General features: G+C 35.3%; 1 protein-coding gene across 2 annotated transcripts; it reads right to left on the bottom strand.

Moving 5' to 3' along the window:
• Positions 1 to 26,339: 26,339 nt before the first annotated feature.
• Positions 26,340 to 125,350, bottom strand: FSIP2 (fibrous sheath interacting protein 2). 2 transcript variants are annotated; one of them, XM_084999135.1, is made up of 23 exons: positions 125,093 to 125,350; positions 124,662 to 124,787; positions 120,708 to 120,869; positions 119,631 to 119,720; positions 118,273 to 118,406; positions 117,036 to 117,177; positions 116,434 to 116,544; positions 107,841 to 107,967; positions 105,486 to 105,572; positions 85,872 to 85,984; positions 85,441 to 85,486; positions 84,156 to 84,262; positions 82,023 to 82,083; positions 75,678 to 75,735; positions 72,059 to 72,095; positions 61,023 to 69,969; positions 49,784 to 59,274; positions 46,777 to 47,277; positions 44,598 to 44,713; positions 37,082 to 37,128; positions 31,770 to 31,813; positions 29,838 to 29,907; positions 26,340 to 26,543 (listed from the first exon to the last, which is right to left on the bottom strand). In XM_084999135.1, exons 1-23 carry the CDS (start codon positions 125,189 to 125,191, stop codon positions 26,407 to 26,409), a joined length of 20,853 nt encoding a protein of 6,950 aa, XP_084855261.1. In that variant the 5' UTR covers positions 125,192 to 125,350; the 3' UTR covers positions 26,340 to 26,406. The 2 variants fall into 2 exon arrangements, with proteins under 2 accessions (XP_084855261.1, XP_084855262.1); XM_084999136.1 differs by having other exon boundaries at positions 44,598 to 44,698.
• Between the last annotated feature and the right edge of the window lie 18,829 nt (positions 125,351 to 144,179).

Here is a 144,179-nt window from a genome sequence, read left to right as displayed (position 1 = left end):
CGCCTGTAGCACATGGAAGTTTCCAGGGCAGTGGTCAAATTGGAGCTGCAGCTGTGGCTTATTGCCACAGCCATGAAAACACCAAATCCAAGCCATATCTGTGACCTATGCCACAGATGGTGGTAATGCCTTACCCTTAACCCACTGAACCAGGGGATGGAACCCACATCTTCACAGAGCCAATACTGGGTTCTTAACCTGCTGAGCCACAATAGGAGCTCCTATTTCTTTTATTTTAAAGTTATTGCTGGATTTATGTATTTTACTGAAAATTATTAGTTGATTAAAAACATATTGGCCAAGATTTTTTTCGATATTAGTATATAATTAATAATTTGCATTTGCATGGAGTAAGCAATTTGAAAGCGAAGCTATTTTCTTCTGTATATCACTAATTTTTAGCAAGCAACTATATGTGACAAACTAGCTTCCATCAAAACTTAACAGGGAGTTCTCAGAAACTGACAAGCTTATTCTAAAATTGATAACAAAGTTTGAAGGACTCAGAAAAGCCAAAGGAGGGAAAACGTTTAAGGACTTAAGCTGCCTGATTTCAAGATTTACCATAAAGCTACGGTAATTAAGATACTGTACCATTACTTAAGTATTATATATATGTATATATTTGTGTGTGTGTGTGTGTATATATATATATATATATATATATGGCATAAATATAGAGTTCAGAAATACAACTGCACATATTGATCAATTCAGTTTTGTTAAAGGTGCCAAAAAATTCAGTGGGAGAATTATCATCTTTAAAAAAGTGGCGATGGGAAAGTTGAATATCCACATGGGAAAAAATTGAAACAATTGAAACTAAAAACTTTAAACATTAACAATACTTAATTCAGAGTTGATCATTGACCTAAATGTAAAAAGTAATACTGTAAAACTTCTATAGAGAACAAAGCAATAACATCTTGTGACTGTGGGCTAGGCAAATATTTTTTTAGACTGGACAAAAAAATCATGAATTATAAAATCCAAAAATGATAAATGGGATTTCATCAAAATTAAAATTATGATGCTCTTCAATAGTCGTTATAAGACAATAAAAAGGCAAGCTATATAATGGAAGGAAATATTTTCAAAATAGATATCTGATAAAGGACTTGTAATTCAATAATAACATAATCTAATAAAAAATGAGAAAAGGATTATGTTCTTGTTATTGTTTTGAAAACCGGGAGTTCCCATTGTGGTTCAGTAGAATGAATCCCACTAGTATCCATGAGGATGTGGGTTTGATCCCTGGCCTCTCTCAGTGCTTTAAGGATCTGGTGTTGCTGTGAGCTGGGATGTAGACAGCAGATGTGGCTTGGATCCCGTGTTAATGTAGCTGTGCGTAGGCCGGCAGCTGTATTCCAATTCGACCCCTAGCCTGAGAACTTCCATATGCTGTGGGTGCAGCCCTGAAAAAAAAAAGAAAAGAGAAAGAAAAAATATTTTCTTCCATTGTATGGCTTGCCTTATGACTTATGTACTACTGTGCACTGAATTACCCAAGACTTAGCAACCAAAGCAAGAAAACTTTATCACCTCACAGTCTATAGTCTTAGAATATGGGAAGAATTAGCTAGGTTTTTCTACCTCAGTCTCTCTCATAAGACTCCAATCAAAGTGTGGGTGAAGGCTGCAGTCATTTTAAAACTCAAGGAAGATGGAAATTATTAATTAGTAATGTGGAAAAACATCTTTCCCAATAGGTTTTAATCAATTAATAATTTTCTCCATTAAAATACTTAAATCCAGCAATAACTCTTAAAAAAAAATCATCAAGTTCTAGCTCTTTTTAAAGTCTTTCTTTCAATTTGTCTCTTTTCTCTTACATTTGACTGTTAGCATTGTGAAGAAACCAAGCCACACCTTCAACACTTTGTTACACAACCCTTTAGGCCGATCAGCCAGCTCATTAGGCACATTTTCTACTTTCTGCACAATCCAGTTTAGTGTTGTTAATCTTTCTTCCACTAAAACAAGGGTTCTACTTCCAGTTTTCAAAACAATTTCCCTCACTTTCTTGTAAACCCTCACCCACAGCATAAAGTCAAAATTCCACAAACAATGCTGAAGACACTTTAAGTTTTCACTAATACCCTCCTCAAAGCTCAATTCCGAAGCCATTGCCACATTTTAGGTTTTGTAGTAGCAGTCCTCACATTCAGGCACCAAAATTCGTATTACTAATCTACTTCTGCCTAATAAGTGACTCCAAAACTCGAAGTGGTTGAAAACAGCAACAGATTTATTATTTCATGGCTTCTGTCAGTCAGGAAACCAGGCACATATTTGCTGGGTATTTCTGCTTAATGGTCTCTCAAGAGACTGCAATCAGGGTGTCAGGTGGGACTGCCATTTTCTCATATTTCAATTAGGATAGGATTCACTTGGAAGTTTGCTTTCACGATTCTTGACAGGCCTCAGAAGATCTGCTTGTAGACGTAGTCATATGGACTTCTCCGTGGGGCTGCCAGCTGGTTTTCCTGTGAGTACACAACTCAAGATGCAGGAAGAGAGACAGCTTATTCATGTCTGCTCTATTATATTCACTAGAAATGTGCTAATAGGTCCATCCCACATTCAGGGTAGAGTATTACACAGGCGCTTGCATACTAGCAGGCAGGGGACAGAGAGGGGATGAGTGGGGAGCATCTTAAGGCTGCATACTGCAGTAGTTTTGTATACATACATACAAATAGTGATTTGGAGTTGTCCATAAAACTGAGTTAAATATTGCCCCCAATTGCAAGGCTTTTACAAAAAAAAAAAGTATTATATATGTCGTCTTGAAGGGGTAACCATAAATCTTGAATGAATGGACAATTTCATCATTTAAGTTATTCATATCTTTTAAGTTATAATTTAGCAGATTAAATTAGATGAAGTTACCTTTTTTTCATACTCCCTGGATCTTATTTTGTATACGTATGCACCATGAGAAAAAGATCACTACTTAAAACATTATGAATTTATTAAACATGTTTTTTATTGATTTTACAATGTAGGAATTTCACTAAAACCTGCTTGTTCTCTTATGCTGTCACATATTTTCATGTTGTGTCTCCACAATGTTTATGTTCATACACTGAAGTTTCTTGATGTATAAGCATTTACATTCCATTACACATTCCACCTTGGTTCAGAGAAAACATCCCTTATCCAGTCAGGGTCCCAAAAAAACAAAATAATGTCACAGAGATTTAGGTGGAGTCCAACAGAGGATAAAAAAAAATGCTAAGGGAACCCAGAGAATCAAAACTACATAATGCTCTCATCACCCTTTGAGAGGGAAACCAAAGGGATGTGGTGATATTACCTGAGTCTAATAATCCTGCCGCTGGTGCTTAGACCGGAGATGTAAGTCTGATTAATGCTGTTTGGAGAGCAGAGGAGAGGTGGATGCAAGTTGGTGCTTCTGAAACTCCTCAGTTCATACTTTCTGGGCTGTTGTTCATACTCCAGAGGGGTGACACGTGACTGCTGGGTATGTCAAAAGAAGCTGTCTTAACTGTACTAACCAGAGAGGTCAACCAGACCATGAGCTGGAATTTCTTCTCCTCATTCCAATTTTCTAATGTTCCACCAGTGACTACCACTAGGAAAGTGTAACTCTCAGCTGGTGAGGGAATTGGCTAAATACAGTTTGCACATTTTCAACCCCAGCATCACTGAGCAGTGTAGAGAGGTAGGCATGGCATTAAGAGACTAAAGGTGAGTAAATGCTCCCTAACATAAACTAAGTGGTTTGAGGTTAATAGTGACCTGGAATTCCTGTTGTGACTTAGCAGAAACCAACACAACTAGTATCTATGAGGATATGAGGATGCATGTTGCATCCCTGGCCTTGCTCAGTAGGTTAAGGATCTGGCATTGCCATGAGCTGTGGTGTAGGTTGCAGAGGATGGCTTGGATCCCTCATTGCTGTGGCTGTGGTGTAGGCTGATGGCTGTAGCTCCAATTCGACCCTTAGCCTGGGAACCACCATATGCCTTAGGTGTGGGCCTAAAAAGCAAAATAAATAAATGAATAAATAAATAAATAAAATAGTTCTGAGATCAACTGAGAATTTGAATTTTTAAAAAGATCCCAGTTGCTGCCACCGCAGCAGCTTAATGCAGAAATATTTTTGAACTGTAATGCAGACTCAAGAAAACCCTTGGTCAATCTTCAGAGGCTCTCAGGAGAGTGTTGCCCGTTACCCTGCTGGGCCAAAAGGACCAGGCCCTTGTCTCCTCATCTCTCTCAGTCACTAGGATGCAGGTCCCTGGGAAGGGCATAAGGTCGAGTAAGGCCAGCTCTTTGCAGCTGAGGCAGGCTCTGGAGAAGTCACAAGCTGGACACTGTTTGCCAACCTTGTTCTCCACCGTTAGTAAGCCTTCCTGTTGAGGGAGCTGGTGATGCATTTGGACAACTACCAAAAAGACTGAAATAGATTTCTTTTCTGTGGAGTACTGTAAGTTTTTGTTTTGTTTGTTTTTTGCTTTTTAGGGCCTCACCTGCTGCATATAGAAGTTACCTTCCCAGGCTAGGGGTTGCATTGGAGCTGCATCTGCCAGCTTATACTACAGCTATAGCAATGAGGGATCCAAGCCACCCTCTGCAACCTACACCACAGCTCATGGCAACACCAGATCCTTAACCCACTTAGCAAGTCCAGGGATTGAACCCACGTCCCCATATATACTAGTCAGGTTCGTAACTTACTGAGCCATAACAGGAACTTCTACTATAAGTTTTTTTTTTTTTTTAATTTCAGTTAAATTAATGTAGTGTTCAGTATTCAAATAAAATACAAATTATAGGAATATAGTTCCTCCCACAACCATAAAACACAATGGAAAGAAAAATATGCTTATAAAATGAATGTGATATTTCTGTGTCTCATATTGTTCTGAAATAATTGTGCAATAAATCTATAAAACAAAGCTATTTTACAAAATAATACAGAATGCATTTAAGGATGTTAGAGCTCTTTGGAAAGATATAGATGTATAGTCCAGGTGTAATGGGTAAAATTTATGATTCAATTATGCAAAATATTCACTTTCTTCATTGCAAATATAAACTATGTTCAAACCATGGTTGGTCTAATTATGAATTCATACTGAAACCAAAAATAGACTTGTTGATAAATTATAACATATTTTAACATTAATATTGAAGTATATTTAAATATGCTGTATCCTCAGATTAGTTTTGGAATATATATATTTAAAAGTGTTAAAACTTGCTGTTTATATGCATCCAGAACCACAAAATATTTTTTATTCACCAGGTAACTTGCAGGAGGTGATTATTTTGAGAAATGAATCAATCATTTACTACATAAAGTTATCTCTTTTATTTTAAAATCTAATCTTAAGAGAATGAATTAGACTTTTTGCTTCACTTCGCAAATCCTGTTATTGGTGAGTGTACCACTCAGGTGCTATTTTGTACTGGCCATTTTCAGCTAGTCATTTCTAACACTATGACTTAGTAATAATTTTTTTCAAAAGTTGTAGCAAAAACTCTTATGACCAAATGAAAAGATGCAAAGTCACTGTTGGCCCAGATAGCCTTCGCGACAAAAGTCCATGCCAGAGTATCAAAGAGCCTGATTTCCGTTTCTTGAAAATCACCCACTAGGAGTCCTTGTCCCTCTCAGTCTTCCTTTGATCCTGAGTGGTGAGGAAAGCTCTCTACTGCTCTGTCAGATTGTCCTTCTGGCACCTGCTTTTTGGGACCCTGCTATTTCAGGGTTCCTGACCTCAAACTTGTCTCTGAACCAATCAGGTCCACATCACTTGGGAAGCATGCGAGTCTCTGTTATATAAACAAGACAAAGATGGCTTCTCTCTATTGGCCCTATGTTGGTTATTTCCTCATAGCAGAGTGAGGCCAAGTAGCTCAAAATCCCACAGGCATCAAACTCAGATTTTTTTAGATCAGGACATTTAGAGACTGTCCCCTTTGTATGTCCTGCAAAACTGCACTCAATATCTGCTGGTCATCTATATGATAAACTTTAGTATGTATAAGACCTCAGGCTGCCAGCTGTCCTTCAGAATGTCTGACCCAGAGGCTCCCCGGTGTGCTGCTGAGAAAAGTCACCCACACTGACACAATTCTACTAAAGTTAGAATTTAAAATAGTCTCATAGACCCACATTGATGTTTGGTCAATCAAATCTTTTTTTTTTCTTTCTTTTTTCCTTGAATAGTAATAACAATACCTAATATTGATTGAAGGCTTGTTATATTGCAGGCATTTTCCTAAGTATTTACATATATTAACTTAATTCTCACCCCCCCCCAACTTTGCTATAGGTACTTATAGTATTATTCCAATTGAAAGATGAAGAAATTGAATCACAGAGAGATTATCTAATTTTCCTAAGGTCAAAAACCAGGAATCAAACTTAAGCATACTAATCTTAGATCCTTACAACCTTGCTTTCATTGAATTTCACTTTACTTGGCGCTGAACTTCTATTAAAATTAGCAAGACATAGAAAACAAAAACCAAAGCAAAAATGACACCCTCCATTTACTTTTGTTTTAAAACTTCTCTTCAAAAAAGTGTTCTCATTATATCACCTCGGATGAACAAAGTACATATGACAGCTGATCTTCTTTTGTACATATAAAGCATGTGTATTATATATGTTATGCACGTAATATACTGTAGCTAGGTGATTTATATGGGGGGCTGGGGGAGACACTGACAAAAATAATGATCCTTCTTTTTCTATCTTGCCCTCATACTACTGAAAGCAGCCACTATAATACTTTGAAAATAAAATTAAGTTATGCTCCACTCAAAATATGTCATAGTTTCCATTTCGACAATAAGGCCTTGTTGTTCTTGGAGATGCTAAGAATGCACTGACACTCCATAAAGTTCCTTCTAACACTCTTCTACCTTTCATTGTGGCTTACCCCTTCTCAATTTTCTGGTCTCTGCTGAAAGGTTACTTTGTAGAATAGTTCTTCCTGGACTAATCCATATATATAGAACACTCCTCCCTGCATTATCTTTGTCTCTTACTTTGCCCTAATCTTCTTTATAGCATTCATGTTGCTCCAGAATGCAATTATAAAACCAGAGACTCTGTCTATTTGGTTTACTCTTGTATCCCCGGTGTTTAAAACAGTGACTAGAAAGTATTAAGCACGCAATATTACTTCTTATGTGAATATATTTATAGCTGACTTTGAAGATACATTAACCAAAGTGCTAGCTGTTATGTTTAAGTTGTTTAGATATAATGATACATAATCATGACAAGAATTTCATGTTATAGAAACAACCAACTTATAAGTGAAAGGGATGGCATTCGATCTTAGATAGTCTGACTTTAGAGACCTCACTATTGTTTTTTTCTTTTGACAGCTGTACCTGTGGCATATGGAAGTTTCCAGGCTAGGAGCCCAATCGGAGCTGCCGCTGCCAGCCTACACCACAGCCACATCAATGCCAGATCCAAGCCATATCTGTGACCTACACCACTGCTCATGGCAACACTGGATCCTTAACCCACTGAGCAAGGTCAGAGATCAGACCCACATCCTCAAGTATACTATGTAGGGTTCTAAACCCACTAAGCCACAACGGGAACTCCTAGAGACTACACTATTAATCACAGCAAACTACCAGACTATGAGCAATTTCTTTTAGTGTTTAAAACATTACTTTCTCATCATTAAATTTTTGATGTTCTTCATTCTTGGAAGTAAAGAGAGCTCATGCAATGAACATTTATGTTTATTCTGGGTGAGAGACAGTTTAAAATTTTGTTCTCCAATCATTATTTTTATCAATGCCTTAGAATATATGCCTTCTCTAGCATGCTATTCCAATTTTTTTTCCTAGAAAAAATGTGGTAAAATAAAAAATTATAATTTGCCTTTAGAATCTCTAATCTGCTGATCTTACGTTATGCCTTATTTGTGACTTGCATTATATTCACTGGGAAACTCCAGGCTTTGATTTTTCCTCATCAATATAGTATATTCATGCTTAATGCACTTAATTTTGTGCTTTGTGAACACTTTTCCTACTTTACAATGTAATTTTAATTCTAATTATATATGTCACCTAAGTATTACTTTAAATTCCACATATAAACTCAAGTTTCCAGAAAAAAAATTCCAAAGAATATATATTACTTCGGCTTTATTCAAAGATTGACAGTATAATTTGGTCATAAACTTCTGTGCTAATGTTTTACTGCTTTCTCACTGAGAGACTGAATATATAAATGGATCCTAGCCCAACTGTTGCCAACCTGGCTCCTTAGACTCTTTAATCAAATAGAAATTGATAACAGGCCAGATGAGAAACTCTGGCAAGGCTTTATTTGGACCGGTGCTGCAGCAAGAGGGAGTGAAAACAAGAAACAGGTGCCTTTGCTCACTCCCCGAGAGTGGGGCAAGCTGGTCCCTTAAATGGGGTGAGGGTACAGGTAGATTGATGAGTTAGGCTGGAGGAGTGACTTAGGTGGTCTCTTTACATCCTGGGTGGTGCTAAGTGCAGATGTCATGTGTAGTACCCTGCTTTTCTGTTCCCAGAACCTCAGAAGTGGTAGTTGGTTTTTGGTCTTTTTGTATCTTACTTTTCATAATTTGCCCCTACTGTGCCTGCATGTTATTTTTAATCACTTAAAATTTCCTTGTGTTCTGTTGCTCAAGGAGGAGATGATTATCCAGGTGTAAGCACTCCAGCAAAGGGTTCCAGGTCCTAGCCTCTCTCAAAACCACATATAAAAGTAGAATTCTGAGTCTCAACCTGCAGCAACTAGTCTAAGAAGCTAAACAACAGCGCATTAGCCATTGACCCAAAACAACCAGGACTGGATCAGTAATGGAGAGATTCTCTAAATTTTGCCCTTGCTTCCACCTTAGGATCAACCAAAGAAAGCCAGATGTGCTCCCCTCGCTAATCACATAGGATGCCTTGCTCCCAGTTAGCCTGCTTACAGCTTTTTCATGGCAATAGCCTCCAATCAGAGGATACTTGAAGCCTTCCCTTTTTTTCCCCCAGAAGCCTGTCTGCTTCTGAGTCTGCCAACAAAATGGTTGATGACTGAATTCTTTGTTATAGCAAGCTCTGCATAAATAGCATTTGTTCATTCTTATTTGGTTAGTCTTCATTTTTTCTACAGTTCTGTGACGATTTTAAATTGTCTCTAGAGTATGTGTTCGTAATATTTAAAATTTAGACTTTCACTTATTTATACATTGTATTCATGAACACTCATTTGTAAGACTTTTAATTATGGAGAGAGTGGCAATCAAGGGCATAACCCCCGACTCCTGGACCAGCCACACTCATATGCATCTCAGCATTCTTAATTTAGGTGCTGACATTCAGAGACATTTTAGGTACCTCAGCTGAAACCTTCTACTAAGAAACCTTTCTCCCCTCTGACTCAGCCTTTTCGCTCCTAGCACATCTCCTTCCTCCTCCTCCTGGCTACCTGGGTCTATAAAAGGCAGGAGGGTTTTTGTTGTTGTCGTTTGTTTCTTCTTTAGGATTCTCAGGCTTGAGAGGATTTCTCTCACTGTGCTGCCTATAATCTGACCGACCTTCTCCTAGCACCGTTCCACAGGGGAAAATGGAACATTGCTTAGCCTGTGCTTTTTTTTTGTCTCCGCACTACAGCAGTGTTACAGGCTAAATTGTGTCCCAGAACAATTCTTGTGTTGAAGTCCTAAGCTCCAGTACCTCAGAATGCGACTGTATCTGAAGAGGCAGTATTTGAAGAGGCAGTAAGGTTGAAAGAGCTCATTGCAGTGGGCCCTAATCCAACATGACTAGCATCCTTATAAGAAGAGAATATTAGGACAAAGACACACAGAGGGAAGATCACGTGATGACATAGGGAGAAGATGGCCATCTACAAGCCTAGGAGAGAGGCCTCAGAAGAAATAACCCTGCTGACATCTTGAGCTCAGACTTCCAGCCTCCAGAACTGTAAGTTTAAACCACTCAATCTGTGGTTTGTTAATGCAGTATACAGTTTGTTGTGGTTACTCTGTTATGGCCGCCCTAACAAACTAATACATAGAGTAAATGAACAAGGGCTTGATTGTTACTTTTGGTTTGGCTCATTGACCTAGTTTACTACCTTGACACTGTGGTTCAACAGTTTTTCTCTTAATTGTACAAATGATGTCTTTGGGAGAACACATTTTTTAAATGATGTCCCAATTTATACTTTTTTCTTTTATGTTCCATGTTTTGTTTAGCTTATCTAAGGAAGTTTTGCAAGGTTAACATACACTGATTTCTTTAAGAAATGTTATAGTTTCTGGTTGAACATTTAGGTAAGCTTTTCATTTTGAGTTCATTTTTGGGCATGTTGTGAGAAAAGGGAGAATGCTCAGTCTTTATGCATACAGATTAAATTAATTGCTTTGGCATTTTTGTCAGAAACAAACTGACCCTATATATATGGGCCTATTTCTGTGCTCCATTTTGTTACACTGATGTATATATATATCTATCTTTTCACTAGTACCAGGTTTAATTTTGTAGCTTTATTCTCAAAATTAGGTAGAATAAATCAGATTTTTCTTTTTATTCAAAATCATTTTTTAATCAGCTTGTCAACTTGTGTAATTGGAATTGTATTTAATGTATAGTTGAAATGAGGGAAGTTACTATCTTAAGAATATTCTTTTAATCCATGAATATTGCATGTTTCTCCAGTTGTCTTTTTTATTTTCTGTCATCAAAAATTTGTAATTTACATTATTGAGATATAGTGCACCTTTTGTTAGATGTTTTTCACATTTTGTGTATAGTGAATGGAAATTTAAATGATTTATTTTTTATTTGTTGCCACTAGTTTGTAAAATTACAACTGAGTTTGGTATTTTAATCTTACTCTTGAACTTTGCTATATTCATTCATAAATTTTAGTAAATTTTTGTGGACTTGGAACAAACACATACACTTCTGATACACCTCGGACACTATCGACCACAATATACATAGCAATGCCTCTCAGAGTTTTGTTTATTTGTTTGTTTTTCATTTATTGTGGTGAGAACACGTAATATGAGATCTACCCTTTTTTAATTTTTAAGAGCACAATACTCTATTGTTAACTATAGGTACTACGTTGTACAGCATATATTCTAGAATTTATTCATCCAGAATAATTGAGATTTATACTGTTGAATAATAGTTCTCCATTTCCCCCAGCCCCTGGCAAACACTACTGTATTTTTTATGAATTTGACTATTTTAGAAATTTCATATAAATAGAATCATGTAATATTGTTCTTCTGTGACTTGTTTATTTTACTTACCATAATATTCTCCAGGTTCAAGCTCTGTTGTGACATCCCTTGTTCAATTTCTGATATTAGTAGTATGGGTCTTCTCCTTTGGTTCATTTGATTTTTTTCCCCCTGTTTTTCTCTTTTCAATATTGTTGACTTTTGACAGTGTATTTATTATTTCCATCTTTCAATTTGTTTTGTGTTCATTTTGTCTTTTTATATTTTTGGGGGTGCAATATTCTGAAATCTTCCAAGAAACAGATCACAACATACATATAATAATGCATATATATATATATATGAGAGGTTATTTATATATTTATTTATGGTATGAGATCTGAGATCTATAGTCAGTAAACTGGAGATACAAGCGAGCCAGTGGTGCAAGTTTCAGACTGAGCTTGAAGACAGAAGACAGATATCCCAAGATGAAGATAACCAAGCAGAGGGCAATATTTTTTCTCATTCAAGCTTTTAGTTTATTCATGACTTCAGTGGGTGGAATAAGACATATTCACTTTGGAGAGAACAACCTGCTTTACTAGATTCATCAATTCAAATATTAATCTCATCTAGAAATACCCCCACAGACACACCCATGAATATGTTTAACCAAATAACTGGACAACCTGTGGTCTTGGCAAGTTGGCACAGATTATTGATTTGAGATGGGTGCTTCTTTATACGTATACGGGAATCACAGTGTTGATATTCTAATAAACTGCTTTACATAGTGAAGAAGGTGTTTCAATTCGTGATTTTATTTTCAATGCTATTGAGACCTATCTATCCTCATAAATGAATAAGTAGAAGAGAACTGGTTAATGTTAGAGCAGTATTCTTTATTATTGGCATGGTTTGCTTAAACTCATTCCCAGTGCAAAGCCAACTAGGATTAGTCAGTTTAACTAGATTGCTAAAGTTTCAGTGTATGAGCTCTAGTAATAATTTTCAGCTGGCACAACTGTAGTTGTATATACAATTAGTTTCAATAAATTAGTATGTCTATTTAACTACTGAACCACAAGCAGGTAGTTAGGATAATAAAGACAAATTAATTTAGGGAGTGGTCACATATTTAGTTCTACTATTCTATGATCCATGATTAAAAGTCATTTAACATGTAATTTAGGAGTTCCCATCATGGCTCAGCAGTTACAAACCCTACTGGTATCCATAAGGACACGGGTTCAATCCATGGCCTCGCTTAGTGGTTAAAGGAACTGGTGTTGCCGTGAGTTGTGGTGTAGGTCGCAGATGCTGCTTGGATCCTGTGTTGCTGTGGCTGTGATGTAGGCCATCAGCTACAGCTCTGATTTGACCCCTAGCCTGGAAACTTCCATATGCTGTGAGTATGGCCCTAAAAAGACAAAAAAACAAAACAAAAAAAAAAAAACAAAACCGAAAAAAACCATGTAATTTTATTCCAATAAGAAAACAGTTAAATGTGGACCAAAAATTGGTGTTGAAACAAAGTAAACCAAGAGAATCGTAGGCTAACTTTAGACCAAGACAGGTGGAACTAACATAACACAGATCAAGCTAGTTTATGTAGATTCCCTTGGGAGAATAACAAAACAGACAAAATATTCAATTAAATTTCATAATGAAATGAATCTCCCTAAGTTCATGCAAAATGACCAACCATCATAATATTGTGTCAGAGCTCAGGACCCGCAGTAGACTGACAGAACCCCTTAGTCTATGTCACGTCTTCCCAGCTTCTATATAGATTAAGGTTTTTGTCGTCACATCTTTTTATATCTATATCTGTATCCAAGTGTGTGTGTATACATCAATAAAACTAAACAAATAATATTCATATATGCCTTCTCATACCAAGAGACTGGAAATGTCCTAATGTCTAGGCATGAGATACCCTTTTAATCACAATTTTACTCACAATTTCTGACACAGAGAATGTGTTAAATGTTTTTTAAGTGAAAATGAAACTTTATATATTCATATTCTAGAAATTGTAAAAGGTGATTATGGGATTATTCATGTACTGTAAAATATGCTAATCTACACTCCATCGTATACTTTCAAATTACTTCAGCTTTACCTTATTCTCATTTTACGTGTTGTTTCTACTTTCTAATTATTTTAAGTATTTTGTGTTATAAGGGGGGAGAATTACATTAATTGGGAAAAAAAAATCTCCAAATACACATACTTTAGAATGGTTCTCAAAATTTATAGTCAGGAACCTTTATATTTATTTTTTTGAACACCAAAGAAGAGGCTCCTATTATTGGAATCATTTAACATAATCCAATTTGACATTGCCAGAAGACTCTTTACATATTTTCTATTTTAAAATAAATTACTTCTAAAAAATAAATAATACTGGTGATATAAGTTTTATAGACACTCACCAATATAAAATTGTCATGACTATGAAATTTCTTTACTTGTGATGATAAGCTATCAAATAAAATTTTGACTGATATCATTAGTATGAATTATTTCATTTACCCATGCTTAATGATAATTTATTAATATTTGAAAAATATTCAGTAGAAAATATTTATTCTAAAACTTTAAATTAGTTTAATGAAACAAAAATAATTCATTAAATTATATTTAGTGTAAGCAGAACTCTGAGCATCTGAAAAGATGAATATATTTGTTATGTACATTGTAGAATACATTTTAAAATGTACTTTAGGGGAGTGGTTCTCAAAATTTGCACTCAGTAACTTAAAAAATTCTTAAAAGATAGTGGAGAACCATAATGTAGGTAAATTCTATCTGTATTTAATGTATTAGAAATTTAAATGGAGAATTTTTAGACTCATTTCACTTAAGACATATATTTATAAAATACTGTATATATTTACAGAACTATAAAATAACTTTAAAACAGAAAAAGTAGCAAGAAGAGTGACATTTTATCATTTTGAAAATCTCATTCTTGTTTGGTTTAATAGAGGAGAGCTTGTTCAGTCAGTTGTAATATGCATTATGTGGTCTGGAATACTCAGAGTAACAAGAAAAAAGCACTTTTTCTCTTTTACTCCCCCTTCCCTTCTTTCTTTTCCTTCTCTTCCGCTGCTTCTTCTGCAAATTATTATTATGATTGTTATTAAGGAAATTTTTTTTACCTCACTGTCCATTTTATGAAATGTAGAATATTAAGAAGCAGCCTTTTAAATTACCTGTTACTTCTCTATATCATTTATTACACTATTCGACATCTATGAAAAAATTCTCCAATTTGTTCTCAGTCTCAGACCTTTGCAGTATAAAATTTCTTATCAGTTTGTACCTGTTGAGAATTTAGCAGCTCAAGCAATTCGACAAGAATGTGAGCACACTCAGAATTCAGAATTTCTCCACAAATTATACACAATTTGACTTTTATGTGCAGAAATGCATTTCAGGTCATTCAGTAAAAATATGTAAGATAAAATATATATATATTTAAATTTTTATTGTAGTTGATTTACAGTGTTTTTTCAATTTCTGCTACACGGTGAATCGACCAATTTACACACACACACACACACACACATGCATTCTTTTGTCTCACATTCTCCTCCATCATGTTCCATCACAAGTGACTAGATATAGTTCCCTGTGCTATATAACAGGATCCATTGCTTATCCACTCCAAATGCAATAGTTTGCATCTGCTAATCCCAAACTCTGTCCATCCTGCTCCCTCCCCCTTCCCCTTTGCAGCCACAAGTCTGCTCTCCATGTCCATGAGTTTGTTTCTTTTCTGTGGAAAGGTTAATTTGTGCCATATATTACATTCTAGATATAAGTGATATCATATGGTATTTGTCTTTCTGATTTACTTCACTCATTATGAGAGTTTCATCCATGTTGCTGCAAATGGCATTATTTTGTTCTTTTTTATGGCTGAGTAGTATTCGATTGCATATATGTACCACATCTTCTTAATTCATTTTTCAGTGGACATTTAGGTTGTTTCCATGTCTTGGCTATTGTGAATAGTGCTGCAATGAACATAGGGGTGCGTGTATCTTTTCAAATGAAGTTTTAGTCTGGATATATGCCCAGGAGTGGGATTGCTAGATCATATGATAGTTCCACATTTAGTTTTTTTGAGGTTCCCCCATACTATTTTCCATAGTGGTTGTACCAATCTACATTCCCCACCAACAGCATATGAGGGTTCCCTTTTCTCCACACCCTCTCCAGTGTTTGTTATTTGTAAACTTAATGATAGCCATTCTGACTGGTGTGAGGTGGTACTTCTTTGTAGTTTTGATTTGTGTTTCTCTAAATAATTAATGATGTTGAATATTTTTTTCATGTGTATGTTGGCCATCTGTATATCTTCTTTGGAGAAATGTCTGTTTAGGTCATCTTCTGCACATTTTTCAAATTTTTTTTTTTGCTGTTGAGTTGTATGAGTTGTTTGTATATTTTGGAGATTAAGTCCTTGGCAGTCACATTTTTGAGAACTATTTTCTCCCATTCTATATTTTTTTTTTTTTTTATGGTTTCCTTTGCTGTGCAAAAGCTTTAAGTTTGACTAGGTCCCACTGGTTTTTTATGCTTTTGTTTCTGTTGCTTTAGGAGACTGACCTAAGAAAACATTTGTGGGGCTGATGTCAGAGAATGTTTTGCCTGTGTTCTCTTCTAGGAATTTTATGATGTCTTATGCTTAAGCTGTAAAGCATTTTGAGTTTATTTTTGTACATGGTGTAAGGGGGTGTTCTAGTTTCATCGACTTAACATTCAGCTGTCTAGTTTTCCCAGCACCGCTTGCTCAAGAGACTTTCCCATTTTATATTCTTGCCTCCTTTGTTGAAGATTAATTGACCATAGGTATCTGGGTTTATTTCTGGGTTCTCTATTCTGTTCTTGGTCTGTAGGATAAAATATTGATTAAAAACGCAAGTTCATCAGAAATTCCTTTGTAATCATTTCCTTTTTCCATTAATTCTCTGTTATAACCTTTTTTATATTATCATTAACTTATTTCCCAAACTTGGCATATTAATGACAATGACTTTATGTTTTATTATAGTTGACTTCCAGTGTTGTGCCAATTTCTAATGACTTTATTTTGACATTTATTCTGGAATTTTTCCTTTATTCGGAGTAGCAAACAGATTGCAAATGATCAGACATGTTGCATTAGGCTATTATTTATCCTTCTGAAATTTATGGTCTCATATAAAATGGGACAATGATCCCTTTTGTTACTGAGTCCACGTTCATACTGCTCACTACACAACAGGCCAATAAATCAAGAAGAAAGATGTTGGGGCAAGGAATAGCGATTTTGTGCAGAAAGCCACCACACCAAAATGAAAAGATGGTGGACTATTGTCTGAAAGAACCGTCTTACTTGAGTTAGAATTTAGTATGGAGAAGAATAAATTAGAAGGTTGGGATTAACATATGCACACTACTATATATAAAATAGATAACCAACAAGGACCAAGTGTATAGCACAAGGAAATATACTCAATATTTTGTAATAGCCTGTAAGGGGAAAGAATCTAAAAAAGAGTGTGTGTGCGTGCATGTGCATGTACGTGTGCATAACGAAATCACTGTGCTGTATATCTGAAACTAACATATTGTAAATGAACTATACTTCAATTTTAAAAAAAGAATTCAGGCTTCTTTTATACAAAAGGTAGGGGGGTATTGCTGGTTGTTGCAAACTTCTTGGTGCAGAAATCCTTTGTTCTTGCAGGATATATCCACATGGGACTGGTTACAATGTTCCTGTAAACCTCCAACAAGACAGATGTTATTCTCTACTCTGTGACATTTCTAAATGCATGAAAAAAGTGTTATATCTCTAAAGGTCATAACTTTGAGAATAGGCTATCAAATATATATCTGGCCATAAGCAACATTCTTTTCCAGAGGTACAGAGCCAGCATGCCTAAGCACAGGCAACAGAGCACAAGCGCTAGAGCTTAAGAAATAGATCCAATATGGGGTTAGGTTTTCTCTTCTCTGTAACACTCTCCTATCTTACATTGTTATTAAATATATTTATATATATATAAATATAATGTAAACTTTAAGGTGATATCCAAATATATAAATATTTCAATGAATTATGAACACAATGCTAGTTCTTAGTCATTGACATACATAAATTCAAGACACATACCTGATCCATGCATAGATGATGACTTGATCTCTAAATCCAAATATTAGTGTAAGAATATGATTCTAAGTTGATGGTTAAAAAATGTTGGGTTGTGTATGGTTTCCCTAGTGAATAAGGACATTAGAAAACTCAGTTTATCCATAAATTCTTATAGATTAGTGGTTGCTAGAAAATACAATTTGTTGTAAAGACACTTCAGGAAATTTTAATTTTGTCATAGTAGTCCAGTTTATGATAGTTGACAGCTGGGAAAGTGTATATGCAAAATGATGAATTAGCCATCATTTTGGAACATACTCTATTTCCACAGCCCATAGTTATTCTAGAACATAACCTCTGGAAATGCCGTTTAAAATACTTTGCATCAATCTTATGAATTTAGTATATTTCTTATTTATCATTAAAGAACACTATGGCCTCTCTGCCTACAATGGGAATTGGAAGTTAATTGCTTTGTGGTAGCAGCAATGGACTGAATTCTGTCCCTCAATTGTTATCAGTGACCTAAGTGGAATGAGATAGTTTCTTCGTGGTGAATTCAAAAGGAAATCTCTTAAATGTTTTCCACAGGATTCTTTACTATGCCCTTATGAGAATAATATAGCTGATATAGTGGCAGACTAATTTCCCAGTGAGTATTCACTTTAGCCATACCAGCTGCTAGGTTGTACCACTAGCTTACAGCTTTGATATTAAAGAGAGTCATTTTTGTAAAGAAGTAAATAACTTTATTTATTACTGATGTTGCTTGCTTCATATATTGAAATACTTTTTCACAGCTGGAGAATGCAGCTGCTTTCTTTTTTATATTACAATAAAAATAAATTGTAGGAGAAATACATTAGCGAGTAAAATAGTTTATTCAGTGTTTAAAATAGGCTGTCAGCAAGTTAGAAATATGTAATTTTCAGAAAATTAGTACATAATTTAAAGCAAACATACTGATAATGATCCATTATCTGATTTTGTTATTGTATTATTCTGAAACTCTTCTTTCTTAGTTAAGACAAACAATACCCATATTTCAAACTTTTAAAGAAATTGAATTTTGGAATCTTTTGTGTAATCATCTATAAAAGATTTAAAATTGTTATAACTCCATTGTTTCAGAGCCTGGCCCATATTAGCAATGGCAATCTTAAACACAAAGTAGAATTGTTCCTGAATGATATGATGAATCCGTTTAGAACATCAAAAAGTGATTTATCTAAACCAGACTTCTCAAGTTAATAGAAAACGAAATTCATACTCTCTCAATTGTTTTCTAAGGTCAAGGATATTTAGACTTGGAGTTTCAGGCTCAGAGGAAATTCACTTGCTCCACAGGAATGTATATAAAACTCTCTTGATGAACTGAACTGATTAAACTCTAATACATAAAATACATCAGTATACCAACTGACTAGAACTTAGTAGAAAATTTGCAACTAAAAATTACCTATCAGTTTGCCAATAAAATAATATAAAAATAAGAGCAAAAATAAAATAGCATTTCTTTCCATCTATGACAGAGTAGGGAACTGGACTTACCCTCTCTCCTTATTCAAAAACAAAATCTAAAAGCAAACAAAAATATGAAAAATTGTTTTTAGACATTGGATTAAATGCAGTATAAGCTTCTGTGATCCTGCGAGAAAAGAAAAGCAAACAACATGAATCTTGTGAATTTTTCCACATTATTACCTGGAAATATTTTTCTTACTGCAGTGTGATTCGAGTTTCTTGGGGCGGAGTGGGTTCCATTGCCCATCCATTCCAAATATAGCAGTTTGCCTCCAGAATCCCCACACTGCCTGTCTATCCCACTCCCTCTCACCCCCAGCCCCTGGGAACCACAAGTCTGCTCTCCTTGGCCACTGCTATTCACTGCTCTCCAGTTCACTACTATTAATTGGAAAAAAAAAAAATCACCACAGGTTTTTACCTTTTGATCCCAGTCAAGTGTGCCTTTCTGGAAACAAGACTTCTGGTCCTGGTGGTCAACCCATACCTTGTGAAAATTGTCATATCTGATTAAGTTGGGAAGGGAGAAGGGAGGGAGCAGCCCCTTATGCAAAAAAACCAGACTCTGTTCTTACTGAAATTCTGGAAAGATATTATGAGTAGTCTGTTAAGGTATAGTGGTAGTACACTCCCTCAGCTTTTGTTTATCTGAGGATGTCTTAATTTCTCCCTCCTTTTTAAAGACGGTTTTGTTTGATGTAGAAATCTTAATTGATTTTTCTTCCTTCAGTACTTTATATATTTTATCATCCAATTGTCTTCTGCCCCACACAGTTTCTGATGAGAAATTGCATGTTAATCTTATTGAAGTTCCTTGTAAATTAATGTGAAATGTCACATCTTTCACTGCTTTCGTCATACTTCATCTTTTGACAAGTTGATTTATAATGTGTCTTGGTGTGAGTCTCTGAGCTTATCCAATTTTGAAGCTTAGATTTGTAGATTAATGAATTTCCATGCATTTAGGACATTTTTGACCATTTATCCAAATATTATTTCTGTCCTTTTACTCAGTTCCTTCTGAGAGTCACATAATGCATATTTTTGTCTGCTTAATGATATCACATAGATATAGGTCCTTATACAGGTTACTTAGGCTCTGTTTATTTTTCTTCATTTTTTCCTGCTCCTCAAGTGAAATAATTTCAATATTTCTATCTTTTAAATTCATTTCTCCTTTGTGTTTAAGTCTTCTTTTGAATCACTCTAGTGCATTTTTCATTTCAGTTATTGTCCTTTCATTTCCAAAATTTGTGTGGTTCCACTTTTGTCTACAAGCTATTTATTATTTATTATCATTATGATCAAATACATAAAAATTTACCATTTTATGTGTTTAATTCAGTGGCATTATGTACATTTATAGTGTTTTACAAACTTTACCTCTATCAGTTTCCAGAGCTTTTTCGCCACCTCAAAGAGAAACTCTGTAATCATTGAGCAATAACTTCCCAAGCCATACTTTCCCCAGCATCTTTTTACATCTGTTCTACTTTATACATTTTTGTATTTGGTTTATTTCACTTAGCATAATGTTTTCAAGTTTCATCCATGTTGTAGTATATGTCAGAATTTTATTTTTAAGGTAGAATAATATTTAATTGTACATTTTTATCTTATTTACCCATTCACTTATTGATGAGCATTTGGGTTGTTTTTCCTTTTGGCTATTGTGAATAGTGCTGCTATGAACAGTGGTGTACAAGTAACTGAGTCCCTGCTTTAAATTCTTTTGGGTGTATACCTAGAAGTGGAATTAATGGATCATGGGGCAATACTACATTTAACTTCTTGAGGAAATGTCACAATTTTTCAGAGTGGCTGTGTTGGTTCCCTTTTATAAGCTCTGCTTCTTTATTGGTACTCTCATTTAGTTCATATATTTTTTCTGATTTCCTTCAATCTTTGCCAATATTTTCCTTTACGTTTTTGAGCATTTTTAATACAATTTTTCTGTGATCTTTGCATAATTACTCCAAGATATGGGCTTCCTCAGGGTTGGATTCTTAATGTTTTATTCCTCTACAGAGGCAATACTTTTCTTTTTATTCCTTGTTGAAGATTTCGGGGGTTGTTTTTGTTATTGTTGTTGAAAACTGGACATTTGAGTATTATAATGTGATAATCCTGGAAATCAGGTCGCCCTCTTTTCTATGTTTTACCAGGACCTTTGGTATCTGTGTTATGTATGCATTATACTTTTTTTTCCCTAGGCATCTAAGAGTTGTTATTTTGGCTTGCAGTTTTTTTGTGGGTTTTTTTGTTTTGTTTTGTTTTGTTTTTGAGTGTTGAAGGCTGTAGTAGCCCATCTTTCAGTGACTTTCCCAAATTATTTTTTTCTAAGGATGTGCTCTTTGTCTTGTGTGGTCAAGTCTCTTTACTTGCGTTAAACTAGCATTTTGACAGAGATTCCCTAGAACACAAGGAGCTTAAAAACATTAACAAAATTAAAAAACAAAAACAAAATAATATATCCCCTAGTCTGTGCAGACTGGATCTATGAAGGGTACTACTTCAATACTTAGCTAGGCTTATACCAAACCTAAGATTGGCTGGGGGTGAAAACTCAGGGCCTTTTATATCTTTTCTGAGCATGAGTTTTGCTCTAGGAATGTGCATAGCTTCTAAATTCCTCATAGGTACTTTTGAATGTCTTAATGAAACTCCCTAACATTTACATTTGTTCCAGGACCTTTGGTATCTGTGTTATGTTTCCATTATATATATATAATATTTATATATGTATAAATATTATATATACTTATATATATATATTTTAAAATATATATATATTTTTCCCCCTAGGCATCTATGAATTGTTATTTTGGCTTGCAGGTTTTTTTTTTTTTTTTTTCTTCATTGTCCACCACTTTTCTGATCAGTGGAACAGACAAGTGCCTTGCATCACTATTTCATGCAGCTCCTAGACATTTTGTAACAGACCAATAATTTTCTGATGAAGTCTTCTCTGCTCCCTCCAGAACCAGGGACCAACGACACAAGGAATACAAGTTTCTTTTTCTTTTTCTTTTTTTTAAGATTGATACTCTGTTTGGAAGGAGGTGAGGCATGGGCAAGCAAAAACATCATAAATCTTTGGTGCCATTTTGAAGTTACCGTTTTTTTTTTTTTTTTCCTGATTCAATTTTCAGTTACTTACTATAATAAACCTTTAACTTTTTTCCAGAGTTCTGAAAAGTTGGGCCTGACTGTTTTTGTTTCTCAGAGTTTCTGTGAGGTAATGGGAACTTCAAGCTGCATACTCCATTTTGCTGCTATCAAGACTAATGTAGAAGTTTTACAAATGTCACTACTAAGTGCTCTGAAAATATGTCTGGGTCCATTTCGATTAACCATCCATAAGGTAGTAAACATTTTTTTAATGGAAATTCAACTTCAAATTAAATCTTTATCTCTTTTTTTCTAATGCAAAGTATATTTTATCGGAATACTCATGTGCCTTCCTGACAATGTATTCAATAATCAAATCACTAAAAAGGTGAACATTTGAACCTTATGTATTAATTTTTGTAATAACATTTAAAACTTTACAAGTAAAATTCATTGTTTTTATAAATCTATGCTTTTAATCATGCCAAGTTAATTTATAGCTTTCAAATATTTATAGTACATGAGTCAGCAAACTACCCACTCATGGGGTAAACTTGGTCTGCCATTTATTTTTGACTGCTATGCAAACTAAGAGTGGTTTTAGAATTTTTTTTTTTTTTTTTAATTTTCCCACTGTACAGCAAGGGGGTCAGGTTATCCTTACATGTATACGTTACAATTACATTTTTCCCCCAGCCTTTCTTCTGTTGCAACATGAGTATCTAGACGAAGTTCTCAATGCTATTCAGCAGGATCTCCTTGTAAATCTATTCTAAGTTGTGTCTGATAAGCCCAAGCTCCGATCCCTCCCACTCCCTCCCCCTCCCTTCAGGCAGCCACAAGTCTCTTCTCCAAGTCCATGATTTTCTTTTCTTTTTTTTTTTCTTTTTTTTTTTTTTTGTCTTTTTGCTATTTCTTTGGGCCGCTCCCGCGGCATATGGAGGTTCCCAGGTTAGGGGTCGAATCGGAGCTGTAGCCACTGGCCTACGCCAGAGCCACAGCAACGCAGGATCCGAGCCGTGTCTGCAACTTACACCACAGCTCACGGCAACGCCGGATCGTCAACCCACTGAGCAAGGGCAGGGATCGAACCCGCAACCTCATGGTTCCTAGTCGGATTCGTTAACCACTGCACCACGACAGGAACTCCCCTGATTTTTTTTTCTAAGGAGATGTTCATTTGTGCTGGATATTAGATTCCAGGTATAAGTGATATCATATGGTATTTGTCTTTGTCTTTCTGGCTCATTTCACTCAGGATGAGATTCTCTAGCTCCATCCATGTTGCTGCAAATGGCATTATGGCATTCTTTTTTATGGCTGAGTAGTATTCCATTGTGTATATATACCACCTCTTCCAAATCCAATCATCTGTCAATGGACATTTGGGTTGTTTCCATGTCCTGGCTATTGTGAATAGTGCTGCAATGAACATGCGGGTGCATGTGTCTCTTTTAAGTAGAGTTTTGTCCGGATAGATGCCCAAGAGTGGGATTGTGGGGTCATATGGAAGTTCTATGGATAGATTTCTAAGGTATCTCCAAACTATTCTCCATAGTGGCTGTACCAGTTGACATTCCCACCAACAGTGCAAGAGGGTTCCCTATTCTCCACAGCCCCTCCAGCACTTGTTATTTGTGGATTTATTAATGATGGCCATTCTGACTGGGGTGAGGTGGTATCTCATGGTTGTTTTGATTTGCATTTCTCTTATAACCAGCGATGTTGAGCATTTTTTCATGTGTTTGTTGGCCATCTGTATATCTTCTTTGGAGAAATGTCTACTCAGGTCTTTTGCCCATTTTTTCATTGATTGATTGGTTTTTTTGCTGTTGAGTTGTATAAGTTGCTTATATATTCTAGAGATTAAGCCCTTGTCAGTTGCATCATTTGAAACTATTTTCTCCCATTCTGTAAGTTGTCTTTTTGTTTTCTTGTGGGTTTCCTTTGCTGTGCAAAAGCGTTTCAGTTTGATGAGGTCCCATGGGTTTATTTTTGCTCTAATTTCTATTGCTTTGGGAGACTGACCTGAGAAAATATTCATGATGTTGATGTCAGAGAGTGTTTTGCCTATGTTTTCTTCTAGGAGTTTGATGGTGTCCTGTCGTATATTTAAGTCTTTCAGCCATTTGGAGTTTATTTTTGTGCATGGTGTGAGGGTGTGTTCTAGTCTCATGGCTTTGCATGCAGCTGTCCAGGTTTCCCAGCAATGCTTGCTGAATAGACTTTCTTTTTCCCATTTTATGTTCTTGCCTCCCTTGTCAAAGATTAATTGACCATAGGTGTCAGGGTTTATTTCCGGGTTCTCTATTCTGTTCCATTGGTCTGTCTGTCTGTTTTGGTACCAGTACCACACTGTTTTGATGACTGTGGCTTTGTAGTATTTCTTGAAGTCTGGGAGAGTTATGCCTCCTGCTTGGTTTTTGTTTCTCAGGATTGCTTTGGCGATTCTGGGTCTTTTGTGGTTCCATATAAATGTTTGGATTGTTTGTTCTAGTTCTGTGAAAAATGTCATGGGTAATTGGATAGGGATTGCATTGAATCTGTAGATTGCTTTGGGTAGTATGGCCATTTTTACAATATTGATTTTCCCAATCCAGGAACATGGAATATCTTTCCATTTCTTTACGTCTTCTTTGATTTCTTTGATTAAAGTTTTATAGTTCTCGGCATATAGGTCCTTTACCTAGTTTTAGAATTTTTTTAATACTGAAAAGAAATCAATAGTTTATGATGTGAAAATCAAGTTGAAATTTTATTTTTCATAAATATTCATTGAATTCCAGCCACATTCGCTTTGTGTGTATATTGTCTATGGTTGGTTTTGTGCTACAAAGTCACAACGGAATAGTTTTGACAGAGCATCAGTGCCATACAAAACTATGATGTTTACTATCTAGCCTTTCAAATAAAAGGTTTGTCAGCTTCTGTGTTAGTACACTAAAAGAAAATCAACAACTTGAGAAATCATCCCCACGCCTTATGGATTTAAAGGATATTTTCCAGAATCAGCAGCTCAAAGACTGTTACTTCAAGAAATTTAGATACTGTGTATTTTATCTGGTAGTATTTTTTTAACACAGTCTTTAATACTTTTAGCATATTTCTACTAAGTTATCTAAACATCCACAAAGTTTCATTTAACACATCATGTCTAACAGAAACTTTTCTGTATTAAGCTTTCCCCTGAAACTTAAATTTATCAATAATTTAAATCACTTTTTCCATACAAAATTTTCTCTGATGTTTCTGCTTTAGCACTGGCTACTGTCAAGAAAATTATAGGTATAGAGTTCCCGTTGTGGCTCAGTGGTTAATGAACCTGACTAGTATCCATGAGGATGTGGGTCAAAATGTGGCTTAGATCCCATGTTGCTATGTCTGTGGTGTAGGCCAGCATCTACAGCTCCAACTTGACCCCCAGTCTGGGTACCTCCATATGCTGCTAGTGCAGCCCTAAAAAGACAAAAGAAAAAGAGAATTGTAGATACAAGAGAAAATTCTACATTCTCTAACAATGCATGAGTCAGTATTAGAATAGATAAGGATGATGACTGACATTCTTTACTATTTGGTCTACCTTTTAGATCTAGTAAACAAGATTTTTAGAATCCAGAGACGAATATGCTGAATGAAGCTGGACATGTATCACAAAGAAGCAACTTAACTGATTTTGAAAACTTTATGTACTAGATATCCATCTTGTTCAGTTTTCCTCAGTACTTTTTATGTTCTTACAAATAGAAACTTGATAGCTATATTCATATGAGATTTATATAAGGAATCTAATAACTTTACTGACCAAAAATTTATTTATTGATGGTATTTTATCCAAAAAGGTATGCTGTATGTAAAGGGGCTTTTAGTGACAGGTTATTTTTATGCATAGAAAATTTATCCATAGTTGGATATTTTTGTTTGGGAGGTGTTTTATAAACTAATGAAGGTATCTGCAGGTGGCATAAATACTTTTATTTGAACATCCAAATACCCCTTTTACAGTGAGTCCATCGTTTTCATGGCTGTGTCATAGAGTTCAGCCTGAGTTTCATCTCAATCCGTTAACTATTTTAGTGAAAATACCCTCCAAGAATTTAATAGGAAAAGTTCAATTTTGTTTTCAGGTAATGGGGGCTGACTGGTTTACTGAGTAGAGTACACGTTTTTTCTTTATCCTCATGGTACATAATGCTAGCACTAGTAGCTCCTTATACCAAAATGCTTATCAAAAGCATTTATTAAAACTTTCACTTACCCAGGTCTCCATTATACTTATCTTTCTCTTAATTTTTTGCTCAGTACTAGAAGAATCATCTTTATGGGACATTATGTTATGTCTTATAAAATATTTTATTTTCTAAGAGAAATGTAAGCATAGTTATATCAGGTACAGAAGCTTCATTGCTTGTCCTGGTGATGTGGTGAGGAAGATCTGGAAATATTGGTGTTAGTTCGAGAAAACACTTTTGACAAAGCTGAAGATACCCTTGCCAGCATATTAGATCCTTGTTTGGAAATACTGGGCTTGAAAGTTTCTGTGGATAAAGCGGAAAAAAAAAAAAAAGGTAGTATGTATATTTACTAGACATTTGAATTGATGCAGTCATACTATAGCACTGGTGATTTAGAATTCAGAAATTGACATTTATAAAATAATTTATGGGATTTAAAAAACATTCATAAAGATTTGGAGTTCCCATTATGGCTCAGTGGAAACGAACCTGACTAGTATCCATGAGGATGTGTGTTTGATCCCTGGCCTTGCTCAGTGGGTTAAGGATCCAGCTTTGCTGCGAACCTGGGGTAGGTTGCAAAAGTGGCTCAGATCCCGAGTTGCTGTGGCTGTGGTGTAGGTCAGCAGCTAAAGCTCTGATTAGACCCTTAGCCTGGGAACTTCCATATGCCATGGGTGCGGCCCTAAAAAGACAAAGAAACAAAAATTCACAAAGATTTTTTTTTCTTTCTTTTTTTTTTTTTTGTTTTGTTCTTTTTAGGGCTGCACTCATGGCATATGGAAGTTCTCAGGCTAGGGTTTGAATTAAACTGTAGCTACCAGCCCACACCACAGCCACAGCAATGCCAGATCCGAACCATGTCTGTGACCTACCCCACAGCTTACTACAGCGCTGGATCCTTAACCCACTGAGCAAGGCCAGGGATCGAACTTGCATCCTCATGGATACTAGTCAGATTCATTTCTGCTGAGCCACAATGGGAACTCTAGAGATTCTTTTGATTTGACCCTTCCAACATGCCTGTGAAAGAAACAGAAAAAGTGATATCTCCATTTTTGGATATAAATCTTGGTGAGGTCAGAAACTTTGTCTAAGATTACATGAGTAGAAAGTGGCCAAGCTGGATTAGGGTCCAGCCTTCTGATTCTCATGGCGCCATTATTCCTATTACACTCTGCTACTTCTCTAATCAGGTATGCAAAGAATATTTTTCTAGCAGAAAACTCTTAAAAAGCCTGGTGAGGAGTTTCTGCCATGGTGCAGTGGTTAACAAATCCGACTAGGAACCATGAGGTTGCGGGTTCAGTCCCTGCCCTTGCTCAGTGGGTTAAGGATCTGGCGTTGCTGTGAGCTGTGGTGTAGGTTGCAGATGCAGTTCGGGTCCTGCGTTGCTGTGGGTCTGGCGTAGGCTGGCGGCTACAGCTCTGATTGGACCCCTAGCCTGGGAACCTCCATATGCTGCTCGAGCGGCCCTAGAAAAGGCAAAAAGACCAAAAAAAAAAAAAAAGAAGAAGAAGAAAGCCTGGTGAGCTAAACTCACATGGGAGAGTTACTTTCAACACTTTACAGTGAGGGTGTGTATTTCAGAGTGCTCAACTGAAAACAAAAGTGCATTAAAACTGCTAATAATTTATCACCACTTTAGGTAAATTTTGAGTTCACTAACTTCAAGTGATTTTTTTGTTGTTGTTGTTATGTGAAGAGAGGGCTGCAGAGAAAAATAAAAGATTTTCCTTTTGGATTCATTTTTCTGTACCATTTCTTCAGGGCATGGGTTTTTAGAGAAAATCATATTATAATTAAAGAAAATGATTATTTTATATGTAAAGACAGAGGTGAACATTTATGTACTTTTCTCATACTTAACAATAAGATGTGATAGGTCATGAAAACACACAGTCATAAAAGCCTATATTTTCTTAATTCCAGTAAATGCCAGTTCATGGCTATATATCTTGCAGTTACCTAGATTTGTCTTGTCTTTTTTTTTTTTTTTTTCAGTCTCTTTCTGCCCCCATGGAGTATGGAGGTTCTTAGGCTAGCGGTCCAATTTGAGCTGCAGCCACTGGCCTACACCAGAGCCACAGCAATGCGGGATCCAAGCCATGTCTGTGTGTGACCTACGCCACAGCTCACGGCAATGCCAGATCCTTTACCCACTGAGTGAAAACAGGGATTGAACCCGTGTCCACACGGATGCTAGTCGGGTTTGCTAACTGCTGAGCCATGACAGGAACTCCAAGATTTCTTTTTTCTAGCAAGGTAATTTTCTATGGTTAAAGCTAAAATGGCCAACAGAAAATTTAAAGCTAAGAAAGCCAGTAGCATAAATAAAGAATAAGAAAGTATATTTTAAGTTTTTTGGTGTGCTTTTCTGAAAAAGCAAGATAAAAAAGTATACTAACACAATTGAGGCATTATTCCAAGGCTTCTGAAATTCTCATTGGAGAGTTAAGAGTTAATGTCCTGAAAACTTAGTTATCTTGTTAAAAATGCAGATTCCTGGGCACCATTACTCCAAAATGCTAATAACTTAGCCAGTCTGGAGAGAAGCCGGGAATCTGCATTGTTAAAAGGTATCCTAGGTGGTTCCAGGGCAGTTCCTAGAAACAACACTGAAGATACTGCCTAAATCCACATTCATTATTAGATGACTGGTGGATAGTTGGTGTCCTAGCATCATCCACACAAAAAACAGTGACCCCTTGTTTTTATCAGTTAATAGTTCTTTTCACTCCAAAACCATAAGCTATCTGGTCATTTACCCAATGAGGACCTATTTCCAGGATGCAATGGCAGCTCTATGGAACCTCAATGTAGAGGGAAGAAAGAATGTAGGGTTAAAGTCAGAAGATATGCTTTTGAGCCCTTAAAGCTCTCCATTTGTTGACTGTGTAACTTCAGACAGTTATTTACTTCCATTTCTTCTTTTGTAAATCAGAGCTCTAAGACTTGCTGAAGGAACACAATATGGTAAAGGAGATATGAACAAGTTTTATTTGGTCCATATAGTGTTTTGAATTACTTGATACAACTAGAAATTTGGGAATTTTCACATAAAACTTCCACCTCCAGTTTCTTTTGAAGAATGCTAAGACCTGAATTACCAACAATCTAGCAAAGACCAATGACTGGACCTGTGAGCAGCTCCTTTTTTTAAATGGGACATGACATCTCCAGTGAACCACAGACTCGTGCTCAAACTACTAGTGTTATTTATGTTACCCACCTAGCACCTATAAATATTTGACTGTGTGAAATATGGTCATGCTGAATGTGCTTAGGCTTTGAAGTCGGTCAGATCTGTACTTGAATCCCAGCTCTGCAGCTTACTAGCTTGGGGAGACCTTAAGCAACCTTCTCTCACTCTCTCTTTAGTAAAATGAAGGTAGCTAATACATAATCAATATTAGTTCCATTATCTATTACCCTTTTGGTTTTAGAATTGCATAATAAACTATGATAGAGATAATATCTTACTATTTATATTTTTATACATAGCAATCTCATATTGATAATAGGTGTCAATACTGCAAGTGATGAGAGAAACCACTCATTTCAGGAGTAATATTAAAAGGATAGTATATTTTGTACCTGAAACGACTTCTTTTGAGGGATTCACACTGCCAAGAATATTCTCATTTCCTTCAAATATGGTGATAAACTGCCAAGACAAAGCAAAATATTGACTCAGTCTTTTCTTACATATTATATATAGATATCCTCCAGAGATGTAGTATAATCATTATAGCAGTTAATGTAATATCTGTGCCCTGCAGTCACAAATAATTATGCTCTGAGACTGAGACCCATAATTTTTGCCAATTATGATGTGTAGGATTGACCCTTTTCACAGATATGGGCCTTGACTACTAAATGATGATTGAAGGCTCAGACATCCTAACTGACAAAAAAATGTCAGCTCTGTCTCCCCCTATCCTGGATGAGTTGGAGTAGTCAATTATAAATTCTTTTCTGATACTGGATATGAGAGAAGGAAAAATAGATGTTTACTACATAACTCTAATTTCCCTGTATGGGAATCTTAGCCATTTTGGAATCTGGAGAAATAAAGTGGCTGTGTGAACCTAGGGAGGGGAACATGGCTCAGATACTGGCTTTACTCTGTAGGCCTTTATCATATCTTTGGTTTCAAAAGTAGCAATTTTTCCAGAAAGGCTTAAAATAGCCTGGGACAGGTAGATGGACTTCACTGTAGCTATTCTACAGTGCTAACAATTTTAAAGGGAAGTAAACAAGTCAATGAAATAAGTCTGAATGCATGTAATATACAATGTATTGTGTATAGATTATGTAAAGACTACCAGATATTAATGTGGGAGTTTTACCATAGTTCTTTCAAGAGGACTAGAAGAAATTTATGTATTGAGGTTTTTAAACAGGATACCTAAAGATTAAAATGGAGCAGAGACTATCTACAAAACTTACTCTCATTATTGGCTGCACAATAAGAGCTACCTGTGAAAAATTGTTTAAAAATATGAATCCCTGGGTCCCACACCACCACTGGAATTGAAATCCCTGTGGGTGGGACACATTTAGATACTAAAAAACAAACACATGACTCTACTGTGTGAGAATTAGAATTGATAATCCCACTGATAATTCCTAGTCATGAAGTGGAGAGCAAATGTTATCCTGTGTCTGAGATGAGTAACTACACTTAAGTTCTGCTAAGAATGTCTAGCTTTCCATTTGATTCAGAATATTTGCTGAATATTAGGCCCTCAGACTCTAGATTCTTTGTCTCCTCTTTAGTGCCATATGTTTTTTTTTTTTTTTTTAAATATGGCCTAAGTGAAGCCTGAGGTTGTCAAATAGATGTTTATATGTGAGGAATGAACCCAGTATCTTTAGAGATGTGGCAAAAGTTAGCTTAAGTATAAGTTGTAAGATTTGGTTCTGAAAATTACTCTGATAATGAGAAGTGACTGGATAATTTGAGGGACTGTGTGTCATGGAGTTGGGGAGATTTGCTTAAAGGTGGAACAAAATTGAGCTAAGAAACATGCAGATAAAACAGAAGATCCGTAGCTTGAGCACCATTGGAAACTTTCTAAAAAAGATTCGGAAAGAGAGCACTTCCTGAGTTTACATTAGAAGGTAGCTGGGCCTTTTGAAAAACTGACTTTAGTCAGTCCTTTGAAGCTTCAGTTTCCTCCCTTCCTTTATCAAGTCCATCACTTGGGTCTACCTGCCCTAGGTTTTCTCCAGAGACTGCAGCAATGGAGTTAAGGAATGAAATTGTATCTAGGTCCTAGGGAGGAACGGTAGCTTATCCTATGCACTTAAGGTGAGAATTTTGATTAATGGAGTTTTTGGGTGCTATGGACAAGTCTCAGTCAGGAAGAGATCTGAGCCTGAAGAAATTAGAAATAGGGGAATGCTTCCTGATGCCCCTCAAGTAGCAACAGTCTCTGATTTGACCTTGAAAAATAGGCTGTATTCAACTGGAACCCATTACTAATGAATGTACTAATTAGAGGCTATTGAAAAAGTATTTACCTTAATACTGTTTGAATTCTCTGGCTTTAGTTCCTGAGAATATTCTGTGGATAAGGGAAAGGAAAAAAAGCATTAATTTGTATTTTGAAGCATGAATAGTGTTAACACAAACCTAATCTTACTGTTTTTCACAAGAAAGTCATAGAATTTAGACAGATAGAAGAAATAACTATTATTTTTAGTGTATAGACAGTGCGAACAAAATTGAGATAGATGAGATCCCTAAAATTCTGGGGCATGTATTAGCCCTTCTTTTAGTAATTATGAAAGATGAAGTGTGATATAGTAGGAAAAGCAGGTTCTGTAACTCGGTAGCTATACATCTATGCATGACCACTCAATCTCTATGGGCCTATTTATTTACAGCTGAAATGAGAAGTTATCTTATAGGTGATACCTAAGAACATTCCCAGCTCTATGCTCTTTGATTCTACATAGCTAATTAAAAGCAGATAACTGGAACAAAGAGGGAGGTGCTATTCTTATGAGATACTTTGGGTGAGAATCAAACGAATTTTGAAGCAATATCAAGAGGAAATCTGATGGAGTTGTTGCAGTACTAAAAGTTGCCTAAATTTCAGGGGAGATCAATGTATCAGTAAATTCAACCCAAAGAGGTAGAAATGATACCATGAGAGAAGTTTCACTAAGACCCACCACTCTAACCTGCTAGAGTCAGAAAACCTAAATTTGAGTTTTAGCCTACTTATAACTCTGCAAATATTGGCAAATTGAGTCTAATTTCTCTCTTAGTCATCCCAAGTGTAGACTGTGAATGAAACTGTTTTCTTCCGGTCTCACAAGAGGATTCAATGATATATCACATATGTAAAAACTATGTATTTTATGGGCATGTAATCATCAAGAGTCAACACAAGCGGTTACTCTCTGAATAACCCTTTGGTTCAATGTAGGCTCTGGGGGGAAAAAAGTAGTAAAACCTCAATTAAGTCAAATATAAGAAGAGCTGATTATTTGACTTATCTGATGAAATTGGCAAAATTTCATTGTTGGTTGATATTTCTAAAGTGTCTGACTCTATATTGTACATAATTGAACTGACTTTTGCTTTTAAACAACTGAGGCCATATGGATTTACTACTAGGGCTTAAAAACTACACCAGTTTTTATGTTTCTAGGTTAGATGGCTATCACCTTTCCAGGATCTACTAGGAATTTGTTTTGATGAAGATTCAATGAATTCCGAATTTTAAGATATTCACATTTAAGTTATTTGAGATTTTATTCTGTATTCTATACAAAACTATAAACTAAAATTAAGAATGTATATGTTCAACCCTGACCTTGTCATTGCACTCTACACTTAAATTCCTATTGCTATGCAAATCAATCAGCATCATACACCACATTAACAAAAAAAAAGTCAAAAATCATATGATCATCTCAATAGACGCAGAAAAAGCATTTGACAAAGTCCAACATCCATTCATGATCAAGACCCTCGCCAAAGTGGGTATAGAGGGAACATTCCTGAATATAATCAAAGCCATTTATGAGAAACCCACAGCAAATATAATCCTCAATGGGGAAAAACTGAAAGCCTTCTCACTCAAATCTGGAACAAGACAGGGATGCCCACTCTCACCACTGCTCTTCAACATCGTTTTGGAAGTCTTAGCCACAGCAATTAGACAAACAAAAGAAATCAAAGGCATCCATATAGGAAGAGAAGAGATCAAACTGTCACTGTATGCAGATGACATGATTCTATACCTAGAAAACCCTAAGGACTCAACCCCAAAACTCCTTGAACTGATTAATAAATTCAGCAAAGTGGCAGGATATAAGATTAACATTCAGAAGTCAGTGGCATTTCTGTATACCAGCAATGAAACATTAGAAAAGGAATACAAAAATACGATACCTTTTAAAATTGTACCACACAAAATCAAATACCTCGGAATACACCTGACCAAAGAGGTAAAGGACCTATATGCCGAGAACTATAAAACTTTAATCAAAGAAATCAAAGAAGATGTAAAGAAATGGAAAGATATTCCATGTTCCTGGATTGGGAAAATCAATATTGTGAAAATGGCCATACTACCCAAAGCAATCTACAGATTCAATGCAATCCCTATCCAATTACCCATGACATTTTTCACAGAACTAGAACAAACAATCCAAACATTTATATGGAACCACAAAAGACCCAGAATCGCCAAAGCAATCCTGAGAAACAAAAACCAAGCAGGAGGCATAACTCTCCAAGACTTCAAGAAATACTACAAAGCCACAGTCATCAAAACAGTGTGGTACTGCTATCAAAACAGACAGACAGACCAATGGAACAGAATAGAGAATCTGGAAATAAACCCTGACACCCATGGTCAATTAATCTTTGACAAGGGAGGCAAGAACATCAAATGGGAAAAGGAAAGTCTATTCAGCAAGCATTGCTGGGAAACCTGGACAGCTGCATGCAAAGCCATGAAACTAGAACACACCCTCACACCATGCACAAAAATCAACTCCAAATGGCTGAAAGACTTAAATATACGACAGGACACCATCAAACTCCTAGAAGAAAACATAGGCAAAACACTCTCTGACATCAACATCATGAATATTTTCTCAGGTCAGTCTCCCAAAGCAATAGAAATTAGAGCAAAAATAAACCCATGGGACCTCATCAAACTGAAACGCTTTTGCACAGCAAAGGAAACCCACAAGAAAACAAAAAGACAACTTACAGAATGGGAGAAAATAGTTTCAAATGATGCAACTGACAAGGGCTTAATCTCTAGAATATATAAGCAACTTATACAACTCAACAGCAAAAAAACCAACAACCCAATGGAAAAATGGGCAAAAGACCTGAACAGACATTTCTCCAAGGAAGATACACAGATGGCCAACAAACACATGAAAAAATGCTCAACATCGCTGATTATAAGAGAAATGCAAATCAAAACTACCATGAGATACCACCTCACCCCAGTCAGAATGGCCATCATTAATAAATCCACAAATAACAAGTGCTGGAGGGGCTGTGGAGAAAAGGGAACTCTCCTGCACTGCTGGTGGGAATGTAAACTGGTACAGCCACTATGGAAAAGTTTGGAGATACCTTAGAAATCTATACATAGAACTTCCATATGACCCCGCAATCCCACTCTTGGGCATCTATCCGGACAAAGCTCTACTTTTGCAGCACTATTCACAATAGCCAGGACATGGAATCAACCCAAATGTCCATCGACAGAGGATTGGATTCGGAAGAGGTGGTATATATACACAATGGAATACTACTCAGCCATAAAAAAGGATGACATAATGCCATTTGCAGCAACATGGATGGAATTAGAGAATCTCATCCTGAGTGAAATGAGCCAGAAAGACAAAGACAAATACCATATGATATCACTTATACCTGGAATCTAATATCCAGCACAAATGAACATCTCCTCAGAAGAGAAAATCATGGACTTGGAGAAGAGACTTGTGGCTGCCTGATGGGAGGGGGAGGGAGTGGGAGGGATAGGGAGATTGGGCTTTTCAGACACAACCTAGAATAGATTTACAAGGAGATCCCGCTGAATAGCATTGAGAACTATGTCTAGATACTCATGTTGCAACAGAAGAAATGGTGGGGGAAAAACTGTAATTGTAATGTATACATGTAAGGATAACCTGACCCCCTTGCTGTACAGTGGGAAAATAAAATAAAAAAAAAATTCCTATTGCTTATGTCACACCTCAACTTAAATGTCTAATGGGTACCTTGATCTTAACATAGCCAAAACAGGATTCCTGTGCACCCTCCTTAATTATTCTCATAGTCTCTTTAATTTTACTAACTGCATCCTCCTACCACATGCCTGTTTTAGGCTCTTGGGAATACAGCTGTGATCTCCATGAACCTTACATTATAGAGGGAGAGAGTGAAAAAATAATCAACCTGTGCAGTCTGTCACATGGTAATAAGTGCTAGAGAGAAAAATAGCGAGACGTGGAATATGTAGTAACATTTGTGAGAATGAGATTACAGTGTTAAAAGAGTGTGGTCAAATAAGACCTCACTAAGAAGGTGAGATCTGAACAAAGATCTGAAAGTGAGGGATGAGGAATGTAGACACGGGGAAGAACAACTACAGAAGGATCAGAAAGTGCAAAGACCCTGAATTCCTGGAATATTTAAGGAATAGCAAGAAAGTCATGGAAACGATACAGAGTTTTGCAAGCCATTGCAGTTTCTTTGGCTCTTGTTCCAAATGAGATGGGAAATAGTTTACTTGGAATTATCTTTGATGCTCCGCCTCAAGTTACAATGTAAATTCTATGAGATCAGGGACTGTTTTGGTCTTGTTCACAATGGAATTTTAGAACACAGTGGAGGTGCTCAGTAAATCTTTGAATGAATAAATGACTGAATTGGACAGCTGCAGTATTACTGAAGGATTTAGGAGTTAAGCTTGATCACCAAGACAAAGTTGGAAAAAACAAAACAAAACACTGAATTTAGGGTAAGAAGTCTTGGGATCTAGACTGGGCTCTGCTTCTGACTCAAAGTGACCTTGGACAAGTCACTTCCTCACCCTGTGCTTGAGTTTCTAAACAATGAGGGGAAATAATATCAAGTGATTTCTGTCTGAATCTAACAGCCTATGATACCATCATACAACAGTCATATCAGTGATTATTTTGACAACTTCTGGTTATGGTGTATTTACTGAATTCTGGCATACTTATTGTTATCCTACGAATCATCTTAATAAAAATGACCTCCACTTCCAAGTTGAGAGGATATGTTTCTCAAGTAACTCCTGGAGTGAGCTGCATGTTTGAAAATAGCCAGAGTAAACATGTAGTTCAAATTTCAAGGCCACTTTATAGGGAACATGACACTCAATCTCTTGGTCATGCTATAACCACAATAATCGTCTTAGGTTTTCACAGAGAGCCTTTTTGGGGGTGCATTTTGGTAGGGCAAAGTACAAAGGAAAGATAATTTCTCAAAGAAATTGTTAAATCCCAGTATCACGGCTTCTGGTTCTGCTAGAAATTCATATGATACACCTTGATTTTGTGGATATTTCTCATAGGAGCATGGTAAATATAAGTTTGTATTATCACACCACATTCTTGATCAAAATCATCAACAGAGCAAACTAGTTGGCTTGTTTTAATATCTCTATGATGTAGTTCTGGATAATTTCCAAAAGTAGACAAGCTCATAAGGAAAAAAAATCAAATAGTATCAACTTCAGGTTTGATAGCTAAAAAAACTGAACAAAGCAGTACAGTGTTCTTTTGAATATTTCTACTTTAATTAAGAAAAATAATCCAACCTTTTAAAATTTTAGTACTTGTATCTGGGTCACAGTCTTCAGTCTCACTAAAACAAAAGAAAAATAATATTTCATTTTTTTGTGCATTTAATGAGTGAAAGAATTACTGACTAAATAACAATCTGTCAACCATTCTTCAAGTAAACCTGGAATAGTGTATCACTTAGTTTCCAAATTGACACAAATTACTTCTAAATTGACTTTTTTTGCCCACTTTAAAATTTTTGGTTAAATATACATAAAATTTACCATCTTAGCCATTTTTAAGTGTACAGTTCTGTGCTTAAGTACATTTACATTATTGTGCAACCTTCCCTACCATCCATCTCTAGAACTTTTTCATTTTCCCCAACTGAAACTCTGTAAATACTAACTCCATAAATAATAACACTGTATATCCCTCTCTCTCCATCTCCAGGCACCAATATCCTATCTTCTGCCTATTTAGGTTTCTTACATAAGTGGAATCATGCAATACTGTTGTTTTGTAACTGACTCACTTAGCATAATGTCTTCAAGGTTACATGTAGCATGAGTTCGCATGTCTGTCCTATTAAAAACTGAATATTCTGTTGAATGCATATACCATGTTTTGTTTTATCTATTCATCCATCAGCGGACTCTTGGGTTGCCTCCAGAAATTGGCTGTTGTGAATAGTGCTATGAATATGAGTGTAAAAATCTGAATCCGTTTTCAATTCTTTGTGGTTTATACTCAGAGGTAGACTTGCTGGATTATATAGTATCTCTATATTTAATTTTTTGAGAAACTTTCATACTGTTTTCTTTAGTGACTGTGCCATTTTAATTCCCAGAAGCATTGTATAAGAGTTCTAGTGTCTTCCATTCATGCCATCACATTATTATCTGAAAAAATTTTTTTTTGATGATATATATCCTAATGGGTGTGAAATAGGATGTTGTTTTGATTTACATTTCCCTAATGATTAGTGATGTTGAGGATCTTTTCATGTACTTATTACCCATTTGTATATCCCCTTTGTAGAAGTTACTATTCAAATCCTCTAATTTTTAACCACGTTTTTTTCTTTTTTTGTTCTTGTTGTTGGGGTTGAATTTATAGGAGTTCTTTATATATTTTGGGTAGTAATCTCTTATCAGATAATATGATTTACAAATATTGTCTCCTATTCTATGTGATGACTTTTCACTCTGTCCTCTGAAACAAAACATTTTTAATTTTGGTTAAGTAAAACATACCTAATTTTTCTTTTACTGCTTGTGTTTTTGTGTCATATCCAAGAATTATTGCCAAATATAAGTCATGGTGCTTTCCCCCTATATTTTCTTATAGGAGTTCTATAGTTTTATGTAGGTCTTCGATCCATGGATTAAGTTTTTATACATAGTATAAGGGTAAGGGTCTAACTTCATTTTTGTCTGTGTGGTTATCTAGTTTTCCCAACACCTTTTGTTGAAAAGACTGTTCTTTCTCCACTAATAATAATTTTTTGGCACACTTATCAAAAACTATCTGACCATATATTAAGGATTTGTTTCTGGGCTCTCTGTTCTACTGTATTGGTGTACATATGCTTTTTTTTTTTTTTTTTTTTTTTTTTTGGCTTTTTAGGGCTGTGCCTGTGACATATAGAAGTTCCCAGGCTGGGGGTCAAATTGGAGCTACAGCTGCCAGCCACAGCCACCACAACAACTGTGGGATCCAAGCTGCGTCTACAATTACATGACAGGAATGCCAGATCCCCAGCCTAGTGAGTGAGGCCAGGGATCAAAGCCACATCCTCGTGGATTCTAGTCAGATTCATTTCCGCTGCACCACAAAGGTAACTCCCTACACATTTGTCTTTATGAGAGCACCACACTGTTTTGATTACCATGGCTCTGTAGTAAGCTTTAAAATCAGGTAATCCAAGGTTGTTCTTCCCTGTCAAGCTAGTTTTGGCTATTAGGAGTCCCTTGAGATAAGTTTTAGAATGATTTTTTTTTTCATTTTTTTTTTTTGCAAAACATGTCATTAAGTATTTTTATAAGGATTGTATTTAATCTGTAGGATACTCTGGGTAATACTGAAATCTTAATATTAAATCTTTCAATTCATGAGCACATAATATTTCCATTAATTTGTCTTTAATTTCCTTCAAATATGTTTTATAGTTTTCAGTGTACAAATCTTTTGCTGCTTGGTTAATTACCAAATATTTTATTCTGTTTGATACTAGTGCAGATTGAATATTTCTTAATATGCTTTTAGGTTGTTTATTGTTAGTGTATAGGAATGCAATTATTTTTCTTTTTTCTGTGTTTTTATATCTAGCAACTTTGATTCATTCAAAAACTTTTCTGCGTGGAATCTTTAGGGTTTTCTGCATTAAAATAATGTCATCTATTAACAGAGCTAATTTTATTTCTGTTTCAATTTAGGTGGCTTTTATTTCATGTCTAATTGCTCTGGCCAGGACTTCTGGTAATATGCTGAAAAGAAGTGGTGAAAGTGGACTCCCTTGTCTTTTTCCTTATTTTAGAAGAATATCCTTCAGGCTTTCACCCTGAGTATAATGTTAATTGCAGTTTTGCCATATATGGCTTTTATTATTTTGAGGGTATTTCTTCCTATTCCTAGTTTATTAAGTGTTGTTATCATGAAAAGGTGTTGAATTTTATCAAATGGTTTTTCTGCATAAATTTAGACAAGAATATGTGTTTTCTTCTTTCATCTTGTTAATGTATTGTATTACAGTGATTGCTTTTCATTATCTTGAAATTCCCTTGTACTACTTGGATAAATCCTCTTTAGTTGTGGTTGGTATATAATCTTTTAAGTCTTCTATTGAATTCTGTTGGCTAATATTTTGTTGAAGATTTTTGTATAAGTAGTTTCAGGAGTTGTTTTGTTTTGTTTTTGAGGAGGTCTTTATCAATAGTTAGAGGAAGAATTTCAGGAACATTAGTTAATTAACATTAGTTAATTTTCCTTTAAATGTTTGCAAGAATTCACCAGTGAAACCATCCGGTCCTGAATTTTTCCTTGTTAGGAGCTGCTTAATAACTGATTCAATTTCTTTACTAGTTATAGGTTTGTTCATAATTTTTTCCTAAATCAATCTTTTTTTATAATGATTTTTATTTTTTTCCATTTTAGCTGGTTTACAGTGTTCTGTCAATTTTCTATTGTACAGTATGGTGACCCAGTTACACATACTTTTTTCTCACATTATCATGCTCCATCATAAGTGACTAGACATAGTTCCCAGTGCTACACAGCAGGATCTCATTGCTAATCCATTCCAAAGGCAATAGTCTACATCTGTTAACCCCAAGTTCCCAATCCATCCCTCTCCCTCCCCCTCCCCCTTGGCAACCGCAAGTCTATTCTCCAAGTCCATGAGTTTCTTTTCTGTGGAAAGGTTCATTTGTGCCGTATATTATATACTCTGGTTTCTCTTCATATCCTATAAATCTTTTGCCTTTTACTAAATCGATCTTGATAGGTCATATGTTTCAGGAATTTGTCTATTTCATTTAGATTATCCAATTTGTTGGAATAAGGTTGTTCATAGTAATAATATAATCCTTTTTACTTATGTAAAATCAACTGTAATGTCCCTTCTTTCATTTATGATTTTAGCTATTTGAATCTTTTTTCCTTGCAATGTAACTAAAAGTTGGTTAATTTTATCAATCTTTTTGAAGAACCAACTCGGTTTCACTGATTTATTTTTCTATTCTCTATTTTGTTTATCTCTAACCTTTATTATTTCCTTCTTTATGATAAGAGTTTGTTTTTCTTTTTCTAGGCATTTAAGGATTAATATTAGGTTGTTATTATAAGAGCTTTTTAAGTGAAGAATTTATAGCTATAAATTTCCCTCTATGCACCACTTTCAACTGCATCCTATCAGCGTTAGTATTATTGCATTTTCATTTCATTTGCCTTAAATATTTTCTAACTTCCCCTGTGTTTTTTCTTTGATCCACTGGTTATTTAAGAATGTTTTAATTTCCACATATTTGTAAATTTTCAGTCTTCCTTACGCTTTTGAATTCTAATTATTTAAATTTTGATTAGAAAAGATACTTTGTATGAAATCAGTCTATTAATATTTGTTTCCTGGCCTACATATGGTTTATCCTGGATAATGTTCCACTGAACTTCAGAAAAATATGTTTTCTGCTATTGTTGGGTGGAGTGTTCCATATGTCTGTTTGGCCCAAGTGGTTTATGCTGATATAAACCTCCAGATATTCTGTCTGGTTGTTCTATCAATGATTGAGAGTAGTCTATTGAATTATCCTACTATTATTGTAGAGCTATCTATTTTTCTGTTAAATTTTGTCAATGTTTGCTTCATATATTTTGGAACTCTCATGTTTGGTGTATATATGTTTATAATCATTATATCTTCTTAGTGAATTGACTCTTTTATCATTATATAATCTTGTCTCCTGTAACAGTTTTTTACTTAAAGTCTATTTTTTTTTTGGTCTTTTTGTTATTTCTTGGTCTGCTCCCGCGGCATATGGAGGTTCCCAGGCTAGGGGTCTAATCAGAGCTGTAGTCTCCAGCCTACGCCAGAGCCACAGCAACGTGGGATCCGAGCCGCGTCTGCAACCTACACCACAGCTCACGGCAATGCTGCATCCTTAACCCACTGAGCAAGGGCAGGGACCGAACCCGCAACCTCATGGTTCCTAGTCGGATTCGTTAACCACTGCGCCACGACGGGAACTCCCTTAAAGTCTATTTTGTTTGGAATTAGTATAGCTGCTCCTGCTCTCTTTTGGCTTCTTTTGCATGGGATATCTTTCCTCATCATTTCACTTTTTTTCTTTTGCATGCACAGCATATGGAAGTCCCAGGCCAGGGACTGAATCTGAGCTGCAGGTGCAACCTATGCCACAGCTGCAGCAACCCCAGACCCTTAACCCACTGCACTGGGCTGGGGATTGAACCCATACCTCAGCAGTGACCCTAACCCTAGCCAAGGCAGAGACAACACTAGATCTTCAACCCACTGCACTACAGAGGGAACTCCTCATCATTTCACTTTCAACCTGTGTATGTCCTTATATCTAAAGTGAGTCTCTTACAGATAATATGTAGTTAGATCCAATGTACAGTTTAAATCCATTCTGTCAATATCTGTCTTTTAATTGGAGTGTTTAATCCAATTACACCTAATTACTTCCCTTTTTTGGTTCTTAAAATAATTATAAATTAAATACTTTTCCAGTTCAAGATGAGTATCCCCCATCCAGATTATAAGCTTCTCAAAGCCTGACTTTAGGAATCCCCTGTGGCTCAGCAGGTTAGGGCTCCGGCATTGTCACTGCTGTGGCTCATGTCACTGCCATGGTGCAGGTTCAATCCCTAGCCCAAGAACTCTCTCATGCTGCAGGCACAGCCAAAAAAAACTGACTTTAACCCTGACTTTTACTACACACTCAGCAGACATGTATTGACTGTGCCAAATGCTGTTTACAAACTAGAGGAAGATTGGAGGGGTAAGGCTGATGTGTATAGACAGAAAGGTTAAGGTTACTTCCTGGGGAATGAAGATGTTTCTTTTATCTTTCTTTTTTTTTCCAATTAATTTAAAATAAAAGCAATACATGTCCATGGTTAAAAAAAAAGTTTTACTATGTTTTCTGTATGTTTTATAGCTTTTCAATCCCTCATTTCCCCCACTACTGCTTTCCTTCGTGTTAGTTGATACTCTACAGATACACATTTTGATTCCCTTATTTCCTTTCAGGGTCTGTGTATGTACTTTTTTTTTCCTTCTTCAGTATTCCTGACTTACTTTTAAAAGTTTTATTTCCTAAGAGTCTGATCATGTTTCTTCTCAGGGCCTTAGATGTTCTGTTGTTTTCCTCTGCCTGTAATCTCTTGCCCTAGGTGTTTATCCATCTGCAGTCCTTGCGATTTTCATGCACCATGGCATCTACCTTTTGTGGTTTCCAGGCTTAGATCATACTATACCACCATTGTGCTTCTATTCAGATGAGACAGAAAACATTCCCTCAGGTAGTGCACAGATAAGCCTGAATGTTGAAAAAAATTCCAATCTGCTCTCTCCACACCCAAGAGAAAACAGAATTTAGCAGTTTCTTCCCAACTGTGCCACATCATGTTGGAGATTGGCGCTGGGCAAGGACAAGTTAAAAAAAAAAATCTGTGGAATTTCCTACCACTTTTAATGTGGGTTTTCTTTGGGCACTCACTTGGTTGTTACAGTTATTTGACTGTTTTTCAGAGCTCATAGAAAGTTGTTTTATCACTCTGTAGGTGTTTATTTTTTGTTTCTACAAGAAAGTAAGGGTGTGCTCTTTTTTGGTCTGCTATCTTACTCCAACTTGACCATTATTTGGTATTATCTGTGCCCTCTGTCTTCACTGATATAAATGACAAAAAGGTATCTGCACTACTAATTATTTAAGACAACCTGGAGTTCCCGTTGCGGCTCATCAGAAATGAATCCGACTAGCATCCATGAGGCTGCAGGTTTGATCCCTGGCCTTGCTCAGTGGGTTAAGGACCTGGCATTGCCGTGAGCTGTGGTGTAGGTTACAACATGGCTCAGATCTGGCGTTTCTGTGGTGTAGGCCAGGAGTAACAGCTTCAATTCTACCCCTAGCCTGGGAACCTCCATATGCTGTGGGTGTAGCCCTAAAAAGCAAAAAAACAAAACAAAAAAACCATTACTGCAGGAGAAAGAGGAAATGATAGGCCAGGAACAGATATTCCCAAATAATGTCAGTGTCGAAGAGAAACAATTCCATCATGCTATGTGGGAAAAAATTGTTACCAGGTAGATTTTTCTTCTATTCATATCCATTGCTTTTTCTTCAATAGAAATGGTACCTTTTCTAGGTTATGAGTATTCTTATAAACTTAAGAATGATTTTAGACAAGTTCTAACTGTTCTAGATATAATTATTAACTAAATTTCAAGTCTATGGTGTAGTTGTTCTCTCAATCCACACAGTGCAAACTTTGCTGTTATAGTCATCTAAACTTGGACTGCCTTCTCATGCAAATGCTGTCCATCCTTATAGACTTATATCAAACTCTATTGCTTCTTAGAATTCATCTCTGAATGCTCCAACTTACATGGTTCCTTCTCTTCTTTGGATTCTTCTTACTGGAAGTTATATACATTGGTACATTTGGGTACTCAAAGAGAGTTGAGAGGGAACCCTTTGGGCTGAAAGCCACTGGGTTATAATAGTATCTTATTATATTCCAAGTTAAGAAAAACCAAGAACAGAAAACACACTAGAAAATTCTTGATCAACAAGATGCTATACTAGAAAGAATGTACAGACCAGGTAACTAAAAATGAGGGACCAAATAGAAAGGAAAGGCCTTAGGAAGTGTCCACAGTGGAGAGACAAGGGAGGGAAGGATAAGAAGGAGTGAGAGAAGGTTTAAGGCTGAATGCTTGCTCCAATCATAATTTTATCTGACACCCCATTCTTCCCATAAGTATTACTTTCATTTCAGATTTCTTTATATTACTTAAATTTCATGTACCTGGCATGTGAAATCAGATCTTCTTGGTTGTATGATGATGAACTCATAATTCTGTGTATGAAGTAATGTGTTGGCTCAGTAATAAGGTTTTTTTCTTCTTTCTGGAAAAGTGCAAACTGTATATTACATGAAATAGAGTCTTATCTTCATTTTCTAACATATGTGGCATATTCTGCCCTCTAATCTATACTATAATAAAAAGAAGTTTGAGATTACTCTTTAAAATGGATGAACCCTAAAATTCTAATTAACATGTCTCTTTCCAATATACATCTTTGGAAATAGCTAGTGAAGATAGATTCATAGTATAATATTGGAGTTTGAATAAACTTCAGAGATAAACTTAGCAAAGATTGAAGAATATAGTTTTCCATGTCTGTACTTTAGAAATATTTTAATGATATTTTAGTTCAAAAAGAAAAGAATGCAGATGCAACTGTTCAGAAGTTTGTAAAATCACTCATATTTTTTTTTTTCCCCACTGTACAGCAAGGGGATCAAGTTATCCTTACATGTATACATTTTTCCCCCACCCTTGTTCTGTTGCAATATGAGTATCTAGACATAGTTCTCAATGCTACTTAGCAGGATCTTGTAAATCTATTCTAAGTTGTGTCTGATAACCCCAAGCTCCCGATCCCTCCCACTCCCTCCCCCTCCCCCCAGGCAGCCACAAGTCTATTTTCCAAGTCCATGATTTTCTTTTCTGAGGAGATGTTCATTTGTGCTGGATATTAGATTCCAGTTATAAGTGACATCATATGGTATTTGTCTTTGTCTTTCTGGCTCATTTCACTCAGGATGAGATTCTCTAGTTCCATCCATGTTGGTGCAAATGGCATTATGTCATTCTTTTTTATGGCTGAGTAGTATTCCATTGTGTGTATATACCACATCTACCTAATCTAATCATCTGTGGATGGACATTTGGGTTGTTTCCATGTCCTGGCTATTGTGAATAGTGCTGCAATGAACATGCGGGTGCATGTGTCTCTTTTAAGTAGAGTTTTGTTTGGAAAATCAGTCATCTTAATCATCATATTCTGATCTAATTTGGGGGAAGCTGTGTGTGATTTTTATGGCCGTAGCTTTTATAGAATACCTTTATTGTTATGTCTATCAGAATCTTGATATAAATAGACTACTGTTATTGCAATAATAATAGTTACATATATAAACAATAGTTTATATAATCCACTTTGATTTTTGCTAACATTATACTATGACAATTTAATTATTTATGAAGCCAGCATTTCAGACTATGAGGTTCAAGAGAACTATTCTGTAGACTGCATCTGGTCATGCAATTACACACAGCTTCCCAACAAATAGGTCAGGATATGTGTTAAGATGATTTACCTGTGAAGCTTCTGAACTGAACAGAGTTGTATCTCTCCCCCCCGCCCTGGTTTATCTCAACTTTTGTATTAATCTGGGGATCCTGTCAAATGGATAAGTAATAGAATTGTCTCACTAGGAAGTCCTAAATCATATATACTTTCACAAAGCATCTTTTAGTATGGCTGTTTAGACAGGAATCACCCAAAGGGTCACTGAAATCCAGACCATTATGTTATGTGAGGGGTATGGAACTAGGGATGAGTTGGTACCATGATGATGATAGAGTTTATAGACTGATTGCAAGGGTGATATTTCAAATATTTTGATTAACTTTTTAATTATGGTATATTGGCTAAGTAACTTTAAAAAAAATTGGCTATGTAATATTCTCAAGGGATGCATAGCTATTAAAATGAAAGGAATCAAACCCAGAAAATCTGAATTTGTGTGGATTTTTTTTTTTTAATTCTTCCTACCTTGGCCCACCTTCTGGTCCCACCCTACCTATTCAATAGGTATTTACCAGCCAAAATACAAGAAGGATGGAATATATTAAAAGGTATAAATAACTAACTTGATTTCTCTTAAACAGCTTAAATTTTCTGTTATCTTTGGGAGTCTAACTAATCTATGTTTCTTTCCATTATCTATTTTCTCTCAATTGGGAACTTTTTTTTTTTTTTTTTTTTTTTTTGTGATCTCTCCTACTGTAAATGTTACCAGGCTTTGGAAGAGACTGGATTTTCTTCCAATTAAGGTACATTCTTGGATGGAATTTCTGAAGATCTCTAATCTTTCCATTGATATTTGATCATTGACAATCATAGTTCTCACTCACCTTTCTCTGTGGCTTTTCCTCCAAAGAAGGATCTGTTTTAGTCAAGGTTCTTGAGCAGGTGGCCATGTCAAGTTCAGCAACAGTTCTTTTAACTTGTCCCTTCTTAGGTTCTATTACATGATTTGAGGTTGCTTCAGTATTTTCAACATTTGGATTGGATGTGGGCTGACAACATGTGCTTAGTGAAAAAAATTTTTTCAGGCTGCTTGCACTTTGTGTTGGCTTGGGAGAAACAATTTTGTTTTCTACCAGTTTTGTGGCTTCTTTTACTTGATATTCAAATTTTCCTCCTACATGTTCTTCTTGTACAATCTCTCTTAAAACAACTTCGTCTTCATCAGACGTTAGCTCCTCTTCTAGGTTACTTTCTGAAATTTCTTGATCAATATCATGAGCTACTAACCGAATAATGAGTTCTTTTTTGTTTTGAACATCTTTTAAAAGTTCCACTTTGGTGATATCAGGCTTTCTTATATTCTGAAATGAATTTCTGCCAACAGCCTGGAATTGAAGGTATAAATGAATATCAAAAACAAAGGTCTCAATCATTTTTCCTGTGGTTCTATTACAATAAAGCAATTTTAATATGATTTCTAGTTTCAGTGTAAAAATACTATTATCTTCATATGCCATGTTTACATTAGCAATATTTTTTAAAAGAGACATGAAAATTGTAAGTATATTTATTGGTATCCATCATTTCTTTTACATTCTGGGATTGTTTTATTAATCTACCATAGTTTACTCTGCAGTTTAAAGGAAGGTATAACATGTGTTGTTCTTCTTCTTCTATTGTTTTTTATTTTTTGGCCTAAACTTTATATTTTGTTGCATCATAATTTAATTTTTCTTTTTGTTCATCATTTACTTTGAAAGTTTTGTGACAGAGAAGACATGATAAAATTTCTAAAGTTGTAGGTAGGTCATCATAGAGAAGCCTAAGTGTACATATTTTCAACCAAAAAGTATGGTATTATCAGATATTTACTTTTAAAAATGATGAATAATAAAGACTGTGAAGGTGGTCTTTGACTCTTTAATCCCTATCAATTCACTCCTGATCCTTTGGACATATATTTCCAAAAGAATCTTCAAAACATAACAAATTATTTTTTTTCTCATCTCCCTAGTCAAACATCACTTTCAATGTCTAAAGATAGATCAAAGAAAATTATAATTAAGTAACAGATCTTGACAAGTTAAGTAGTCTTTGATGGTGCCACAGAACCCCCATACTGTTTTAATAATCCTAGACCTCAACATCACTTTGTAACTCTGTCAAACCAGTTTTTCAGATATAGGTGCCCTAAAATAGTATCTTCTATGGAAACAAAATATAGAAATAGCCTCATTAAGAATAAAACACCATCAGTTTTGATTTTGCATGTTAGTGGAGGAAACCAGTAGTTTAGAAAATCTAAAATAATTCTATATGGCTTTGGAATTTACTATATATGCTTTTAATATATAAATGTCTAGTTGTGCCAGAAGTTTGGTATCTCAAAAACAGAAAATTAAGCCCCGGTATGGAGCCAACAAGTCTCTACATTCTCTGATCTACTAATCTACTGTTGTTTAGTCTCTTCTCTTGTTGCTGTGCTGGAGATTGACAGCACTGGTACCCAGACTGATACAAATCATGTCTTAACAGTTAACAGGTCTGCTTCTTTGTGTTTTATTTTAGGATGGATTTTCTTCATTGTAAGAGGACAGCAGTAATTATTTTGGTTTAAATATTCTTTTCTGATTTCTATGGTCTATTAAGTGATTCAAGGAGAGAAGACTTGTAACTAAAAGTAAGATTTGTGACAAACAAGTATCCAGGTAATAAAAAACTTATTTTGAGCAATGTTATTCTATAGTATGTTCATACAGGTTTTACTACTAAAGGGCTACTTATATATGAATGAAGACTACCAAATAATATGCTAATGCAATGATGGGAATCATATGGAAGAATAAATTTTAGAGCTCAAAAGGACTGTCATCCTGCCCTAAAAATAAGATTAAATTAGAATATCAGCCTAAAATAATCTCATTATTTGAGTATGAAATCATCAAGCACCAATTAACATATTTAACAGCTCTGAGACCTAGGTCAATGAATTGCATGACAGTGCTGGAGAAAATTTACATGATGTAAAGTTTATAGAAGAATGGTTTTATAAAACTTTGCTCACTGTCCAGGCCACTGATTATATCTATAAGCATACTCAGTCCTCTTATGAGTGAATACCATTGGTACAGGTGCTTTGATAAAAATCAAAATATGTAGGTCAGTATAACTCTATTGGCCAGACCATCCCTTTAGCCTTGGCAGTATAGTTTCCTTGTAATAAGGACATAATTTTGATATTGCAGTCTCAATTGATTTACATATTTAGGGCCTAGGTATGGAACTGCAGGGCAAGGTGGGGGTCTATAAGCAAGAGGAACCAAGTCATAGATATGGATGGCAGCATTAAAGCAGCTAAGTCTAGAACAAAGACAGAAGAGGAAAGAAACTTGGTACATCTTTAAAAGTATAGAGGGACTTACGGAAAGCTGATAAATTAAATTGAAATAACAAGAAACAAGTATAAGATTTTGTAGTCTGAAGTTTGTTGATAAATGTTGCTAAAAGTAAAAGTAGCAGCATTACTACTTTTAAGATGTAGAGCCTTAAGTTTGAAACATCTATTTTAGATAGTTTTATAATTTCAGTCAGCCTGATTTTCCTGTTAAGAGTATGTCCTTCTATTCATCCTCATTATTTTTAAAAGCCAGTTTAAATAGATGTCTTAGGAAAACTAGCCTGAGACCTTTAGAATGAGCCATGGAGTTGATATTGCAAGCCCCAGTAAATCCTGTACTCTACAGATGAACTTGTGCAACCAATTTTTCTATTGGGCTGAGCAATGACAACAACAAAAAAATACATTCCCGTGTATCTATTTGAAAAAAGGGAATCACAGAACCATGTCTCACTATTCTTTTTTTTTTTTTCCCTGTGGCTTTTTGTACTTACCTCAAAGGGTTTTACATCTAGTCGTCCTGTACTCTTCAATGAGGTACGTCTCTCTCTCTTTAACTGTCCAATTTTAGATGTGTCTGAGAAGTAACTTCTTCCACTTACTGATGCTCTTCTCAGTTCTTCTATGCTGTGTCCAGTTTTTTTTAAACATTCCATCTCAAGTTTCTCAAGAGGTTGAGTTTTTACAGAAATGACTGCTAAGTGTTCTGAGACAATGTTTGGATCTATTTTGAGTGGTTTATTCCCAACATGTGGAACTATTTTAATTGGAGAATCTTCTACAATTGAATCTCTTTCTAACTCTACATTGTCTAAGTCTGGAATCATTTCAATAGCATGCTCTTGTGCCTTTTGAACAATTCTATTAATGTCTAGATCTCTAAAGAGGCCAACATTTGAATTCTTCAGCCTAACTGTATCTAAGGGGAAATCTGAAACTCCACTAATAATTAAACTAGCCACTTTTTTAGGGAAAACTCTGTTTGTATTTTTTATATCATAATAAAGTTCTTTATGGGTTCCAGATTGTTGTAGTACATTACTATAAATAGAATCAATAACCTGAGAAATCATTTCTATACTTTCTGGATTTAAAAGGTGTTCTTCAGAATCAGCAGCAACAAGATTAATATTACTTTTGGAAATTTCAGCTGTTACAGATTTTGTCAGTTGAGATGCGATTTTATTTAACTCAGGCTTTGATAAGTTTTTTGCATGTTTGCTTGAGGCACATGGCAACCTTACTATTTTAGCCAAGAACAAGGCCAATGCCTCCTCTAAAAACGTGGCATCTAACATGCCTTTTTTGGATGAAGGCTTTTCTTGGGACTTAAATTCATCGACCATTTTGACCACTTTTTCCATAATTTTAACAGCTTCCAGAACTAATTCTGAACTTGATAATGCTTCCTCTACTTGAGGCTGAAATTCAGAATTGGAAATTTCTTTCACCATTAAAAAGCCTATTATATCAGAGAGGACGTTACTGTTGCCCATTAAATCTTTAAATATGGAAATATGTGAGCCAGAGTGCTTTAAAATATTGGTATAAACAGAATTAACTACTTTTTCTATAGTTTCATTGTCAGCTAAAGGTACAGTAAGCAATTCCTTAGCTGGTGATATGACTTTAATCTTACTTTTGGAGATGAATTCTTGTATTGAATTTAATATTTTTAAGGTTATTTTTTGCATTTCATTTTCTAGAGATTTGGATCTTTCCTTATCCACTTTAGGAAACATATATAAAAGTTTCGATAAAAATTTTACAGCAATTTCTTCTATTACATTATAAGGCAGTGTACGAACATGTGATGGTTGAGGCTGAGGAACGTCAGCAGTTTGGATAACATCTTTAAGAATATTTTCAACAACACTGTCAACTTCTGTACACTGCTTTGGAGTCAGCTCTCCAGAAAAGTATTTCTGCAACTGATTGCCAGTCACTTCTCGTAGAATTAAGTCAACTATGGTTTCTGAAAGAATTCTACATCCACTAATTACACAGTTTTGTACAATCTCTTGTGATCCAAACTGTGACAAGAGATTATTATAAAGAGATTGAACCACTAATTGAATAATTTCATCATCATTGGGATGTAAAGATTCCACATACTGTATAATCATATCTTCATCTTTGGAGATCTCTGTTGTAACTGTACATAGTAACTTCATTTGAAGGAAATCTAGTTTTGTGAGCCAGTTGCCCTCAGATGTTTCTGCTTTGGTGTCAGATACTGTTGAGAAAATTTTAGATAGAAGAGCAGAAATCACATTCTCTAAAAATTCATGAGGCAGCATGATGGTGTATGGTGTTGATGTTTGGGATTCTTTGCTGGCTGTTTGAGCCAATTTTTGGACCTTTTTAACAATGTCCTTTGTTTCCAGAGGCAAAAATGATGAAGCTGGAACCTTGTCACACAATATCAAATTAAGCTTGTGTTGAAAAATTTCATTTATCACTGCACTAGTTAGTCTTCTTGCTAAATTTCCACCATTACTCTTAATATTCTTACAAATGGAGTCTTGAGATCTATATTCCTTCAAAATATTGCATACAGAGGCGTGAACAACTTTGTTGACCAATGTTTTATCTGGTGATGACATTTTATTTAGGGAAAATGTCTTATTTGAAGAGGGTTTTTCAGTCATTTTATACATGTTAGCCACAGATACTTTCTCTTTGTTGGGTAATGTTTCATCTCTATTTGATTCTTTATGCCTGGGAGGTTCTTTAGGAACTGATGACACTTTATCTACAGGTGAAAAAAACTGATTTTCCTCATCTGGCCTAAATACCTTAATTTGAGCATCTGAAAACTCCTTTAACAGTGAATCAATAAGTTTCATAGCTGTGTCATAGAGTTCAGCTTGATTCTTATCATCACTTACATTTTGACATCTATCATATGTTTGTGCTTCTGCAGAGGAAGAAAAGATCAATTTGTTAACCATTTCGGTGACAACATCTTCCAAAAATTTAGCAGGAAGAAATCCAGGTATACTTTTTGGTGGGGAGTGAGGACTGTTTGATTTACCAGGCTCCTTTTTAATCTCCTTAACTTTCACTTTCTCGCTTTCTCTTTTTTCCCCTCTCTCTTTCTTTTCCTCCCACCCTTTTTCTATTTCTCTTGCTCTGTCTTTTTCTTTTTTCTCTTTGGCAGGGAGATTTTTGTTAATTGAGAGGGATAAATCTTTTGTTGCAACAGACTGGGCAGAATCCTTGCCAACCTCTTGAGTTGTGGGCAGTGCTGTATCACTTGGGAGACTGTGGAGTTTTGAATAATCTGCTGATTCTTGAGAATGATACAGTTCTAAAATATTCTCATAAATATTTTCTATGACATTTTGAACACATTCATAATCTGAGCATTGTTCCTTATTTTTATCTATTTGAGCTGGAGAGTCTTTCTTCTCGTCATTGTTTGGCTTTTTGGTAACTGTTTTCAAAGTTTTCTCTGTTGCAGTCTCTGTATTTCTCACTTTGGATGTCAAAGGAGGTAACTTAAAGAGCTTGTCTTCTTTTTCTAAAGAATTTTCTCTTGTTTTGTCAATCTTCTTTTCACTGTCTATTTCAAAATATGGCCCAAGTATTTCCTTTTCATGTTTTGTATCGTCAATACCTACTAAAAATTGTTTGTGTACCTCATTAATTTGGCCATCCTTATCATTTGAAGCTGATATGATTTTCTTCTCTATTTGATTATTTTTAAGTGTTATCCTTAAATGCGGCCCCTGTGTGTCTTTACTTTTCACACTAGTTGTTGGATACATAACTTCTGATAAATTATATTTTTGAATTGGAATTCCCACTTTCTTTTCATTCTCTTTCTTTTTATTTGCAACACCTGACCCTGATAAGTTAACCATGTTGTTTTTTATAATTCTAGTTACAGAGGTAACTACTGGATCTTGGATGTCATCTCTTTTCATTGATGTCTCCTTAGTTTTGAAACTTTTCATTTTATTTTTTGTGCTTCTATCTATTTCCAAAGTATCCAAGAAATTTTTCTTGTCTGAGGTTAGAGATATGTGTTTGTATGACTGTTCTGGTAATGCAGGTTGGTTCTCTTTTAAGCATCTGTTTATCTGTACAGAGGTTTTATGTGGAAGGTGTTTAATCCTTTGGATAATGTTATCTGGATTTAGAAATGAAAAGAAGGTAGAAGACCAGTCTCCTGAAAAAAGTGGTTGAATTTTGAAAGCAGAGATTGCCTTCTGGGCTAAAGCAGCAATCATTTCTAGAATAATGTTATTTTTATCCTCCTTCTGAATATTATTAGATCCATATTCTCCTAAGAACTGATCATAAACAAAATTGGATATCTTATCAACTGTCATTTTATCAATTGGTGGAAAAGAAAGCATTTCTTCAGCATTTGGTAGAACTTTAATTTCACTTTTCCTAAATTCCCCTATTAGAGAGTTCACAAATTCTACAGCCAAACTTACAATGTCTGGCTCTGGTGTTTCTTTTTTCTTAGAATCTTCAGTAATACTTGGAAGAGAATAAAATTTGTGAACAAGGTCAACAATTACATCCTCCAAAAATGTAGCTGAATATAGAGAAGACTGTCTCTTTTCTTTATCAGGTTTACTAGGTACAGAGACATGGTCATAATTAGATAAGTTACTGGAAGGTGATTCTTCACCATGTAAAAATGGCTGCAGGTGATGATCCATGATTTCCTTCATAATGAAACCAGCTATTTTACTGAGGAATGAGCCTCCTTTTTTGTTTGCATCTTTCTGGGCTTCAGCTTGAAATTCATATTTTTTCAAAATATTATTACATATAGAGTCAACCAAATTCTCAATCACTTCTAATTGCATACTTTCTGCATTTTCCTCTGCAGTAGCAAGACGGATCTCATGTTCAGAAATTTCTTTGATAATTTCATCAGTCAGTTTTGATGCAGCATCCACAAACTCATCATCTGGGGGAATCTCTTCCTCTTTTAGTTCACTTTCAGTGTCAGCTGAAGGGAAGATATGCACTAAGAGCTTGTAAATCATATCTTCTAAAAGAGAACGTGGCAGCACCGTAACCCATAATGGCAAGGCATGGCTATCCCTCATGATGACACTGAGCACCTTTCTGATGATTTTATCAGTTCGAGGGGAAGAACAGGAAGACAACACTAATTGTCCTGAAACTAATGACTGTACCTGATAATCATAAATTTCTTCCAAAAGCAGATTATATATTTTTCTTCCAAAACAAACAGTGTCACTTTGTATAGCCCTGTATACTTGAATCAGAGATTTATATTCATCTAATATTTTTTCATAAATTTGACTGACTGTTTTTTGAACCACTTCTTTGTATCTTTCTGAAAACCACATATCATCATCAAAATTATCTGCAAGTAAAATCTCTGATGTGGTAAACTCCAGAACAATTGATTTTACTAATGCTGTAACAATGCCAGTAATTTTGGCTTTTACTGTATCTGGGTTTTCAGCAGTCAAGACATTATGTGAGAATGCATAAAGGAGTTTACATAAAAGTTCAGATATTACTTCCTCCAAAAAGACAGCTGAGTTGACAATGAAAGACAACTCTTTTTGTTTAGGATCTATTTCGTCCTGTTTACAAGTTTGATCAACTGCAGCTGAAAGAGTTTTATCTCCAGACAAAAATGACTGAAGATGATGGTTAAAGATTTCTTTTATTATAAAACTTGCTATTTTTGAAACAGGTATGTTATTTATACCTTTTTTATCTTTTGTAAGAGACTTGCATATATTTGAATATGAAAGATCAGCATAAATGGAATCGACCATGGACTGGATATCTTTTTCTGACATCATACTTTGTTTTTCATTCCCATGTTTAATAATACATATTGCATGTTTTGAAATTATTGACATAATTTCATTTATCAGTTTTTTGACTGCATTACTTAAATCTGAATGAGAGGTATCTGGGCATTCTGTACCTAAGGCCAGTGGACTCATCTGAGATATAAGCTGAGACACAATTTTTTCCAAATGAGTATGAGATAACATAGTAGTATAGATTGCTGAAGGCTGTCTTTGGAGTCTTGATTTAGTAATATTGCATTGAACTTTCTTCATCAATATATCAGTATTAAGTTTGGATTGTGACTCAAAAGGAAGATTTTTTGCAAGATTTGGATCAATTTGGAAATCAGAAGTTTTGGCCAGGATGTTTTTAGCTATCCTTGTAGCCAGTGTCTTTATGTCATTTAGAAAACCTTTATCAGGTGTTATTTCCATTTCATATTCTTGCAAAACTTTGCTGTATACCATGTCAATAATGTGTTTGACTACATCTTTCTTCACTGGAGTCAAACATAACTTTTCCTCAGCATTTTCTAAAATGCTAATTTGGGCTTTTGAGAATTCTTCTGTTATGAAATGTATGAGTTTTTCAGCTTTATCAAATAGTTCATCTTCTGACTCTCTTACTGATTCTGTTTGTACAATGCCTAACACCCTGTGGAATATTTTGCTTAAAACCCCAGAAACCACATCTTCCAAAAATGTTGAGGAATAAACACTGGTATAAAACCATTCCCTTCTCTCGTGGCCAAAATATGTTCGTGATGAAGAAGGTAATGACTTTCCATCTACAAATGGCTGAAGATGTTGTTGACAGATATGTTTAATCATAAAACCTGCTATTCTATCAATAAGAACATCATTACTACTTGTGATATTTTGCTCAACTGATTCTTGAGACTCAGAGTTTTGTGAAATATTTTTGAATACTGAGTCAATGAGATGTTGAACATCATCTTCTGAATAAATAAACCTGGTTTCTTCTTCCTCTCTTGAAAATCGAATTTCATGCTGGGAAATTTTCATCCTAATATCACTAATTATATTTGAAGCAATTTCATTGAAATTAATTTTTGATTTGTCTTTTGGAGGTTCTCCGTTTGGCACAATGCTAGATGCAGAAGGAAAAAATTTAGATAATAGTACTCTGATCATGTCTTCTAAAAATGTGTATGGCAGCAAGGTGTTATATGGAGATAAACTCTGACTTGACTTGTCAGATCTACTGATGTTACTGAGAACATCCTGAATGATATTTTCAGCTGCAGAAATAGAATGTGAAGATGATGACAAATCCCCAGAAAACAGTGGATGAAGGAGGTAATCTGCAATAGCTGCTACAACTAAGTTGGCAATTTTTTCAACAAAAATATCACTGTCTTCGGACTCCTTAAAAACTTCAGGGTCTAGTCCATGCTGTTTCAGAACATTTCTATAGACCGAGGTCACAAGTTCATCTACAATATCTGTACCAGCAGAAGGGTAAGACTGTTCCTTGTCATAACATAGAATGTGAAATTTAGCTTTGTCAAAATGATTATTTATTGAGTTTACTATTTTTTGAGTCATGTTTTCCAGCTCAGTTTCAGTGTTGTGCTTTGGACTGAAAATCTTTGATAGCAGTCTGGCAACAATTTCCCCTACAAATGTCTCAGGGTATATACCTGAGGGTAATGGCGTCTGGGGTCTGTGTGACTCTATAGCTTCTCTGAGAACCTGCTTAACCATATTTGATATTGCATCTGATGGAGTCTCTGGGCGAGGTAAATCTTCTCCACACAAAAATGGTTGAAGGTGATTTTCAATAATCTCTTGGATAATAAAACTAGCTATTCGGTCAACCATAAAGGGGCTTCGGCTGACTATACTTTTCTGTATTGAAACAAGAGAGTCAGATGTTTGCACAATATTACTATAAACAGAATCCACCATCTTCTGGAGGTTTTTTCCTGTATATAAATATTGATCATCATATATAGTGAACCAAATTTTATGTTTTGAAATGGCTGATATAACCTTATTTATTATACAGGTAGACATTTCATTAAAATCTGAACATGTAAAATATTTTTTTTTCAAATAGGAAGCATTACTGGGTGGAGGAATGAGTTGAGATAAAAGTCTTCTGATGATATCTTCTAAAAATGAGTATGATAACATGGTACTATAGCCTTTTGAAGATCTAGGTTGGAAAGCAAATTCTCTCAGGTTATTTTGAAGTTTCTGTAGTATAATTTCGGCATTGAGAGAATGATATGAATTATGTAAGAGCTTTCCCTTGAAGCAGGATGGGAGTTGGTAGTCTAAAATCTCTAACAATATGCTATTAGTTATTTGCTCAGCTATTGAAGTACTGTCACATGCCGGGTTATTACCACAGCTCACTTTCAATTTATATTGCTGTAAAACATCATAATAAACCGAGTCAACAATCCTACTAACAGTTTCTTTATGAACTGGTGGAAAACACAGTCTTTCTTCAGAATTCCGTAAAACAGTGACTCGTGCCTTATTAAACTCATTCACTACATTGTTGACAAATAATGCATTCATCTCATTGAGATCGGCCTCGGTGATGTTTTCATCTTTGCCCCAAAGTGAAATACAGAGATTAAAAAACAGTTCTGAAATTATTTCCTCCAAAAATGTGGCTGAATAAACACCTGTATTCATATCTCCTGGATATAGCTTATTATTGATGGCTACTGTATCCATATCCTTTGTTCCTTGTCTTTTAAGGGGTGAAACATGAGAGAAATTTACTGAATATTTCTTGCCAAATGGTGCCTGTATTTTGGAGCTAACTACTCTGGGATTATTCGGGGGTCCTATCAAAGCATCACAATCATAATTCACAAATCCTAAAGAACCTTTACCCTGCCCAAATTCCGTTAATTCTGGCCTTTTTGCATTTATGAAGTTAGACTGAATTTCTCTTGCTCCATATTTTGAATGCATGTTTGCAGAAGGTGGACTCTGGGGGAGTTGTATACTGTGAGATAATTTGTCCATCATTGATTTAACCAAGCTATGGGAAATAATAGTTAAAATAGAGTCTGATGATAAATCTTGATCCATTTCTGCCATATTTTCCAAAATGTCTGACATATAATCTCCTTGAAATTGTTCACAATCCATTGCTCCCTTACAATAATTAGATTCTTCTTCTTCTACACTTTGAAGTATTTTTAAAAGTTGACATTCTTCTGCTGATATCTCTTCAGAAAGAGAGCTATTATCAAGAAAGACAGAGTTTGTGCATTTTTCTAAAAGTGTTCTAATAAGTTTCTCACACACAACATTGAGAAGGAAAACTGATTTGGGAGTGAGCCCTAAGTTATTTCCAAGTATGCTACTACTTTGCTGATTTGGTGATGAGAAAAATGTTCTTGCTTTATCAGAATCCATAGCCTTACCTGACTGTTCATCTGGTAAAAACAAATCCAAAACAATACTAAAAACTTTGTTGACTACTTCTTTGGATTCCTGAGTTTTTAAGCTACCAGCAAGACTATCTATCTTATATGCCAGATAATTTAATTTATTTTTTTGAATGATATGATCCATTTGGTGAGTAGATGATTCCAAGTCTCTGGACCCTGTTTGTCTTTTCATGGTAATTTTTTTGTTGCAAGTGGGCATACTGTTACTTCTAAGCATGGGAAATTGTTTATTTCTTCCATTATTTTCAAGGTGATGATTTAACCCTATTTCTTTGGACAGTACACGAATCACACCTACTAAGAGATCCTGAAAGAGACCATCAAAGTCACTAGCAGTGACTCCTGGGCAGTAAATGTACTTTGTTTCTAATGAAAACATTTGCTGCGCAATGTCAGTCTGTATGATGTTACTATTTAAAAGGATTTCTGTAATGACTTCAGAAATACTTAGAGCAAGTTCTCCAACAGAAACTGACCTACTCTCAAACACCTGAGAATCAATTGAAATAATTGTGTTAAATGAAGCATTTTGTCTTTCCCATGCTTTCCCTTTTTCTCTGCCATCTTTGGTGCTATCAGAAATGCTTGAAATTAAATGGCAAATGACAGAGTCAGTGAGATATTCACAAAATTGATAAAGTGAAGAATCATTGTATGTGCTTCTTAGAGGCTGTTTTGATTCACATTTTTTCCTTGACAATGTGGAAACAATAGACACCTTCTCCTCACTGGAAACTTAAAAAAAGAAAACATTACAATTTTAGCATGCCCTAAGGAAAATATGGAAAATCAACATATTCATAATTATTTACATATGAATTTCACCCTTGGAACACCTCACTAAAGAAAAATCTTTTCTTTTGGGTTTTCTTCAGATACTGAGGAAAGATAATGAGTTTTTTAAAGATACTTACTTCCCACCTATGGAATCTTAATTTTAGCCATAAAGTTGAGAAAATAACCCTCAATAATTCAAATCTCTAATTTTAGTGCTCCTATATGTCTTGCTTAGATGGTTAAGAGGCTCTAAGAAGCTGGAAATCCTGGGGTAGATAAATGATTTCTAAGTATAGTGTTATATACTAGCATGTCTGCACTGATCTCTAGAGACCTCATATAATTATTTTAAAAAATATTTTTAGTCAAAACATTAAATGTTATGTATAATTTTTAGGAAGCTAAGGAGTTGTGTTGCAAAAACAACTTGACTGAAATAAAAGTGCTAACTTTAGAAAAGTTAGGGATAGATTATAACGTCAGGAGTACTTTAACCCCTAGATTAATTTGTCACAAAGATAATGAGCCAACCTATCCAGGTGCAGGACTCTGTCCTCTCTTCTATTCAACAGAGTATTTATCGCAAAACATATACCTACTTGGGATGACCAATTTCTCAGAGTGGTGGCCAGAGAAACATACCGTTTGGTTTTTTTTTTTTTTTTTCTCAAAACTTCCTCAGAATGCAGTAATTTATTATACCTTTCCATGTGGAATCAGGCAAGACTCAGTGGAGAGGGGAGGTTTTGGCCATGTTGACATGAAGGTGGAGGAAAGAGTGCACCATGTGGAAGCGGGAGCATGAATGAAATCACTAGAAGGCCTTGGACATGTCTGGGAATAGAGAATAGATATGATAGAAAGAGCCAAATACCAGTGGGATGGAATCATGGGCCTTCTCTCGTTTAGGCTATGCCTGTAGACAGTCTACTTGTAAGCTTGTAAGTGCACACATACCAGTGCCCACCTTGGAAGAATAGCAGTTTTAAGTACAAGAAATGGCCTCATTGTGCAGATGGATATAACTAGTAGTATGTTTTTCTTTTTAAACTATGGGCGAGTGATGTATCTGGACTAGTAAAGTAGCAACTAATTATTGGTAACTGGAATTACTGATCCATTTCAAGGTTTTGGCATATAAAACTGGCTGTCCCATATGCTTCAACCTAATATATACAGATAAACATTTTTAAAAAGAGAGTGAAAATGTCCTTGTAAAGATCTGTTTAGAGTATTACACCTAAAAAGAATTTAACAATATTAGAATACACAATAAGATGTTTTATCACTACTGTTCTTATAAACTGTGGCTAATAATAGCAAAGAATTCAGTTGTACACCTTAAAAAGTTCAATCACTAACCTTCAATCAGTTACCTTTACATCTGATATGATTATAAAGAAGTCATGCATGAGAACTTTAAAAACTTTTTTTCATACCTCATATTCAACCAAAATTCTCTGCTTTAAAACAGTCACATTCTCTCAACTGCAGACATGGAAAACTGAGCAACAGTCCTTTTGGATTCAAACCATTTGAATTTATTTTTTTACCTATCCCGATAGGTTAAGTAATTAATACCCTAAATCTAAGGCTATTTTCAGAAAAAATAAATAAATGCAGATTCATGGACAGAAGATCTTTTAAATATATTTGAATTTTTCCTAAAGTATGTCCACTTTTAAAGTAGGTTATCTGTTGCTTACCTGTGGTTTCAAAGTTCTTGAAATATGTGACCACAGATGTGGCGACATGTCTTGCTATCAAATGAATTTCATTTGGACCCAGTTCATGATCAGCAAAAGCCATGACTTCAAGTTCCTTCAGAGTCTTTATCTTCAGGTAACTCTTATTTTCCCACTTTTGCAATAAAGAAAAATCTCCCCTGCTGGCTTTAGTTTTTTTGTTTTCCTCTTCAGGTATGTAGCTGATTCTTTTATCCCACACTCTGAGCAGACTTTTCTCTTCATTCTTTTGTCCTCCAGATAATGCAGACAAAGGCTTTTGCCTGGATAAGAAAAATGGTTTCATTGTTTCTGTGCTTTCATTAATGTGTGGTTGACTTGGAAAGCCATAGCTTGACAGCACAGTACTGACAATATTTTCAGCAGCTAAGCAAATTTTGAGTGGAGAAACGGCTGTCTGAATTTGGTTTGGCTTAGCAACTGGTTTGGTGATCTCATAATGAAACACTCTTGGGTTTTCACCTTTTCTCATTTCTATGAATGACATGACTTGCTTTAATGATGTTTTTATGGATTCATTTGCTTTCTTTAGTAGTTTCTGTAGGATACTGCCTTCAGGGAGTGAGCTATTTCCCTTCATAGCTTGATCAAAATAGCCCAAATTATATCCCCTTGGGTTAAAGTCTTGTACTTTGTTTTTAGAGCATGATGGCATATTTTCTAAATCAAGCCTTTCCATTGTGTCTTCTACACAGGTTCTGGCATATGAGGGTAAATTTTTTCTCATATCTTCTTCTGAATAAAACTGCAAATCAGGAACACTTATTTGTGGAGGATTAGTCCCAGAAGTTACGTCCTTTAACTCTGATGTGGACATTTTCATATTAGTTGCTAATTCAACCTGATTAACAATGTAGGTATTTTCTGCTCCTTGGAAGAAACTTTGGTTTGGGAGGTTTTTCATCAGAGATTCATTGAAATGAGTACACTGGTACATCAGTGTGTCAATGATCTCACTTGCTGCAATGTTCTCTTTCATGCTAACTGAAGATGGCCCTGCTTGGCTTATTTCTCTGTCTAGTTTGTTCTTAATTATACCAAACATGTCACTGACAATATTAATAGCATATGTAAGTAATTCTGAATGGAACGAATGAACCTGTAGAAGGATATTCTGTACATTGTCCGTGGAAATAACAGTGCTTGACTTGGACTCACTGGCAAATTTTTTCAGTGGTTGTAATTTGGGCAACATCTTTTTGCTTAGTAGTCTCTGTTGGACAGGAAAAAGATTTTCTATAGGTGTTTTCACTATTTCAGAAAACTCATATTTAGAAATATGTTTAAACTGTAAGTCTACAAATGACTCTAACATGTCCAAAACCCTTTCTACAATTTCTCGAACAATCCGATTGCCAGAGCCCAAAGAACTTTGGTGTTTGGTCTTAGTATCATACATCGGTACATTGCTGAGGATGTCCTCAGTTGGAAAACCATGTTTACTTTTAGTAGTAATTTGTTCCTTCCTATTTGCTGGAATTTCTTTACTATGTGGTGTGGGCATCTGGGACAAAAAGCACAGCTGTAATTTTTCAAATAACATTTCAACAATTTCCCTTACAAACATACTAATTTGTGCCTTGGTGTCTTCAGCTCTGGAAGAAACTCCTTTGAAACAACTATTAAATCTGCCCCCACAGTCCTCAAGATATGGCAAGTTTAAAAGTGAAAGAGAATATTCTAATTCTTTTGCCTTTATTGAAATTTCAGTCAAAACATTTTCAGCTATCATCAATAGCTTACATTTTTCATTTTCCATGTCATTTGATTCTGCTTGCCATTTGTCAAACATTTTTTTAAATATGCCTTCTTTAGGAAAAATCTGTTCTAACTGTGAAGAAACATTTTCCAAGTAAAAACATGCTTGTGGTTTGGCAAAAGACTCTGTACCTATATTTCCCTGTGAAAATTTGGGATCATCCAGATGTGAGAATTTGATAGGATTAGCCAAATTGTGGTTATTTGCAGTATATAATCCTTGCAAAACAGTATTAAGTATTTTATTTGCTGCCATGATTTGATCAGATGGTAAAGCTTTGTCATTTACCAATGATCTAGTTTGCTTCACCTTTTCAAATTCTTTAAGGGTTGTTTTCAGGATATTTCTTACTATATCCTTGGAATAAATTTTTAGTTCTATAGTAGGCAATTTCATTTCCAGTAAGTTTTTGGCATCTCCCATGGATAGGATGTGTGGTAGCCCACTGGAAGTCTTGGACCAGCTCTCTTTTGGAGTCTTCTCTCCAGGGCCTAATTTGGTCTTGCTTTTGGTCTTAGAAGCATGACTACGTCCTAGATGTGCTTTTGTTCTAAATTTAGGCAAAGGAGTAACTTTTGATTTTGCTTTTAGACTTGTCTTAAAACTTGGCAGCTTGGGGCTGCCCTTAGGGCTCAGTTCAGAACTGTGTAGCCTTACAGGTTGCAACTCATCAGAACAGCCTTCATAGGACAAGGTCTCTTCTAGATAAAGCGAGGCAAAATTTGTGATCTTATTGAGAACCATTTGGACTAAATCCTTCCCTACTTGTAATAGTGAATATCGTAAAAAAGTTTTTTCTGTTAGAGAGACATTTTGACTTCCTGCACAAGGATAAATCTGAGGTAGCACATATCTCGTAAGATTACATCCTATTCCTTCTTGTTTAGTTTCTCTGATGCATGATGATTTCTTTGGTAAAATATCATTTTTGTCAGCTGTTTCTACTTTATTACTTTCATATAATGATGTCACAACCACAGAGTACATTTTTCCCAAAACACTTTCAATTATATCATTTGCAACACTGTTAATATGTGATTGAAAGAAGTTTTTCTGTGTTATGTCTGCTGTTTTGATTTTAGAACTAGATATAGAGTTGGGGATTCCATTAAATGAAGGCAAATGGCCTATGATTTCCATTGTTCTTTGATGCACTTTATTTAAAACTTCTTCCACTGCACTGAATAATGCAGTTCTTTCTTTTTGTTTTGATTCTTTATTTCTCATAAATATTTCTTCCAAAACAATTTTTTGACCTTCCCTTTCCAATGCCATTTGGTTTTGTTCTAATGGATACTTTGAAAAGAGAGACAGTTTGGTGTTTTTTTCCTGAGCTGCTTGTCCCAGCAATATTTCATCTGACATGGTTAGTTGTGAAACTAAGTTAGGATTGTCTTTTGAGTAAAAATTAATTTCCTTTACAGATCTTTTGTCATATAAAGTCTTTAAGATACTATTGACAGTTTCATTCACAATGATGATTTCTTGGAATAATACATTGTTTGGATACGAGTGCATCTTTTGGATTTTGTGGTCTAAGTCATTTTTAATAAGTTTCAAAACGGCAGTGGCAATGATGTCAGCATATTCCTTAAGACCAGTTTGTGATAGATGAACTGTGGATCCAAGTTTTTCTCTGTAACTGGCAAAAGTGGAATCTGTGAGTTCTTGGCAGAAAATAGTTTCAGTTGTGATTTTCAATATATTTACATTTGATTCCACCTGGCGTGACGGATGAAAGATGCTGTCATCTTGTTTAGAATTTTCAAGTTCTGTGTTCACAAATGGCTTTTCTTTAGGCTGGAAAGCAAGAGTAATTAATGAATCTATTCTTTCGGTGGCAAATGATTCCAACCGATTAAAAATAGTTTTAGTGATGAAGTCAGCATGTTCCTCACATGGATCAGGAACAGATCTCTTGGGGTCTTCTTTCTCTATTACAGTTATCTGACTATCATTAGCATAAAAAGATTTGAGATTTTTTGAAGATGAAACATATTCTGTTTTTCTTTCACTTTTTGACCCCGTAAGAAGAGGCTGTTGATGTTCTACTTTTGGAAACATATCACAAAAAGTCAGGGGTAATCTTGCAGAATTAGAATCCTTTGCATTTATGCCAAGTATGACAGCAGAACTGAGATTATGAAGAACAATATCTACTATATCATTGGATATCAAAATAACATCTGATTTAGGAACTGAAAGTTTTGGAAGAATTTTACTTGCAGCCTCAATGAGCATTTCAGAATTTGTTCTGCCATGTTTACCAGCTAAGCTGCCTTTCAAAGTGGGTTTGGCAAATGAGAGATTATTCTGGTACAGTCTTTTTTCATAAATATCACATAAGATACTTTCAACGGTATCTCGTATTTGAAACTGAAGTACTTTTCGATACTCACTTTTATTAAATAGCTTTTCAATAATACCTTCTTGCTGATCTGATTCAGTCTCTTTGTCGGAATTGTTTTTGCCACATTTTACTTTAGATGATACAATATCTAACACTGCATTAACAACCTGACTTGCAATACTTTCAGAAACCACAATGTTATGAGTTAAGAAAGGACATTCCCTCTCCTTATCTAATTCATGTTTGATTCCTTGTAATATTTTTCTGGCCACTTCTGTTGCATATGTATTTAGTTTATTCAAAGAGGGCTGACATAATGAATTGTTTTTTTCTGACATAATATGATCCACTGAGCAACAGGAAAATTGATCATCAGAATGCAAATCTTTGGCCAATAATGCTTTGTTTAATGTACTCTTACCCTGCTGAATAGGTAAAGCCATTGGAACTGTGAAGTCAATTTGGGGATAAAAGAGAGATTTTACTTTGGAAGTAGCAAAAGTTTCTAAACTTGTTAATACTGCTTGTACAATATCTTCAACTACGTTTACTTTTGCCTGTTGGTCAACATTGAATCTGGACCGAAGAGTGTATGAATTTTCATCTGGCACAGTAAGGGAGGGCTTTCCTCCTTTACAGGCATGCTCATGAAAAGAAACATTTGCTGAAAAGGTGACAGTTTTATACCTGTTTTCACTTGCATTTCTTTCTGTCAAAGCAGCTGAGTAAAGTTTATGAAATACAGTCCTAACAACATCCTCTGCCACTATGGTTACATCTGCTTCAGACACTATCATTTTGTCTGTAAATTGAACAGATGTTTGAGCAACTGGGTCATCAGCATTGTGAGGGATGCCACTTAAATTAGAGTGGGAGAGTGAAAGTGCATTTAATTGACTGACCAAAGCACTTTGAAAAATTTCATTCAGAATAGTTCTTATAATGGGAACAACTGGAGATTTCTGTGGTTCTTTGAGTTTCACTTCAATTTCGTTTAAGGTTCTTTCTAGACCACATTGTTGAAGAGAATCTGACTTAGTTTCTTCTCTTAGTGCTGGTCTATCTCCAATGAATTCCTTCTCTGTATTTCCAGCATCTTCTAGGAATGAATCTGATTCAGCTCCACCAGGAAGAAAATTTCCATAGGTTGGTCTGTATCGATAAGTTTCAATGCCTCTCTCTTCAGATTCAGTTTCATCAAGCACATCTAAGGATACTGCATCTAAAATTAAATTGACTATATTCTCAAGCATTTGTTTCTTAGGTGGTGGGATTCTCATACTTGTCTTCAAATCTAATGAGTTCATATTTAATTCTGTTTGAATAGCTTTCAAAATAGTACTCGATACCTTCTTTGCTTGTGTGTATAAAGCTGACTGCAGTAGTTCTTCAAGTGTGTCTGTGAAAACATTGGGACTTTCACATTCTAAGCCCACCTTATTTCTTTCATTTTTATCATTAATAGAACCCACAGTTTCTAAATTTCCATTGGCAAACCCTTCTAATTTAGCAAAAACCGTATTAAGGATATCTGAGGCCAAAGATTTCAGTTTATTTGAATGCATTTCTTTTGTGCACTCTGTTTTGGATGACATAGGTGGAATAGTTTTTTCCTTGCTTTTGGTTGTCTCTTTATTATCCTCCTGAACCATCCTGGAAACTATGCTGGAGATTATGTCAGTGCATTTGGCCATTTCCTCAATAACTGAAGTAAATGATAGGCTGTCAATATCAAGAGACTCTGAGACAGCTTTAAATCCAGAACTTACAAGACTAGTATCCATGTCAGCACTACATAATTTTGCAAGGATATATTCTAAAATTGTTGTGGAAATGAGCTGAATATTAGACTGCAATTCAGTGGCTGTTTGCTGATTTTCATCCATCTTCTCACTGCTTAGCTTACTACAAGATGGCTGACAGTGAGGGTGGGCCCCTATGAGCTTGCATAACATTTCAAATAGTGTTTCCCCAATGTTATCTAACACTTGCAATCTGGATTTCTCCTTGAGATCTTTTCCATTGCAGACACTATGGAGAGCACATGGAGTAGCAAAAATTTTGTAAAAAGATTTTTTATCCTGCCTACTTGGCAAAATCTTCTGCTTATCAACATTATCAGATCCATGTGAAGTCGTAGGCTTTGGGCTATCCGAAGGAAGTGACATACTGCTTTGATCTGAATGTCCACTTAACAGAATTTCACAAATACAAGCTAATAACGGAGATGCCATATTGTCATCATTGAGATTTGAGACAAGAGATTCTAACGTATCATTGTCAGCGAAAGATCCTTTACCTGTAAGAGATTTGGTATGGTCTGCTTCCCTAAGATTTCGGTTTTTCTCACCGGGTTCCAGTTCATTCTGGATAGCATGCAAAACAATGTTTACCACTTTAGTTGTATAAGCACTAAGCTGAGACTGTAATGAAGATTGATCTGCAAGTGAAGGTTTGAAGCCAATTTTCAATTTTGGACAAACAAATGACTTCAGCCTTTTAAAAACTGTATTAACGATGTTATTAGTAATGTCATCTACAGGTTTGGGTTCACTTTCTTTAGATTTTAACATGGAAGGCTTTGCAGGATTTACATCAAGCGAAGATAAATATTTCATTTTCTTTTCACTGTCGAACCATATTTTTAATGGCTTTTTATTTCGTGCTTCTTTGACCATATGGAGAGTGTCAGAATTCTCTAGAGAAGTTTGATGAACTGATGATGAAATGGAAGTTTTGGTGGTATTGGGAATGCAGCTTGCCTTATGAAGTATATTTAACACAGCATCTGTTATTTCTTGAGCCACTGCACTAATTTCTGATACAGAAAACATCTGGTCCATCCATTCTTGATGTGACAGTCCTTGAGGTTTTTCTAAAACAAGAACTGAAGCTTCTTTGCCAGCTTTATTGTCTAAGTGACCAGGAGCAACAGGATATATGTCCTTGAGCATTTCTGTTAAAATGCTTTTAACTATGTTTTCTGAAGCCTTATGTATTTGATGCTTTTGATCTTGGCTGAAAAACAGAATGTCTTCATTCAAACAGTGCTTTTCCTTAAAATTTTTTTTATTAAGAGATGGTAGCTCAGTCTTTAAACTTCGATCATGAAATAAAACTTTGCTTCTTGGAGAAGTGGGCTTTGTAGGTGGTTTGCTATTTCTTTTGTATTCAACACAAGTGTTTCCTTTTATAAACCAATGATCAGGAACATGTTCTTGTGATTCTGCTTTCTCATCTTTGAAAAATGTATCAAGCACATTTTCCACAATTTTGTCTATTTCTTCATTATCATCTTCAGAATAAAGGACCGTGCCAGGAACATTAACAGGTGGAAATGGTTTTACAGACCTAGGACCATTAGATAATCTAGTGCCAGTGAGTCTGTACTTTCCTTCAGTGTCAGAATTATTTCTCAGTCTAGAGTGTCTAGATTTTTGATCATTTGCTTTTACTGGTTCTAGATGTAGCTGAGTAAAGATATCATCGAGTAGCTGAAGGAGTACTACTGTTTGTTCAGATGCAATAAGTCTCTCATTATTAAGTTCAGTTTGTACATATCCTAGTATAGTGCTGATGGCTTCTTCTATGTAGCCAACCAAAGAGGACTGGGAAAAAATATTTGACATTAATTTTTTTATTTCTTCCTTAACAATTAAATTAGCTGAATCAAGTGCAGGACTACCTTTCTTTTTGTTGGCTTTCATAAGGAGCGTATATGCTGGGTCTGTTATATGTTGCTGACAGGAAAGTTTAGTTGCATCTTCAAGATGAGGAAGTTCATTTTGCTTACAAGATGTGAGGGTCATGAGCTTTTCTAAAATGGCATGCACCATATCCTCTGCAATATCGCACATGGGTTCCACAGTTTGAGGAAATGAAGCTACTAAAGGTTTTTCATATGATGGAGTGAGAGATTCTCCACTAGGTGTTAAGCTTGGGTTAATGTTGACTGACAAATCTTCTTGTGAAAATATCTGGACACATTTTTTTTCAACTGCAGACTGTAGCTTCTCAAGCATATTTTCCACGATCTCTGAAGCAACTGAGCAGATATCAATGTTGGAAACCAAGTCTCCTTTTTCAGGCTCACTTTGGTCAACAAAAACTTCAGCAGTAACAGAAGAAATAGAGGGAATGGCCTGTGTTAAATCAGACATTATTTCTTGAAAAATGCTTTCCAAAATCAATTCAGTTTCCCCTTTTAAGTGACACTTAAAGTTAACCAAAACATTCTTTAAACTCTTCATTTCACTCGTGGCTTTTGCTTTTTGATCAGAAAACAATGGACTAGCTAAGCCATCTGTTTCAGTGGTGGCATCCTTTGATTTTTTTGCGCCTGTTTCAAGTGCTGCTAGAAGGTGACTGTCAGATTTACAACTTCTGATCTTAGGGTATGTGTATATCATGCTTGTTTTATTATATTTGAGCTCAGAGGTTACAGATTGTCCATTAATGTGGTATGTGTTTCCCACAACTGTTTTTTCCACATGGGCAGATGGTGGTCTTAGAGGTGTGGTTGGTTGCCTTACTGATATGTCAACTGCAAATGCACAGGGCTCTCTCTGAAATGTTTTAGTTGTTGCAGATGTGTAGCTTCTATATGTAAACTCTTCACTGCATGTGCTACAGAAACTTGAACTCTCTGAAGAAAGGACAGAGTCATCAGACACTGGGTATGCATTATTTTTCAATCTTTCTTCATACTTTGTGATGGCTGGGTACAATATACTGGTCACTGTAGCCACAACCCAGGTCATTATATTCTGAATTATACTATTCAGTTCTTCAGAAGTTACCTGGAAAGGAGGCAAGCAGGAATGGATAGAAAATCATGTAACAACTTGCTCTATTCTGGGACAGATGGTAATATTTGATTTGGTATATCAAACAATGAATATATATAGCTTGATACCCATCATGGTTATACAGAGAACGCAGTAAACAATCTATTTAGAAATTCAAGTTAATTACTTCAAGATGGTTTATTATGCACTACAGCAAAATATTTTTGTGTGTAAGTTTCCACTTGACTCTCATTCCCGCAGAAGTTTTTTGTTTTGTTTCCAACATTTATTTCTTGGATAAATGGATTTTTGGTTAAAGAAAAAAGAAAAGCAAAAGAAAGGAAAAAAAAATCACCAAATTGCTGTCTAGGCACATTATATGCACATATTTTGACAAGAAGAAACATGTCTACAATCCAGCAAAATTACTTTAAATAGAACCAGATTATTTCTAACAAATTCCTAAAACAGGTGCAGTCAAAACATCTAGGTGCCTCAGAGACATCTGTCTAGCTAAGATGTAAGGATGAAAAAGACACCATCTCTTCTCCCCCTTCCCCTGCAGGGATGTGCCTGTGATCTGTATATATGGAAATGACTACAGCTAATTGTTAATTATTATTTGATAGGTAACCCCAAAAGTCCATGCTTTTTGGAGATTGAATGGCTTTGTATCTACCAAAAAATGTATCAGTGTAAACTGTCTTGGGAAGGCTGAGAAAAGGTGATGTACTGAAGGAAAAAATGAGTTTAGATAGAAAACAAGGGTAGTCTAGAACTGGGTCTCAAAGAGTCAGGAGGGATAAGCAAGGGGAGGTGTGGCAGAATTCCTCATTTTGAGCCAGAAATAAAAACTTAGGGACAAGATTTGAATGACTGTTTCCTTAGTGGTCAATGGTGCTATCCTAGACATTTAATCTCTAGAGTAAAAACAGAATTTATGTGTTTCTGTATACCTATATTTATGTATGGAAAATATATTTTGTGCTTACAAAAATCTTCTTGCCTATAATAAAGTAATAGTCTATTTTAAATTGTTACTATTCACAATAGCCAAGACATGGAAACAACCTAAATGTCCACTGACAGATGAATGGATTAAGACAATGTGGTATATACACACAATGGAATACTACTCAGCCATAAAAAAGAAAAAATAATGCCACTTGCAGCAACATGGAAAGAACTAGAGACTCTCATACTAAGTGAAGTTGAGTCAGAAAGAGAAAGACAAATACCACCTGATATTACTTATGTCTGGAATCTAGCACACAAATGAACCTATTTACAGAAAAGAAACAAACTCATGGACATGGAGAACAGACTTGTGGTTGCCAAGGGGGAGGAGGAGGGAGTGGGATGGACTGGGAATTTGGGCTTAGTGGATGCAAACTATTGCATTTGGAGTGGATAAGCAATGAGATCCTGCTGTATAGCACGGGGAAATATACCTAGTCAATTGTGATGGAACATGATGGAGGATAATGTGAGAAAAATGTATATATACATTTATGACTGGGACATTTGGCTGTACAGAAGAAATTGACAGAACATTATAAATCAACTGTAAAAAAAAGAAAAAAAGAAGACTCTTTCCTTACTGGTAAGATCCAGAGTTGGGCCTTATAAGTATACTTTCTTATCCAACTGTTTCAAGTCTCAACCCACAGGTAACCAGGTACCTTTTTATGTGACCTTAGGTGACTAGGTCCCTTCACAAAAACTGCTAGATGCAAATTCAGGCATTCCAATTCATCAGCTGAGTCTGTAAAATGATGCTGTATAACAGCTTCCCATGACAGAATGAGTTTGGGGTTATTTCATGGCTAGGTCCCTTAATTCCCTTCCTCCTCCTTCCTGCCTATCCCCATGAGACCTCTTTCTAAAAGACAAAAATTATCTTTTGATGAGAACTTTAGACTACTACAAAATCTAAGAATGAACTGAAAGTAAACTTTAAGGAAGAAAAAAAGTACAAAGAGGGAGACTAATATCAATAGACGATTACTCATTATTTGACTCATAGGTTTGTTTTCTATTATGACACATTTGAGTGTGTCATTAACATGCTATTTTACCCGTGGGTTATATGATAACATACTTTTTCTTGCAAGCAGTTTTCTAGAAGGTTCTGTTGTCTGTAAAGTAAAGTTTGATGATTTAGTTTTATTTAGGGTCAAGAATTTATTTAGGTTTTTACAAAACTTCTAATCATTGAATTAGTTTTTTCTCTTTATATCTGAGATTTTTAGGAAAAAACTCTACAGAAATTTAAAAGAATAAGCTTTTTTTTGTTTACCCCCCCCCACACCATCTATTTCTTCTCCTCCTTTGATACTAACCCACATGATATTACTCAGAGTAGAATTGTAGCTGCTACAGGAAAAAGTAATCTATTTCTGAGCCATGCCTACCTTGTGGTTCTCTGGGGAAGGACACAGATTTGGAAGGAGAGAGTAAACTGGTCCTTTATGTTTGCTAAAAGGTAGGATGAAGTGGCAAGACATCTGACCAGAGCGGAATTCCAGACAATCCTTTACTTACCTTTTCAAATCCCATAGTCCTAGTCACACTCTCATCAAACAGCAGTAAGGAATTACGTGATGACTATTCCAAAACTATGGTTAAAATCATAAGTTTCTAGCACACAGTTTTCTAATCTTCTTCCTACTTTCTTAAAAGAAAATGACACTCCTTTTTCACTTTTTCTAGGCCTAATCTTTAATTATAAAATTTAATTTTTCTCAAAATTCAGTTATGAGAAACAGTAAGACAATTATATCCTAAATCTTGGCAGAAAAAGGAAACCTCACTTGTTTTAGCTCAGAAATCAGGCTTGGTAGCAGAAGTCCATACTAAAAACTAGTGCCTTTTTGCAATGTGGAACCTGGAGCACAAAAGATAATGCTGGTGACATGTTCTCTATATTCTGGCCTCCTTTATTTTTTTCTGGATCTGTTTTTTAGGTCAACCAAAGATAGGTTTTTCTTTTTAGATATATTTTATACATTCTTTTAAATTTTGATATTTCTTTAGATAGTTTAGATATTCTACAACCTAATTCTCCTAGAGTTGTTTTTCAATTCTCTTCACTCTATACTGTTGGTACCAAATGGAACTCAAGAAGTCTGATTGATACCAACAGACTTTCTTCCCCAAAGGCATGCATATAGACCCAAACCTAGAGTAAAGAGTAAAAATAACCAAATAACTGGAAAAACCTCACATAAAACAACTAAAAAACAATAGCAATAGCTAGATAAAGGATGACATCAGTGAAAATGGCAGAGTAAGGAGCTCTGAAAACTTACTCCTTCTTAAAAGCAATGAGTAAACTGGCCAAAATTTTTTCCCATGATTTTGTAGTAAATATTTTTCATAGTAAATTTTTTTCATAATTGTCAGAACTCTGAAAATTAACCAGACTTCTAGCATTCCAGTGTTCAAGAAAAGTAGTTCATCTAGGTAGTAACAATGAGCTTTTTGATGTTTTAACCTACCCTATTTCCATCCTCTTTCTCAGCAACATATCTTTGAAAAACAACATCCCACAATCACAGGGGCATAGTTTTCTTCCTTGTGGTATCTGGCATAATATCTAGCATTTTGCTTTTAACATAAATAGATTCATGCTTATAGTCTTCTGGATTTGGGCCTACTCTCTAATCCAAAATGAAGCCTTGGTTTAGGCCACAGAGAGACTTCCAGAACTGGTTCCTAGTTTCTTGCCTTCAATTTTTCTTCTATGTTTCTGTTGGGAGTGATCCATCATATATGCTAGTTTGACCATACCATTCCCCCTCCAAACTATCAGAGTGTTGCCCAATAAATAAGCTATAAATATATGACCACAGTTTACAAGGCAGTAGAGTTACTGCCTTCTTCACTCTGTTACATCTTCCATTACAACAATATAAATTTATTTATTATCTAAATGTAATGCTTAATTATTGAAACTGTTTACCCCTATTGCTATCATATTTGCTTTGTCTTCATTCTCTTGGTCCTGGATTTCTATGTCTATTTTATAAGTCTTTCTCTGTGTCTTTTGTATTAACATTAGAACAAACAGAACTAAGCAACAGAGGAAAGAGAGGGAGAGATAGGGTAAATGGTAAAACAGATGTAGTGATTCCATAGTAAAGCCTTAATGAAATCTGGAGTTTAGTCAAAATAAGAATGTGACATATGTTTGACAGGCAGAGTCAGACCAGAAAGTATTGTTAGCTGTGTTTTGTTTGTATTCTGATGTGACATTAGGCTGGTTGGGTGCAACTGAAAGTAGTTTTCCCTGTCAGTCTTGGAGGGAGTTGTGAAGAAGAAACTCCAGATAATACATAGAGTTACTCATCTTACTAAGCTAAGATTTTTAATGAAACAGTATCTAGAATATCTGCCATGAAAGATTCATGTGACTCTGTAATTCTGTGGTCTTGGATGGAGAAAAATGAAGAGGCAGTAATTAAAGCTTTATATTGATCTTCCTCTAAGCATTTTTATAGGTAGGCAGGCATTTATATTTTCAACAAATAAGCATTTTTTTATTCAATAAGTAAAATAAAAATGGCTACTTTATACAAATGATTACCACTCTTCTACCTTGTTTTATTTCTTTAAACTGGACTTGTCCAGTTTCCTTCTTTCTGCATATATTACAGTACTGTGTATCTTAAGAACTTTAAGTCAAAGTGATGTTCATCAGTCCTAAAGTCAAGATCCTTCCTCCAAGAAAGCTTGATATGAATGTTATCAGCACCATATACCACTTAACTTTACCTAACCATTTTCATATGAATTTGGGGTTTGTAAAGTCTATCCTGGACCTTATTTGGGTTATTGAATTTTTTTAAAGGTGATAGTCTCTCTGCTTTAAAGTTGATAAAACCATCAACCAAACACAAAGTTTAAAGAATAAAAATCTGTCAGGCCTCCCACATTTCTTCTCCAGAAACTTGAAAGTTCTATCACTAGAGATTATTCCTTTGGATTATACTGAAAATATACTTTAGGATGGGAATGACTAATTAAAAGCTTGAAAATTTTAAAAATTCAAACTAGTTTACCATCCTTAGGTAAGTAATAATCTCAAAAGATCTGAAAATGGTAAATGTTTCAAAGGGGAGAAAGGCAAAGAGATAAGTCCAGAATCTGGAAAGCTATCTGAAAAGAAAAGGCATCATAGTAGGATACACTTGAAAGTGGCAAGAAAACTGAATATAGGGGAGTTTCCATTGAGGCTCAGCAGTAACGAATCTGACTAGTTTCCATGAGGATGCGGGTTCAGTCCCTGGCCTCACTCAGTGGGTTAAGGATACGGTGTTGCCATGAGCTGCGGTGTAGGTCACAGACATGGCTCAGATCTGGCATTGCTGTGGCTGTGGCTTAGGCCAGCGGTTGCATCTCCAACTTGACACCTAGCCTGAGAACTTCCATATGCTGTGGGTGTGGCCCAAAAAAGATAAAAAACAAACAAACAAATACTGAATGTAGGGAAAGTGTAAAAACCACAGTGGAGATAAAGAAACAGAGAAGGAAAAGGGAAAAACATTATCTTTGTCTACATTTAAGCTTAGTGATGAGAATTTGGAAAATACAGAAGTTTCACTAAATCTAAGTAGAACTACAAGAAAGATGCCATGTAATTATTTGCTTTTGAAAAGCACTTATATACTTATTAGAATGTTAATTTATATTATACATTAATTTTCTTAGATACTTACGTATTTGAGAAAACTCGAGAAGGGAAAATACCTTGGACTGTGTCAGGAACCCGAGTTCCTATTTACCAGAAAAAAAGAATAATTAATTTGTATCCTTCTCCAACAACTTGCAAAATGGTAATTAATATCCTGCAGTAGGTCTTTATTCTCTGTTGTCAAAGTGTTGTTTAAAAGCCTCCAAAGATGGGAGTTCCCGTTGTGGCGCAGTGGTTAACGAACCTGACTAGGAACCATGAGGTTGCCGGTTCGATCCCTGGCCTCACCCAGTGGGTTGGGGATCTGGCATTGTCATGAGCTGTGGTGTAGGTCACAGATGCGGCTTGGATCCCATGTTGCTGTGGCTGTGGTGTAGGCCACTGGCTACAGCTCCAATTGGACCCCTAGCCTGGGAACCTCCATATGCCGTAGGTGCGGCCCTAAAAAGACAAAAAGACAAATAAATAAATAAATAAAAGCCTCCAAAGACACTCTACAATGAAGTCTAAATTCCTTAGCAAGGCATAAAATATACCATACAACCTGATGTTCTTAATTTGGTCTCTGGTGTTTTCTCTGGCTAGTTTTCCATATGTATCCTATGAATAAGAGGCATGGAATAACTTGTTGACTTAAATATATCATGTTTTCCATGCCTCTATGTCCTTGTTTTTCCCATTTTCTTTGGCTGGAGCCCCCTCTGCCTCTTTTTAAGTTCTTATTATCTCTTTTATCTTATTCAGCTTGTGTTAACTCCTCTACAATTTTTCTTTGGCCACTATCATGGCATATGGAAGTTCCTGAGCCAGGGATCAAACCCACACCACAGCAGTCATAAAGCTGGATCCTCAACCCTCTGCACCACAAAGGAACTCCTCTTCTACAATTTTAAAAGCAAAATAAAAACCAGACTGTTCTGTGGTTTTCATTAGTATTCTTGAGTAAATATTCTAAAAACATTTTTCCTACAATTTTGTATAAAACATTAAAACCATCCTCTTAAAACAGTAGGGCTTTTAAGGAGTTAAAAGAAATCCTTGAGAGTGAAAAATTGGAGGGAATAAAAATATGGAATTTTACTTAAGCACATGGTGAAGTAGATGCCTGCCCTATGAGCACTGGCCATAAGTGCAAAGTTAATGGGCTGTCAGGTATTTAAAACCATATATTAGGCTAAAACAAGATGCGAAATTAAAACTTAGAGCCTGTAAAATTATGCCATATCACACAGAGAGGTACATCCTAGGTGAAAGAGTTGTCTTTAAAAAATCATGCCACAGAGGTAGCACGACAGATAAATCAAGTCTTGGCTTCAGTTGCAGAAAGAAGAAGAGTAAATAAAAATATCTCCTAAAAATTCATAATCACAGACTGCATCTTTATGACTTTGAGGTTCATATTCATTCTGAGAAATTATTTTAAATGAACCTGTATATATAGCTATCCTAGATGTCTAGCCAGAAGCATATGAAAAAATTTAACAGCTTTATTGAAGTATAATTGATATTCACAGAACTGGACATATTTAATAAGTTCAGTTTGAGCTTCTACATAGTGATCTATCAACATATAAAATTCCCAATGATATATTTCTGTCAAAAATAAGCTAACATATAACAACCACATCCCTGCCACACACACATAGACAATTATGAAGAAACAAACTACAATGCCTGTTATTAGGAAATTAACTTTAAAATTAGACCTCAAAGATTTCAGATATTTATTAACTATGTGCATTTTATATATTTAAACAGATAAGTAATTGGAAACTGCAGGAACAGAATGTATCAAAAAGTCCAATCAAACCTGAGAAATCACTATTGATATAAAGTGAATTTAAAACTGTATATAATTTATAAAATAAATTATAAAAATAGATATAACTGAAGAGAAAATAGGTGAAAAGGAAGACAATCTTGAAGAAATCAACCAGAATGAAATACAGAGATTTAAAGGCTATATCTTCTGATACTAAATCAAAGTAAAAATAATGAGTATGTTACCAAAAATCGGTTATATATCTATATATTAATTACAAACTAACAGAAAAGGAAATCAACACAATAATCCTAGTTAGATAGCATCAAAAACAGTAACATATTCAGGAATAAATTTAACAAAGGAGGTGAAAAACCTGTACACTGAAATTATAAGACATTGATGGAAGAAACTGAAGACGTTACAAATAAATGGATACAAGTAAATGGTAAATTTGCATGATAATGGATGGGGAGAATTAATATTGTTAAAATGTCCATAGTACTCAAGTCCCTATCAAAATTCCAAGGGTATTTTTCACAAAATAGAACAGTTCTAGAATGTATGTTAAACCATAATAGACCCTGAATAGTCAACACAGTCTTCAGAAAGAAGAACAGTGCTAGGGCATTACACTTTTATTTCAAACTATATTACAAAGGCATAGTAATCAAAACAGCATAGTACTAGTATAAAAACTGACACAGAGGCAGATGGGACAGAGTAAAGAGACCAGAAATAAACCCATACTCACACACACACATATATATATTCAGTTTATAATAAAGGATTCACAAATATGCAATGCAATGAAAAAAGAATAGGCTCTTTAAAAAGTGGTGTTGGGAGAACTGAACAACAAGATACAAAAGAATGAAATTGGAGCCCTACAATATACCATACACAAAATTCAACTCCAAAGAGATTAAAAACTTGACCATAAGATCTGAAATTATAAAACTCCTAGAAGATAACTTTGGCAATAAGCTCCTTGTCATTGGTCTTAGCAATAGCTTGTTTTTCTGTCAAATCCAAAGGAAAAAAAAAAAAAAGCGATAATAAGTGGGATCACTGAAAATGCTTTTGTACAGTAAAGAAAACCATCAACAAAATGAAAAGAAAATCCATGGAATGGTATGAAATATTTGCAAATGATACGCCTGATAATTTACCCCAAATACCTAATATAATTCTATAGTAAAAAAGCCCCAAATACCCAGTTAAAAAATGGGCAGAGGAGTTCCTGTCCTGGCACAGCAGAAATGAGTCTGACTTGGAACCATGAGGTTGGAGATTCGATCCTTGCCCTCGCTCAGTGGGTTAAGTTTCAGACGTTACCATGAGCTGTGGTGTAGGTCGCAGATATGGCTGGGATCTAATGCTGCTGTGCCTGTGGTATAGGCCGGCAGCTGTAGCTCCAATTGGACCCCTAGCCTGAGCACCTCCATGTGCTGTGGGTGCAGCCCTAAAGAGCAAAAAAAAAAAAAAAAAAAAAAAGGCAGAGAAACTGAATAGACATTTTTGCAATTTAAACCAATAAATGGCCAACAGGAACATGAAACTTCAAAGACAATTTTCCAACATAAGCTTATAAATGGCCAAAAGGGATGTGAAAAGGTGCTCAACATCAATAATCATTAGGGAAGTGCAAATACAAACTACCCTAAGACATCATCTCATACCTATTAGGATATACATCAAAAATATAAGAGATAACAAATGCTGATGAGGATGTGGGTAAAAGGATACAGTTGTACACTGCTGGTGGGAATGTACAGCCATTAGGGGAAACAATATGGAGGTTCCTTAAGAAATTAAAGATAGAACTACTACATGCTCCAGCAACTCCACTTCCAGGTCTATATACAAAAATATGAAGTCACTATCGGCAACTTAAAGAGATAGCTTTAAGAGAACTACTATTCATTGTAGCATTATTTACAATAACCAAGGTATGGAAACAATCTCAGTGTCTGTTGAGTGAATGCGTAAGGAAAATATTAGATATCACACACACACAAACACACACACCCCATTTGTGAAAACATAGATGAATTTGAAGGGGCAGGTTATGCTAACTGAAATCAACCAGACAGAGAAAGACAAATACTGCATGATTACACTTTTATTGCGGTATCTTTTTTAAAAAAAAAAGTTCAACATATAGAAATAGTAGAATGGTGGTTTCCAAGGGCTGGGAAATAAGGTAAAAAGGGTCAACATTTTCTGTATTTTTTCTTTTTATGGCCATACTGTGTTAGCAGTACTGAATTCAAGTCACATCTGTGACTTATGCTGCAATTTGTCGCAATCCTAGATCATTAACCCACTGAGCAAGACTAGGGATGAAACCCTCGTCCTCATAGGTTTTTAACTCACTGAGCCACAAGTGGAACTCTAAGGGGGTCAAATTTTAGATATAAGATGAACAAAGTCTGAAGATCTAATTTATAATATGGGGTCTACAGTTGGTAATACTGTATTGCATAACTTATATTTGCTATCAGAATAACCCTTTAGCTTTCTCGCACAAGAAAGACATAACACTGGCTAGGAAAAGATTTCTTATACAGGACACAGAAATAACTCAGCGAAATAAAAGATAATTTGAATGATAACCTATTTTTTAAAAGCCATAATAAAAAAAAGGAAAGGCATATAGTATGAAAATACATTACACTGTTATATACAACAAATAATTAATTATGTAAAATATAAAAAACCTTGCTAAAAATTAATAAAAAGCAGAGGTGAAATATCATAGAAAAGTGGATGAAGGACTTAAGTAGAAACTTCACAAAAAAGGATATCTAAATGGCCAATAAAGATATGAAACTTCATTACTAATAAAAGAAATGTTAATTAAGTCCTCAATAATATACCAATCTACCAGAATGGCTAAAATTGAAGACTATAATAAAGTGTTGAGAAGGATACAAAGCCATAAGAACTCTCATTAACTTCTGGTACAAGTTTAAATTGGTGAGACCTCTTCAGAAAACTCTTGAACATGATCTACTAAAATCGAACATATACAAACATACCTAGTGGCACAGCAGTTTTATCCTTAGTAACAAATCCATAGAACACACACATATGCAGACAAATGTACTATAACATTATAACAGTTCATATCTGAAAAATCCATATATCCAAAAATAGAATGAATTGTATGTTCATAAAGTGGAATACTATACAACAATTAAAATGAATTATAGCTATACACAGAGATAGTATGAATCTCAGAAATATAATATTGAGAGAAGCAGCCAGGATAAAAAAAAATACATTGATTGCATTTATATAAAGTTCAAAAACAGGTAATACTAATCTTTTGTAGTAGAAATCAAGAGAAGGAAAAGGAGGCACAATGTTTTGATTTGGAGAGAAAAGAATGGGGGCTTCTGAAGCACAGAGAATTTTATTCTATTGTTTATATCATAGGTTACATATATTTGTATGCTAAGTGGGTTAAGAATCTGGTGTTGCCTTGAGCTGTGGTGTAGGTTGCAAACACAGCTGAGATCTGGCATTGCTGTGGCTATGGCCACAGCTCTGATTTGACTTCTAAACTGGGAACCTCCATGTGCTGCAGGTGTGGCCCTAAAAAGACAAAAAAAAAAAAAAAAGGTACTAGAAAAGATTTTTCAAAAATTAATAATTCTATTTCATAAAATGAAACTCATAATTTCATCCTCAGCCATAATTCTCAACTAAGGAAAAACTACTATAATAACAAAGCATAATTGCCCAAATCAACAAAAATCCTAAATGGTAAAACATAAAACTATTTCAAGTAAAACCCAGAATTTAACAAGCATATTTTTAACTACCGTGCTATTAATATTGGAAGTTCCAGTAACTGTATTTAGACAGGATATTAAAATGAGTACAAAAATTGGGGAATTTAAGAAAAATCTCTCTCATGTAATTATTTATTAAGGAAAAACAGACATTAGCAAAACCATTAAAATTAACCAGAGATTTATTTTGGTAAGGTAGTTGGATACAAGAGGAAAAACCTTTCTCTAACCTGTATATCAATGTGGGAAAATGTTTATTAAAATGGCGAAAATGATAAAGTTACTAAGGAATAAACCTAACCATAGAACTAATGTATATCCTACATCTCACACACGCACACACACACAAACACACATACACATATATAAAACAAAACAACATTCAAGGCAACTTTTAAACAAACAGGCATTAAGTATTTGAAGAAAGAGAACAATTAACATTACAAAGTGTCAATTTCCTTAAAATTAAAATAGAAAATTCATCCTCATCCTTCATGTCTTAAGTATGGCTTATCTATTCTGTAAAGGCTTCTCTGAGAACCCTAGGTAGACCTAAGCATTGTCTTCTCTATATTTCCTTTGATTTGTACACATATCTACTTTACTGTGCCTATCATAATGGATTTTGGTTATTGACATGATTATCTCCTTACTATAATGTAAACAGCCCTGAATAAGATCTGTCGGTTTCTTTAGTTAGTATTTAGCATCATACCTGACATGAAGTTGGAGCTCGATAAATGTTAGCTGAAACAATGAATTAACAGACTGTACAATTTACTTAATAGCTGTTGCTGATGTTTACCTGATTCAGAGAAGCAGCTTGGTTTCTTTGATCTTTCGTTCCAATCAGCATTTATCTCCTTCTACATAATCCAAACAATAGAAAAAACATCTTCAACAAATTTTTTTCCAGAATGTGAACATCAACTATTATTTATTTATTTAAAATATAGAGATTTAAGGTTTTTAAAACTCTTAATGGTTATTTTTAAAAAATGTATACATTTTGATGATTACATCTATTATTTATAGTATTCAAAAGTTCATAGTTGTATCATAGGGCCACAAGACTATGCACACATATGGTAATTTGCAAAGACTCATAGGACTCTGAATATAGTAGTATTCACAGCCAATATTTATTACAGTTTAAAAAAATACACTGTAAGGGAGAAAGACATAGGCTGAGACTGGATCCATCCATGCATCTTCCTTATAGTCTCCCCCTTCTGTGAAAGGACATATTTGAACATGAGCTTTTCTCCAGCAATAAAAATGCAGTAATGTATGTGCAATGTTCCTGCCTGAGAAGCTGTTTAGAAGCTCAGTTCTTAAAGGTTTTTTTGAGGCTGGTCATGAAAACAACCTCTGCCTAGGGCATATGTAAAATTCTAGCCTGCCAAAAGGAAATCCGCTTTTTAGCAAAAAATCACATTGTTTGCAGAGTCTAGGAACATACACCCACCCATTGTTATGGAAGGTTCCCTATCAGCTAGGGAATGTTAGAAAGGCCAAATTCCCAAACATTAGGCATAGGCCAGTCTTGGAAGCAGGATTTTATAAAGACAGCAGTCTCAAATATGCTATGTTAACTCTTTCCTGCACAACATTATTTATGGTTAAATCAATTCTCTTTGGAGTACACTGATTAGTAAAAGTTAATTAACTCAATGGGACAAATGAATAGGTTTTTTTCTAAACAAAACTAACAAAAGAAGAAAAGTTTTTTAAGTAGAGCTGGAAGGCAAAGGGAAGAGTATCTGAATATATGAGAATTTGACTCTTGAGATGTGTCCCACAATTCAAGCTGCTTAGAATGCTAAATCTAGTGCAACAGACTTTTTAATTCCCAGATCTGAGAGCTGAGCACAAGCCACCAGAAAAAAGTTTTTGGACACTGGTTGGCATTTTCTGACAGTGGTACAACATATTGGAAATAGGATGTAGTACTTAAAATCCTCATGGTATTTCTCATAATAAATTAGGTATTTGTGGACATTTAGTATTCATTTTATAGCAACATAAGTGGCAAATTTAACAATACATTACTCAAAATAGAACAATAATATAATTCATACACTATTTTTAAAGAATTTTTTTGTTTTGGTTGGTTTTTGGTAGATGACATAGTCTTTGGCATCTGTTAGGGAATATGAAGACTTTAAATGTCAAAGTAGTGAAGAAATTTCTTTTTAAAATTCTTAGCCTGCTTAATGTGCATACTTAACAGTAGAACACTGAAATATAAAATGCTTGTTTGTAATAAACTGTGCTATAAAAAAGCATATTATAGTAAACATACTACATTTAAGAGTTATGTATAATATAGTCTGTCAACCATTAGGCATTAGAGGACATGGAAGATAAAGACACTTTCTACTAGATCAATAGAAATAATTTGGAAAAAAATTAATAAATTCCTGGTTTACTGAAATCTCTTTCAAACCATGTTAATGTTTTAGCACAGTTCAACCAGTTAACACTATGTTACTAATGGAATGAAAGATATGGTTTTGACTCCTATAATAGCAAACTGGCAACCCACAGAGAAAAATGTCTGTGTTATACCCAGAAGCTGCACCCTGAATCTTTGCTGGTAACCTTTCAACAGCAAGTAACTGATCACTGGTCAAAGGGAATGTGGAGAGATAATATGTCTGTCTCTGAACAATTCATCAGTACTAGGCAAGCCCAATCAAAGAAGCCAAATTTGATACTTTCTCTGAAGACTACAGGTATGTACCATGAGCTACATGTTGTATATATTTAGGAAGACTCTCCTATAGCTATTAAAATTTCATTATGGTATGATTAATTTCAAGGAGTAAAGTTGTTCTGTATGGTAACTTCATGAATTAATTTTTTATACTGATGATGATCACAAGATTGTACTTCATTTATTGTTTTCATTTGAAGCAAAATAAATATTTTATACCTCATACTTTGAAGGATCCACATAAGACTGTGAAAGTCTAGGAAAATGTCTTGTAGCTGAATTCTGAGCTGAAATCATTGAATCTTGAACTGAGACGTATATCTCTCCTGGAAAAAGAAGAGATACTTAAACATATGAAAAGATAGCATTGGTGGCACAAGGGTTAATGTTACAAGAACTGATCTACTATTCTCCCTGCTGAGCTGGCACAATTGCAGGGATTTACCTGAGTTAAGAAAATATATCCAAGAATAACATGGATTTTTTAAATGCTGAGTACCTACAAATTCCCAGCGGTTCACCACTGCCCTCAGGAACAAGTCTGAGATTCTTAAACTCTGATCCTAATTTATTTAATATTATGCCAGATTAATCCCTATAACTAACCACAAACCATTGGCAGATATAACTGCATTTCATTCAGCTTGCTATAGAAAAACATTCACAACTTGAATAGAGAAAGAACCAAAACTACACTTCAGGAAGATTGCTTTCACACCAAAATGCATGGTGGATTAAAAAAATGAGGAAGGGGTTGGAGGAAGGTTACTGTAGTAGTAAAGGATGGAAGAAACAAAGGTAGCAGTTGTGTGAATAGAAAAGAAGAGAGAGAGAGAAATTAAGGAAGTAGATTAGACAGAAAGTGGCAACTTTGGGATACAAAATTCAAGAAAGAGGAAGAGTCAAAGGTAAGTCCAGTTTTATCCCTGTGTTAAAAATACAAGGATCAGGAAGATGAAGAATTTGATTTTTGTATTGAATCTGAGGTGGTCATTGGTCGCTGGATGGAGATGTATAGCATTTTCTATGTGTGTATGTAGGATATGCATGAGAGTATTTTTAGGTGACTTCCAAAAATCTAACAAGTTGCAGAAAAACTTAGCTATTGAATATTCCACTCAAGGATAGATGGGAAATAGGATAAATTGTCTGTGGGGAAATGATGGCAGTGGAGTATGGGGACCTTCCTGGAGGTAGTTCTTTGTACTGTAACCAGGTGTACTGTAGTATGGTAGTACCTTACTCTGCCTATCATGATAAACAGCTACAGCAGGGACTCCTAACTTTTCCACATAAAAGTCATACCCATCCAGTGATCATTCAAATATATAGGCTAATTATAATATTGAAATTCATAAGGAGTTTTACACCATGCTTTATTTTCCAAAATAACCATGATTTTAATAATCAGGTAAAACAAACAACTTGAGAAACCATATGGTGAAATCATAATTAGGTACTTAGTGAATAAGAGAAGTATTATGAATGTTTTTTATTTTCTCACCTCTATCATCAAAAATACTTGATTTTTCATGTGTCTCTCCATCTTTCTTTATGGTACAACATTAAAGATAAGAACATTCATTAGTAACTTTACCTCTGAAAGAGATTTTGCCTTCTATCAATCAACCAAATTAATACATATTTTCTTTTATCTCCCAACTTTTTCATGAAAATTGTCTCAATATTTATTACTAACCTCCTAGGATACCTTCCACAGTGATCTTAAATTTAACTATTCAAAACTGAGTTTAATATGTAGCCATGTACAAACTTGCTTCTCTTCTAGTACTCCATATTTCGTTTAAAGACATGATAATGTATACAACGGCTGGTTCTAAGAAGTTTAGTCGTTCAATTTGTTTTAAGTTCATAGCAATAAAAGCTGGCTAAATTAATAATCACCTTATAAAAGTTTGAAACATAATTTTATACCTTTTGTTCAGTATCATCTTGAACATCTGACTGACAAATGACAGGAGGTACTGATTTTTTGGCAACATTCTTTGAACTACTTACAGATTGATGAATAGTGTTTACTAAGGATCCTAAAAGTAAATAAAAAAGAAACAGCATATTTTAAAAAGGAATTCACTGAAGTATAATTGAAGTATAATACACTGTATTCATTTAAATTGAATGTTTCTTCAATTTTAAAATGTCTACAACTGTGAAGCCATCACTGTAACAAACTAAAATTTCTAATACCCCTAAAACTTTTTTCATCTACTTTTGTAGCCCATCCATCTTTTTCATCTCATCCTCTGACAACACTGCTCTATACCTCTCTAACAAGAGGAGTTTGAATTTTTTAGAATTTTATATGACTGGAATCATATAGTAGGTACTTTTTTTTTTGCCTGGCTTCTTTCACTCAATGTAATATTATATGTTTTAATAATTCATTCCTGAAGTTCCCATCGTGGCTCAGTGGTTAATGAACCAGACTAACATCCATGAGGATGTGGGTTTGATCCCTGGCCTCGTGCAGGGGGTTAAGGATCTGTTGTTGCCGTGAGCTGTGGTGTAGGTTGCAGATGTGGCTCAGATCCTGAATTGCTGTGGCTATAGTGTAGGCCGATGGCTACAGCTCTGATTCAACCCTTAGCCTGGGAACCTCCATATGCACCAGTGCAGCCCTAAAAGACCAAAAAAAAAAAAAAAAAAATCATTCTTTTTTATTTCTGAGAAGTATTTCATTGTATGGATATACCACATTTTTTTTTATTCACTCACCTATTGTTTGCAGTTTGGAAAACTTATATTTATGAACTTATAGGCATAAGTTTTTGTGTGGTCATGTTTTTCATTTCTATTGGGTAAATACCTAGTAGTGGAATGGTTGGGTCATAGTATATGTTTAACTCTTAAGAAAAGCCAAACTGTTTTCCAAAATGGTTGTACCATTGTATGCCATTCAGCAGTATATCAGGATTTTAATTCTTCCACATCCTTGCCAACACTAAGTAGAAGAAAGGAAGAAAATAAAAGATCAAAGCAAAAAAATAAATAGAAAAGAGAGAAAATAAACAGTTGAGAATCTAAATAAACCTGATAAGTCAGATTGAGCAGAAAAAATAGAAGATATATATTTACAGCATCAGGAAAATTAGATATAATATCGCAACAGAGTCTACAATACTACAATAATAATAAAGGAGTAGTATAAAAATATATAGTAATAAATTAAAAAAATGTAAGGGATGATTTTCCTTGAAAAATACGAGTGATCAAATCTCATATAGGAATAAATAGAAAATATGGAGAACCTCATAACTGTTAAAGAAATGTAATATGTAGTTAAAAAACATTTCCACAAAGAAAACTCCAGGCTCAAATCACTTCAATTCTTACCTATGCAAAATATCTAAGGAAGAATTTATACTACTTCTACATAAATTCATCTAGAAAATTGAAGAGAAGTCCTCTTCCAGCTCACACTTGGAGACCAGAATAACTCAGATACAAAAAATCACTACAAGACCAAATTACAACAAAAGAAAAATTCAAGTCACATATCTTCTCCTGAATAAATATTTAAAACTTATAAATAAAGTAAAAGTAAATTGAATAACAATATATAATAAAAATAATATGTAACGAGTAAGTGAGGCTTATCCCAAGAACGCAAGGTTGGTTTATCATTCAAAAATAAGTGAAAATAACTTATCACTGTGAGAGGAACAAAGAAAATTTAGATGATTATCTCAAAGATGCAAGGAAAAACATGATAAAATTCAACACCCATTCATAATAAAACTTCTTAGTGAATGATAAGTATGAGGGTATGTCCTTCCTTTCATAAAAGCTATCTTCAAATCTCTGGAGTTAATATTCTAATTCATATTGACCACATGGCCTTAAATTTTGTAATAAGATTAGGATGTGCATAATCACCACTTTGTTCAACACTGTTCAGGAGGTCTTGGCTAGCAAGGAAAAGAAATGAAAGGTGAGGCCAGAACACATATCTGGAAAATAGTAGGTCAATGTGCCCTTGCACCTCAACCATCTGCTCTAAGGGCTTCAGCCACCACTGACTGGGCCCATGGGGACACCTGTATCTGAGTTTCAGTGACATGAGAAACTGTCTGGATTCCCACTGTTTAAGATACAGAGTATTGTTGGGAAGGTGGATACAAAGTGAATCCTCTGCTCTGAGCTCAACTTTCAGGTTAAACTTCGCCACACATGAGGAAGCACAGGTGCAAGAACTTCTCATGTGGCCTCCTGTGAGCAGGTAAGAAAAGACTAAGGACAAACAAAAGAAAAAGCATAGGAAGTTCCTGTTGTGGCTCAGTGGTTAACAAATCCGACTAGGAACCATGAGGTTGCGGGTTTGATCCCTGGCCTTGCTCAGTGGGTTAAGGATCTGGCATTGCCGTGAGCTGTGGTGTATAGGTTGCAGACATGGCTCAGATCCCACGTTGCTGTGTCCCTGGCATAGGCCAGTGGCTGTGGCTCCGATTGGACCCCTGGCCTGGGAACCTCCATATGCCATGAGAGTGGCCCTAGAATAGGCAAAAAGACAAAAAAAAAAAAAAAAAAAAAGAAAAGAAAAAAAATATAAACACAGGAGCTCAAAAATTGAGTCACACTCATTCAATTAAAGGAGTGGTGGACTTTGTAGGTATGTATACCTGGGGACTGGACCAGGCCAGAGCCTGAGTGGCTTCCATAGCTCCTGTAGTGAGACCAAGTAAATGAATACAGCAGCCCTGGGTCCTGACCTCAGTGGATCTGTGCTGGTGGCCAGGTGAAAACAATACCTAAAAGATATCAGGGCAAATTATTGACAGACCCATGCTTGAGGTGGAGGCAAGAGTAGTGCCAACAACAGTAAACTTTGTGAGCTGGCAAAATGAGGAGGAAAAGGCGACACAACAGGGCACACTCTCAGGTGAATAGCTCTAGTGTAGGACTACCCAGTAGCTCCTCTCTGAGTGGGAGTGCTGCAATCCTGCCTACCTCACACCACAGATCTGAAACACAGCTCAGAAACAGATCCAAGGGATTCTACTCCAACAACTAGGTAGCAGTACAGGGCTGTGACAATCACAGAGCAAATAGGAGACCCTGCTCAATATCCATTGCAGGCTCTGGTCCCCACAACATCATTCACACTTCTATTAAGGGGTGTGCATACTCAGCCAACATACTCTGAAGAAAGAGGTGTGGCAGGCATCCAAACTAAAAGCAGCCCTTGCATCACAAAATATTAAAACCGGACAGGCTGCCTAAAGTTGTACCAAGCCCACAGCCACCTCTAAACACACCCCTTGACACAGCCCTGCACACCAGAAGAAGAAGTCCCAGCTCCATCTACCAGAGGGCAGACACCAGAAGCAAGAGGAAATAAAATCCTGCAGCCTACAGAAAGGAAACCACAAACATAAAAGTTAGGCAAAATGAGACAACAGAGAAATATGTTTTGGACAAAGGAACAAGATCAAAACCCACAAAAACAACTAAATGAAGAAACAGGCAATTTACCTGAAAAAATAATTCAGAGTGTGATAGCCAGAATAGTCCATGATCTTGGAAAAAGAATGGTGGCACAGATAAAGAAGTTATAAAAAAAAGTGTAATAAAGAGCTAGCAGATTTAAAGAACAACGATGAATATACAATATCTGAAATGAAAAAATACACTAGAAAGAAGCGAGAGCACAATAACTGAGGCAGAAGAACGAATAAGTGAGCTGGAAGGCAGAGTGGTTGAAATCACTGCTGCAGAAAAGAATAGAGAAAATAGAATGAAAATAAATGAGGATAGAGACCTCTGGCACAACATTAAATGTACCAACATGTCTTAGAAAGAGGAGAGAGAGAGAAAGGGCTTGGGAAAATATTTGAAGAGATTATAGCTGAAAGCTTCCTTAATATGGGAAAGGAAATACTCAAGTTGAAGAAGCACAGAGAATCCCATACAAGATAAAACCAAGAAGGAACATGCTGTGACACATATTAATCAAACTGACAAATAATAAATACAAAGACAAAATAGTAAAAGCAAAAATGGAAAAGTAGCAAATAACTTACAAAGGACCCCCAGAATGTTATCAGCTGATGTTTTAGCAGAAACCCTGCACTCCATAAGGGAGTGGTATGATTAATTTAAAGTGATAAAAAGGGAAAAACATATAATCAAGACTATGCTACCCAGCAAGGCTCTCAGATTCAACACAGAAACCAGAACTTTAAGAAGAAAGCAAAAGACAAAAGAATTCAGCACCACCAAATTAGTTTTACAACAATGCTAGACGAACTTCTTTAAGTGTAAAAGAAAAGGCCACAATTAGAAACAAGAAAATTACAAATGGGAAATCTTACCAGTAAAGGCAAACATAATATAAAAGGAGGAAATCATCCACAGACAAATATATCAAAACCATTATTTGTGAGAAGAGGAAAGGATGAATTCAGAATATTAAAAATGCATTTGAAATTAAGGGACCAGCAACTTAAAACAATTTTTTGGATAGATAGATAGATAGATAGATAGATAGATAGATAGATAGACAGACAGAAAGATAGATAGACAGATAGTATGGTATATCAAAACCTCATGGGAACTGCAACCCCCCCCAAATTATAATAGACACATAAAAAAGAAAAAGCCAACCAAATACAACGCTAAAGAAAGTCATCAAATCACAAGAGACAAGAACAAAGGAGGAAGGGAAGAAAAGTCCAACAATAACAAATCCAAAACAGTTAATAAACTGTCAATAAATGCATACATATCGATAATTTCCTTGAATGTAAATGGGTTAATGATTCAACCAAAAGACAGAGACTGGGTAAATGGATTAAAAAAAAAGACCTGCATATATGCTGTTTACAAGAGACCCACTTCAGATCTAGTGTGAGAATGGAAGAAGATATTCCAAGCAAATGGAAATCAAAAGAAATCTGGAGTAGCAATACTCCTATCAGACAAAATACATTTTAAAATAAAGAATGATACAATAGGAGTTCGTGTCGTGGCTCAGCAGTTAACGAATCTGACTAGATTCTGTGCGGATGCAGGTTTGATCCCTGGCCTTGCTAAGTGGGTTAAAGATCTGGTGTTGGAGTCCCAGGTGTCTCAGTGGTTAATGAATCTGACTAGGAACCATGAGGTTGTGGGTTTGATCCCTGGCTTTGCTCAGTGGGTTGGGGATCCGGCGTTGCTGTGAGCTGTGGTGTAAGTTGCAGACACAGCTTGGATCTTGCGTTTCTGTGGCTGTGGCACAGACCAGCGGCTATGGCTCCAATTTGACTCCTAGCCTGGAAACCTCCATATGCCGCAGGAGCGGCCCAAGAATGGCAAAAAAGACAACAACAACAAAAAAAGATCTGGCATTGCCCTAAGCTGTGGTGTAGGTTGCAGACATGGCTTGGATCCTGTATTTCTGTGGCTGTCATATAGGCCGGCAGTTACAGCTCTGATTCGTCCCCTAGCCTGGGAACCTCCATATGCCACAGGCATGGCCCTAAAAAGCAAAAAAAAAAAAAAAAAAAAAAAAAAAAACAATAGACAAAGAAGGACACTACCTAATGATCAACAGATAAATCCAGAAGACATTAACAATTGTAATTCTATATAAACCTGATGTAGGAACACAACAATATATTAGGCAACTGCTAACAGCCATGGAAGGAGAAGTCAACAATAGCACAATAATAGTGGGGGACTTTAATCCCTAATTTATGCTAGCGTATCCTCCCCAAAAAATCAATAAATGATGCTTTAGACCAGATGGACATAATAAACATTTATAGAACATTCCATTTGAAAGCAGCAGAATACACATTCTTCTCAAGTGCACATGGAATGTTCTCCAGGATACATCACGTTTTTGGGCTACAAATCAAGACTTTGTAAATTTAAGAAAATTGAAATCATATCAAGCATCTTTTCTGACAACAATGCTATGAGATTAGAAAATTATAAGAAAAACTGTAAAAAACACAAACACATGAAGGCTAAATAATAGGAATCAAAACAAAGGTTTAGAAAACATCTGCTCTATCTCCAGATCTATCTTCAATTAGTGAACTGATCTTAGACAAAAAATAAATCACAAGAAAAAACTGTAAACACCACAAACATGTGGAGACTAAACAATATGCTATGAAACAACCAATGTATTACTGATGAAATCAAATATGAAATTAAAAAATACCTAGAGACAAATGGCAATGAAAGCATAGTTGCCCAAAACTTATGGGATGAACCAAAATCATTATCAGAGGGAAGGTTATAGCAATACAATCTCACCTCAGGAAATAAGAAAAATCCCCAGTACACAACCTAACCTCACACTTAAAACAAATAGAAAAGAATTACAAACAAAACCCAAAGTGAGTAGAAGAAATTGTAAAGATCTGAGAAGAAATAAATGAGATGGAAATGAAGAAAACAATAGAAAATATCAATGAAACCAAAAGCTGGTTCTCTGAAAAGTTCAAGAAAACTGATAAACCTTTAACAAGACTCATCAAGGAAAAAAAGGGAGAGGGCTCAAATCAATACAATTAGAAATGAAAAAGTAGAAAATAGAACTGACACCACAGAAATACATAGAATCATGAGACTATTATAAGCAACTAGACAGCAATAAAATGGATAACCTCAAAAAATGGACAGATTCCAACAAGATATTAAAACCAAATCCAACAATATATTAAAGTGATCGTACACCATGATCAAGTGGGATTTATCCCAGGGATGCAAGGATTCAACATTTGCAAATCAATGTGATACACCACATTTACACCTGAAGAATAAAAGCTGTTATGGTCATCTCAATAGATTCAGAAAAAGCTTTTGACAAAACTGAACACACATTTATGATAAAAACCCTGCAGAAAGTGGGCACAGAGGGAAACTACCTCAACATACTAAAGGCTATGTACAACAAACCCAGAGCTAACATCATTCTCTAGGGTGCTTAGCTGAAAGCATTTCTGCTAAGATAAGGAATAAGACAAGTATTCCACTCTCACCACTTTTATTCAACATAATTTTGGAAGTCCTAATTATGGCAATCAGATGAGAAAAATAAATTGAAAGTAATCCAAATAGGAAAAGAAGCAATAACACCCTCACTGTTTACAGATAACATGACATTACTACACATAAAAAATCCTAAAGATGCTACCATAAAACTACTAGAGCTCATCAATAAATTCAACAGAATTGCAAGATACAAAATTAATAAACAGAGGCATCTTGCATCCTTATCACTAACAATGAAAAATCAGAAAGAGAAATTAAGGAAACAATCCCATTTATCATTGCATCATAGAGAATAAAACACCTAGGAATAAACCTACCTAAGGACAGATTCCAACAAGATATTAAAACCAAATCCAACAATGTACTTTGAAAACCCGTAGTAAAAGAGATACAAGATGACACAAACAGATGGAAAGATACACCATGCTCTTGGATTGGAAGAATCAATATTATCAAAATTACTATCAAAGGCAATCTAAAGATTCAGTACAATCCCTATCAAATTACCAATGGTGGGAGGTTACTATCATGGCTCAGTGGAAACGAATCTGATGGGTATCCATGTGGTTGCAGGTTTGATTCCTGGGCTCGCTGAGTGGATTAAGGATTTGCCATGAGCTTTAGCATAGGTCACATATGTGGCTCAGATCTGGCATGGCTCTGGCTGTGGCATAGGCCAGTGGCTACAGCTCCAATTTGACCCCTAGCTTGGGAACCTCAATATGCCACAGGTGTAGCCCTAAACAAAACAAAATGAAAAACAGAAAAAAGATTACCAATGGCATTTTTCACAGAACTAGAATAAATATTTTAAAATTTGTGTGGAAACACAAAAGACCTGGAGTAGCCAAAGCAATCTTGAGAAAGAAAAACAATACCAGAGGAATTAAGCTTCCTGACTTCAGACGATACTGCAAAGATACAGTCATTAAAGCAGTGTGCTACTGGCACAGAAACTGCAATACAGATCAGCGAAACAGGATAGAAAGCCCAGAGATAAACCCATGCAACTATGGTCAGTTAATCTCTGACAAAATAGGCAAAAATATACAGTGGAGGAAAGACAGTCTCTTTAATAAGAAGTGCTGGGAAACCTGGACAGCTGCATGTATAGGAATAAAATTAGAGAGTTCCTGTTGTGGCTCAGCTGGTTAAGAAACTGACTAGTATCCATGAGGATGTGGATTTGACCCCTGGCATCGCTTAGTGGTTTAAAGGATCCAGTGTTGCTGTGAGCTGTGGTGTAGGTTGCAGAAGCAGGTTGGATCTGGCATTACTGTGGCTGTGGTGCAGGCCTGCAGCTGCAGCTCCAACTTGACCCCTAGCCTGGGAACTTCCATATGCCACAGGTGTGGCCCTAAAAAGAAGGGGGAAAAAAAAACCAAGAATGAAATTAGAACATTTTCTTATACCATATACAAAAAATAATCTCAAAATGGATTAAAGATCTAACATAAGGCTGAATACCCTAAAACCCTCAGAGGAAAATATAGGCAGAACACTTTTTGACATAAATTGCAGCAGTATCTCTTTGGATCCACTTCCTAGAGGAATAAAAATAAAAACAAAAAGATGGGACCTAATTAAACTTGAAAGCTTTATCACAGAAAAGGAAACCATAACAAAAAACAAATAGATAACTCACAGAATGAAAGAAAACATGTGCAAACCAAGTGACCCACAAGGGATTAATCTCCAAAATATACAAACATCTATTACTACTTTATATAAAAAAAATCAAAAAATGATCTGAAGATCTAGATATTTCTCCAAAGAAGACAGATGCTCAAAAACCACATTAAAAGATGCTCAAAATTACTAATTGTTAGAGAAATGCAAATCAAAACTGCAATGAGGTATCACCTCACATCAAAAGGGACATCATAAAAAAGTCTATAAACAATAAACACAGGAGAGGATGTGGGGAAAAGGCAACCCTCCTATATAGTTTGTGGGAATGTTAATTGGTGCAACTACTGTAACAGCATGGAGGTTCCTTAACAAACTATGCAATCCTATTCCTGGGTATATATCAGGACAAAACCATAATTCGAAAAGACGCATGCACCCTAGTGTTCATCACAATACTATTTATAAGAGCCAGGACGTGGAAGCAACCTAAATGTCCATCAATAGAGGAAGTGATAAAGTGATAAAGAAGATGTGGTATACACATATTCAATGAGATGCTATGCAGCTATAAACAAGAATGAACATGGATGGACATAGAGAATATTGTGCTTAGTGAAGTAAGTCAAAGACATACTTAGATATGGAATATAAAAAAAATAATACAAAGGTATTTATAAAAAACAGAAATAGACTCATAGACTTAGGACAAAAACTTAATGGTTATCAAAGGTGAAAAGGAGTGAGAGAGGGACAAATTAGTATTGGGTTAACATACAAACTACTATTCATAAAACAGATAAGAAAGAAGATTTACAGTATAGCACAAGGAATTATATTCAGTATTTTGGAGTAACCTATAATAGAATATAGTAAATTGAATCTTTATGTTGTATACCTGAAATTAACACAACATTATAAATCAACTATACTTCAATTAGAAATATAATTGCAGAGTTCCTGTCGTGGTGCAGTGGTTAACGAATCCGACTAGGAACCATGAGGTTGCGGGTTCGATCCCTGCCCTTGCTCAGTGGGTTAACAATTCGGCGTTGCCATGAGCTGTGGTGTAGGTCACAGACGCGGCTCGGATCCTGCGTTGCTGTGGCTCTGGTGCAGACCGGTGGCTACAGCTCTGATTCGACCCCTAGCCTGGGAACCTCCATATGCCGCAGGAGTGGCCCAAGAAATGGCAAAAAGGACAAAAAGAAAAAAAAAAGAAATATAATTGCTATGGAAATGCACAGAACAAATAAGCCAACCCAGAAGAACAACAAATGTTGGAGATCTTAAACTGCCAAATTTCAAGACTTATTATAAAGCCCGATAGTTAAGAAAATACTGTATTCTTATAAGGACAAGGAGACCAGTAAAACAGAAGAGAGAATCTTTTCAAAGAATCCTTTGAAACTCAATGGTATTGAAACAACTGAACTGTGTACAAGAAACAGAGTGTGTACAAGATAAGTGTGGATAATCCATTCTTCTCCGATAGCAAGGAAGTTAAAAAAATAATTAGGGTTGTCAATAGGAGTCCCTGAACAGGCACCATCTGCAGTTCCAATCACCTCAGAGGAAGACATTGTAATCAAACACAAGCTGTTGTTGCTCTTACTCCCCTGGGAACTAACAAACCTTGCTCCTGCGACTTCCAAATGCTCTGGTCACTTTGAAGATCTGCCTAGAGCTTATTACCACTTCCCAGGGCCCTGCAACTAGGAGTAGCCTGTGCCATCTTCCTGCAGGTCCTTGCTGCTACTGAGAGCGCAATGACCAGGCACTGACTGCTGGCCCTACCCATTGCCTCCTTCTCCCTGAAAACACACTGAGCATCCTAGGAACAACAGCCTGATCACACCGAAGAAAGAGACAGCAAATATTCAAACTCCCACACCAAAAATAAACAGTAACCCCCCCAAAAAATACAAAGGTGTATTCTTGCATACCCCTTTGTAGCCTTACAAGACTACAGTTTGGTTTCCCCAAACTCACAGAAAAAGAAAAACATAAGCAAGATGAAGAAGCACAGAAACCATTCCCAGTTAAAGGAACAGGAGAATTCACCTAAAGCAGACCACAATGAAACAGACCTCTGCAGTCTGACAGACATTGAGTTCAAAAGGGAGATAGTGAAAATACTGAAGGAATTAAGAGAGGATATGAACAGTAATGCAATTCATTTAGAAAGGAACTAGAAAATATAATGAGGAGCCAAGAAAAACTAGAAAATTCATTCGCAGAGATACAAACTGAGCTTAAGGCAATAAAGAACAGAATGAATAACGCAGAGGAACGAATTAGTGATGTGGAAGATAAAATAATGGAAATCACCCAATCAGGACAGCAAACTAAATGAAAAAACATGAAAGCAATATAAGAGAACTATGGGATAATATAAAGTGGGCCAATCTATGCATAATAGTAATTCCAGAAAGAAAAGAAAAAAAGGGGATTGAAAATATATTTGAAGAAATTATGGCTGAAAACTTTCCAAATCTAAAACATACTGATATCAAGATACAGGAAGCACAGAGGGCTGCAAACAAGCTGAACCCAAACTGGCCCACAACAAGACATATTATAATAAAACCGGCAAAAGTTAAAGATAAAGAGGGGATTCTAAAGGCAGCAAGAGAAAAGCAAAGTATTAATTATAAGGGAACCCTCATAAGGCTATCAGCTGATTTCTCTACAGAAACACTACAGGCCAGAAGGGAGTGGCAAGATAGATTTAAAGTGCTGAAAAAAGAAAAAAATTTGCAACCTAGAATACTCTATCCAGCAAGAATATCATTTAAAATAGAAGGGGAAATAAAAAATTTCTCCAACAAACAAAAGCTAAAATGAGTACAGCAATACTAAACCCATTCTAAAAGATATACTGGAAGGGCATCTCTAAATTAAAAGAGAGAGAAAAGAGAGAAAAAGAAGAATTAGGAGGGAGGAAACCACAATTGGAAAGCAATCACTTAAATAAGCCAACATACAGATCTAAACATGAAGATCTTTAAAAAAAAAAAAAGACATCAAAACCATACAATATGAGTATGAGGAAGGAAAGTAAGAAAATATAGATTCTTTTTTTTTTATTATTTTAATGATGGGTCTGAGCCTATATGACTATGAGGCAAAAGCAAGCAGATATAGGAAGGGCCTAACATGCTTAAAAAAGAGGGCAACCACAAATCAAAACCAAACATTACATTCACAGAAACTGCAAAGAAAAGTACTCAAGCATAAAATAAATGGAAACCATCCAACCCAAAAAAGAAGAAAAGAGAAACATAGAATCAACTGGAAAACAAGGTTTAAAATGGCAATAAATACATATCTATCAATAATCACCTTAAATGTCAATGGACTAAATGCTCCAATCAAAAGATAAAGAGTGGAAGATTGGATAAAAAAGCAAAAACCTTCAATCTGCTGCCTACAAGAAACTCACCTTAGGGCAAAGGATACATATAGACTGAACATGAGGGGATGGGAAAAGATATCATGCCGATGGACAAGACAGGAAAGCAGGAGTTGCAATACTCATATCAGACAAAATAGACTTTAAAATGAAGGCCATAAAGAAAGACAAAGAAGGATACTATTTAATGGTTAGAGGATCCATTCAAGAAGAGGATATTACAATCGTCAATATATATGCCCCTAATACAGGAGCATTGAGATACCTATAACATACTAACAGACATAAAAGGAGAAATCGATGGGACTACAATCATAGTAGGAGACTTTAATATCCCACTCACAACAATGGACAGATCCTCTACACAGAAAATCAATAAGGCAACAGAGATCCTAAAGGACACAATAGAAAAGTTAGACTTAATTGACATCTTCAGGATATTACATCCAAAAAAATCAGAATACACCTTCTTCTCAAGTGCACATGGATCATTCTCAAGAACTGATCACATACTGGGGCACAAAGCTAACCTCAGCAAATTTAAGAGTATAGAAATTATTTCAAGTATCTTCTCTGACCACAATGGCATGAAACTAGAAATCAACCACAGGAAAAGAAATGAGAAAAAACTTACCACAGGGAGACTAAACAAAATGCTACTTAAAAACCAGTGGGTCAATGAGGAAATCAAGAAGGAATTAAAAAGTACCTTGAGATAATGAAGACATATCCACTCAAAATCTATGGGATGCCGCAAAAGCAGTGCTCAGAGGGAAATTCATAGTGATACAGGCCTTCCTCAAAAAAAGAAGAAAAATCTGAAATCCATAATTTTAACCCAACACCTAAATGAATTAGAAAAAGAACAAACAAAAACTAAAGTCAGCAGAAGGAAGGAAATCATAAATATCAAAGAGGAAATCAATAAAATAGAGATTAAAAAACAACTGAAGAAATCAATTAAACCAAGAGTTGGTTCTTTGAAAAGGTAAACAAAATTGACAAACCTCTGGCTAGCCTCACCAAGAAGACGAGAAAAAACGCAAATAAACAAAATAGGAAATGAAAAAGGAGAAGTCAACATAGATACTACAGAAATACAAAAAAACATGAGAGAATACTATGAACAATATATGCCAACAAATTTTGCAATCTAGAAGAAATAGACAACTTTCTAGAGACTTACAGCCTGTCAAAACTGAATCAAGAAGAAATAGATCAATTGAACAGACCAATCACTAGAAATGAAATTGAGTATGTCGTAAAAACATTCCCTCCAAATAAAAGTCCAGGACCAGATGGCTTTACAGGTGAATTCTACCAAACATACAAAGAGGAACTTATATCCATCCTCTGTAAACTTTTCCAAAAGGTCGAAGAAGAAGGAATACTCCCAAGGATATTCTATGACGCCTCCATCACCATAATTCCAAAATCAGACAAAGATACCACCAAATAGGAAAACTATAGGCCAATATCTCTGATGACTATAGACACAAAAATTCTCAACAAAATTTTATCCATCCAAATCCAACAACATATGAAAAAGATCATACATCATGACCAGGTTGGATTCATCCCAGGTGCACAAGGATGGTTCAACATATGCAAATCAAACAATGTCATACACCACATTTGTTAACAAAAGAAAAGTCAAAAAACACATGATCATCTCAATAGATGCAGAGAAAGCATTTGACAAAGTCCAACATCCATTCATGATCAAAACTCTTACCAAAGTGGGTATAGAGGGAACATACCTTAATGTAATCAAAGCCATTTATGACAAACCCACAGCAAATATAATACTCAAAGGAAAAAAGCTGAAAGTCTTCCCACTAAAATCTGGAATAAGACAGGGATGCCCACTCTCACCAATGTTATTCAACATAGTACTGGAAGTCCTAGCCACAGCAATCAGACAAACAAAAGAAATAAAAGGCATCCAAATAGGAAGAGAAGAGGTAAAACTGTCACTGTATGCAGACATCATGATACTATATATAGAAAACCCTAAGGACTCAACCCCAAAACTACTGGAACTGAGCAACAACTTCAGCAAAGTAGCAGAATAGAAGATTAACATTCCAAAATCAGTCTCATTTCTGTATACTAACAATGAAATATTAGAAAAGGAATACAAAAATATAATACCTTTAAAATTGCACCCCAAAAAATCAAATACCTGGGAATACACCTGACCAAGGAAGTAAAGGACTTATATGCTGAGAACTATAAAACTTTAAGAAAATTAAAGAAGATGTAAAGAAATGGAAAGATATTCCATGCTCCTGGGTTGGGAAAATCAATATTGTAAAAACGTCCATGCTACCCAAAGCAATCTACCAGATTCAATGCAATCCCTATCAAACTACACATGACATTTTTCACAGAACTAGAACAAACAATCCAAAAATTTATATAGAACAACAAAAGACCCAGAATTGCCAAAGCAATTCTGAGGAACAAAAACCAAACAGGAAGCATAACTCTCCCAGACTTCAGGCAACATTACAAAGCCACAGTCATCAAGATGGTGTGGTACTGGAACAAAAGAGAGAACCCAGAAATAAACCCAGACACCTTTGGTCAATTAATCTTTGACAAAGGAGGCAAAAACATAAAATGGGAAAAAGAGTCTTTTTAGCAAGTGTTGCTGGGAAACCTGGACAGCTGCGTGCAAACCAATGAAACTAGAACACACCCTCACACCATGCACAAACATAAACTCAAGATGGCTCAAAGACTTAAATATAAGATAAGATACCATCAAACTCCTAGAAGAGAGCATAGGGAAAACATTCTCTGACATCAACCTTGTGAATATTTTCTCAGGTCAGTCTCCCAAAGCAAAAGAAATAAGAGCAAAAATAAACCAATGGGATCTAATCAAACTGACAAGCTTTTGCACAGCAAAGGAAACCAAAAAGAAAACAAAAGACAACTCACAGAATGGGAGAAAATAGTTTCAAATGATGCAAATGACAAAGGCTTCATCTCTAGAATATACAAACAACTTATACAACTCAACAGCCAAAAAGTGAACAACCCTATTGAAAAATGGGCAAAAGACCTGAATAGACATTTCTCCAAAGAAGATGTAGACATGGCCAACAAGCACTTGAAACAATGCTCAACATCCTTGATTATTAGAGAAATGCAAATCGAAACTACCATGAGATACCACCTCACAGCAGTCAGAATGGCCATCATTAATAAGTCCACAAATAATAAATTTTGGAGAGGGTGTGAAGGAAAGGGAACCCTCCTGCACTGTTGGTGGGAATGTAAGCTGGTACAACCACTGCAGAGATCAGTATGGAAGTACCTTAGAAAACTATACATAGAACTACCATATGACCAAGCAATCCCATTCTTGGGAATACATCCGGGCAAAACATTCCTTAAAAAAGACACATGCACCCACATGTTCATTGCAGCACTATTCACAATAGCCAAGACATGGAAGCAACCCAAATGTCTATCAACAGATGATCGAATTAGGAAGATGTAGTATATATACACAATGGAATACTACTCAGCCATACAAAAGAACGAAATAATGCCACTTGCAGAAACATGGATGGAACTGGAGACTCTCATTCTGAGTGAAGTAAGTCAGAAAGAGAAAGACAATTATCATATGATATCACTTATATCTGGAGTCTAATATATGGCACAAATGAATCTTTCCACAGAAGAGAAACTCATGGACTTAGAGCATAGACTTATGGTTGTTAAAGGGGAGGAGGACAGAGTGGGGTGGTTGAGGAGCTTGGTGTTAATAGATACAAACTATTGCCTTGAAATGGATTAGCAATGAGATCCTGCTGTGTAGCTCTGGGTACTATGTCTAGTCACTTATGATGGAGTATGATGTGAGGAAATAGAATGTGTACATGCATGTGTAACTGTGTCACCATGCTGCACAGTAAAAAAAAAAAAAACTGTATTGGGGAAATAACTATTAATAATAATAATAATAATAAATATTCCAAAGCAAAAAATAATAATTAGGGTTGGTTCAAAAAGAATTGAAAAGTTACCTTGCAAATGCTCTTACTGCCAGCACTGTTACAATTTCAATATTAAGAAGGAAAATAACAGCAATGTATTTGAGCATATCGAATTTATAATGAAACAAACAAAATTAATTGTTCATTGTTTGAAGGTGCTATGCATTATTTTGAAAAATGATAAATGATGGTAAAATGTTAAGCATTGGTCTGCTTTCCCGAAGTATCCTCTATAACAGTGCAACCAAAGAGTAGTTGAGGGAAAGATGTTTATTACATATATTTTAGGTAATTTATGAAGGAATGATATAATTAAAATATCCCAATTTTGCTACCATAATTAATTCATGGATGAAGGCCTTGACCATAAATGGCTGCTAATATAACAAAGAAAATGAGATATTATGTGCTTCCTTATGGAGAGATACGCCAGTATCTGTGAATCAGTTTGTCTTGCTAAAGAAATTGAACCTGAAGTGTATAGGTCTAATTAATTATTTACAGGAAATACAGAAGAATAGCATGCACCATATAGATGCAATCAGAAAAAGTTCAGTTTCTAATGAGTTCAACAGGACAAGAAACTTAGTTTCTTCAACAAATAAACTAATTTTTAAAAAGAGGAAGGGGGATGGAAAGGGATATATGGAAGGAAAGCTATAAATTAAGAGACTCAAAAGACACAAGTTTTTGCAGCATGTGGCAATGTAAATTCAAAGTAACATCAAAATACTTTTGTGACACGTAAAATTACTAGAAAGCTGAATAGTCATTAAATATTTGATTACATTAAGTTAGTATTAATGTGCAACATGGTCATGGTACTGTGGTTAAAAAATAATCTTTTGGAGTTCCCATTGTGGCTCAGTGGTTTAAGAACCCAACTAGTATCCATGAAGATGCAGGTGCGATCCCTGGCCTTGATCAGCGGATTAAGTATCCAGCATTGCTGTAAGCTGCAGCAGAGGTCACAAATGCAGCTCAGATCTGGTGTTGCTGTGGCTGTTGTATAGGCTGGCAGGTTCAGCTCTGATTCGAACCCTAGCCTGGGAACTTTCGTATGCCACAGGTGTGGCTGAAAAAAAACATCTCTGTCTTTAGGTAATATTGATGGATGAAATGATATGTGAGATGTGTTTGAAAACAATATGGCAGCAGGGGAAAGTTGATGGCATAGACAAAACAAAATTGTCCACAAGTTGTTTAAGTTGAAAGATAGGCACATAAGGATTCTGTCAGTTTGTGCTTATATTTGAGGACTTGAAAGACTTGTATTCAGAATATATAAATAACTCCCAAAACTCAACAGCAAGTAAACTATCCAAGTTTATCCCTTGATCAAAAAGCTTTAAGAGATAATTCATCAAGCAGGATTTACAAACGGCCAACAACATATGAAAAGCATATTCATCATCAGGGAAATTCAATGAAAAACTGTAAGATACCACTACATCTATTAGAAGGACTAAAATAAAAATAACTTGTAATACCAAAGGTTTCAAGGATGCATAGCAAATGGATCTCTTGTACATTATTAATGGGAGTGCAAAATGGTACAGCCCACTCCAGAAAACAGTTGGGCAGTTCTTTATAAACTTAAACATGTACAAAAATCCCTTGTTCTCAATCACCAAAATCTGAAAACAACCAAATTTCCTTCAACTGATGTATGCATAAACTCTGGTGTATACACACAATGGAATACCACTCAGCAATAAAAAGGAGTAAACTACTGACAAATGAAATAATTTAAGTGAATTTCAAAGGCACTCTGCTGAGTGAAAGGAGCAATTATCAAAGGTCAAAAACCATATGATTCCATTTATAAGGCATTCTCCAAAGGACAAAGAACTGTTTTGATGGAGAACATATCAGTGGTTGACTGGGGTTATTAGTGGGAGGAAGGAAGGTATGACTGCAAAAACACATTTTTGGAATATTGGAAATGTTCTTGTATGATTGTGGTAGAGGCCACATAAATCCATATGTGTGCCAAAATTCATGCAATTATGTAAAAAAACCCACTTTAGGTTAATTTAAAAACTAAAATAAATTACCTCTGGATCTCTTTTTGAAAATGAAAAAATATAAACAAGATTAGAAGCAAGGATTCTAGTGAATTCTGTCCTCTGAGCTCTGAATAGATGCCAACTACAAAATGTGGAGAAAAGTGCTCATAAGAATGTAAAGGCTGTGACACTGTATGGAGTTCATACTTAGTTCAATGATGAAATGGAAACTAAAGATGTTTGATTATGTGAATGTGAAAGAGGGGCACTTTTAATAATGTCTAATGAATTGTGATATCACTGCTATACATTTCTAAAATTCACAAAAAAGAATGATTCATATGCCATTTTCTTATAGAGATAGAGCCCTGCCACTCACAGATATTAATATAGTTTCAGAATTCATCTTTTAATGGAATATGTCTCCAGCTATGCTTAATTAAATTTATAGTTTTGATTCCTGGACAATTGTCACAGATTAAACTGGCACTCTGGTGAGGCTGAAAACAGCATTTTCCATCTACCATCCTTTCTTCCAATATCACTGAAATTCTTTTGACATCTGTAAGATCAGTCTGGCCTGCATTAAACACTACAGTTTTAGAAGACTCTTCTGTGTGAGCTAACTATTTTAGAGACAGAATTTATTGTCTACGTTTAGTTGATGTGTGGCTGGTACTGCCATAATTGTATGTGTTGCATAAGTCTTTGGTGTTTTATAAAAAAATCTTTGGATTTTAAAAAATGGGACCCAGAAAGCTTACAGCTGAATTAACTAAACCTCAGCAGTCCTGAATGGAAGACAACCCTGTCCTTCACCAGACACTTTATGAGACTCAACAAATTACACAGGGAAGAAAGATTTTAAACTTTTTCTTTAGAATTTAACTGATAAAGGGATTTAATTTTTACAATTTAGTTTTTCCCTGGAAATTGAATATTGAAGAAGAATTCATACTGTTCAATTTTTAACTCTTTTACTTTTGGCAGCATATTATTTCAGTGATACTTATACTGTCATTTGGGTTCCTAGTCGAATCCACTTAGCTCTAATAGACAACATGAAGTAACACAGAATGAGAGAGATAATAAAGTGTTATTTCAATGGGATTCATGGTAGGTTGAATTAATGCATTTAAACTTAATTTGACCTACTTTAGAATTTTCTAAAATCACTTTTGAGCATTATAATTTTTTATGTAATTTGTCATGTTTCATGTATTGTTCATTCGATAGCAACAGACCCTTGATTTAATTTTTCTAAAATGATGATATAATTTCAAAACAGTAAATCAGTACGTAGAGATTAAATTCTGAAAGCAATATATATTGTATCATTGTTGGTAAACATTACTACTCTAAATCAGTCATTTGACAACAAAAACAGGAATTATTTGGATTTAAGCAAAAGGGGCCAACATTCAGTCTTTCTCCAAAATACTATTTAACATCTCTTATCACAATAGTAAATTACCATATGCTCCTTTATTTGCTTTCTGGTCACCAACATGATAAACTAACTTTACGTCATCATTGTTCTTCTTTTTCTTTGGATAATAAGCTTAAAGAAAAGCAAAAAAAATTATTTTTTAATAACGATGATGACAGAATTACCCAAGATAGACTCTCTTTTCATGCCCAATTGGAAATGAGTCATATGCTAATTTATATGGATGATTATGGGGAGGGGTATTGGAGAAGATGGAGAGGTGTGAAATGGGAGGAAAGACCATTACTCTTCAAATATTATTGCTTCAATTTAAAAGATATATTTGGGACAAAATTTTATTTTGGCAGAGAGAAAAGCTACATCTAGCTTTTCTATAATGGCATTTTAGAGATGGATACCAATACAGCTACTGGCTGGAGACCCACCAGTCTGTAGTTCTGAAGACTGCAGTTCTTGAGCAGATTAACCCAATATTTCTTTATTCTCTTACTCTCTCTCCCTTTGGAAGCTGTCTACTTGGTGAAGATGACATCACTTTAGAAGTATTTCATTTATTAAACAGATATTATTCTGTCACCTTGATAAAATAAATTGCATTTATCTATAGCCCACTTCTTCAAAAGAGGAGATTTGAGGTATCAAGTGTTTAAAATGTCTTCTTGAAACTCTTTTCCAATTAAATGAGAAAGTTAATAGTTATTTATGCAGGGATGTATAGTTACTAAAGTGATTTCTATTTTTGAAGAATAAAATTGCTATCTTTATCTCAATGAGTTGAATAGATTAGATTAGTTCATTCAACAAGCATATATTTATTGTGTGTATATGTGTATATATTTACATGGTGCACACTGTGTGTCTGTATGTGTGCATACATACATAAAGTACTAGGTGGTCTGTGAAGTACAATGATGGGATTTACAATATTATGGGTAATTAAGACAGTGGGAAGTATGTAATATGTGTATTAAGAATAATACTATAGGGATTAAAAGGAGAGGTATCTTCCAATTACATTTATTAAGAAAGACTTTTTGTAGTGTCATTTACAATGGAGCTTAAAGAATTGTAGTATTTGAATAGATGGACAGTGAGCATGTTATTCCAGGCTAGAAACTTGGATAAAGACAGGCACAGAAGTATTAAAGATAACTTGTGTTTTAGGAATGGTCAGTAGTCTCATTTGACTGCACAATGAAATAAACCAAATGCTTACTATGGGCTTGCTAGAACTTTTGGGCTCCTTAGGGGAATTATTTAGGAGCATATCTTCTCAGATGATGAAACTGTGATTCAAAGAGATTAAATAATTTGTTCAAGATATTTTTACATGGCTAGAAAAATGGTAAAGCAGGACTTGTGCTTCAGCAGTTTGGTTCCAGACCCTATGTATATACCCCTAGATCATAGCTGACTTCTTCAAAGAGGTAATGTGAAATAAAGTTAGGCTTAGGTTTGACCTTAAGTAGTGATGAATAGTTGCCTAAGATGTCTGAGCTTCATTTAAGAGATAATGGGGATCTTTAAATGTTGGTGCCAGGAGAAGAAACCATCAAAGTAGAATTTTATGTGTAATTAGGTAGCAGTTTAAAAAATGGATTTGAGGTAGGTAAAAATATGACCCAATAGAGACTACTGGTAATTTACTGGAGTGATAACAGGAGGCTCTCACTTAGAAACAGGATTGCTGGGACAGAGATAGGATTGATGAGCTGCTATGATGATAAATGCATGAGAGATGATCATGTTCTTTCCTGATACACACAGTCACAGGTAATTAAAACAAATGTACATTTTTGTATTCTGGCCATGAAATTTTCATTAGTATCATTAATTTAATAAATCCTGCTCTAGTCTTACAGTGTTAAAAATAAAGGGAATCTGGTAGATGTTGGACATAACAAAGTAATGACTTGATGTTCTTTCTTTAAACTTCCATTTTCTCCTTTTTTTCCCTTTCTTTCTTCCTTTCCTTCTTTCCCTATCTTCTCCTTCCCTTCTTGTTTTTGTTTTATTCTGGTCTACTCTTTATGGCTGGCAAACTAGTACAACACCATATTGGTACATAATACAAATTATCTTACACGCAAATTTTTAAGTTTAAGCAGTAAAAAATATTTTAAGTATAAGTAATATGATTAGTACTGCAGTATAGGCAAGCTTGTCTGCTGGATCACTTGATAAGGTTATTTTAGTTTGTTTCAATTTTTAAATATATGTCTACTTTTCAACTTGAACTAGGATAGGGTAATGCCTAGAACCTTGCCCTGGCACAAAGCAGGTAGCAAACATAAGTATGATGGTTTTATAAAATGATTTTTTACATAAATAGATAGATAAGCACTTTCTACATAGTACATCAGCTCTTAATGTTCTCACATTCATAAGGTAGTCCATCTTGTTCTCTATAATCGACTATATTTTTCCTCTTATCTTCTCTTTTAATGCCACTGTCTTGCATTTTTTGTAAATGATAAGCCATTTTTTTCTCTATAAGGGCTTGTTTCTAAAATATTAAACAAAGCATATTGGTTAACATCAACTTGCTATTTAGAAATGCAAAATAAATATTTAAAATGTGACAGTAGGAGTTCCTGTCGTGGCGCAGTGGTTAACGAATCCGACTAGGAACCATGAGGTTGCAGGTTCGGTCCCTGCCCTTGCTCAGTGGGTTAACGATCCGGCGTTGCCGTGAGCTGTGGTGTAGGTTGCAGACGCGGCTAGGATCCTGCGTTGCTGTGGCTCTGGCATAGGCTGGTGGCTACAGCTCCGATTAGACCCCTAGCCTGGAAACCTCCATATGCTGTGGGAGCGGCCCAAGAAATGCCAAAAAGACACCCCCCCCAAAAAAAAGTGACAGTATATTTAAAATGAGCAGTCATTTTTGTCTTGCGATTTGTAAGGTTATGCAGAGTACAAATATGAGACAGTGGAAAGGGATACATTTCCATGTGTGGTTAAACATGCATATATTTAACCCTTAGATGCAATTAACCTCACTGCATAGCTTCAGGGAACTAGTTCAGTTTTAGATCATATAGGGACTATTTTTTTAATTTATTTCTTCATTTATTTTTTATTGTTATGTAGCACTGAGAACTATGTCTAATCACTTATGACAGAGCATGATAATGGGAGAAAAAAAGAATGTATTCACGCATGTATGGACTATTAATGAATTGCTCTCCTGGTGAGTTTGGGCAATTTTGAAATCATGTTCAATTGGAGGATTCATTAACCAAGTCACTCAGGGCTACCATAGATAAACCTAATATCATAGATAGAATGTGACTTCCCTTTGTAAATCTCTGAGCTAATATTGATACTGGATATATAGCAAAAAAAGAGGTAACTGCACAGAAAAAGAATCCCAGAAATCATTAGAGAATTCCCTAGGGTAGCTGACAAAGAATGGATCAGTACAAGGCCAAAGAAAGGACCATCCCAAAGGATTCAAGAAAATAGTACTTGGCACTGATCTATAATGCCTAGTCTCACCAGACACCCTAGAAAAAAATTCATAAGTCACAGGGCATTGAGTAGAGTACTAAAATGTGCCTTTCCTCACTAGTGAGGAATAACTAGTCCCAGATTAAACATGGATATGGCCCATTTAACATATATCAAAAAGCAAGACCTATAAAAATCAAACTATTTCCAAATAAGCTACCTATCTATATCCAAGAAAAATAGCTAAGAAATATTTATAAAAAGCTAAAAATATTCAGCACACAAAAAATAAAATTCACAATACTTGGCATCCAATAAAAGAATACCAAGCATGTAAAGAAGCAAAGAAATATGACCCATAAAATGAGTAGTCAAAAATGACCCAGAAATGACACAAATGTTTGAATTTAGAATAATAGCATTAGGAGTTCCCGTCGTGGCGCAGTGGTTAACGAATCCGACTAGGAACCATGAGGTTGCGGGTTCGATCCCTGCCCTTGCTCAGTGGGTTAACGATCCGGCGTTGCCGTGAGCTGTGGTGTAGGTTGCAGATGCGGCTCGGATCCCGCATTGCTGTGCCTCTGGCGTAGGCCGGTGGCTACAGTTCCGATTCAACCCCTAGCCTGGGAACCTCCATATGCCGCGGGAGCGGCCCAAGAAATAGCAACAACAACAACAACAACAAAAGACAAAAAGACAAAGGCAAAAAATAAATAAATAAATAAATAAATATTATAAAAAAAATAAAATAAAATAATAGCATTAAAACAGATAACTTCATTCCATGTATTTATATGGTAAACAAGGATGGAAGATAAAAAAGTGCCCAAATCAAAATTTTTAATGAGTATGTGAATAATGCAATGGATACATTAATAGCAAAGTAAACACTGCAGTGGAAGAGGTTAACATGTATTTAGAAGAAACCATCCCAGAAGAAATGCTGACAGAAAAAAAAAATTACAAAATGGGGGTGTGTGGTCAAGATGGTGGAAGAAGAAGACCCTGAGCTCACCTCCTTCCATAGGCACACCAAAATTAAAGTTATTTACAGAGCAACTATCTATGAGAAAACATGAAGGGTAACAGAAAAGATTTCCCACAACTAAAGATATAAAGAAGTAACTGTATGAGATGTGTAGGAGAGGAGGAGAGGCAGTATAGTCAAGACCCACACCTTTGGGTAGATAAACCACAAACAAGAGGGTAATCACAATTGCAGAGGTTCTCCCCAAAGGTAAAGGGGTCCAAGCTCCACATCAAGCTCCCTAGCCTGGAGTTCCTTGACCAGGAAGACAAACCTCTAGAACATCTGGCTATGAAGGTCCCCAGAACTTGTGTATAGGAAAACCTGAAGGCTATAGGAAACAGTGACTCTGCTCTTAAAGGCCACATGCAAATCTCACATGCTCTGAGTCTCAACACAGAAGTAGCACACTGAAACAAGCCCAGGTCAGACCAATTTTTGGCTTATCTTGGAGAGGCAGGAGGCAGTTGGCATTTCCCCTGGGGTTGGACATGCAAGGACCCAGCCCTGCCCACCAGTGGGAAGGCAGCCATCACATGAAGTAGGGCCTGGAAGCCAACCAGACCAGGGCTAGCCCTGCCTATTGGCACACTCAAATAGTCGTAACAAGCAAAAGCAACAGAAAGGCCAGGAAGCTCCTGTAGTGGACACCCCCAGAGTATACGGCTTTCATGACCAGAATGGAGTGTGTGGCTGGGCCCCATAGGACATCACCTATATAAAGACACTTCTTCAAGATTGGGAGCTTTAACCAGCCTACTTAATATATGGAAATAAATACAAAGAACTAGGCAAAATGAGGATATAGAAGACTGTTCCAAACAAAGACAAAACTTCAGAAAAAGAACTAAATAAAGTGGAGATAAGCAATCTGCTTGATAAAGAGTTCAAAGTAATGTCCATAAAGATGCTCCAGGAACACAGAAGGATTGAAACAATGAGAAGTTTAACAAGAGTTGGAAAATGTAAAGGAGAATCAAACAGTGCTGAAGAATACAATAACTGCAATAAACATACACTAGAAAGAATCAATAGTGGATTAAATGATACAGAGGAATAGATGAGCAAACTGGATGGTAGTCAAGTGGGAATTACCAAGCTGAACAGAATAAAGAATTAAACAAAATAAGGACAGTTTAAGATACCTGTAGAAAACATCAATTATACTATCATTTGTGGAGTTCCCATTGTGGCTCAGTGGTTACAAACCCAACTAGTATCCATGCAGATGCAGGTACGATCCCTGGCCTCACTCAGTGGGTTAAAGATCCAGCATTGGCACAGTTGCAGCATAGGTCACAGATGTGGCTCAGATCCTGCATTGCTGTGGCTGTGGTGTAGGCTGGCAGCTGTAGCTCTGATTTGACCCCTAGCCTGGGAACTTCCACATGCCAGAGGTGCAGCCCTAAAAAAAGAAGAAAGCCAAAACAAACAAATCATAAAAACCTATTATTTGAGTTATAGGGGTCCTTGAAGGAGAAGAGAGAGGGAAAGGGGCTGAGAACTTATTTGATGAAATAATGGATGAAACTTTTCTGGGAAAGGAAGCACACAGAGTCCTAATCTAGGTTAACGCAAAGAGGTCTACACTAAGACACATTACAAATAAACTGGCAAAAATTAAAGAAAAAAAATCTTAAAAGTAGCAGGATAAAAGCAACTAGTTATATGAAAAGAAATGCCCCTAAGACTTTGAGCTAACTTTTCAGAAGAAATTTTTCAGACCAGAAGGGAGTGGCCCAATATATTCAAAATGCTGAAAGTTAAAACCTACAACCAAGAATACCTGGCAAGCCTGTCATTCAAATTTGCATGAGAGCTCATGAGTTTCTTAGACAAGTAAAAACTAAAGGCTATACTACTACTCAAGTGGTTCTACAGTAAATGATAAAGTGACTCATCTAAGCACAAAAGAGCACAACTGGAAATATGAAAAATACAAAAGGAAAAAAACTCTGGTAAAGGGAGGCTTACAGTAGAGGCAGTAGATCAACTGCTTATAAAGCTAGTAGGAAAGTAAAAAGTAGTAAAATCATCCAAATCCACAATAGTTAAGGCATACACAATAGAAAAATTTATAATGTATATGTCAGAAACATTAAAAGTGGGATAAGGGAGTAAAAATGCTAGAATGTGTTTGAACCAAAGAGATCATCAACTAAATTAATCATGTAGACAGAAAAATAGATAATGTTTTTACATATGAACCACATAGTAACCACAAACCAAAACCATATAATAAAACACAAAAAAGAAAAAGAAATCTAAACATAATATTAAAATACTCAACAAATCACAAGGGAAGATAACAAAAGAATAAAAGAATGACAAAGAAATGCAAAACAACAAGAAGTCAATGAACAAAATGGCAGCAAGTACATACATATCAATAATTAAATGTAAATGGACTAAATGTTACAATCAACTGGCATATGGTGGCTGAATGGATAGAAAAACAAGATTTATATATATGCTGCCTACGAGTGACTTACTTCAGTTCCAAAGACACACAGACTGAGGGGATAGAAAAGGTACTCCATACAAAAGCTGGGATAGCAATATTTATAATAGACAAAATAGACTTTAAAACAAAGACTGTAACAAAGGATAAATAAGGATACTACATAATGATAAAGGATTGATCCATGAAGATATAACAATTGTAAATATCTATGCATCCACCAGAGAAGCACCAAATACACAAAGGAAATATTAACAAACATAATGGGAGAAACTGACAGCAACACAGTAATAGTAGGGATCTCTAACACTCCACTTACATCAATATATAGATAATCCAGGCAGAAAATCAAAAAGGAAACACTGGCTTTAAACAACACATTGGTCCAGATGTGTTTTCTCCCTCTCTCCCTCCCTCCCCTACCCAAACATTCCATCCAAAAGCAGCAGAATACACATTCTTTTCGAGTACACATGGAGAATTCTCAAGGGTAGATCACATGTTAGGCCACAAAACAAGTCTCAATAAATTTAAGAAGACTGCAAACATATGCAAGGATGTTTTCTGACCAAAATAAAAATCAACTACCTGGAAAAAACTGAAAAAAAAAAAAAAAACAAAACACAAACATATGAAGGCTAAATGATATGCTATTAAAGAACCAATGGGTCACTGAAGAAATCAAAGAAATTAAAAAATACCTGGAGATAAAGTGGAAACACAATGAGCCAAAATCTATGGGGAAACAGCAAAAGCAGTTCTTTTTTTTCAGGTTTTTATTTTTTCTATTACAGTTTATTTACACTGTTCTCTCAATTTCTGCTGTACAGCGAAGTGACCCAGTCACACACACACACACACACACACACACACACACACACACACACATGCGAGCATCTGATAATACATTATAAGGATCATACACCATGTTAAGATGGGGTTTACCCCAGGCATTTAAGAATGTTTTAATATTCACATGTCAATCAACGTGCTACACCACATTAACAGTTTGGAGAACAGATCACTATGATTATATCAGTAGATGCAGAAAAATATTTTGACAAAATTCAACATCAATTTATGATCAAAATCCTTCACAAAGTATAGAGGAAGCCTACCCCAACATAATAAATGCCATGTATGACAAAGGTGCAGGCAACATCATATTCAATGGTAGAAAGCTGGAAGCATTTCGTCTAAGATCAGGAAAAAGAAAAGGATGCCCACTCCTGCCACTTTAATCAACAGAGTATTGCCACTGGTGTGAATAAAGATTAATTCCAAATGAGCAATGAATCCCTGACAGTACTAAAAGTTATATGTAACAAGGGTAGAATAAAAGATTTTCAGCATATTTAAATTAACCAATATTTTAAAACTGCTATATAGTAGTATATGAGTATAACCAAATCATGTAAAGGATATATATAGATTTGTCAACAATATTAACTAAATTGGAATCCCATTGTGGTGCAGCAGAAATGAATCTGACAAGGAACCATGAGGTTGCAGTTTTGATCCCTGGCCTCGCTCAGTGTGTTAGAGATCCAGCGTTGCTGTGAGCTATGGTGTAGGTCGCAGACGTGGCTCGGATCTGGTGTGGCTGTGGCTCTGGCATAGGCCAGTAGCAACAGCTCCAATTAGACCCCTATCCTGGGAACCTCCATATGCCATGGGTGGGGCCCTAAAAGAAAAAAAAGACTTGGTAATATTGCTTGAAGTCTGGAAGAGTTATGCCTCCTGCTTGGTTTTTGTTTCTCAGGATTGCTGTGGCGATTCTGGATTTTTTGTGGTTCCAAATAAATTTTTGGATTGTTTGTTCTAGTTCTGTGAAAAATGTCATGGGTAATTGGATGGAGATTGCATCGAATCTGTAGATTGCTTTGGGTAGTATGAACATTTTTACAATATTACTTTTTCCAACCCAGGAGCATGGAATATCTTTCCATTTCTTTACATCTTCTTTAATTTCCTTGATTAATGTTTTATAGTTCTCAGCATATAAGTGCTTTACCTCCTCGGGTCAGGTGTATTCCCAGGTATTTGATTTTTTGGGGTGCAATTTTAAAAGGTATTATATTTTTGTATTCCTTTTCTAATATTTTCATTGTTAGTATATAGAAATGAGACTGATTTCGGAACATTAATCTTCTATCCTGCTACTTTGCTGAATTTGTTGATCAGTTCCAGTAGTTTTGGGGTTGAGTCCTTAGGGTTTTCTATATATAGTGTCATGTCATCTGTATACAGTGATAGTTTTACCTCTTCTCTTCCTATTTGGATGCCTTTTATTTCTTTTGTTTGTCTGGCTGATGTGACTAAGACTTCCAGTACTATGTTGAATAACATTGGTGAGAGTGGGCATCCCTGTCTTATTCCAGATTTTAGTGGGAAGGCTTTTAATTTTTCTCCATTGAGTATTACACTTGTTCTGGGTTTGTCATAAATGGCTTTGATTATGTCAAGGAATGTTCCTTCTATATATACTTTGGTAAGAGTTTTGATCATAAATGGATGTTGGACTTTGTCAAATGCTTTTTTTGCATCTACTGAGATGATCATGTGGTTTTTGACTTTTCTTTTGTTAATGTGTATGACATTGTTTGATTTGCATATGTTGAACCATCCTTGTGTACCTGGGGTGAATACCACCTGGTTATGATGTACGATCTTTTTGATATGTTGTTGGATACCATATAATCCAGCAATCCCACTCTTGGACATATATCCAGACAAAACTTTCCTTAAAAAAGACACATGTACCTGCATGTTCATTGCAGCACTATTCACAATAGCCAAGACATGGATACAAACCAAATGTCCATTGACATGACTGCATTAGGGAGGTGTGGTACATATACACAATGGAATACTACTCAGCCATACAAAAGAATGAAATAACGCCATCTGCAGCAACATGGACGGAACTAGAGACTCACATACTGGGTGAAATAAGTCAGAATGAGAAAGACAAATACCATATGATATCACTCATATCTGGTAACTAACATATAGCACAAAAAACCTTTCCACAGAAAAGAAACTCATGGACTTGGAGAAAAGACTTGTAGTTGCTCGGGAGAGGGGGAGGGAGTGGGAGGGATTGGGAGCTTGGGATCAACGGATGCAAACTGTTGCTCATGGAATGGATTTACAATGAGATCCTTCTGTATAGCACTGAAAACTATGTCTAGATACTTACAACACAGCACGACAATGGGAGAAAAAATTATGTATATATGTATGTATAACTGGGTCCCCATGCTATACAGTGGAAAAAAAAAGTATGTTGGGGAAAATAACAATAAAAAATAAATTAAAAAAATTAAAATGTAAAAGCAAAAAAATAGAAGAAAAAAATGTAAAAAAAAGAAAAACGTTACCTAAATTATTAGATTATTATGTAAATTTTTTAGATTATTTTAGATCAAGATTTATTGATATGGAGAGTTGTCAATGTTATTTTATTAAATGAAAAAATGATCTACAAAACAACCTGTAAGGTATACTATTTATTAGATTATATAAATATTCACAGAAATATTATGTGACGTGTGTATATATAGCTCTGTGTGTGTGTATATACTAATGAATTCATATGATCTGGGATTACAAAGTAATTTCCTTTCTGTTTATACTGATTTATCCTTTAAATCACTATGTATTATATATTATTTAAAATTAAAAATAATTACTCTGAAAAATTAACTGATCTGGAAAAACTGAGAACTCCTAAGAAATTCTAACACTCAATTGTGTCATTTTTTTCTGCAGGAATTAACAAATGTAGTTTACGGTGTGAGATACAGTCAAAAGTAATTAACATCAAATAACAGGGAAATACTCTATGTTATAGTCACGATATAACATGACCAAAATATAGTAAAAATTTTTATATTTTAAGTTTTGTATAATATATATTATTTAGGGTAGTCCTTCCATTATCATCTCACAAAGTGAAATACTTTCATAAATCAAATCTAGCAAAAGCCTGTTCTCAAAAAGCCCCAATTAGAGGTTAAAGCTCACCCTACCTTCCTGTCAGTCTCTTCTCTGCCTCTACGTCGCTGTTCCTCTATCCTAGCTTCTCTTTTAACATCTTCTCCAATCTTTGTCAGAAGTAACATTTCTTTTGTCTTCCATTCCTGGAAAGCATAATGTTATTGTACTCAGGATGCATTCACAATAAACCTATTTTGTCCACTACCAACAATCAAGTTAAAATAAGTCAAGAGCCTAAGAGAAATCAAGTCAAACATAACTAAAGGAATACACTGGCATTAGAATGGGCTTTCTTTACTGAACTCCTATTAGGAATGCAGGGATGATTATTTTTAACTGAAGCTAAATTAAAATGTCTTTCTTCTCCACACTGAGGGCTGGAGTAGTTAAATAGTATCTAGTAACTTTCACCATCATTGCTTTAGGAGCAGATATTGGCTCATATATGTAGTTCATGGTAGCCTTATTATTTTTGTAACCATTTGTGCATTATAGCTGTGAAGAAAGATTACTATGGGTAAACCATACAGACCTGAAATGACTTCAAGTGGTATAATGTACAGATAAAATCATTTACAAACGAAGCAACTGTATACAATTATTCTCTCAATACTTTAAATTTGTTATCTCTCACCTCTTCAATTTTTCTACGAAGACTAAGTTTTCTTCTTGTGTATTCTCGCTGTCGTCTTTCTTCTCTATCCATCCAGAGCAGGCGTTGCTCTTCTGCAGTACGCTCAAGTCGTTCTAATTCCCTACTTATCATATCCAAATATCTAAGTAAAAGTGCAAATGTAAGTGAAGATGAATTGAGAGTTTCCTTTACTTTGGCATCATCTGCTTTGATATCCCCAAACCACCTCCTTGCTTACTTTTTATTTCTTGAGCTACAGGAATTTGACTGTTTTTCCTCAGCTCCATTCAAGGACTTTAAGCCTGACTATCCCATGAAGTCACCATACACAGGTCTTCCTACCAGATACATAAGTGTCTGTTCTTATGGCTAAGACAATGATAAAATGTGGAGCATACCAATTAAAAACATTTTGCACAGTATGTATTTGCAATTCAGCATGCTTAGAGATATGAATTTGCAAAGGCTGAAGTAACCTAAATATTAACTTCAAACCTGGAAAAAGATCAGATCGGAATTTCCTAAGAAAATATGTATGTTGAATCCTTTGTAATTTACAAGGCCTTAAACTTATCTTCCACCTATAGTCTCTAGTATATCAATATGTAGTATGGAACTACCACTGAACATAAAATTCAGGTAAGGCAACCTAATCCCCCAAATTAATGGAGGAGGAAAAAGAAGTATAGTGTGTCTCTTCACTTCCTAGGAAATGGTCTTGGCTATGACAAGGTGATGATTGAATGTGAGTAGATAATATCTGAAGAGCTTATAGTTTTTTTTTTTTAAGAGATAATGGATATTTATATCAGTACCTGATAAAGTTGTATCAAACTTTTTTTTTTTTTACTTTGCTTTACTCAAACTTAGTGCTGTCAGTCCCTAAAGATGAGCTATAAAAAACTACTATTAGAAGCATGTGCTAAAGATACTTTCCCTCCATCTTCTATTATAGGAAGGATTTTTGGATCTGATTTGTTCTTCAGTTATTGGCTTGGATGAACTTTTGGGCCCCCAGCAACCGTATCTTCTCTAGTAGAAATTCATCTTCATACCCTTGGGCACCAAAGTTCCTAATCCTGTACCTCTTGGTCTCCCCTCCCTCTACTTACTGAGGCAAATAGTGAAGTTACATAGAGTCTAGTGCTTTAAAAAATTCTACCTTCAATTATTTCTAGTATTTTCAAATTTATTTGGATCTGCAATATATATAAATATGAATTAACTTCAATCTTACCTGTGCCTCATTAATCGTTCCTGGTCCTTAACAGACTGTTCCTCCTTTAACAACTGATTTTGGAACTGTGCAACATCAGAACATCCAGAAAGACTTTTTTCCTCTAGTTTATTTACTTGTTTTGCAAGCATTTTCTATCAAAAAAAGTGTGTGTATCATATATATATATATATATGTAAATATAACTTTCTCACATTTCTCAGGAATAAGGCTGTCTTTTGATATGCCTTTTTTAATATTAGTATTTAGTAAAATTCCCATAAATAGCTAATTCTATTTGACTGAATCCATTGCAGACATGGACAATTAAACCAAAGTAAGTTTCTCTTTCTGAAAATAAAAGATTAACATTTAATCTTATTTTTCTGTGCATTAACTCTAGGCAGGAGAAATGGGGGAAATATAGAACACTTAAAGGTATAGAGAAGTCTTCCTTATTTCTATACAACTCTTTTGACCTTGGAACATATACACACCTTTCTCATTTTTATCCAACTGTCTTAACTCTAAAGCCTGAATTCGGAGTTCCCGTCGTGGTGCAGTGGTTAACGAATCCGACTAGGAACCATGAGGTGGCGAGTTCAGTCCCTGCCCTTGCTCAGTGGGTTAATGATCCCAATCTGGCATTGCTGTGAGCTGTGGTGTAGGTTGCAGATGCGGCTAGGATCCTGCGTTGCTGTGGCTCTGGTGTAGGCCAGTGGCTACAGCTCCGATTGGACCCCTAGCCTGGGAATCTCCATATGCCGCAGGGGCGGCCCAAGAAATAGCAAAAAGACCAAAAAAATAAATAAATAAATAAATAAAGCCTGAATTCACTCACATACACAAGGGCACAGGCACACATGCACACAGTCACACAAACTGTTGAGACAAAATTTGAAAGAAAGTCCCTATGTTCACTCATCAAATCATCCAACTATCATTCCATTTCACCTTTGCGAGCAACATTTTTTTATCAGGTGAACGCATGTGTGTGAGTACAAACATATTGTACATGCTCTTTGAGTCACCTCTAGGATGATGTAACTATTCACACTGTTCCTCTCCTGCTAAGCTGTTTTGTCTTCTAGATTAAGAATCTTGCTGCCACAATTAGCCCTAGCTCAAGTGGAACAGATACATTTGAATAGCAGTTCAATTACTAAATTATGTCAGATACCATTGGCATATTGATAGATGACCCAGTCCCTTTCCCTTTCTTGGCACAGGATAGCAACCTCAAAATATTATTTATTCCTACCTTAATTTTTACGTGGAAAAAATTATTTAGTTCATCAAAGTTAAAGTAAATAAAGTTAAATATTTTGCATACAAACAAACCTTTCTTCCAAGAAACCAAATTTAAGTATTTAACTTACTTGTTCTCTTATGTAGTTTCTTTCAAAGTCTAATTTTAAACTGGTAAGATATTGCCTGTACTTATTCAATTCCCTCAAGGTACATACAATCTAAAAAAAAAAAAAAAAAAGACAAAAAACGCAAAACAATAAAAAGAAAAAATATATAAATACAAATATTTTAAAATCATACCAATTACTTTTCAGAGGAAAAATTCTAATAATGTACCATTTATAGTAATTATTAATACAAAAATATTAACAATTTCATATGTATTATCTCTAAAATTGTTAATCAACAGTATATCACTATCCAAATAACACTACTTTACTAATATAGCTTGTGCCATGATAAGGAATTGGGTACACGCAACTGGAGTTAAAATAAATTACCAGTGTAACTATAATGTTCAACCCCGATAAGAATAGAATCTATTAGGACTTTATCAGGCTCATTTTTCTAGGTTCTAATTTTGTCTTAATTTGTGAAAAGTATATTGGGCACAGACCTTGACAAGCATACAGTGCCATTAGAGACAGAGAACAAGGACTATAATACAGTTGGGAGAATTTATATCTTCAAATTATTTGGTAATCATCTTTTGATATTACAAAGAAAAAAAGGTGAAGAAGTAGTTTCTTTTTTTTTTAATTTTTTTGTCTTTTTATGGCCACACTCATGGAATATGGGGGTTCCCAGGCTAGGGGGGGAATCAGAGCTGTAGCTGCTGGCCTATGCCACAGTCACAGCAATATGGGATCCAAGCCACGTCTGTGACCTACACCACAATTCATGGCAATGCCAGATCCTTAACCCACTGAGCAAGGCCAAGGATCAAACCCGCATCCTCATGGATACTAGTCAGATTCATTAACCACTGAGCCACGATGGGAACTCCCAGAAGTAGTTTCTTTTAGGAACAACTGTTGTCTGATTTTCCTTAAACCAAATTACTGAGTAATTAATGAAATTTCCTATTAAGTACCTTTCATGACCAGGTTAAAGGTGATACAGGCCTCCCACTGAGGTACACAAGCAAGCTTATATCAAGACTTAGAGATGTTTCAGTGATTAAAAAGAAGTAATCTTCAACCTACCTTATTATTGCTGGTGATGTAGCCTCCTTTCTTTAATCTCCTCAAGATATCTTTACGCTTATGGTATGCTCTTAAATGTGGATCATGGAGACTTTTATATTGGTTTTCCAAAAGTCGACAATAAGGATCAGTCAAGTTAAAACCATAAGAAGGTTGAAAAAGCTGTAAACATAGATTTAAGCATATTATAAATGTACAATTAATGAATTTCATTTCTGAATACTCACTTATTGAAAGAACTAGATTATTCATTGAAAATAAAGCATGCAAAAGGAAGGTGAAGTGGGGAAAAACCAGCAGTAGAAAGATTTTGAATGGGCAATGTTAATTGTTTATCTCTACCTCTTTTATTCACTGACCTGAACTATTCTGAAAACTTGTCCTCAATTATTTCCCCTGTATCTCCATTAGTCCCTAATCCAAAGCTAGAGAAGGAAGGAGGAAAGGAAAAGAAAGAGGAATGAGATAAAATTTGTTTTCATGTATAAAGCTAATACTAAAATTCTCCCTGTCCTCTTCCCTCTTCCAGATCAAGGCACTGCATTGAAAGCATAAAGAGATAATATCAATTATCATTACAATTCAGTAATTTTATTTTTTTAACTTTTTTTTTTCTTGTCTTTTTGTCTTTCTAGGGCTGCACCTGCAGCATATGGAGGTCCCCAGGCTAGGGGCTGAACTGGAGCTACAGCTTCTGGCCTATAGCAGCCCTACAGCAATGCCAGATCTGAGCGGTGTCTGCGACCCTCACCACAGCTCATGGCAACGCTGGATCCTTAACCCACGGAGTGAGGTCAGGGATTGAACCCATAACCTCATGGTTTCTGGTCGGATTCGTTTTCACTGACCCACAATGGGAACTCCCATAATTCAATAATTTTAAAATTAAGGAAAATAGAAAAATTTTCACAAAGATTCATGGAAACAACTTTGACAAAAAATAATAGGTTAAAGATGATGAATTGAAGAGTTATTGTGTTTTGAGAGCTTATCTAGTTAAAAAAATGATTTCTGAGTACTACAGTCAGGGAAAAATTCAAGGTCTATAGTAGAAGTATAGTATAAGTTTGACATATTGAACCTATATACCATACTTATACACAGAGTATACTACTATACATACAGTATATGTATAGTAATACATAGAGTATACTATACTTATAGTATACATAGAGTACACTTATACAGAGTATACCATACTTGTAGTATATATACTCTATGTATACATACCATAGTATAAGTGTAGTATAAGTTTAACATATTGAAGAACCAATTAAAAAGGATATTGGCAGCGACTGAGTTTTCTCCATGTGTGTAAAGACCAAATACAATCTTACGTAGTGGCCATTAACATACAAAAGAAAGAATAGGCTAATAGCCATGTTTCTATATCTGTTACTTTAAAGGAAATAGATTAGTTATTTAATCTCATTTGTAAATTAAAACATTTCCAAGTGAGTGGGGAGTTATTTTTTTTTTCCTTCGGTGTGAGTACTTAGATCATTTTTCAACAGCAGGATGGTGAGAATGGGTAAGGAAAGAACCTCTGAAAGGGAGAAAGTGGAGGATGCAAGTAGGTGTTGAAGTTGTCCGAATATTGTCTTTGCATCCTATCTTTATGCTTTCCTTTAGGTTTTCTTGGCCAGGAAAACAAATTTTAGTCTAAAGTAATGTCAAAGCAGGAATTGGCTCCCAAATGGAATGTGTGAGAGATGTGTTAACCTTAGAGTGCCTGGTTTGTAGGTATCCAGTTCAATTTATATGACCCCACATTTTGTGCATCAATCCAAACCTGTCTGCAGGTAATAATTTGTGACCTCTGTGTTCAATCTGGAAATAGCTACCTCAGTCAGATTCTGAACATTAAGGAACCTGGTTGGGTGGGACTCTAAAAAGAACCCTCTCAAGTGAAAAGATGCTTGTGTGAACAAAGGGGAAAACTGGAGGAACCTGATATGATGCTAGTGCTCCTTATTCATTTAAAAGCTTCCTTGTAAATTGCTGACCTCTTGCTTAATATCAGATTTTAATCTCTTCCGAGAAGCCGAAGTCATAAAGTGGAATTTCCTAATTACCAATGCTTCCTTGAGAAGGTAAGGGAAAAATAAAAAAGTAATTCCATAGGGCAATGTCCTGAACTCAGTGAGACCAGGTATGAATTCCCTATCTTTTCAGTAAGGTAAATAATCAACAATCATGAATCAAAGTGGGGATTGTTTCCTTTAGATGTTGACATTTAGCTGCCAGCTTTACATTTTGAATTTTAGCTTTGATGGCGTGCCTCTCAAGACCATGCTTCTCAAGAGCTGTAAACAAAGAACACCTTTTATATAAACTCATTCATTAGTATCAGGGTGACAGGTGTTGTCAATTAAAATAACTGGTTTCCCTTTGGGGAAAAAAAAGCACTAAAGGTGTAAATATAAAGCGAGGAGACTGGACTGAAAGAAAAAGGATATCAGAAAAGTCTATCTTCAGGGAAATTGTACCTAATTATGATTAAGTGAATTTTGGGGAAATGAAGGTAATAAAGAATAGAGAATGTATTTTTAAAAAGTAGTTGACAAATGAATTGATATTTGACATAAAATTATGATGAAGCAAACAATATATTTGAGGAAGCAGACAGAAGACAAGGCTAAAGTTACATATTAAAGAGGACTGATAATAGGTTTCAAATATGTTTTAGGAAAGCTGGATATATCTCAGTCAAATTGTGTGAGGTTGGACTATTTTGAGTTAACTTGGTCTATTCCAGTAGAGTAGATGTGTTTTTAAAAAGGGAAATCATATCTTTTCCAAAAACAAAATTTAAGAACTCATATTTATTAGGCAAGCTCAAATACAAAGGCCCCCCCTACTCATTTCTGATGACATCATAGATAGTAGATGGGTAAGCGGGTCATTCAGAATTCTTCCTTGTAGAATTTTCTGCAATATTGATCAAAGCAACCACTCAAAAAGAATGTATTGAACTTCCCTCAGCAATAATTACTGAGTCAAGGAATGAGGAGATTTGAGGGTGGGGGTAGTAGCATTGAAGACTAAAAACCATAAAAAGGTTTGAGGGCAGTATACACTATAACTCAGTATGGTTTACATGGTAAAATTACAGTGTTGAGTAAAATTATACAAATCAAAGGCACTGCAAATTCTAAGGAAGAATAAGCTAATTGGGGGCTGTGATAGTTGGAAAGAATCTTGAAAAATGGCCCAAACTCATAGATGGGGAGAAGAACAAAGGGCATGCCAAATTTGGGAGGCAAAGTGAACAAAGGTACAGGAGTATTAACATGGTATGTATGAGCAGCTATAAAAGACCCCAAATGGAAAAAGCTAAGCCTCTGCATCAGGGAAAAGATGGAACAGTGGGGAGGCTGGGGCAAATCATGAAGTCTCCTCAGGGAGACAGTGCCTTCTTTTATTAAAATGAGATTAAAGTACTAAAAACAACTCATTTCAACTCCACCTTTTTCTCACTTTGTGTGTGAGACAGAATTCAGCTCAAAACAAAACACAAAGAAGTGCTCTGTAATGAAAGTTCTGTCCAAGTTACTATTGGTTGAAATCATAACATATAATTAAATGCTAGCCGCTACAGATAACCTTCCGTCTTTCAACCAAACATACTTCTAAGACAATTAAATCTCACTAAACAAGCATATATGAAGTGCTATTATAGTTAGCACGATTCCATAAATTACAAATTAAGACAAACAGAACTAAAAATCTGAACTTTTCAGCCCAAGATTCTGTCCAAACCATACTAGATGAAATTGCTTGGTATGAATATCTTAAGATAGATACGAGGTTGATTTTTTTCCCCGTGAATGTTAGTGCACATTCCCTTAATGGACTTTGTGTAGTGTAGCTAGTGCCTTAATTTAACAGGAAGTTAAAAAAAAAAAAAAAGTTCAAAGAAACCAATATAAAAAGAAACAAAAAACTCATTACCTTTTCACTTAATTTCGTAGTGTAGTATAAAGTGTTGCTTCCTGGGATTACAGGCAGCTTGACCCCAAGAGGCAGATCCAGTAGTTGAGCTGCTCCGATACCCGGAAGGTGGGTTTTATGCGCGCCCTGTCAGATGTAATTGGAGAGTTTTGTCTTTCCCTTACCTATTACACAGTTAGTTTAAGTCAACCTACTGCTGTTCCAACCAGAGGAACCTAAGTGTCCAGCCCTTCCACAGTCACCGGCTGCGCCACAGCCAGTTGGTGTCCCGAGCCCTGCCACCGGCCACACCATACGAGGGAGCCAGAAGCCGGGCGGTTACTGACCTTACGGATCTTACGAGAGGTCAGTGGCTGGCCCCGCCCCGCCCCGCCCACCAGGCCGAAGGCCCCAGAGAAGGTCACGACGATGGCAGGCACCCTGCCACTCACATCTCTGCACTGCTGGCTGTCGGAGGACAGGCCACTGGTGGCGGTCTTTGTGGAGGCGACGTTGGCAGCCTTGGAGCAGGCGCTGAGGTACAGCTCCATGGCGGGGTTGGGCCCCTCTATGCCCCCGCGCTCACCACTCACCGCCCCTCGAACCCCTTCCCCGCCGTCGTTGTCGGTTTGTAACGACCCGACTGGGAGTGGCCGGTACGTCGGTCTGGAGGCCCACGCTCCCGGCCGCTTTGCAGGTCCGAACGTGCTGGCGTCAGAAGGGCAGTGCCTTCCCGAGGCCCAGCCTCTCGCGCTGGAGGCCTGAGCTCCTCAGAGCTGGGAAATCCGTGCTAGGGGCCTGGTCCCAGAGTGCCGAGGTCGAAATACTTCTCTCTGAAACCTACAGCCCTCAGTCAAACCCAACGAAAAGTCAAATATAAACCTCTGCTAGTGGGTTAACTGGCTAATTTCTCCTGCCCTCCAAGAAGATTTGGTTCCATGCAAAAAATAAACCAAATAAACTAAACCCCACAGTGATTGTACTGCCCATTCTAGGGCCAGGAAACTGTCTTTCTACATGTCCCACTTGCTAATAGACGCTGTGACCACACCCATCCCCAGGTTCTCATAACCTCTTCCCATCCAGGTCCCACATAACCAAAGTGTCTCCTCCTCCTCCCTCTTCTAGTCTTTCATTTCTAGCTCTCTTCCTCTCTCCCAATCCCTTCTCTCCACCTCTCCTGCTTTCTTCTAAGTCTCTTTCTCCTCCTGTCAACCATCTAGCCAAAATTTATAAAGTGCCTGACTCCTTTGGACCAGACATGAGCTGGGTGGGCACTGAGTGTAAAGGGAGGAGAAAAATACGGTCCTTCCTTCTGTGAGCGAACTAGGTTGCAAATACTTTGAGGGCAGAGACTCTTCTGATCTGTTGAATTTGGACTTAGCCTCTTAGATTCTTTGGCCCACTGTCATCCTCAGTTATTTTGGGGCCATTTAGTTAGTAATAATACCTACCTTTTACTGAGAATTTGCGAACTCCAGATACTGTGCTAAACACTCACTAACAGCTTTGTTAATAATTACCCCATTTCTTCAAAGACTAAAGAAGAATAACAGTCACTATTAAATAGTGGCCCCAGAGGCTGTTTTTTAATCAAAATTTACACTTGCTCGATTTGTTTTAATGCCGTTGGTATGCTTAGGACTCCTAAATTTGAAATCTAATTTTGGATTATACTCTACTGTCAGCTCTCCATATAGACATCTCACAATCATATCAAATTCAATATATTCAAATCTCAACCCACCCCTTTCACCAAAATAGGGCAAAACAAAAGCCTTATTCTTCCTGCATTTCCCATCTCAATGACAATATCAGGATCTACCCAAACCAGGAACTGTGAAATCCTCTTGGATATTTCCCCTTTTCCTAAGTCCCACATTCAGTTGCCCTCTCAGTCCTACTGATTTTATCACCAAAATTAATTGGTCCTCTCCTATCTCTCTCTACAGTACTCCCTCAGTTAAGCCACTCTTTCTTTTTTCAGTTTGTGTGATTGTCACAGCTTTGTATCTCCCTGCCACCATGCATCCCAACAGCTCATCTTTATTGAATTAACCCTTGATACCATTTCCCTCCCCTGCATTAAATCCCTGGTTGCCCTTAGGAAGAGTTAATACAGAGCTTCAGAGCATGTAACAGCCTCTGTTCCTTGGTCCCAATATTAGTTTCTTATTACTGCTATAACAAATTATTGTAATCATAGTGGCTTAAAACAACACAAAGGTATTATTTTATGACAAATGAGGTCAGCAATCTGAAGTGAATTTCATTATGCCAAATTCAAGATATTGCCAGGCTGCCTTCTTCTGGAAGCTATAGGGCACAATATGTCCTTTCTCTTTCTGGCTTCTGTAAGCTCCCTTTTCCTCCCATTTTAAATCCAGTGTGTAGCATCTTCAGGTCTCTCTCTGACCTCTGCCTCCATCTTCTATAATTAAGACACTTTTGGTAGCGTTGGCCTCATCTAAATGACTTGTTTATTTTAAGGTCGGTTGATTAGCAGTCTCAATTTCATCAGCAATCTCAGTTGCCTGTTGCTGTGAAACATAGCATATTCACAGGTCTTAGAAATAAAGATGTAGATACGTTTGTAGGTTATCATACTGTCTACCACTTCCCTTTTCTTCCTTTCTAAGACAAGGTTGCCCTAAATCACCCCTCAAAATTGAACTTCAGATGATGCAGAACTGTTTGCAGGTATTTTCCTAAACTGATCCTGCTGATTCAAGACTGCCTTTGCTATGCTGTACCCTCTGCTTAATAGCCCTTTGCCCCTTATTTTTTTTGGCTAATTTCAGTTAGCCTTTAAGACCACTTAAGTATTCTCATCTCTAGGAAGCCTTTCTTTTTTTTTTTTTTTTTTTTGTCTTTTTGCTATTTTTTGGGCCGCTCCCGCGGCATATGGAGATTCCCAGGCTAGGGGTCCAATCGAGCTGTAGCCACCAGCCTACGCCAGAGCCACAGCAACGCAGGATCCGAGCCGCGTCTGCAACCTACACCACAGGTCACAGCAACGCCAGATCGTTAACCCACTGAGCAAGGGCAGGGACCGAACCCGCAACCTCATGGTTCCTAGTCGGATTCGTTAACCACTGCGCCACGACGGGAACTCCAAGGAAGCCTTTCTGACATTGCTTTTGTCAAATTATCTTCGTCTGTGCTTCCCTCCATTTTAGCACTTTTCACTATATATCAAAAAATATCTCCTTACCTGTCACTCTCCTTTTAATAGAATAGAAACTCCTCGAAAGCAGGTATTTGCTCATTCAACTTTATATGCACAGTACTTAGCATAGTGCCTAGCAAGCATTAGTGAGTCTTCAGTATATTTTTGTTGATACTTACTAATGATAGTCCTAACCACGTAACAATGACAACAATGACAATAACAACAAAGTTTTTTGCTAGGAAAAAAAAAAATCTTTCTATAGGGAATGCTTTTAGTAGGATGTTCCTAACTGTCTAGAATTAATTATGGAAAACAAACTGGAATATAAGGATTTATAAGGATAATGGCTGATTGGAAAATGTTACCTAGTGTGTGTGACTCTCTCAATATAAAATGTAAATGTTTCACAGTAATCTAACTGGCTCCTTCTATGGAAGTGAAGTAATGAATTTCTTACAGAAACCTCATATGTTAAGTTGGGCCAGAGTGCATCTAATGTGGTATGGTAGGACTTGGGAACTATGCTGGAGGTCTAGGTTCTTTCTTTTTTTGCCTGTGCCTTACAGTTACATGTATCCTTGAAATTATTAGTAAAGCCTGATTCTGGGTAAGATCTCTGAGTCCCATGAGTCTGAATTATCCATTTAACCTTTTATGTTATCTTAAATTCTAAGATATATTGATTTATATCATAGGCCTCAAATTTCATCTTTCTATTAATTGATTTAATCATCTTGGGATTCCTCAGAGGCACAAGATACAGAATTTTATATTGATAAAGTAATAACATGTATGGGTAAAAATCTGAATACTAAAAAGTAAAATCATTCACCCTTATCCTCAGATCCTGTTTCTCAACCCAGAAACAAACAACTGTCCTCTGTATATCGTTATACATGTGTAAACATATGAAATATTTAGTGTTCATTTTTCACTGAGCAGTATTTCTTGAAGATCATTCCATATGAGTACACTGATTTAATTTAGTTTTTAACTTCACATTTACAGTATATAATGCTGTAATTACCTTAATTTTTTCAACTAGTCTCATATTTATAAATTTTTAGAATTTTTTCTGTTACAAAAATTCTGTCATAAGCATTCTTTAAAATAGATTCCTAAAGGGTATGTTGATCTGATTTTATTTTATTTTTTTATAGCTATTGTCATGTTTCCCTCAAAGCAGTTACACTCATTTATCTGCCCACAAATGGGGAATTGATAAGGTATGTGCTTGATGTTATTGTCTTCTTTCTATCCTGAATAAATATTTCTTATAGGTTGTGGTTTCAAGTAATGGTTAAACTAGTTTTTCTAATTTTTTGTTTGTTTCAGAGACAGTATAGATTTTTTTCCCTCAATTTTCATGCACTTTATTTTTTGTTGTTGCTGTTGTTGTATTTTGAAACTTTACTCTGCTACCTTTAAGCTAAATCACTGGGTAATTTTCTCTTACATGTATTTCATGCATTTCCCCTGTATTTTCTGTCCTTTTAGGGCCGCACCTGTGGCATTTGGAGGTTCCCAGGCTAGGGGTCCAGTCGGAGCTGTTGTCACTGACCTATGCCACAGCCACAGCAATGCTGGATCCTTAACCCACTGAGCAAGGCCAGGGATCGAACCTGCAACCTCATGATTCCTAGTCATATTTGTTTCTGCTGCGCCACGACGGGAACTTCACCAAATTGCTTTTTCATGGACTAACTTGCAAAATATAATTTTTGTCTCCTTTAGAAATCAAAGAAACATTTAGTAATCATAATAAACATATGTGTATATTTGATCCAAAATAGATCACAAATTAAAAATAACTTTGAACTTATCAGCCTATGTACAAAAAGGTTAATAGTGTAGGCCTCAGCCTGCTATCTTTCAGAAAAACCTATTTGCAAGGTAATCTCATGACTGAATTCTATCATGAACGTGACAGTTGAGCCATTCAGGAACTGATTAACATGGATTTACTGTGCCTGGACTGTTTGTAAAAACAATGTTGTTTTTGCTGGATGTACACTTTCTTGGCATCTGGTATTTTGATATATGCTACGGAGAAGTGCTTATCTGATCAATCATCATAAAAACCTTGGGCTCTGTTATGGGCTGAATTCCTATGTTGAAATCCTAACCCTCAGCACCTCAGAATGTGACTGTATTTGATGGGAGGGCCTTTAAAGAGGTAATTAAGTTAAATGAGATCATTGGAATAGCTCTAATGTAATATAACTGGTATTTTTATGGGAAGATAGGCATAGAGGGAAGACTATGCAAAGACATGGGTCTGTCTCATCACAATAAAACAAAAATTCTTTAGGGAAGATTTTTGTCTGGCTTGTTTAGTGTATTCTTCAATAACAGATCAGTACCCAGTAGTTATTATCAAATAGAAAAGGTTCAATCCTAGGTATTTAATAAATACTGTTTCAGTAAGTGAATAAATTTTAAAAGAAAAAGAAAAAAATTTTTTTCTAGGTCATTGCTTAAAAGGGCATTGCCAGTGTTTACTTTAGGCTATCTTTGCTTTTGTTTTTATTTTATTTGCTTTATTTTATTTTTGTGCCACCATTTCTGAGCAGTGATGCTTCTAAATGACACTATCTTCTTTAGACAGCATCCCACATTTTTAACCCTTAAATTATTATTTTCTTACACAATGTTAATAATATGAGCTATAGAATAGTTTTTGACAAACTGTGTTAAAGCTTGTCATTCCTCTTTCTTCTCATTGATTTATTTAAAGAATAGGAACATTATTAAGTTGGTAGTAATAACTTTGTTGTTGCATACTTTCTTTGATTGCATCAGAATGTTTTTATTGTGATTGTTCAGCTTTCTTATAATTATGATTATGAAACCTATCAGTATCTGCAGACTAAACAAAGTTCAGGGCTTTTTGATTTGCATAAGGTGTGTTATTTGCTAAATGGGATAGCAAACACTGGTAGTTACTTGTAAAATTAACTCAGTGGATTAAGGCAATGTTTTTAAAGACAAAAGAGAAAAAAATAAAAAATAGTGCCTTCAGATTTAGCATGAGTAGTCACACAAATTTGTTTTAATTATTGACATGTAATTGACATATTTATGTAAATATATAAGCATGTATTATGAGTTTAAAGAAAGAAAGATACAAGATAGTGGATTATAAGCACTTATATTTCAGTAGAAGATTCTAAAACAGGAGTTCCTGTCATGGCTCAGTGGTTGATGAATATGACTATTATCCACGAGGATGTGGGTTCAATCCCTGGCCTTGTTCAGTGGGTTAAGGATCCGGGGTTCCCACAAGCTGTGTGGTTTAGGTCACAGATGCAGCTCGGATCCTGCGTTGCTGTGACTGTGGTGTAAGCTGGCAGCTACAGCTCTGATTCAACCCCTATCCTTGGTACCTCCATATGCCATGGGTGTGGCCCTAAAAAGACAAAAAAAAAAAAAAAAAACCAACAAAAAGACAAAAACAAAACTCTGAAGACATGAAAACCCTTCAGAATATTAGAATAGAAAATGTATTGGACATTTAAATGAACACTTTTATTTTACAAATAAGGATACTGTGGGTTAGAAAAATGAAATCTTCCAAAATTACAGATAGATTAATGGGAAATTTAAGGTTTCAACTCAAGTCTTCCATAAATTTTTCATCAAATCATGGCACTTAAGAGAATATAATGCTTTATGCTGTCCAAGCATGTAACTTGGGTCTCTTCAACTCAGACAGAAACTGGAATTGAATGAAGATAAATTTTTTCAATAAAGATTTGTTGAAAGTGCAGTCACCATGGAAAATGTGGTTCTTTTCAATTTTTAAAAATAGACATAGAAATTCATTTAAATAATAACAAGAGCCTCTAGTTGTGATTATATAATTTCTTTACTTTTTTATCCTTATAAGAATGAATTAGAATAAATTTGTTTTTTGTTAACATGGAATAATTGTCACCTTTTCATGTAGTTAGTATTAAAACTATCATAATCTAAGTGTTCAGAATAAGTACCTATTAAAATCTTACTGCATCCTTATCATCTCCTGCCAGCTGGTCATTTATATTAACGTTGCAGAGAATCACAGGGTTATTTCAGGAAGCAGCTTATCAGTTATGGAGCTCTTTGGTTGGTTGGTTAATTTTTTCACTTAATTAGTGAACAGTCTGAAAAAAATTTCATCTTTAGTATGGTTTCAAAAGTAATGAAGATGGGAATAAAAAAGACCTTAAAGGACATTTTGTAGAAAAAAAAATCTCTCAAGTCTTTTTTATTTGAGACTTCTCTGTCTGAATTCTGCCTTGTCTGATATTAGCTCATTTCTGTTGTATTCATGTTTGGGTATGTTTGCTATTGCTATTGCTTATCTCTCTATTGTAAATCCTACAGAATCACTTCTAGATATATGTACCACACAGAAAAGAGTTTGGTTTTGTTTCATGGGTCTGGGCAATTTGAAATTTTCTTTTTAAAAATGTAATAGATTAACCCACTTCCCTTATTAACATAAATACTATGCATGTTCTACTCAGTCAAATTATTTTATACTATATTACTAAGATTCTTTAGGTGATTTTTTTTCACTCCCTCTCTTGTTTAACTTTATTAAAGGTCTTAATGACATAAATACTTCTAGATTACTTTGATATCTTTACATAGGAAGTACTAATAAAATTATTTTTCAATTATAGGCTTACAAGGATGTGCTTTTAATATTTTTATTCTGGCCCAGGGAGTACCTATTTAAGAGAGGATGATCTTTTTTCAAAAATATTGCCAAAGTTAAGGCACCATCAGAGGCATTGTTTCTTGCTGAAATCTTGAAGATAAAAAAAAAAAATGTTTTCTTCAAGTGAAAAAGAGAAAAAATTTCAGAAAAATTTTGTCATTTAAGGATTTGACTGTTTCATGTGCCCTTGTTCATATGGGTGCTTTATTTCAAATAGAACTTTATTACTCTCTCATGGGTCTGAATATTGGAAACACATGTTTTAATTTTATTCTTATTTTAAATTCATAGTGTTTTCTTTGTTTATCACTAGTAATCATTGAAACCATAGTTTTTTTAGATACTTAATTATGTAAAAACAATTATGTCTGGAAAAATAATCCTTACAATGGAGGATTTTGGTGTTGCATAATAGCTTATTAAACTTATTTTCTTAGGTCTCTTTCTTTTTTTATTCAGTAGTAGAAAGAATGAAAGAATTGATATGCCTAATTCAGCTTTTAATGTTCAGAGACTTATACCATGTTTTATTAAAGGTGTTCAATTAAAATTTTTTCTTTAAATAAGATAGCTATTAAGTTTACCTTAATTCTGTCAACTCTTCACTGAATGACCTATGAAACTCAGTTCCTTATTTCATAAAATGGCAATGATAATAATATATATTTTAAATAATTATTATTAAAAAGATGAAATAACACATATGAATAAGCTGTGCAATGGTTTACAGATATCCCTCAAAAAAGTGCTATTTTCCTCCTCTTCTTTATGTAGTTTTTTCCTCTTCTCTCTCTCTATGGAAGCAAAAATTAATTTGAGAACTTGAATATATAATGCCTGCCTGTGATAAGATTCAAATGCATATTCTATTTCTTTGGACATGCTTACTCTACTCATTAATTTTTTACTCAAATAATGAAATTTTCTGTGAGGTTTATCTGATTTCATCAAAATTACTTGAAAGATAATATTTTCATCACATCTGTTTGGAGACTATTTTGTCACTAAGGAGAAAACCCTTACCAACAAATATCTAGTTGTCCAAAGATGTTTAGATAACACATTTAAATTCCTGCTTGATTTGCAGCTAGTCATTAATAAGGACATGTTTTGACCTTTGCTAATTAGCACCATTCTACCATTGCAAAATGTTCACATCGAAGAATCTTAATATCTATAGCTATTCTGCTTCATAAAATATATTTCATTTATTTTCTCTAAAGAGTAAATTTTTATTCGGCTTTATTAAAATTGAAGTATAGTAGATTTATAAGTGTTAGTTTCTGGTGTACTGAAAACAAGTTATATATATATATGTGTATGTGTGTATTCTTTTTCATGTTATTTTCCACTATAGTTAATTATAAGATATTGAATATAGTTTCCTGTGCTATAAAGTACGACCTTGTTGTTTGTCTATTTTATATATAGTAGTTTGTATCTGCTAGTCCAAAGTTCCTAATTTATTCCACCTTATTTCACTTTTGGTAGCCATAATTTTGTTTTCTATGTCAGTGAGTCTGTTTCTGTTTTGTAAATAAGTTCATTTGTATTATATTTTAGATTACATATATAAGTAATATCATGTGATATTTTTCTGACCTGGTATGATAATCTCTAGGTCCATCATGTTGCTACAAATAGTATGATTTCCATAAAATATATTTTATAACCAAAATTATCACAAATAACTCTCCCTGTAACCTTAACAAAGCACAATATTTTGAAAAACCATCTTGTATGAAGTAAATCAAGTTTGTTAACTAATATGACACTGTTAATGATTCCTTTCCTATCCCTGGATTTGTATTTGTGTATAAAAACTCAGTCCAAGGGAGTTCCCATCATGGCTCAGCAGAAATGAATCCAACTAGTATCCATGAGGATGTGGGTTCCATCCATGACCTCACTCAGTGGGTTAAGGATCTGGCATTGCCGTGAACTGTGGTGTAGGTCGCAGAAGTGACTTGAATCTGGTGGTATTGTGGCTGTGGTATAGGATGGCGGCTGTAGCTCTAATTTGACCCCTAGCCTGGGAACTTCTATATGCCATGGTCCAAGATGTAGTCTCTCTTTTTATATACAAATATGCCATTCTTAAAATTCTGAGAAATAAAATTTTAAAAAAAGCATTTTCTCAGCTAAATGTTATGCATAACATATTGTCATCAATTTACATTTCACTTCTTTGATGTTTGTTTTCAAAAATATTATAATAGCTTCTCTAACTTATTAAATAAATAGAAGATTTCTACTGGCTTACTGCTATCAGTCTTTTCTGAGCCACAAATTTTAATGAAGCTGACCAACTGTGCGTGACTTGGGACTTTTTTTTTTCCTACTGAAACATATCTATATCCAGTAAAATGTACAAATATTAAGCATACATCTCTATGAGTTTTACAAAATGAACTCACCTATATAAGTGTCACGTAGATCAAGATCTAGAACATCTTGAGCACACTGGAAGTCTATCGGAGATGTTTCCAAACAAAATATTCTAACATATATCACCATAGATGAAATTTGAATGTTTTTTACATTAAATAGAATCTACAAGTATATTTCATTTGTGCTTGGCTTATTTTATTCAATTTTATGTCTATGGGATTCATCCTTGTTGCATATAGTAATACTCCATTGAATAGTATTTCACTGTATGGATATGGCAAACTGTGATTTTACATTTCATTACTGATGGGTATTTAGATTCTTTCCCATTTAGAGATATTACAAATAATTATGCTACAAAAATTATTGCATGTACTTTTTGATGCACACACACACACACACACATATATATATGTATATATATATGCATTTCTGGAATGGAATTGATGAGTGATAGCATGAGTATTTTCAGCTTTAGTAAATACTGCAGAATGTTTTCCAAAGTGAGTTTCTCTTTTGCACTCCTACCAGTAGGACAGAAAAGTTGTAGTTCTCCACATTGTTGCCAGCAATTAGTATAATTGGTTATTATTGTTGTTATTGTTATATTTTAGCCTTCTGGTAGATGTGCCGTGGTATCTAATTTTTCATTTCTATGATGAACTAATTATGTCACATACTTTTTTCATATACTGTTGGCTATTTGTTTATCTTCTTTTGTGAAGTATTGGTTCAAATTTTTTAGTTTTTTCTGGCAGGTTTGCTTTTTAAGTATTGATTTGTAGCAGTTATTCATGGACTTGAATACATTTTTTGTTGTTTTTATATATTGTGAATATCTTCTGTCACTTTATCGCTTGATTTTCATGCTCTTATAATGTCTTTTGATTGGCAAAATCCCTTGGTTTTTGACATCCAATTTATCTTTCCTTTACTATTTGTTTTTTATATACTTAGAAATTACTCTTTATTATGGCCTTTTGAAGATAATTTGCTTTATTGTTTTAACTTTCAAATTTAGGTTTATAATCTATCTGGAATTGTTATTCGTTTGTAGTGGAGGTAAAGTGAAATTATTTTTATATGGAATCCATCACCATTTATTCAAAAGAACACCTTTCCTTATTTCAATGCAGTGGCACTTTGACATAAACTAGATGACAAAATATGAATCTGTATGTTTCTAATTATTCCATTAAACTGTTTGTCTGTCTTATACCTATACCACACTCTCTTAACTACTACAGCTTATGCTGTATTGTAAAACATCAGCTTTATTTTTCATCTTCAAAACAGTCTTAGATATATTGACCTTTTCCATCTATATATAAATTAAGGGATGGAATCTGAGCCACACCTATGACCTTTGCCACAGCTATGGCAATACCAGATCCTTAAAACACTGTGACACAGTGGGAACTCCTAAAAATATCTATACATTAAATGTGCTCATAGCTTCTAGGTATTTTCAGTAGATAGAGATAAGAAACACACACACAGATCTATATATTTCTTTGTTTATTCATCTCCATTTATTAATGACTTAAGCTCAAAACAATGTATTCAATTTGAATCCATTGCCATAGTCTTCATTCTTGTCTTCATCTTTTTCATGTTTTAATTCCTTTCTGATACCTATTATCCCTTAATAAATTTACTTATTTTTTTCATGATCCCTTTTTTAGCCATTCCCCAATTCTGCCATTTACTTCTACTTCAGTTGCATCTGCCTCTTCTATCTTGATCACCTTGATAAAAGGAAAAAAAAATGGAAAGAAATTGAAACAATACTTTTTGAAGAGAAAAGATAGAAAACAAATGACAAGAAAGAAGAAATTGATTGGATAATAAAGAAAAAGAATAAGGAATAATAATATCTCCCTCAGCAACCATAACTTGGAAACCATAAATGGGCAAAAGTACCTTTGTGGGAGCTATAGTATCTAGGTAGGAGGTTGTGAAATCCCAATGGAATTCAAGACTGAGGAAAGTCATTTTGATAAGCTTTAGGAACCAGCCCCAAAGAAATGGAGCTCTATAAATTGTCTGACAAAGAGTTCAAAACATTTACCTTAAACTCAATGAAATACAAAAAGACACGGATGAACAACTAAACAGATGCACTAAGAGAATGGTAAGTTTAATAAAGAAATATAAACCATAAAATAAACAGAAATCCTGGAATTGAATGCAATGAACATATAAATATACAAAGCAAATATTAATAGAACTAAAGAGAGAAATAGTAATACAATAATAGTAAGTGATTTAAGTACTCCTTTTTCAATATTGGATAAATCAGACAGAAAATTAATGAGGAAATAGTGATCCTGAGTAACTATAGATGAGATGGACCTAACAGATATATACAGAACATTCTATTCAGCAATGCTAAGACCTCACATGCTTTTCTTTCTTTTTTTTTTTTTTTTTCACCTTTTCTAGAGCCACTTCCGTGGCACATGGAGGTTCCCAGGCTAGGGGTCTAATTGGAGCTGTAGCCTCTGGCCTACGCCAGAGCCACAGCAGTGCAGGATCCAAGCCGCATCTGTGACCAAACCACAGCTCATGGCAACGCCAGATCCTTAACCCACTGAGCAAGGCCATGGATCGAACCTACAACCTCATGGTTCCTAGTCGGATTTTTTAACCACTGAGCCATGACGGGAACTCCACTTTTCTTTCTTTTTCCTTTTTTTTTTTTTTTTTTCTTTCTGTTGTCACTTAGCCAGAATCAATCTGGCTAGTATCACTGAGGATATGGGTCAATCCCTGGCCCCACTCAGTGGGTTAAGAATCCAGCATTGCCATGAACTATGGTGTAGATCACAGATGTAGCTTGGATTTGTTATTGCTGTGGCTGTGGCTATGACCAGCAGGTGCAGCTCTGATTTGACCCTGAGCTTGGGAACTTCCATATGCTGCACCTGTGGCCCTAAAAAGAAAAAAAAATACACATGCTTTTCAATGCACATAGAACAGTCTCTAGGATACATCATATTTTGGGCTGCAAAGCAAATCTTAATAAATTTAAGAAGATTATAATCATTACAATTATTTTTTTCTGATCATAATAGTATAAACAAGAAATCAATAACAGAGGAAAATGGAAGAATTTACAAACACATGAAAACATAACCTTGAAGGAATAATATGTTGAAGGAATCAAAAAGGAAATTAGAAAGTAACTCAGGATACATAAATATAAAAACTTTATGAGATGCAGCAAAAATCAGTTATAAAAGGAAAGTTTTTAGTATTAAATGCCTGTGTTAATAAAAAGACCTCAAATAAATGATGAAAATTTATACCTCAAGGAATTTACAAAAGAAGAACAAACTAAATCCACAGTTAGCAATAGAATGGAAATAATAAAATGTAGAGCAGAAATAAATGAAATAGATATTGGAAAAACAATAGAAAAAATAATAAAACTAAGAGTTGGCTTGTGAAAAGATAAACGAGTTTGACAAGTCTTTACCTAGCCTATCCAAGAAAAAAAAAGAGAATTCAAAATATACAATATTATAAATAAAAGAGGAAAAATGACAACTTATACCACAGAAATATAAAATATCATAAGATACCACTATGAACAATTATATGACAATAAAATTTATAATCTAGAAGAAATGAATAAACTTGCTAAGACTGAATTATGAGGAATTACAGAATCCGAACATACCAATAATGACTTAGGACACTGAGCAGTATCCGAAACCCTTTCAACAAAGAGAAGCCTGGGACCGGGTGATTTCAGTGGCAAATCCTATCAAACATTTAGAAAAGAATTGATGCCAATCCTTCTCACACTCTACCCCAAAATTGAAAACGTAAGACCAACCCCAACTAATTTTACAAGACAATATTACTCCAATCCTAAGTCAGATAAGTACATTTCCAGAAAAGAAAACTACTGGTGAATATCCCTTGTGAGTATAAATGAGAAAAATTCCAAACAAAACACTGTCAAACTGAATTAAAAAGCATATGTAAGTGATCATATCTCATGATCAAGTGAGATTTATCAATGGAACGCAAGGATGGTTCAATTTATACAAATTGATAAACATCATACTCTACATTATTAGAATTAAGTATAAAAATCATGATTCTCTAAGTAGATTCAGAAAAAGTATTTGAAAAAAATAAACACCCTTTCATGATAAAAGCTCTGAACATGTTAGGTATAGAAAGAACATACTTCAACATAGTAAAACCACATATAACAAAGCCATAGCTAGCATCATACTCAGTGGTGAAAGTTTGCAAACTTTTCCTCTAAGATACTTACTGGACATGTGTGCCTACTTTTATTCAACATAGTGATGGAAATTCTAGCCAGAGCTATTATGCAAGAAAAAGAAGATATCCAAAAAGAAAAGAAGAAGCAATATTTTCTCTTTTTGGAGATGATATAATATTACATATGGAAAATTATAGAGATTCCACCAAAGAAATGGTTAGAAGAAATAACTTCTATAAAGTTGCAAAATAATTCTCCTTAGATAATAGTTCCTATATCAAATCACTTCTTCAGTGAAGTCAACCTAGTGAGAGTTAAATCAATTCTTAGCTCTCTTTCTTCCTTCTCTCACATATAAATCCCTGAAGCTATTAAATTTTGCTCTGGAAACATCTAGCCATTATATTACAGAGGCTAAATAGATCATGCAGCTACTAACCTTTTTTTTTTAACAAAATAATCCAAGGTTTTAGTCTTTAAGATCTATATTTGAAGAACTACTTCTTGTATTCCAGATACCTGATCTAATAGTTTACTTTTTAAATTCTTGCTAAGAGGCGAAAAGCATATCTGGCATTTTTCTTAAAACACATTAAAGCTAACAAGTAATTATAAGTGTGGGCAGTTGATTTGCATGTATTTAAGCTGATGGATATACTAGTCAGGATTCATCCAGGGAAATAAGAGTCAATAGGAAATTGAAAAATACATGTTTCTTTGTTTATTGTGATGAATTGACTTCTGCAGTTGTGAGGGCTGGCTAAGCAAGCCCTAAAGTCCACAGAGCAAGCAGCTAGGAAGGGTAGATCATGAACAGGATAAAATGCCATGAACATGAACTGAGGCTTTTTGTGCACAGGCAGGCAATCAGAAAGGAATATCCATGAAAAAGGAGAGAAATTGCAGATCCAGATGCTTTTTGGAGTCTTTGATCAGGGGAGTGCTAAACCTTCTTTTAATGAGCTGCCAACAGAAGGAAGTGGCCAAGATTTTGCAGTGGTACGACTCTAATCTTAACTCCTCCCATTGGCACATCAAAATTACAACTATTTATAGAGGAACTTTCAATGAGAAGAACCTGAAGACTAGCAGAAAAGATCTTCTACAACTAAAAATATAAAAAAGGGATCACAATAAGACATATAGAAGAGGTAGAGACACAATATAGTTAAGACCCATACCCCCAGGTAGGCAACCCACAAACAGAAGGCTAAGTAAATTTGTAGAGGTTTTCTCCAAGGACTGAGGGGTTCTAGCTCCAGATTGGGTTCTCCAGCTCAGAGACACTACATTGGAATATGAGCCCCCAGGATGTTTGGCTTTGAAGGCCAGCAGGGCTTACTTTCATGAGAGCCAGAGGCTGTAGGAAAAAGAGATTCTTTTATTAAAGGTCATATACAAAGTCTCACACAGTCTGAAACATACTTCAGTGGCAGTAATTTATAAGAAGCCGGGGTCAGATCTTGGAAAGGCCATCTGGAGAGTCAGGAAGCTGGTGTGACCCTTTGGGAACATAGACATTGGGGAGCTTCTTTCAATATGAGGAGACTGGTACTTGTAAGCACCATTTTGGAGTCCTCCTTCTACCCTATTAGTGCCAGGATCTGGCATCACTTACCAGCATAACTCACAGTAATCAGTCCAGCCATAATAGGAGAGGCCACACACAGTCCATCTAGGGAGTACTCCCAGAGCATGAGGCTCTGGTGACCAGAGAGGAGGGTGCTACTGGGCTCCATAGGAAGTCTCCTGCATAAGGCTACTTCTCCAATATCAGAAATATAACTGACCTTTTTAATACATAGAAATAAATAGAATTTGGCAAAAATAGACCACAGAGGAATATGTTCCAAATGAAGGAAAAAAATAAAACCACAGAAGAACTAAGCAAACTGGAAACAAGTAATCTACCCAATAAAAGTTTATGATAATGGTCATAAACATGCTCACCAACTTCAGAAGAATGAATGATATAAAGATAAAGCGATCAATTTAATAAGAGAATGTAATAATTGTAAATATGTATGTGCCCAAAATACGAGCACTCGGTTATATAAAACAAATATTAACAAAGGGAGTTATTGATAGAATAATATAAAAATAGTTGAGGATTTTAACACTCTGCTTACATCAATGGAAAGAAATTCTGTTAGGAAACTCTGGTTTTAAATAACATGTGAGATCAGATGGCTTAATAGATATACATGGACTGTTCCATCCAAAATAGCAGAATACACATTCATTACAACTGCACTCAGAATGTTCCCAGGATAGTTCATATAGTAGGCCAGAGAACTATTCTCAATAAATTTAAAGAGATTGAAATTATTTAAAGAATATTAATGAATCCAACTAGGAACCATGAGAGTGCGGGTTGGATCCCTGGCCTCGTTCAGTGGGTTGAGGATCCAGTGTTGCCATAATTGTGGTGTAGGTCACAGATGTGGCTTGGATCCCGCGTTGCTGTTGCTCTTGCTTAGGCCAGCAGCTACAGCTCTGATTAGACCCCTAGCCTGGGTACCACCATATGCCACAGGTGTGGCCCTAGAAAAGACAAAAAGACAAAAAAAAATCTTTTCTGACACAACATTTTGAGACTAGAAATCAACAAGAAATGCAAACATATGTAAGCTAAACAATATGCTACTAATCAACACATTGGTCACTGAAGAAATCAAAAGGAAATTTTAAAATATCTGGAGAAAAATGACAGTGGAAACAATAATTCAAAATAAATGGGACAGACATAAACAGTGTAACTTTAACACCTAAAGGAACTAGAAAAATGGGAATAAACAAAACCCAAATTTAGTAGGAGGAAAGAATATTAAAGTCAGAGAAGAAATAAATGAAGTAGAGGCAATAAAGAAAAGATCAATGAAAGTAAAAGCTAGTTCTTAATAAACAAAACTGACAAACCTATAGCCAGATCAGTGGAGAAAAGAAAGAGAAAAGGTCCAAACAAAATAGGTGATGAAAAAGGAGATATTACAACGTACACCACAGAAATACAAATGATAGTAAGAGATTGTTACAAATGGTTATACACCAATAAAATAGGCAACCTAAAAAAATGGAAGAATTACTAGAAATGTACAATCTTCCAAGACAAAATCAGAAATAAATAGAAAATATGAATAGACCAATTACTAGTAATGAAATAGAGTCAGCAATCAAAAAACTCCCAGCAGATGAAAGTCCAGACAAGACAGCTTAACAAGTGAATGCTACCAAACATTTTAAAAAATATATTTAATACCTATCCTTTTCAAACTGTTCCAAAAATGGAAGGGGAAAGAATGCTTCTGAACTTATTCTACAAGGCCAGAATTATTTGATACCAAAACCAGAAAAAAGACACCAAAAATAAAGAAAATTATAGGTGATTATTAAAATGTAGCAGTAAAATATAGATGCAGATGAAAATAGATGCAGAAATCCTCAAGATAGCCTACTGAATTCAACAATACATTAAAAGGAGTTCTTGTTGTGGTTCAGCAGGTTAGGAAGCCTGTATGGTGCCTGTGAGGATGTGGATTAGATTCCTGGCTTTGTTCAGTGTGTGAAGGATCCAGCATTGCCACGGTTGTAGCATAGGTCACAGATGCAGCTCAGATCCAGTGTTGCCGTGGCTGTGGTGTAGATGCAGCCCTGAGCCTAGGAACTTCCATATGCTATGTGTGGCCATAAAAAGAAAAAAAAAAACAAAAACCAAAACAGTACATTAAAGGATCATAAAAGTTAAATTAAGTGGGATTTATCCCAGGATGCAAGGATTGTTCATTATTCAAAATCAGTGTGATAAAACGCATCACCAAACTGAAGAATAAAAATCATATGATCACCCCAATAGATGCAGAGAAGGCTTTTGACAATATTCAACATCTATTTTTGATAAAAATTCTCAACAGCACAGGTAGAGAGGGAATATATCCCAACATAACAAAGCCCATATATGACAAGCCAATATTTAACATCATACTCAATGATGAAAGGCTAAAGAATTTCTTCTAAGATCAGCACCAAGACAATGATGCCCACTTTCATCACTTTTGTGCAGCATAGTATTGGAAATCCTAGCCATAGCAATCAGATAAGATAAAGAATAAAAAGAATTGAAATTGAAAAGTAAGGAGTAAAACGCTACTGTTTGCAGATGACATGATGCTGTACATAGAAAATCCTAATGATGCTATCAGAAAACTATTAGAGCTCATCAGTGAATTTGGTAAAGTCATAGGATGCTATATATTGAAATACTTAAATATGACTTTCCCCAAAACTATTATAATGAGTTAATGCATTCAGTAAATTAGCAAAATACAAAATGAATGTGTATAACTGGGTCACTTTGCTATACAGCAGAAATTGATAGAACATTGTAAATCAAGTATAATAAAAAAAATTAAAAATTACTTTTGTATACTCTGGCAAGAAATACCAGAAAAAGAGAAGCAGTTCCATTTACAATTACATCACAGATAATAAGAAACCTAGGAATAAAACTACCCAAGGTGGTAAAAGACTTGTATTCAGAAAACTATATGTCATTGGTAAAATAACTTGAAGATGACACAAACAAGTGAAAAGATATGACACAGTAATCAATTGGAAGAATTAATATTTTTAAAATGACAATATTACCCAAGGCAACCTACAGTTTCAGTGCAATCTCTATCAAATATTGATGGAATTTTTCCCAAAACTACAACAAATAATTCTAAAATTTTATGAAAACACAAAAATCTTCAAATAGCCAAAATACTCTTGAAAAAGAAGAACAAAGCTGGAGGTATCATACTTTCTCATTTACTAAAGAGGAGAAAATATTTTCAAATGGTGATATTTTCAAGTAAGAAGAAGTTAATATTGAAAATATACACCGAACTCACACAACACAACATTATAAAACAACATTTTAAAAAAATGGGCAGAGAGCCTGAATAGACATTTTTTCTAAAAAGAGATACAGATAGCCAACTGATACCTGAAAAGATGCTCAGCCTCAGTAATAATGAGGGA

Source organism: Sus scrofa, chromosome 15 (assembly GCF_054392235.1).
Source record: "Sus scrofa isolate SSC_HxYL_T2T_F1_AM1 chromosome 15, Sscrofa_HxYL_maternal_Yorkshire_Landrace_v2.0, whole genome shotgun sequence".
In the NCBI taxonomy this organism is placed as follows: Eukaryota; Metazoa; Chordata; class Mammalia; order Artiodactyla; family Suidae; genus Sus; species Sus scrofa.
This window is presented reverse-complemented; position numbering and strand designations above follow the sequence as displayed.

Excerpts from the sequence above, each read along its gene's own strand:
- FSIP2 (XM_084999135.1), bottom strand. The coding sequence starts at position 125,191 with ATGGAGCTGTACCTCAGCGCCTGCTCCAAGGCTGCCAACGTCGCCTCC. Across the intron at positions 119,721-120,707 it reads ACATCACCAGCAATAATAAG|ATTGTATGTACCTTGAGGGA; the intron begins GTAGGTTGAAGA and ends TTTTTTTTTTAG. Across the intron at positions 69,970-72,058 it reads AAAACTGCTTGCAAGAAAAA|GTAACTTCTGAAGAACTGAA; the intron begins GTATGTTATCAT and ends CCTCCTTTCCAG.